Source organism: Coregonus lavaretus (assembly GCF_964263955.1).
Source record: "Coregonus lavaretus genome assembly, chromosome: 30".
Taxonomy (NCBI): Eukaryota; Metazoa; Chordata; class Actinopteri; order Salmoniformes; family Salmonidae; genus Coregonus; species Coregonus lavaretus.
In genome coordinates this window covers 1,078,201-1,221,914 of record NC_140017.1, presented here as the reverse complement: position 1 = coordinate 1,221,914, position 143,714 = coordinate 1,078,201, and the positions used below count along the sequence as shown (strand labels likewise).

Sequence of the window (143,714 nt, the reverse complement as noted above, 5' to 3'; positions counted from 1 at the left end):
TTCCTGCCTACGCAGCTGCATCCTATTCTCTCATCAACCTGCACTACTTATTCCTGGACATGGCTCTCCACCGGCGCCAGATCGTTGTTCTTACCAGAGCGTTTCGGACATACCTCCCAACCTGCCTGCCTTCCTGCCTGCCTGTCGGTCTGCCTGCCTGCCTGCCTGCCTGCCTGCCTGCCTGCCTCAGCCTCTCCTTCCTCCGGAGCCGACTAGCCCACTCTGTTCCTTTACTTCAGTTGTTTTTGGACTAAGACAATTTTTACTTTTATTAAATATTTTTGTTTCTTCCACTCCCTTTGTCGTGTTTGTTTCTCTGAGTGCTGGGTTGAACCATAGCCTAACAGAACGATCTGGCCCTGGACCCAACAGAGAAACAGCACGGGGCAAACAAAGACAGCTTCCAACAAGCTATCCAGGCTCAAGGAACGTTGCTAGGACAGCATGACCAGTTGATTCGGACTCTTGTGGAAGATAATCATCAACTGCTGAACCAGGTGACTCAGTTAACTACACACGTCTCTAAATTGTCTGTTATCAGTTCTCCATCTCTCTCTGACCCCCAGTTTGATGCACCCCAAGTTGTTTCCTCGGACACTAGGCAGGCTTCGTTCCGTCGGGAACCCCCTGTCACGTCGCCTGAACCGTTCAATGGAGAATTGGACAAGTGCCGGGGATTTTTGCTTCAGTGTGACTTGATTTTTCGGCAGAGACCACTGTCGTTTTCTACTGATTCATCTAAGGTACATTATGTTCTGGGGCTGTTAAGAGGGAAAGCTCTGGTTTGGGCTGAGGCTGTGTGCTCAGATCAAACTTTGACTGGATTGACTTTTGCTGATTTCTCTGCTAAATTGAAGACTGTTTTTGACCATCCTGACCATGTGGGTAATTCCTCCAAGATACTTTTTTATTTGAGGCAGGGTTCTAACAGTGTGGCAGAGTACTCTATTGAGTTCTGGACGTTGGCAGCGGACTCCAAGTGGAACAATGTGGCACTTCAAGGAGCATTTCTAAACGGTTTGAATGAAGCCATTAAGGATGAACTGGCTGCTCGTGATGAGCCACATGATTTACATTCTCTCGTTTCCCTGTCCATCAAGCTAGACAATCGGTTGCGGGAGAGGCGTCGGGAGAGAGGCGATCGGCCACATCTAGGAGGACGAGTTCCCCAGCCTTCAACCACTCGAGTCTCGCCTCTCCGGAGTCGGCAGCTTCTTGTTCCTGATTCCATCCCGAGCACAGAGGAGGAACCTATGCAAGTGGGTCGAGCTCGACTACCTCCAGCTGAGCGGCAACGGCGCCTCCAGGCGGGTGAGTGCCTGTACTGTGGAGACGCCACACACATTCTGGCTACATGCCCTAAGCGGCCAAAAGACAAGGCTCGCTCGTAACGGTGGGTCTACTTGCGAGCCCAGAGTTAGATCCTGAACCCATCATTCCCCGATTACAAGTACCTGTAACCTTACGTTTCCAGAGTCATTCCCTGCCACTCTCAGCTCTCATAGACTCAGGTGCAGAAGATAACTTTATTAGCCACCAGTTCGTTACACAAGCTCGTATCCCCATGGAGCCACTACCTACCCCCATTCGGGTCACAGCCCTTGATGGGCGCCTCCTCGCGGAGATAACTCATCAAACCACCCCCGTTTCCCTAGTGATTTCTGGCAATCATTGTGAAAGCATTCAGCTAAGAGTTATGTCTGGCTCAGCTACCTCCCTAATCCTTGGCTTCCCCTGGTTGGCTCTTCACAACCCACAAATTGATTGGACACGTCACACCATTCTCAGTTGGAGCACTAACTGCCATTCCGAGTGCCTGAGGTCAGCGGTTCCCCCCACTAAGTGTAACCCAACTCCTCCCTCAGCTCCTCTTGATCTGTCATCTGTCCCCAAAGAATACCATGACTTAGCGGAGGTTTTCAGTAAGGACAAGGCTCTGTCTCTACCACCACATAGGCCTTATGATTGCCCTATTGAACTGCTTCCTGGTGCTCCCTTGCCCTCTAGTCGGTTATACAATCTGTCCCGACCGGAAAGAGAGGCAATGGAGCAGTACATTGGTGATTCTCTGGTCTCGGGCATAATCCGTCCCTCGTCGTCTCCTTTGGGTGCAGGTTTCTTTTTCGTGGAAAAGAAGGACAAGTCGTTACGCCCCTGTATCGATTTCAGGGGTTTAAACAACATAACTGTTAAAAACAAGTATCCCCTTCCACTCATCAACTCAGCTTTTGAACCTCTGCATGGCGCCACAGTGTTTTCCAAGCTCGACCTCAGGAATGCTTTTCACCTTGTCCGAATCCGAAAGGGAGATGAGTGGAAAACCGCTTTCAACACTCCACTGGGACATTTTGAGTATTTGGTCATGCCCTTTGGGCTTTCAAATGCCCCTGCGGTTTTCCAAGCCATGGTGAACGATGTTCTTAGGGATTTTTTGAACCGTTTTGTCTTTGTATACCTGGATGATATTCTTGTTTTTTCCAAGTCACCCGAGGAGCATGAGTCACACGTCCGTCAAGTCCTTCAACGGCTCTTGGAGAACAAGCTGTACGTCAAAGCAGAGAAGTGTGAGTTCCACAAACAGTCTACATCGTTCCTTGGATTCATAATTGAGAGCGGGCAGGTGAAGGCGGACCCCGAGAAGATCCGGGCAGTGACGGAATGGCCCACACCCACCACCCGTAAGCAACTTCAACGATTTTTGGGCTTTGCTAACTTCTACCGTAGATTCATTAAGGGTTTTAGTAGAGTGGTGGCACCCCTTACAAGACTCACATCTCCTAAAGTCCCTTTTCGGTGGTCCCCTGAGGCGGAGCAGGCGGTAGGGGTTTTGAAGGAACTGTTTTCCACCTCCCCCGTGTTGATACACCCCAATACCTCTCTGCAGTTTGTTGTGGAGGTGGACGCGTCGGACTCAGGTGTGGGAGCAGTCCTCTCCCAGCGCTCCCCCACTGACCAAAGGCTTCACCCCTGTGCTTTTTTCTCCAAGAAATTGTCACCCACAGAACGGAATTACGACGTTGGAAACCGGGAACTGCTGGCGGTCAAGCTTGCACTGGAAGAATGGCGGCACTGGCTGGATGGAGCTGAACTGCCGTTTGTGGTCTGGACTGACCACAAAAACTTGGCTTACATCCAAGCCACTAAGAGACTCAACTCACGCCAAGCCAGATGGGCCCTGTTTTTTAGTAGGTTTAACTTTATTCTTACATACAGACCGGGGTCAAGAAATGTTAAACCAGATGCTTTGTCCCGCCAGTTTGCTGACCCTTCGGAGACCAGCGAGCCTGAGGCAGTCCTGCCTTCCTCATGCGTCGTGGCGGCTGTTCAGTGGGAGATCGAGTCTCTTGTGAAGACTGCACTTGCCACGGACCCGGGACCGGGTGATGGACCTCCCAACCTACTCTTTGTTCCCGAGACGGTCCGGTCTCAGGTGTTGCAGTGGATTCACACCTCCCGTTTTGCTGGTCACCCTGGGATGAGACGCACGTTGACGCTGCTTAGGAGACATTTTTGGTGGCCTTCAATGGAAACTGACGTTCGGGCTTTTGTGGCAGCCTGTTCAACCTGTGCTCGGGGCAAAGCCTCCCATCAGTCCCCTTCGGGGCTGCTGCTACCCCTCCCAGTTCCCAGCCGTCCCTGGTCCCACATTGCCATGGATTTTGTCACCGGCCTACCCAAGTCTGAAGGTAATGATACTATACTTACCATTGTGGACAGATTCTCTAAATCTGTCCACTATATAGCATTACCAAAATTACCGTCTGCCAGTGAGACAGCGGACCTCCTAGTCCAACATGTATTCCGTCCCCATGGAATACCTGTGGACATCGTATCTGATAGAGGCCCACAGTTTACTTCCCGTGTTTGGAAGGGTTTCTGTTCTGCTTTGGGTGCTTCCGTTAGTCTGTCCTCAGGGTTTCATCCCCAGACCAACGGTCAAACAGAAAGAGCCAATCAAAACCTCGAAGCAACCCTTCGTTGTGTGGCTGCTCAACATCCATCATCCTGGGCCAAACATCTGCCCTGGATAGAGTACGCCCACAACTCCCTCACCGCCTCTGCCACCGGTCTTTCACCCTTCGAGGTTACCATGGGTTATCAACCCCCTCTGTTTCCTGCTCAGGAGAAGGAATTGGCTGTTCCTTCGGTTCAGGAGAACCTCCGCCGCTGCCAGAGAGTGTGGAGCGACGCTCGGGAAGCATTGCTTCGGACCACCGACAGGAACAAGACAACAGCGGATAGGAGCAGGACTCCCGCACCTGTGTTTCATCCTGGTCAAGAGGTTTGGCTGTCATCTATGAACGTACCTCTTCGTACCAAATCACGCAAGCTGTCTCCTCGGTACCTGGGTCCGTTTGTGGTGGAGTCCATCATTAACCCCGCTGCGGTTCGTTTGAAGTTGCCTTCAGCCATGAAGATACACCCTACCTTCCACGTCTCCCAACTGAAACCTGTGTCCTCCAGCCTTTTGTGTCCGCCGGCTGATCCACCTCCACCTGTTCGCCTCATTGACGACCATCCGGCCTACACCGTCAGTAGGCTCCTGGACTCTCGGAGGCGGGGTAGGGGTCTCCAATACCTAGTCGATTGGGAAGGTTATGGACCAGAGGAGAGGTCTTGGGTCCCTAAGCGTTTTGTGTTGGATCCTCAGCTGATCACGGACTTCCATCACGACAACCCTGACAGGCCTGGTGGGTCGCCAGGTGGCGACCATTGAGGGGGGGGTACTGTTATGTGGGCAGCTTGTCTCTCCCTTTTCTGTTTCCCTTCCTCCTTGTTTTGTCCCCTCTTTTTCTGTTGTATCTGTATGTGTGTTTGTCCCCTTTATGTGGGTGTGTCTGGAGTGGAGCAGGGGGCGTGCTCAGGATCTGCCTCTCCTGTGCAGCTGCGGGTTGTTTCCAGTGATTCCTGCCTACGCAGCTGCATCCTATTCTCTCATCAACCTGCACTACTTATTCCTGGGCATGGCTCTCCACCGGCGCCAGATCGTTGTTCTTACCAGAGCGTTTCGGACATACCTCCCAACCTGCCTGCCTTCCTGCCTGTCGGTCTGCCTGCCTGCCTGCCTGCCTGCCTGCCTCAGCCTCTCCTTCCTCCGGAGCCGACTAGCCCACTCTGTTCCTTTACTTCAGTTGTTTTTGGACTAAGACAATTTTTACTTTTATTAAATATTTTTGTTTCTTCCACTCCCTTTGTCGTGTTTGTTTCTCTGAGTGCTGGGTTGAACCATAGCCTAACAGAGCCAGTCTCCGCGTGTATGGGGAGTGGAACAAAGGAGCTATTTGAGGCAGTTTGAGAGGGACTTGGGGCTCTACAGTGAAATTGTATAATAAGAACTAACTGGAACAGCAATAGGCAAGGCATATTGACATGGGAGAGAGGCATAAAGCAATCACAGGTGTTATTCGAGAGAGCTAAGACAACAACTGGTAATGGTGATGAAAGTTTGGGCTGAGGCTAAACAGATAAAACAGGACAGGGTACTGTGTTAAGGAACAGTCCAGCAGGCATCAGCTGTGCAGCTGAGTGATCATAAGGTCCAGTGAACAGCAATGTGAGTCCGAGAGCAGTTCGAATTGGTGCTACAGCACAGGCGATCAGGAAGCACGGCTGTTGAATTGCGTGTGCTAGCGGGCCGGGGCTAGCAGATGGATCTTCGTGGTCGTCGCAACGGGAAGCCTGTTGAAACCACAGACGATTACGTCGGCAGACCAGTCGTGATGGATCGGCGGGGCTCCTTGTCGACACTAGGAGGTCCCGTCCGGTTGACAGAGAGGTAGATAGCCGGAAGATGGGCCTGACTCGAGGCTAGCTCAAGACTGATTAGCCAACCACAACATCCATTCGGTTGCAGCTAGCTAGTTGCGATGATCTGGTGTTAAGGTCCAGTGATTCAGTTATTCCGGCAGAAAATCCTATGTTCTGGATGAAAACCGCTAACGGTGGCTAATAGTAAGTAGCTAGTTAGCCGGCTAGCTAGTTTCAACTGGAGATTCTAGATAAAAGGTAAGTAAATAATAGAATCCATTCCACATTGAATGAGGCGGGTTGCAGGAAAGTATATTCAGTAGAAGGATGAAAAGTGTAATCGGGGAAATTTATACAACAAAAGACAGGCTATTTACACGGACACACAACCGCACTGCTACACCATCTTGGAAAAGTGTTAGCCATGTAACGTTAGTTAGTTAGGTTGGTAACGCGTTAGACACCTCAGATTGATGAACACCAGTTTCAATAGTTAACGTTAGGTCTACATTGGGATTACCACTTGATGTTTATCATTAAATAAGTTAGCTAGATAGCTAGGCTAGTTCATATTTTGTTTTATTTATATTGGTTCTCATATTTGAAATGTTTAAGACAACCGGCATCAAAGAGCAGACAACAGAGCCTGGGGCTACAGGATGGTCAACATAGCAGAGAGCTACAGGACGGTCAACAAAAGAGCAGAGAGCTACAGGACGGTCAACAACAGAGCAGAGAGCTACAGGTGGGTCAACAACAGAGCGGAGAGCTACAGGTGGGTCAACAACAGAGCGGAGAGCTACAGGTGGGTCAACAACAGAGCGGAGAGCTACAGGTGGGTCAACAACAGAGGAGGGAGCTACAGAGCAAGGGTTAACACAGCAAATAGCTACAGCAATTGATAAGGGTAAGAGTGTCAATATTGTTTTAGACAGCTTTCAAACATGATCAACCATTTTTATGTATAGGTCTATAAGCAAACTGTCATACAGTGCATCATCTCAGTAAGCTGTTTGTGCCATTTTACTAGAAGTCAACAGTTTATTTTTATTTACAGCTTGTTGCTGCACAACTGAGGGTGAGGAGAATGGGCCTGCCAAGAAGAGAAAATACCCTTCACAGTAGAAAGGAGAGGTTCAGAAAAGGATGGAGGGTAAAGCCTACCTTGGCAGGAAAAGGGATGAAGGGGAGGTGATGAGAGAGCCACGCAATATGGGACCAGGATGAGTGTCAGAGGGATGCCGAAAGTCCTCCAAGCGCTTCTGTAATGCAATCAGTGATGAGGACAGAAAATATTTTCCTGTACTTCTGGCAAAGGTGTATGTTTGTGGTCTTGTTGACTGCACTGCAGTGCAGGTCTGAGAATGTGGACTCTAGAAGGACATCTATACTAGCATACCTTAAAGTTGGTTGTTAGAAGAAGAGGCTATGTACAAACATGTTCCTCTCAACTCTTGGCTTGGGTGAATGGTCAATGCAACACTGGGTGCAAGCGAAGGAGTCTGAAGTCAGACTAACAACCGTGAGACAACACCAGTGAGAGAACACCGTGAGATGATGAACAGTCCTGTGTGACTTACCGAAAGTACCATCACATTACTGTAGGCCCTTGAGCTCAAAACTACACCAGGAGCCTTTGTTCCAATCCATGGCTGACCTACACAAGGAATACTGTCGTCTCTGTGAGGAGAGCATCATTCTGCCTTTATCGAGACTGGTGTTAAACGATTAATTAAAAGAACAGAACCTGGGATTGTACCATCCGAAAAAAGACCAGTGTGACACCTGCTGTTCCTTCAAGGCAGGTAACCTCCGAATGGTAGGAACACTGCCTAAAAAATAGGAGTATATTCTGTGGAGTGATGGTTGGAATTGGCACCAGCTCCTATTTAGGAGAGAATAATCTTATTATGAAAGACAAGTACTTTGTTATTGATACATAAAATGATGATAAATGGAACAGTTTGTTTTCTATAATTGTCGTGTATTTGTTAATCTTATTTTACCTTAGTGTAATTTACTGTTGCTAAATCATATTAGTTTTGGTTCAATTGATGTAATGTTGCATCATGAATGTCCTCTGTAAAAGAACAAACATTTCCAATGTTATGAAACTGCCAGTATATTAACCTTTTTTTATATAGAGTATTTTAGATGTTCTACATAAGGAGAGGGACATATTGATTTGTTAAATAACAGAAGAAGAGAACTAGAAATTCTATAAAATAATGCAAAGTAACCATTTTAAGTCTCCGTAAAATGGTAATTAAACTGCAGTACTTTTAATGTTATTTAAAGGGTAACTCCACTCAAACTATCTTTTGGTATTTTTTTCATTAGTCCACTGTTGATACAGTGGGGAAAAAAAGTATTTAGTCAGCCACCAATTGTGCAAGTTCTCCTACTTAAAAAGATGAGAGAGGCCTGTAATTTTCATCATAGGTACACGTCAACTATGACAGACAAATTTGGATTTTTAATGAATTTATTTGCTAATTATGGTGGAAAATAAGTATTTGGTCACCTACAAACAAGCAAGATTTCTGGCTCTCACAGACCTGTAACTTCTTCTTTAAGAGGCTCCTCTGTCCTCCACTCGTTACCTGTATTAATGGCACCTGTTTGAACTTGTTATCAGTATAAAAGACACCTGTCCACAACCTCAAACAGTCACACTCCAAACTCCACTATGGCCAAGACCAAAGAGCTGTCAAAGGACACCAGAAACAACATTGTAGACCTGCACCAGGCTGGGAAGACTGAATCTGCAATAGGTAAGCAGCTTGGTTTGAAGAAATCAACTGTGGGAGCAATAATTAGGAAATGGAAGACATACAAGACCACTGATAATCTCCCTCGATCTGGGGCTCCACGCAAGATCTCACCCCGTGGGGTCAAAATGATCACAAGAACGGTGAGCAAAAATCCCAGAACCACACGGGGGGACCTAGTGAATGACCTGTAGAGAGCTGGGACCAAAGTAACAAAGCCTACAATTCAGTAACACACTACGCCGCCAGGGACTCAAATCCTGCAGTGCCAGACGTGTCCCCCTGCTTAAACCAGTACATGTCCAGGCCCGTCTGAAGTTTGCTAGAGTGCATTTGGATGATCCAGAATAGGATTGGGAGAATGTCATATGGTCAGATGAAACCAAAATAGAACTTTTTGGTAAAAACTCAACTCGTTGTGTTTGGAGGACAAAGAATGCTGAGTTGCATCCAAAGAACACCATACCTACTGTGAAGCATGGGGGTGGAAACATCATGCTTTGGGGCTGTTTTTCTGACTGATCCGTGTAAAGGAAAGAATGAATGGGGCCATGTATCGTGAGATTTTGAGTGAAAACCTCCTTCCATCAGCAAGGGCATTGAAGATGAAACGTGGCTGGGTCTTTCAGCATGACAATGATCCCAAACACACCGCCCGGGCAACGAAGGAGTGGCTTCGTAAGAAGAATTTCAAGGTCCTGGAGTGGCCTAGCCAGTCTCCAGATCTCAACCCCATAGAAAATCTTTGGAGGGAGTTGAAAGTCCGTGTTGCCCAGCGACAGCCCCAAAACATCACTGCTCTGGAGGAGATCTGCATGGAGGAATGGGCCAAAATACCAGCAACAGTGTGTGAAAACCTTGTGAAGACTTACAGAAAACGTTTGACCTGTGTCATTGCCAACAAAGGGTATATAACAAAGTATTGAGAAACTTTTGTTATTGACCAAATACTTATTTTCCACCATAATTTGCCAATAAATTCATAGAAAATCCTACAATTTGATTTTCTGGATATTTTTTTCTCATTTTGTCTGTCATAGTTGACATGTACCTATGATGATAATTACAGGCCTCTCATCTTTTTAAGTGGGAGAACTTGCACAATTGGTGGCTGACTAAATACTTTTTTCCCCCACTGTACAATCCCCAGATGTTTTTCATGTCAGCAGTCAAGTTATCAAGATATTGGACTTTCAAGAAGCAGTGTCACCGGCCACATCATTATGATGCAAAATGCATTAAATGATCCAAAACGCTTCATCATGATGTGGCCGGTGACACTTTGCTTCTTGAAAGTCCAATATCTTGACTGCTGACATGCAAAACATTTTGGGAATGTATCAACAGTGGACTAATGAACAAAATACCAAAATATAGTTTGAGTGGAGTTCCCCTTTTAATGTTTAAACATTTAGCTAAACATTTAAGTTTGATTTAAATTACTATATTTACAATGTTTTTATAATATTGGCTTGTTAATTTACATCCGAAACCCCCCTACTTTCATTGAAAATATCTGTATTTTGATAAGGCAATCTTTTATGAAATTACTGTAATAAAATAAATATACAGATTTACCCCAATGTGGCTATTTGGGGTGTATTTTTACAAAATTGTCAAGTTGATTTACAGCTTAAAACACCTACTTTAATCAGAATTTTTTTTTTATTGGGTATATCTATAGAAGTACTGTAAATGTACAGTAATTTACCCTTACAATATTTCAGTTCATTTACATCATAAGAGCTACTTCAATCAGTAATTACTGTATTTTGATTGTGTTTCCATACAATTACTGTTAAACTGTAAATATACAGTAATTTATTTTATTTACAGTGAACTTAATGTCTTGACTCATTAAAGAACATATTCATATTTAAAATTAGAATGATTTCCTTTAAAAAAAATAGAAAATCCATAATTTATTGACAAACCATTTAACAGATTTTGTACAATTTCATTACTGTAATTTTACAATATATTTTTTTTCATTCTGAAAAATAATTACTGAAGAATTTTAGTGAATTTTCTGTAAAATTACATTAATTTTTTGTGTACCCTCACGTATCTGAAATTACTTGATCATGAAAGCATGCAGTTACTTGCTGTATAACTCAGTTATAGAGCAAGCAGGGTTTACACTGCATTGGCAAGATAAAACAAGGGGTGGCGGTCTGTGTATATTTGTGCACAAAATATAATATTAAGGAAGTCTCAAGATTTTGCCCGCCTGAGGTAGAATATGATAAGCTGTAGACCACACTATTTACCTAAAGAGTCTATATTTTTCGTAGCTGTCTATTTACCACCACAAACCGATGCTGGCACTAAGACCACACTCAATGAGCTGTATAAGGCCATAAGCAAACAGGAAAAAGCTCATCCAGAGGCGACGCTCCTAGTGGCCGGGGACTTTAATGCAGGGAAACATACATCCGTTTTACCTAATTTCTACAAGCATGTTAAATGTGCAATCAGAGGAAAAAAAACGATAGACCACCTTTACTCCACACACAGAGATGCGTACAAAGCTCTCCCTCACCCTCCATGTGGCAAATCTGACCATAATTCTATCCACCTGATTCCTGCTTTACAAGCAAAAACTAATGCTGGAAGCACCAGTGACTCGGTCAATAAAGAAGTGGTCAGATTACGCAGATGCTAAGCTACAGGACTGTTTTGCTAGCACAGACTGGAATATGTTCCGGGATTTTTTATATATTTTTTTGTTTTTTTATTTCACCTTCATTTAACCAGGTAAGCCAGTTGAGAACAAGTTCTCATTTACAACTGCGACCTAGCCAAGATAAAGCATAGTAGTGTGATAAAAACAACAACACAGAGTTACATATGGGGGAAAAAACATGAAGTCAAAAAATACAACAGAAAATATATATACAGTGTGTGCAAATGTAGCAAGTTATGGAAGTAAGGCAATAAATAGGCTATAGTGCAAAATAATTACAATTAGTATTAACACTGGAATGCTAGATGTGCAAGAGATTATGTGCAAATAGAGATACTGGGGTGCTAAAGAGCAAAATAAATAACAATATAGGGATGAGGTATTTGGGTGGGCTAATTTCAGATGGGCTGTGTACAGGTGCAGTGATCGGTAAGGTGCTCTGACAACTGATGCTTAAAGTTAGTGAGGGAGATAAGAGTCTCCAGCTTCAGAGATTTGTGCAATTCGTTCCAGTCATTGGCAGCAGAGAACTGGAAGGAATGGCGGCCAAAGGAGGTGTTTGCTTTGGGAATGACCAGTGAGATATACCTGCTGGAGCGCAGACTACGGATGGGTGCTGCTATGGTGACCAATGAGCTAAGATAAGGCAGGGATTTGCCTAGCAGTGATTTATAGATGGCCTGGAGCCAGTGGGTTTGATGACGAACATGTAGTGAGGACCAGCCAACAAGAGCGTACAGGTCACAGTGGTGGGTAGTGTATGGGGCTTTGGAGACAAAACGGATGGCACTGTGATAGACTACATCCAATTTGCTGAGTAGAGTGTTGGAGGCTATTTTGTAAATCAATCAATCAATCAATCAATTTTATTTTATATAGCCCTTCGTACATCAGCTAATATCTCGAAGTGCTGTACAGAAACCCAGCCTAAAACCCCAAACAGCTAGTAATGCAGGTGTAGAAGCACGGTGGCTAGGAAAAACTCCCTAGAAAGGCCAAAACCTAGGAAGAAACCTAGAGAGGAACCAGGCTATGAGGGGTGGCCAGTCCTCTTCTGGCTGTGCCGGGTGGAGATTATAACAGAACCATGTCAAGATGTTCAAAAATGTTCATAAGTGACAAGCATGGTCAAATAATAATCAGGAATAAATCTCAGTTGGCTTTTCATAGCCGATCATTAAGAGTTGAAAACAGCAGGTCTGGGACAGGTAGGGGTTCCATAACCGCAGGCAGAACAGTTGAAACTGGAATAGCAGCAAGGCCAGGCGGACTGGGGACAGCAAGGAGTCACCACGGCCGGTAGTCCCGATGTATGGTCCTAGGGCTCAGGTCTCTCAGTTGGCTTTTCATAGCCGATCATTAAGAGTTGAAAACAGCAGGTCTGGGACAGGTAGGGGTTTCGTAACCGCAGGCAGAACAGTTGAAACTGGAATAGCAGCAAGGCCAGGCGGACTGGGGACAGCAAGGTGTCAGCATGCCCGGTAGTCCTGACGTATGGTCCTAGGGCTCAGGTTCTCAGAGAGAAAGAGAGAACGAGAGAATTAGAGAGAGCATACTTAAATTCACACAGGACACTGGATAAGACAGGAGAAGTACTCCAGGTATAACCAACTAACGCCAGCCCCCCGACACATAAACTACTGCAGCATAAATACTGGAGGCTGAGACAGGAGCGGTCCGGAGACACTGTGGCCCCATCCGAAGAAACCCCCGGACAGGGCCAAACAGGAAGGATATAACCCCACCCACTCTGCCAGAGCACAGCCCCCGCACCACTAGAGGGATATCCTCAACCACCAACTTACAATCCTGAGACAAGGCCGAGTATAGCCCACAGAGGTCTCCACCACAGCACAAACCAAGGGGGGGCGCCAACCCAGACAGGAAGATCACGTCAGTAACTCAACCCACTCAAGTGACGCACCCCTCCTAGGGACGGCATGAAAGAGCACCAGCAAGCCAGTGACTCAGCCCCTGTAACAGGGTTAGAGGCAGAGAACCCCAGTGGAGAGAGGGGAACCGGCCTGGCAGAGACAGCAAGGGCTGTTCGTTGCTCCAGAGCCTTTCCGTTCACCTTCACACTCCTGGGCCAGACTACACTCAATCATATGACCTACTGAAGAGATAAGTCTTCAGTAAAGACTTAAAGGTTGAGACCGAGTCTGCGTCTCTCACATGGGTAGGCAGACTGTTCCATAAAAATGGAGATCTATAGGAGAAAGCCCTGCCTCCCGCTGTTTGCCTAGAAATTCTAGGGACAATTAGGAGGCCTGCGTCTTGTGACCGTAGCGTACGTATTGGTATGTACGGCAGGACCAACTCGGAAAGATAGGTAGGAGCAAGCCCATGTAACGCTTTATAGGTTAACAGTAAAACCTTGAAATCAGCCCTTGCCTTAACAGGAAGCCAGTGTAGGGAAGCTAGCACTGGAGTAATATGATCAAATTTCTTGGTTCTAGTCAGGATTCTAGCAGCCGTATTTAGCACTAACTGAAGTTTATTTAGTGCTTTATCCGGGTAGCCGGAAAGTAGAGCATTGCAGTAGTCTAACCTAGAAGTAACAAATGCATGGATTAATTTTTCTGCATCATTTTTGGACAGAAAATTTCTGATTTTTGCAATGTTACGTAGATGGAAAAAAGCTGTCCTTGAAACAGTCTTGATATGTTCGTCAAAAGAGAGATCAGGGTCAAGAGTAACGCCGAGGTCCTTCACAGTTTTATTTGAGACGACTTTACAACCATCAAGATGAATTGTCAGATTTAACAGAAGATCTCTTTGTTTCTTGGGACCTAGAACAAGCATCTCTGTTTTGTCCGAGTTTAAAAGTAGAAAGTTTTCAGCCATCCACTTCCTTATGTCTGAAACACAGGCTTCTAGCGAGGGCAATTTTGGGGCTTCACCATGTTTCATTGAAATGTACAGCTGTGTGTCATCCGCATAGCAGTGAAAGTTAACATTATGTTTTCGAATAACATCCCCAAGAGGTAAAATATATAGTGAAAACAATAGTGGTCCTAAAATGGAACCTTGAGGAACACCGAAATGTACAGTTGATTTGTCGGAGGACAGACCATTCACAGAGACAAACTGATATCTTTCCGACAGGTAAGATCTAAACCAGGCCAGAACTTGTCCGTGTAGACCAATTTGGGTTTCCAGTCTCTCCAAAAGAATGTGGTGATCGATGGTGTCAAAGGCAGCACTAAGATCTAGTAGCACGAGGACAGATGCAGAGCCTCGGTCTGACGCCATTAAAAGGTCATTTACCACCTTCACAAGTGCAGTCTCAGTGCTATGATGGGGTCTAAAACCAGACTGAAGCATTTCGTATACATTGTTTGTCTTCAGAAAGGCAGTGAGTTGCTGCGCAACGGCTTTTTCTAAAATTTTTGAGAGGAATGGAAGATTCGATATAGGCCGATAGTTTTTTATATTTTCCGGGTCAAGGTTTGGCTTTTTCAAGAGAGGCTTTATCACTGCCACTTTTAGTGAGTTTGGTACACATCCGGTGGATAGAGAGCTGTTTATTATGTTCAACATAGGAGGGCCAAGCACAGGAAGCAGCTCCTTCAGCAGTTTAGTAGGAATAGGATCCAGTATGCAGCTTGAAGGTTTAGAGGCCATGATTATTTTCATCATTGTGTCAAGAGATATAGTACTAAAACACTTAAGTGTCTCTCCCGATCCCAGGCCCTCGCAGAGCTGTGCAGATCCAGGACAGCTAAGCCCTGGAGGAATACGCAGATTCAAAGAGGAGTCCGTAATTTGCTTTCTAATGGTCATGATCTTTTCCTCAAAGAAGTTCATGAATTTATTACTGCTGAAGTGAAAGCCATCCTCTCTTGGGGAATGCTGCTTTTTAGTTAGCTTTGCAACAGTATCAAAAAGAAATTTTGGATTGTTCTTATTTTCCTCGATTAAGTTGGAAAAGTAGGATGATCGAGCAGCAGTGAGGGCTCTTCGGTACTGCACGGTACTGTCTTTCCAAGCTAGTCGGAAGACTTCCAGTTTGGTGTGGCGCCATTTCCGTTCCAATTTCCTGGAAGCTTGCTTCAAAGCTCGGGTATTTTCTGTATACCAGGGAGCTAGTTTCTTATGACAAATGTTTTTCGTTTTTAGGGGTGCAACTGCATCTAGGGTATTGCGCAAGGTTAAATTGAGTTCCTCAGTTAAGTGGTTAACTGATTTTTGTCCTCTGACGTCCTTGGGTAGGCAGAAGGAGTCTGGAAGGGCATCAAGGAATTTTTGTGTTGTCTGAGAATTTATAGCACGACTTTTGATGCTCCTTGGTTGGGGTCTGAGCAGATTATTTGTTGCGATTGCAAACGTAATAAAATGGTGGTCCGATAGTCCAGGATTTTGTGGAAAAACATTAAGATCTACAACATTTATTCCATGGGACAAAACTAGGTCCAGAGTATGACTGTGGCAGTGAGTAGGTCCAGAGACATGTTGGACAAAACCCACTGAGTCGATGATGGCTCCGAAAGACTTTTGGAGTGGGTCTGTGGACTTCTCCATGTGAATATTAAAATCACCAAAAATTAGAATATGATCTGCTATGACTACAAGGTCTGATAGGAATTCAGGAAACTCAGAGAGGAACGCTGTATATGGCCCAGGAGGCCTGTAAACAGTAGCTATAAAAAGTGATTGAGTAGGCTGCATAGATTTCATGACTAGAAGCTCAAAAGACGAAAACGCCATATTTTTTTTTGTAAATTGAAATTTGCTATCGTAAATGTTAGCAACACCTCCGCCTTTGCGGGATGCACGGGGAATATGGTCACTAGTGTAACCAGGAGGTGAGGCCTCATTTAACACAGCAAATTCATCAGGCTTAAGCCATGTTTCAGTCAGGCCAATCACATCAAGATTATGATCAGTGATTAGTTCATTGACTATGACTGCCTTTGAAGTGAGGGATTTAACATTAAGTATCCCTATTTTGAGATGTGAGGTATCACGATCTCTTTCAATAATGGCAGGAATGGAGGAGGTCTTTATCCTAATAAGATTGCTAGGGCGAACACCGCCATGTTTAGTTTTGCCCAACCTAGGTCGAGGCACAGACACAGTCTCAATGGGTGTGGCTGAGCTGACTACACTGACTGTGCTATTGGCAGACTCCACTAAGCTGGCAGGTTGGCTAACAGCCTGCTGCCTGGCCTGCACCCTATTTCACTGTGGGGCTAGAGGAGTTAGAGCCCTATCTATGTTGGTAGATAAGATGAGAGCACCCCTCCAGCTAGGATGGAGTCCGTCACTCCTCAGCAGGTCAGGCTTGGTCCTGTTTGTGGGTGAGTCCCAGAAAGAGGGCCAATTATCTACAAATTCTATCTTTTGGGAGGGGCAGAAAACAGTTTTCAACCAGCGATTGAGTGCTGAGACTCTGCTGTAGAGCTCGTCACTCCCCCTAACTGGGAGGGGGCCAGAGACAATTACTCGATGCCGACACATCTTTCTAGCTGATTTACACGCTGAAGCTATGTTGCACTTGGTGACCTCTGACTGTTTCATCCTAACATCGTTGGTGCCGACGTGGATAACAATATCTCTATACTCTCTACACTCGCCAGTTTTAGCTTTAGCCAGCACCATCTTTAGATTAGCCTTAACGTCGGTAGCCCTGCCCCCTGGTAAACAGTGTATGATCGCTGGGTGATTCGTTTTAAGTCTAATACTGCGGGTAATGGAGTCGCCAATGACTAGGGTTTTCAATTTGTCAGAGCTAATGGTGGGAGCCTTCGGCGTCTCAGACCCCGTAACGGGAGGAGTAGAGACAAGAGAAGACTCAGACTCAGACTCCGACTCGCTACATAATGGGGAAAACCGGTTGAAAGTTTCTGTCGGCTGAATGAGCGACACCGGTTGAGCATTCCAACAGTATTTCCCTCCAGAAGCCATGAGAAAGTTGTCCGGCTGCGGGGACTGTGCGGGGGGATTTATACTAACGTTACTATCTGTACTTACTGGTGGCACAGACGCTGTTTCTTCCTTTCCTACACTGAAATTACCCTTGCCTAACGATTGCGTCTGAAGCTGGGCTTGTAGCACAGCTATTCTCGCCGTAAGGCGATCGTTCTCCTGTATATTATGAGTACAGCGACTGCAATTAGAAGACATCATGTTAATGTTACTACTTAGCTTCGGCTGTTGAAGATGTTGACGAACCATGTCCAGATAAAGCGTCCGGAGTGAAAAGTTGAATGAGGGAAAAAAGTTGCGATGGAAAAAAGGAAAATAAAGTAAAGTTGGCAGCAAAAACGCACAGGAAAATGACTCTTCTGTCTCGGGATAAAACGTCCGGGGTGAAAAAGTTTAACGAAAAAAGATGAGTGAGGACAAAACTAAAAAGTTGGTAAATTTGTTGAACACAGAGATTGATTAAACGTTTATTAAAAGTAAAACGTGAATAGTTTGGCAGGTAGCCAAGTAGCAACAAACAGCACAGCAGCACGGAGACAATGCGGAAGCGAGACGGAAATGACTTGTCAACAGCTGTAACAGGAACACAGTATTATGGCATCGCCGAAGTCAAGGATCGGTAGGATAGTCAGTTTTACGAGGGCATGTTTGGCAGCATGAGTGAAGGAGGCTTTGTTGCGAAATAGGAAGCCGATTCTAGATTTAACTTTGGATTGGAGATTCTTAATGTGAGTGGAAGGAGAGTTTACAGTCTAACCAGACACCTAGGTATTTGTAGTTGTCCACATACTCTAGGTCAGACACGTCGAGAGTGGTGATTCTAGTCGGGTGGGCGGGTGCCAGCAGCGTTCGATTGAAGAGCATGCATTTAGTTTTACTAGTGTTTAAGAGCAGTTGGAGGCTAGTGAAGGAGTGTTGTATGGTATTGAAGCTCGTTTGGAGGTTTGTTAACACAGTGTCCAATGAAGGGCCAGATGTATACAAAATGGTGTCGTCTGCGTAGAGGTGGATCTGAGAGTCACCAGCAGCAAGAGCGACATCATTGATATACACGGAGAAAAGAGTCGGCCCAAGAATTGAACCCTGTGGCACCCCCATAGAGACTGCCATAGGTCCAGACAACAGGCCCTCCGATTTGATTCTTCCGATCGCATTGAGGAGTACACCACATCAGTCACTGGCTTCATCAATAAGTGCATCGATAATGTCGTCCCCACAGTGACCGTACGTACATACCCCAACCAGAAGCCATGGATTACAGGCAACATCCGCACTGAGCTAAAGGGTAGAGCTGCCGCTTTCAAGAAGCGGGACTCTAACCTGGACGCTTATAAGAAATCCCGCTATGCCCTCCGACAAACCATCAAACAGGCAAAGCGTCAATACAGGACTAAGATTGAATCGTACTACCGGCAGGGCTTGCAAACTATTACAGACTACAAAGGGAAGCACAGCCGCAAGCTGCCCAGTGACACGAGCCTACCAGACGAGCTAAATTACTTCTATGCTCGCTTCGAGGCAAGCAACACTGAAGCATATGTAGTCTGGCGAAAGTATACCCAGCACAGGACACAAACTAATTTGGGGTTGTTTATTCTGTCGAAGCTTAAATTTAAAATAGGATAATGTAGAAGGCAAATCACCACAAGATGAAGTCACCATAAAGTAAAGTTCAGTCTAAATCACAATCAAGTGAAATAAATCTGTTAGTAAAGTGCATAAAAACAATCTGAGTACAATAAGTGCAAAGTGAAATGCATAACCGGTAGTGGCTCTGCTTTAAACACACTGTCCATCTGATACCCTAACCCCACATGGAACAGTAGATCCTCATCTCACCCAAACCCCAGCTTCAAATAATGTTATCACAAACTCCACAACGTGGTTCTGAGAGCACTGGTATTCAGCTAGCAAGAAGCTAACATCCTCATGTCAATCTAAAGTAACACTCTCCAGTGTAATTGCTTGCTCTAACTCTTAAACACTGTGCATGCGCAATCCCATAACCATTTGCACACCTTATTTATGAATCTCTTAAAGGGACAGTGCCATCTAGTGGATATAAATGAATATGGCGACGTGCTTTTACCACCTGGCTACACATGCATGAGAGCATCAGCTGTTCCGGACGACCGTGTGATCTTGCCCTAGTCATAGACTGTTCTCTCTGCTACCGCACGGCAAGCGGTAACGGAGTGCCAAGTCAAGGTCCAAAAGGCTTCTTAACAACTTCTACCCCCAAACCATAAGACTCCTGAACAGCTAATCAAATGGCTACCCGGACTATTTGCATTGTAAGTAAGCATTTCACTGTAAGGTCTACTACACCTGTTGTATTCGGCGCATGTGAAAAATACAATTTTATTTTATTTGATCATCAGAAATGTGTAGTTCTGACTATCCTCTTCAAGAGGTGATGATATTAAAAGCAAACAGTTATAACATTTATTTAACAATTCCTTAAATGGCACGCAATTGTCAATGGTTTTAGAGAAGCTGGGGGTCTTCTTGTCCCCCAGCAGCCAAATCGACCGCTCTGCACCGTATTGTGACATTTTATTTATAATGGCCTAAAGCAGCAAGGCCAAATTCAATGTTTTATAAAAAAAAAAAAAACATATTTGTCTGATATGGGCAGGGATCCTAAAATACAAAATCTAATAGCTAGATGGTCCATGTTGTTACTATCTTAAAACAATTCCATATGTTAGGTTAGTAGAGATGATACAAAAATACCTTGAAGCCTAGAGGGTTACAACAGAGACCAATTGGTTGTAATCTGGTTAAGTGACGTCTTCTCAACCAGAAAATGATGTCATGTGCCAAATTTCCACTGTACTGTCTACCCCTGGAACATGACAGACTCCTGTTTGTTTGTACTCCTGATATTATTATATCCAGATTTTTATCCTGATATTCTACTGATATATCCACTACATTACCAAAAGTATATGGACACCTGCTTTTCGAACATCCCATTCCAAAATCATGGGCATTAATATGGAGTTGGTCCCCCCTTTGCTGCTATAACAGCCTCCACTCTTCTGGGAAGGCTTTCCACTAGATGTTGGAACATTGCTGCGGGGATTTGCTTCCATTCAGCCACAATAGCATTAGTAAAGTCGGCGTTCCAATTCATCCCAAAGGTGTTCGATGGGGTAGAGGTCAGGGCACTGTGCAGGCCAATGAAGTTCTTCCACACCGATCTCGACAAACCATTTCTGTATGGACCTTGTTTTGTGCACGGGAACGTTGTCATGCTGAAAAAGGAAAGGGCCTTCCCCAAACTGTTGCCACAAAGTTGGAAGCACAGAATCGTCTAGAATGTCATTGTATGCTGTAGCGTTAACATTTCCCTTATCTGGAACTAAGGGGCCTAGCCCGAACCATGCAAAACAGCCCCAGACCATTATTCCTCCTCCACCAAACTTTACAGTTGGCACTATGCATTTGGGCAGGTAGCGTTCTCTTGGCATCCACTAAACCCAGATTTGTCCGTCAGACTGTCAGATGGTGAAGTGTGATTCATCACTCCAGAGAACGCGTTTCGACTGCTCCAGAGTCCAATTGCGACGAACTTTACACCACTCCAGCCGACGCTTGGCATTGCGCATGTTGATCTTAGGCTTGTGTGCGGCTGCTCAGCCTTGGAAACCCATTTCATGAAGCTCCCGACGAACAGTTATTGGACTGACGTTGCTTCCAGAGGCAGTTTGGAACTCAGTAGTGAGTGTTGCAACCGAGGACAGATAATTTTACCACGCTTCAGCACTCGGCGGTCCCATTCTGTGAGCTTATATGGCCTACCACTTCGCGGTTGTTGCTCCTAGACCTTTCCACTTAACAATAACAGCACTTACAGTTGACCAGGGCAGCTCAAGCAGGGCAGAACTTTTATGAACTGACTTGTTGGAAAGTTGGCATCCTATGACGGTTCCACGTTAAAAGTCACTGAGCTCTTCAGTAAGGCAATTCCACTGCCAGTGTTTGTCTATGGAGATTGCATGGTTTGCTCGATTTTATACACCTGTCAGCAACGGGTGTGGCTGAAAGATCCAAATCCACTCATTTGAAGGGGTGAACACATATGTTTGTATATATAGTGTATCTTCTGCATGGACACTACAGTATGTAAACCTGAACTTCCATTAAAACACAGTCTGATGTCTTGTAAACAGGCTGTCTGTTTTGTAAGGATTCTATTTGACCACGCCAGCCTACCTTGCTCTGTCTCTGAGCAAGCTGGGCATCCCAGCACTGATCTGGAGTCAACAGAGGAGAGTGTGTCAGTTTTGAGACATGCTCATGCACACATGCAGCCACGCTTGCGCATGCACACACATACACATACATACACACACTGTTTACAGCACCGGGGCTGTAACAAGGAGCCAGAGAAAAACACACATGGTTTTGCTCTCAGACCCTAAAACAACAGATTGAGAAAGACATCCCGCTCTATCTGCCGTAGAAGAGACAAAATAGCAGTCTTTCTCCAGGCTTCTCATTCTATCAGGTTTCCCCCTCTGTGTCCGCTTGCACAGCTGCGGGCCACGGCTTCCCTCTCAGTCTCAGAGGCCAACTCACACAAGGTAAACACACACCCGGACAGCCGGCAAAGCTGGATAGGAAAATGATCGTTGGACAGGGTTGATTTTGCCTGTGTTGTTTTCCTCACAATGCCTTTTGGGTTGAATCATAAATATCACTGTAGTTGAATATCTTCAACCGAATTAGGTTGTTTAACACATTGTATGTTAATATTTGAAATGGCGCTAGCTAGGCCGCGGACAGAGTCAGTTTAGAGTAAGCCATGTGTTTATATCTGCGATAGTGTGTTCAGCTGAGATACGGAGCATAACTCATCAAGCATAATATTCTGCCACCAGGAAACTAAATATAGATGGTGTTTTGATTGCGTGAAAATTTCAAAGGAGATTATGATCAGCACCACTAAAATAGCAGTGCCAAGAGCCAAGGGGCAGAGCTCTGGCCTTTCTGCCCACCTGCCTGCCTCACATGGCTCTTACAGCAGGTATTCACAATTATCCTCAGGGCCGTGTGTCACTTTTTCCAGCGCATGGATTCTATGTGTGTGTGGGATTGTGTGTGTGTTTGTCTCACTCTCTTTGGGAGTGTTGTGGGGAGTCATAGGTCAATGGTCCGGGTTGGCTCCTTCACTTGGCTTCTCAGCGCCCTGAGTCACTGAGTGGCTGTCACCCCATGAACCTGTGACCTCATCTCCTTAGCTCCCTCAGCCCTCCTTCTATACCAACCGCAGGTTTCGGTGCATGACATCATGAGCTGAGAAGGTCTTCGCTAATGATGGGGGAACGGGGGTCGGTAAAGTGGACGGGAAAGGAGAGGGGGTGAAGTGGGGTGTGATCCGGAACGCGGATAATTTTTTCCAACATTATTTGAGTATTAGCCGTGTCATTATTAACGCAGGTGTGTTTTCTCAATGACCAAATTCTTCTTCTTATTTGCTGAATAGAGCCTGTCAGAAACCAGCTGGGAGATGGGAAAGGGCATTGCCGCCGGCAACAGAAGACATCCGTGGATACACACAACCCGTCCCTGTCTGGCTGGCCACAACACCCCGTATAGCCCAAAGACTTGATCCCTATCACGCATAGCGTAGCATAGAATTCCCCCTTCATGCTTTATTTTTACACAATCCAAACGCACGCAGAGGATCAGGATATGGCCGCTTACATTATTTAATTAGCACGGGTGACGTGCTGAGAGGTCAAACTCCATTCAGAGCAGAAACTCTATCCACTCATTGATTCTATTAAAAGCTGTGGGCTATGTGTGTGTGTGTGTGTGTGTCAGAGCAGGGCTTGCCTGGTGTGGTGAAGACCCCCCCTCCTCCCACACACTCCCCACCCCTGTCCGCCCCACCAGTGGGCTCTAACACTGTCAGCTGAATACAACCCTGGGGTTCAATGGCACACTTAAAAGTAATGGAACACTGCAACAACAATACATACGTATAGGGCACAAGTGTGTACATGCAAACACATAAAAAGAGAAAAACAATTGTATTTGTCACATGCTTTGTAGACAACGGGTGCAGATTAACAGTGAAATGCTTACTTACGGGTCCATTTCCAACAATGCAAAGTTAAATATAAGATAAAAAGTTAAATTAAACATTGAAATAGTGACACAAGGAATAAATGCACAGTGAATAACGAATAAAACTATAGAGTAAAATAATCAGCAGTTTGCAAATGTGGATGATGTGTGTGTGAGGTGCAGAAGGGGAGTTACTGATGTTAGTGAGTGCGTGCGTGCTTTCCTGTGTGCATGTGTCTGACCGTGCGAGTGTGTGTGTGAGGTGAATGAAGCTATGCCTGCTGTGAAAGCCATTAGGTGCATTTGAAGTGGGAGCGATCATTGAGCGTGAGTCTGCCAGCCGCGGATGTTTGGGCTGAGCTAGGAGATGCAGTCCGGGGCTTCCGACAGCGTTCAGTCTCTAATGGACAGACCTCCACTCACCACTGGGGTCATTCTTCGTTTTCATACACGCCAAACACACACACACACACACACACACACATACACAACACACAGCCCAGGGCTTTTAATAGAGTCAATGAGTGGACAGAGTTTCTGCGCTGAATGGAGTTTCAGAGCAGCACTGGGGTCATGACTGGGATGACTGGGGTCACACATGCCACACACACAGACCTACACACACGGGCGCAAACAGACACACACAAACACACACACAGACCTACAGGGCGCGTACACACACACAAAGATTTACATGGGGGCGTGTACACCCTTACCATTTTAAATGTAAATGTTTGTCATTTAGCAGACACTCTTATCCAGAGCGACATACAGTTAGTGCATTCATCTTAAGATAGCTAGGTGGGACGACCATATATCACAGGCCTCGGGGGGGGGTGTCAAGTGCTGGTTCAGACACACACACACAGTTAGACATACACTTATGCCTGCAAACAGAAACACACACACAACCCCCCCCCCCACACACACACACACACACAAACGCACTGTATACCTCTTTGCTTGTTAAATACTACAGTGTTGTGGCTTGTAGCTATGCACACAAATCCTCTCGTCTGAACCCTCAGGACTCTGAAACGGAACACATCAGATCCCCATCTCTGTAAGCGCAGAAACAGGCTTCCTCTCAGCTTATTAACTCTTGTACTAGAAAAGGGAAAATACTAGTGAGAACACATTCCACCCCATCTGATACACTGGCTTCCCCCAGCCATCCTCTTTTGCTATTTATATAGTATACACATACAGCACCAGTCAAACGTTTGGACACACCTACTCATTCAAGGGTTTTTCTTTATTTTTACTATTTTCTACATTGTAGAATAATAGTGAAGACATCAAAACTATGAAATAACGCATGTGGAATCACGTAGTAACTAAAACAGTTTTAAACAAATCCAAATATATTTTAATGTTAGATTCTTCAAAGTAGCCTTGATGACAACTTTGCACACTCTTGGCATTTTCTCAACCAGCTTCATGAGGAGTGCTTTTCCAACAGTCTTGAAGGAGTTCTCGCATATGCTGAGTACTTGTTGGCTGCTTTTCCTTCACTCTGCGGTCCAACTCATCCCAAACCATCTCAACTGGGTTGAGGTCGGGTGATTGTGGAGGCCAGGTCATCTGATGCAGCACTCCATCACTCTCCTTCTTGGTCAAATAGCCCTTACACAGCCTGGAGGTGTGTTTTGGATCATTGTCCTGTTGAAAAACAAATGATAAACCCACTAAGCGCAAACCAGATGGGATGGAGTATCACTGCAGAATGCTGTGGTAGCCATGCTGGTTAAGTGTGCCTTGAATTCTAAATAAATCACAGACAGTGTCACCAGCAAAGCACCATCACACCTCGTCCTCCATGCTTCACGGTGGGAACCAAACATGCAGAGATCATCCGTTCAACTACTCTGCATCTCAAGAATCTCAAATTTGGACTCATCAGACCAAAGGACAGATTTCCACCAGTCTAATGTCCATTGCTCATGTTTCTTGGCCCAAGCAAATCTCTTCTTATTATTGGTGTCCTTTAGTAGTGGTTTCTTTGCAGCAATTCGACCATGAAGGCCTGATTCACGCTGTCTCCTCTGAACAGTTGATGTTGAGATGTGTCTGTTACTTGAACGCTGTGAAGCATTTATTTGGGCTGCAATTTCTGAGGCTGGTAACTCTAATGAAGTTATCCTCTGCAGCAGAGGTAACTCTGGGTCTTCCTTTCCTGTGGCGGTCCTCGTGAGAGCCAGTTTCATCATAGCGCTTGATGGTTTTTGCGACTGCACTTGAAGAAACGTTCAAAGTTCTTGAAATGTTCCATATTGACGGACTTCATGTCTTAAAGTAATGATGGACTGTCGTTTCTCTTTGCTTATTTGAGCTGTTCTTGTCATGATATGGACTTTTACCAAATAGGGCTATCTTCTGTATATCACCCCTACCTTGTCACAACACTACTGATTGGTTCAAATGCATTAAGAAGGAAATAAATTCCACAAATTAACAAGGCACACCTGTTAATTGAAATGCATTCCAGGTGACTACTTCATGAAGCTGGTTGAGAGAATACCAAGAGTGTGCAAAGCTGTCATCAAGGCAAAGGGTGGCTACTTTGAAGAATCTCACATATAAAATATATTTTGATTTGTTTAATATTTTTTGGGTTACTACATGATTCCATGTGTGTTATTTCATAGCTTTGATGTCTTCACTATTATTCTACAATGTAGAAAATAGTAAAAATAAAGAAAAACCCTGGAATGAGTAGGTGTGTCCCAACTTTTGACTGGAACTGTATATAGGAGTCTTAGTGCAGTTTTTCATTCATGTCATTTCATATTTATTTTTTGGCCACTCAGTAACAATTGCCACTGTTTTCCAGGGAGTCCTGGGTTCCATAGAATCAATAGAAACAGATAAAAAACACATCCTAATGTCACGATCGTCTGGGTAAGGAGTAGACCAATGCGCAGCGTTGCAGGCAAACATACTCATTTATTAGCGAAACGTAATCAAAACAACAAAAGACGGTAACGTGACAGTACACGGTTAAACACAACCAACACGAAACAAGAACCCACAAAACACAAAGGAAAACCGACAGTTTAAATATGGCTCCCAATCAGAGACAACCAGCAAACAGCTGACACTCGTTGCCTCTGATTGGGAGTCACTCAGGCCAACCTAGACATAGAACAACTAGACACTCAAACACAGCACATAAACACACGGAATCTACACACCCTGACTCAACATATAAAGTCCCCAGAGCCAGAGTGTGACAGTACCCCCCCCCAAAAGGCGCGGACTGCGACCGCGCCTCAACAAAACCCCAAACAGGGGAGGGCTGGGTGGGCATTCCTCCTCGGAGGCGGCTCCGGCTCCGGGCTTGACAACCACCCTTCCATAATTCCCCCGTAGCGCCCCTGGTCCGGTCTGACCCCGCTGGCTGGATCTGGACTGGACATCGACGGAGCGGATTGCTTACGCTCCGTTGTGGAGCAGCTGACCGGTACCTGATCAGGCACCAGACTGACGACGCGCACCCCTGGCTTGGCGCGTGAGGCAAGAACGGACCGGACCTGGCTGACGACGCGCCCCCCTGGCTTGGTGCGTGGAGCAGCAACGGACCGGACCGGGCTGACGATATGCACCCCTGGCTTGGTGCGTGGAGCCGGAACGGGCCTCACCGGACTGACGACTCGCACCCTTGGCTTGGTGCGTGGAGCAGCGACGGGCCTTACCAGGCTGACGACTCGCACCCCGGGCTTGGTGCGAGTAGCAGGAACGGGCTGAACCAGGCTGACGACTCGCACCCCTGGCTTGGTGCGAGTGGCAGGAACGGGCTGGACCAGGCTGACGACTCGCACCCCTGGCTTGGTGCGAGTGGCAGGAACGGGCTGGACCCGGCTGGCGACGCACACCGTAGTTTTGGTGCGAGTGGCAGGAACAGGCCGGGCCGGGCTGGCGACGCACACCGTAGGTTTGGTGCGTGGAGCAGGGACAGGCCGGACTGGGCTGGCGACTCGCACCCCTGGCTTGGTGCGAGTGGCAGGAACAGGCCGGGCCGGGCTGGCGACGCGCACCGTAGGTTTGGTGCGAGTGGCAGGAACAGGCCGAGCCGGGCTGGCGACGCACACCGTAGGTTTGGTGCGTGTGGCAGGAACAGGCCGGGCCGGGCTGGCGACGCACACCGTAGGTTTGGTGCGTGGAGCAGGGACAGGCCGGGCTGGGCTGGCGACGCACCCCGTAGGCTTGGTGCGTGGAGCAGGGACAGGCCGGGCTGGGCTGGCGACGCAAACCGTAGGCTTGGTGCGTGGGGCAGGAACGGACCGGACCTGGCTGACGATGCGCCCCCCTGGCTTGGTGCGTGGAGCAGCAACGGACCGGACCGGGCTGACGATACGCACCCCTGGCTTGGTGCGTGGAGCCGGAACGGGCCTCACCGGACTGACGACTCGCACCCTTGGCTTGGTGCGTGGAGCAGCGACGGGCCTTACCAGGCTGACGACTCGCACCCCGGGCTTGGTGCGAGTAGCAGGAACGGGCTGAACCAGGCTGACGACTCGCACCCCTGGCTTGGTGCGAGTGGCAGGAACGGGCTGGACCAGGCTGACGACTCGCACCCCTGGCTTGGTGCGAGTGGCAGGAACGGGCTGGACCCGGCTGGCGACGCACACCGTAGGTTTGGTGCGAGTGGCAGGAACAGGCCGGGCCGGGCTGGCGACGCACACCGTAGGTTTGGTGCGTGGAGCAGGGACAGGCCGGACTGGGCTGGCGACTCGCACCCCTGGCTTGGTGCGAGTGGCAGGAACAGGCCGGGCCGGGCTGGCGACGCGCACCGTAGGTTTGGTGCGAGTGGCAGGAACAGGCCGGGCCGGGCTGGCGACGCGCACCGTAGGTTTGGTGCGAGTGGCAGGAACAGGCCGAGCCGGGCTGGCGACGCACACCGTAGGTTTGGTGCGAGTGGCAGGAACAGGCCGGGCCGGGCTGGCGACGCACACCGTAGGTTTGGTGCGTGGAGCAGGGACAGGCCGGGCTGGGCTGGCGACGCACCCCGTAGGCTTGGTGCGTGGAGCAGGGACAGGCCGGGCTGGGCTGGCGACGCACACCGTAGGCTTGGTGCGTGGAGCAGGAACAGGCCGGACCGGGCTGGCGACGCGCACCGTACACTTGGTGCGAGGGGCTGGAACAGGCCGGACCGTACTGGGGACACACACCACTGGCTCTACCTCGGGATCTGGAACGGGCCGGACCGGACTGGTAACACACCCCAGTACCTCTCGCCGTGCCTCTACACCTTCCCTCCCTGCTTTGACCAGTGGCCCCCGTAACCTGGTGGCCTTCTGAATCCGCCCCTTTTCTGCCTCCGTCAGCCCCGTCGTCCATGCCATGTGCCCCCCCCTAAATTTTTTTGGGGTTGCCTCTCGACCGTCCAACGCTGACACTGCTTACGCCGTTGCTCCTCTCTTCGTCGCCTCTCAATTGTCTCACTCCATGGCCGGCGATCCATCCCGGCCAGGATCTCCTCCCAGGTCCAGGACCCCTGCCCGTCCAAAATCTGTTCCCACGTCCAGGCTGCCGATTCCTGGACACGCTGCTTGGTCCTTTTATGGTGGGTTCTTCTGTCACGATCGTCCGGGTAAGGAGTAGACCAATGCGCAGCGTTGCAGGCAAACATTCTCATTTATTAGCGAAACGTAATCAAAACAACAAAAGACGGTAACGTGACAGTACACGGTTAAACACAACCAACACGAAACAAGAACCCACAAAACACAAAGGAAAACCGACAGTTTAAATATGGCTCCCAATCAGAGACAACCAGCAAACAGCTGACACTCGTTGCCTCTGATTGGGAGTCACTCAGGCCAACCTAGACATAGAACAACTAGACACTCAAACACAGCACATAAACACACGGAATCTACACACCCTGACTCAACATATAAAGTCCCCAGAGCCAGAGTGTGACACCTAATGAGAAGCACACACATCATATGCAATAGCATATATACAAAACCACGCTCACATTACAGCAATCTAGATATGTGTAAAGCTCTTTTGAAGGTGGACATGCTAGCTAGCTGCTGTGTGCATAAGTCCAGCTTGTTCCAGAGCAATGGTCCAAAGAACTGCAGACTGTTGTTCGCTGATGGTTGTGCCAGTAGGTGCGGGTCCCATTGGTCATAGGCTTTGGCTGCTGCTCTGGTGCGCCCACGGAGGATGGACTGAGACTCCCACCTGAACAGGTCTGACATGTATTCAGGCAGTTTGTGCTGTGTCGCCTTGATCCTGTGACAGACAGTGGTTCGATTCCAGCTTTTTGCAGAATAACTTCTGTCTTTATGTGTTCCCTCTGTGAATGCCCTGTCATGAAACAAGGAGCCCTGTTGATTATACGCTGTAACTGGTTAAGACCTGTCTTATTGCACTGATGTAGGGTGCGAAGCCATACTGTGGCACAATACTCCAGGTGAGTTGTTATCATGGTGTGGTAGATTGTCAGGAGGATGTCCTTGGAGATGAAGTCCCTCGCCATTTTTAGAGCACCAAGCTCAGACAGCAGTTTCACTGTGACCAGGCTGGCATGTTCAGTCCAGTGTAGGTGTGGGTCCAACTTCATCCCCAGTTACTTTATGGCCTTTACTTGTTCATAAGTGTTTTATCTGTCTGTTATTGTGACACTTTTGCCTATGTGTCTCAGCTGTTGTGGGTTGTGCCAAACAGCATTGCCTTTTTACTACGCTTTGCTCCCTCTGAGGATCTTGATATAACTTGTTGGTAAGAAAAAGGGGGTGGTGGTCTGTTTGTATATAAATATAGTGTGTGAGAAGTCAGCTGGATTTGCTGCAGATTGCCCTCAGTCTTAGGAGATATATCCAGAGTGTGTCTCTCACTAGCTCTGTTTTATATAGTTCAAACCTGGGAAAACATTGATGCAGAGTTCAAACAGAAGGGATTTCAAAAAGGTAGAACTGATTTTGGACCAGTTTTGGTAGAACAGGTAGAACTCTTATGGACCAGTTTTGCAATGGTTGGGTTTTGGTTTGGTCAAGCCTGGATTTGAGTTGAGATCAACCGACATGAGATGTGAGTTTGAACTGAAGACAAGTTAAGTTGGAGGTCCAAGTTGGACATAAGGGGACACAGGATCCACAGGTTTAGCTCAGATAGACAGAGACAGACAGACGGACAGACTGACAGAGACCTAGATGGAGACCTAGACGGTTCATCGGGCTTGATATATGACTGCGTACAGTCAGTATATAGGTCAGGAGGATCTGACTTCAGTTTAGACAAGGAGTAGCTATCATTAGTTTATTTCGGACAAGGGAGATACGAGCCTGGGCTGCAGACTGATCCCTGTGAAGTTTATGGATCTGAGCGAGATAGAGGGAGAGAGCGATCTGATTGTCTGGAGGCAGTATGGAAAGATAAACCGTCCCTGATCTCTCTCTCTTTCCAGCAGCTACCTCCATCTCCCGCTCACCTCTGTGGCTTTGCAGACCGTCATTCCGACAGCACGCACCTCATCAGGCAACGGGACTTGACCTTTCCCTCTGATTTCTGGGACATTAACTCTGTTGCCCAGCGGAGGGAGGGGGGCGGGGGGGGGGGTCAACAGCCCTCACCTCCCCCTGGCCGCCCAGCTACTCCCCAGAGTTCCCATTACCAGGTAATAGCCCCAGCCCTGGGGTGATGAGAATGAAAATGTGAGAGGGTTTAGGACAAGGAGCAGTGGAAAACGAGGAGAAATGATGTCAGAGGAATCGCGGCCACCGATTGGAGTGGAGATTCCAGAGGAGCCTATAAAATGGGGAAAGTCAACACAAGGAACAAGTGAACGGAGAGAAAAGTTGGAACGTGAGAAATTCCAGGAACTTTTCAACATCCTCTCTCTCCTCCTGTGTGTATGTGTGTGTTCCAGACTGTCTATAACAAAAGGTGAGTACAATATAACTTACGGGGCTCTCTGTGCACAAGTGGGTGCTCAGACATGCATGGATATATGTATGCATGAATGCATGGATGTAGCGCAGGTGTGTACACTCTTAGAAAAAAAGATGCTATCTATATCCAAAAAGGGTTCTTTGGCTGTCCCTATAGGAGAACCCTTTGAAAAAAAACTTTGGGTTGCAGGTAGAACCGTTTTGGGTTCCATGTAGAACCCTTTCCACAGAGGGTCCTACGTGGAACCCAAAATAGTTCTACCTGGAACCAAAAAGGGTTCTCCTAAGGGACAGCTGCAGAATCCTTTTTTTAAGAGTGTATGTTCATCACACCTATGTGTATGTGTGCAGGTGTTCTTGAGAGATGTTAATGTGTGCAGTATAGAATACAGCAGAAGAAAGATGAGTGATGATGAGTGACAGTTTTATTGAGTGGTGGTTGTAAACCTTGCATAAGTTCACAATTAGTGAGAAAATTAGTTTGATCTGTATTTTTGTGAATGGAAGAATTTGAGTGTTTTGTGTGTGCGTAAAGAATGTTTGTGACGTATGGAGAGTGTGAGTGTGTCTTTGTGAGAATGTTGGAGTACGTACATTGGGAAGAGTGCATGTGATGGGTGGAGGTGTTTATTTTTGGGAATGGAAAATGCTAAAATTAGCTGATGTTGCTGGACAATACCCTTTGCCAGTCAAGTCTAAAACATACACTGTGAGAACACGACATGGTTTCAAACAGTACCACTTGATTTTACAGTCTGAGAAAGGTGTTCCAAAAGGTATTCTATGGACCAATAGAGAAATTCAGTTATTTTGACCAGCTTTTCGGTTGATTTACTGCTTGGTCATTTGGACCGGGATGCAAGCAGTGGTGTGAAGTACTTAAGTAAAAAATACTTTAAAGTACTACTTAAGTAGTTATTTGGGGTATCTGTACTTTACTTTACTATTTATATTTTTGAAAACTTTTACTTTTACTTCACTAGATTCCTAAAGAAAATATTGTACTTTTTACTCCAAAGATTTTCCCTGACAACCAAAAGTACTCGTTACATTTTGAATGCTTAGCAGGTAAGGGAAATGGTCAAATTCACTTATCAAGAGAACACACGGTCAACCCTACTGTCTCTGGCGGACTCACTAAACACAAATGCATATTTTGTAAATAATGTCTGAGTGTTGGAGTGTGCCCCTGGGTATCCATACATTTGAAAAACAAGAAAATGGTGTTCCTCTGTGGAGATGGGAAGAAGTTTGGAACCACCAAGACTCTAACTAGAGCTGGCCACCCGGCCAAACTGAGCAATCGGGGGAGAAGGGCCTTGATCGGGGAGGTGACCAAGAACCCAATGGTCACTCTGACAGAGCACCAGAGTTCCTCTGTGGAGATGGGAGAACCTTCCAGATGGACAACCATCTCTTTAGCAATCCACTAATTAGGCCTTTATGGTAGAGTGGCCAGACGGAAGCCACTCCTCAGTAAAAGGCACATGACAGCCCGCTTGGAGTTTGCCAAAAGGCACCTAAAGACTCTCAGACCATGAGAGCATGGTAGAGCATGGCACTTGCAACGCCAGGGTTGTGGGTTTGATTCCCATGGGGGGCCAGTATGGGAACAAAAAAATGTATGCACTCACTAACTGTAAGTCGCTCTGGATAAGAGCGTCTGCTAAATGACAAAAATGTAAAATGTAAATGATGAAACCAAGATTGAATGCCAAGCTTCATGTCTGGTGGAAACCTAGCGCCATCCCTACGGTGAAGCATGGTGGTTGCAGCTAGCTCTGTTTTATATATTGTTCAGATGGGATAAGGCTGTAGGGATGTTTTTCAGGAGCAGGGACTGGGAGACTAGTCAGGATCGAGGCAAAGATGAACGGAGCACAGAGAGATCCTTGATGAAAACCTGCTCCAGAGCACTCAGGACCACAGACTGGGGCGAAGGTTCACCTTCCAACAGGACAACGATCCTAAGCACACAGCCAAGACAACGCAGGAGTGGCTTCGGGACAAGTCTCTGAATGTCCTTGAGTGGCCCAGCCAGAGCCCGGACTTGAACCTGATCTAACATCTCTGGAGAGACCTGAAGATAACTGTGCAGCAACGCTCCCCATCTATCCTGACAGAGCTTGAGAGGATCTGCAGAGAAGAATTGGAGAAACTCCCCAAATACAGGTGTGCTAAGCTTGTAGCGTCATACCCAAGAAGACTCGATGATGTAATCGTATATTTTAAAAAATATTTAAAAACCTGTTTTGGCTTTGTCATTATGGGGTATTGTGTGTAGATTCATGAGGGGGAAAAACGATTTAATCAATGTTATAATAAGGCTGTAACGTAACAAAATTTGGAAAAAGTCAAGGGGTCTGAATACTTTCCGAAGGCAAGTACCCTCGTTACAGGTACTTTTTAGCTTAAGTTTATTTAGTAAATACTTTCTTAACTCTATTTTTCTTAAAACTGCATTGTTGGTTAAGGCTTTGCAAGTAAGCATTTCACGGTAAGGTCTGCACCTGTTTTATTCAGTGCAATACATTTTGATTTAATTTGATTAATATAAGGAATTGTGAATTATTTATACTTTTACTTTTGATACTTAAGTACATTTTAGCAATTACATTTACTTTCAAAACTTAAGTATATTTAAAATCAAATACTTTTAGACTTGAGTAACTTTCTATTAAGGTTTCTATACTTTTACTCAAGTATGACAATGGGGTACTTTTTCCACCACTGGATGCTCTAGAGGTGGACTGATAACATGATACACTAGGTATCGATAGATATAGATTAGATAAATATTATTTTATACCCAGGTATGGAACTATGTTTTGCTTTAAAAAGTACATTAAATGATGGGAGTGTATATCATCAAATCACATCAAATCAAATGTTATTGGTCACATACACACGTTTAGCAGATGTTATTGCGGGTGTAGCGAAATGCTTGTGTTTCTAGCTCCGACAGTGCAGTTATATCTAACAAGTAATATCTAACAATTTCACAACATATACCCAATACACACAAATCTAAGTAAAGCAATGGAATTAAGAATATATAAATAAATATATGGACGAGCAATGACAGAGCGGCATAGACTAAGATTTTAATTTTTATTTTATTTCACCTTTATTTAACCAGGTAAGCCAGTTGAGAACAGGTTCTCATTTACAACTGCGACCTGGCCAAGATAAAGCAAAGTAGTGCAATAAAAACAACAGAGTTACATATGGGGTAAAAAAAAAACATAAAGTCAGAAATACAACAGAAAATATATATACCGTGTGTGCAAATGTAGCAAGTTATGGAGGTAAGGCAATAAATAGGCTATAGTGCAGAATAATTACAATAGTATTAACACTGGAATGCTAGATGTGCAAGAGATTATGTGCAAATAGAGATACTGGGGTGCTAAAGAGCAAAATAAATAACAATATAGGGATGAGGTAGTTGGGTGGGCTAATTTCGGATGGGCTGTGTACAGGTGCAGTGATCGGTAAGGTGCTCTGACAACTGATGCTTAAAGTTATTGAGGGAGATAAGAGTCTCCAGCTTCAGAGATTTTTGCAATTCGTTCCAGTCATTGGCAGCAGAGAACTGGAAGGAATGGCGGCCAAAGGAGGTGTTGGCTTTGGGAATGACCAGTGAGATATACCTGCTGGAGCGCAGACTACGGGTGGGTGCTGCTATGGTGACCAATGAGCTAAGATAAGGCGGGGATTTGCCTAGCAGTGATTTATAGATGGCCTGGAGCCAGTGGGTTTGACGACGAACATGTAGTGAGGACCAGCCAACAAGAGCGTACAGGTCACAGTGGTGGGTAGTGTATGGGGCTTTGGAGACAAAACGGATGGCACTGTGATAGACTACATCCAATTTGCTGAGTAGAGAGGCTATTTTGTAAATTACATCGCCGAAGTCAAGGATCGGTAGGATAGTCAGTTTTACGAGGGCATGTTTGGCAGCATGAGTGAAGGAGGCTTTATTGCGAAATAGGAAGCCGATTCTAGATTTAACTTTGGATTGGAGATTCTTTATGTGAGTCTGGAAGTTGAGTTTACAGTCTAACCAGACACCTAGGTATTTGTAGTTGTCCACATACTCTAGGTCAGACCCGTCGAGAGTGGTGATTCTAGTCGGGTGGGCGGGTGCCAGCAGCGTTCGATTGAAAGATACAGTAGAATATTATACAATACAGTATACACATATGAGATGAGTAATGCAAGATATGTAAACATTATTGAAGTAACTAGTGTTCAATTTATTAAAGTGGCCAGCAATTTCTAATCTATGTATATAGAGAGCAGCCTCTAATGTGCTAGTGAAGGCTATTTAACAGTCTGATGTCCTTGAGATAGAAGCTGTTTTTCAGTCTCTCATCCCATTTCAGTTTGTCGGTGATGTGTATGCCGATGAACTTGAAGCTTTCCACCTTCTCCACTGTGGTCCCGTCGATGTGGATAGGGTGGTACTCCCTCTGAATGTTCCTGAAGTCCACGATCATCTCCTTTGTTTTGTTGATGTTGAGTGAGAGGTTATTTTCCTGGCACCACACTCCCACAGCCCTCACCTCCTCCCTGTAGGCTGACTCGTCATTGTTGGTAATCAAGCCTACTACTGTTATGTCGTCTGCAAACTTGATGATTGAGTTGGAGGCGTGCTTGGCCACGCAGTCATGGGTGAACAGGGAGTACAGAAGGGGGCTGAGCACACACCCTTGTGGGGCCCCAGTGTTGAGGATCAGCGAAGTGGAGGTGTTGTTTCCTACCTTCACCACCTGCGGGGGGCCCATTATGAAGTCCAGGACCCAGTTGCACAGGGCGGCGTTCAGACCCAGGGCCTCGACCTTAATGATGAGCTTGGTGTTGAATGCTGAGCTATAGTCAATGAACAGCATTCTTACATACAGTGAGGGAAAAAAGTATTTGATCCCCTGCTGATTTTGTACATTTGCCTACTGACAAAGAAATGATCAGTCTATAATTTTAATGGTAGGTTTATTTGAACAGTGAGAGACAGAACAACAACAAGTATTTGACCCCCTCTCAATCAGAAAGATTTCTGGCTCCCAGGTGTCTTTTATACAGGTAATGAGCTGAGATTAGGAGCACACTCTTAAAGGGAGTGCTCCTAATCTCAGTTTGTTACCTGTATAAAAGACACCTGTCCACAGAAGCAATCAATCAATCAGATTCCAAACTCTCCACCATGGCCAAGACCAAAGAGCTCTCCAAGAATGTCAGGGACAAGATTGTAGACCTACACAAGGCTGGAATGGTCTACAAGACCATCGCCAAGCAGTTTAGTGAGAAGGTAATGCGATTATTCGCAAATGGAAGAAACACAAAAGAACTGTCAATCTCCCTCGGCCTGGGGCTCCATACAAGATCTCACCACGTGGAGTTGCAATGATCATGAGAACGGTGAGGAATCAGCCCAGAACTACACGGGAGGATCTTGTCAATGATCTCAAGGCAGCTGGGACCATAGTCACCAAGAAAACAATTGTTAACACACTACGCCGTGAAGGACTGAAATCCTGCAGCGCCTGCAAGGTCCCCCTGCTCAAGAAAGCACATATACAGGCCCGTCTGAAGTTTGCCAATGAACATCTGAATGATTCAGAGGAGAACTGGGTGAAAGTGTTGTGGTCAGATGAGACCAAAATCGAGCTCTTGGCATCAACTCAACTGGCCGTGTTTGGAGGAGGAGAAATGCTGCCTATGACCCCAAGAACACCATCCCCACCATGTAGGTGGAAACATTTTGGGGGTTTTTCTGCTAAGGGGACAGGACAACTTCACTGCATCAAAGGGACGATGGACGGGGCCATATACCGTAAAATCTTGGGTGAGAACCTCCTTCCCTCAGCCAGGGCATTGAAAAGGGGTCGTGGATGGGTATTCCAGCATGACAATGACCCAAAACACACGGCCAAGGCAACAAAGGAGTGGCTCAAGAAGAAGCACATTAAGGTCCTGGAGTGGCCTAGCCAGTCTCCAGACCTTAATCCCATAGAAAATCTGTGGAGGGAGCTGAAGGTTCGAGTTACGAACACATTGCACTAAGTTTTATAGACTTGACACTTTGCCAAAGTTTTAAAAAATTGCATTGTTTAAAAGGAGTGCAAGGTCGAATTGAGTTTGTGCACACGCGCACATTACAGAAGAGGCGTTCCCTAACGGAAATATGCAAATACAAGGTACAACGCGCAAATACGATCTAGCTAACTCGTGCTTTGCTTTGTCCACTTCCTTGCTTGTTCTGCCCACTATGCTTCATTTGCTCCAACTGTAAATGACCCAGATATACTATCTTGGGTTAGTTATAAATATACATATCTTTGGTACCTTGTACCGAGTCAATGTGCAGGGGTACGAGGTAGTTGAGGTATTATGTGGAGTAGCAACAGCGTGTGTGGAAAGTGTGAAAGTGTGTGTGTGTGTGCGTGCGTGTGGCGTCAATTTGCATGTGTGTGTGAGCCAGTGGCGGTTGGTGCCGTTTAAGATGAGGGAGGATGGTAAAAAAATGTATGAGCATGGCCTTATTTCTCTTACAGCATATTGGATGACTGTCATTTATATTCCATTCACCCAGCTCAATGTAACATCGATAGGCTTAGGCTACTACATGATACTCAAATTTTCCCTATACCATCATGAGGTTACTACAACCTAGCCTATGAATGAAGGTTTACAACGTAGGTGCACAGGACGAGAGAAAGATTTGAGTAATTAAGGTGACAGACAGTGACACATTCAATACCGCCTTGCACACTCTTGCCTGCATCTAGCTGATCTAGGGTGTAATCATTAGTCCAACAGTTGCAAACAGTTTCTATTAGACAAATTTAGGTATGTGTATCCCTGTTTTCTTACCGTTTGCTTCCGTTTAAGAAATGCTTTTCAACAGAATCGGTGGAATGAATACACCCCTGATCACACGCAAACACTGTTCACCTTCATAGCAGCCACATACAAACAGCATGATCACTTTGCTCGTTGTATAATTCCTTCTCGCATCTACGCGCTCTCCTCCTCTCAACTTTTCCCTTCGCTTGTGGACTTCAGTGCCCAACACACCAGCTTTCTGTGACCAGGCGCAACAACGTTTCCAAGCCAAACCTTCACATCAAAACCGCTAACCTCTACAAACAGCCTACATCGTTGTCACTATATTAGCTGACGTCATAGTCAACATTAGTATAACCGCTACAATCATGCAGTACAGTGTACATTCAGCAAGCAGTTACACCGGCGGGACCCGGTGGCAATAAATTAATATAACCAATTGACTTGACTTGGACGGGTTACAGTGATGGATAGCCATAGCCAGCTAGCTAACATAGTATCCCTCTGTTTGAGCCGGGTGTTTGAGTAGGCTAAACTAAATTTAGTTAGCTGCATTCGCTAGCTAAGAAAGTGAACGTGAAAAAAAATACAAGGAAATATAGCTAGCTCTCTTGCTTTTCCTTAATTTTTTTTTATAAATTAAAACTGTTCAACTACTGTCTTTCCCTCTCTTTGAGTCAACTACTCACCACATTTTATGGACTGCAGTGCTAGCTAGCTGTAGCTTATGCGTTCAGTACTAGATTAATTCTCTGATTCTTTGATTGGGTGAACAACATGTCAGTTCATGCTGCAAGAGCTCTGATAGGTTGTAGGACATCCTCCAGAAGTTGTCATAATTACTGTAAATCTATGGAAGGGGGTGAGCCTCCTCGATTTTGTATTGAAGTCAATGTACCCAGAGGAGGACGGAAACTAGCTGTCCTCCGGCTACATCATGGCGCTAACCTACAGAGTGCTGTTGAGGCTACTGTAGACCTTCATTGCAAAACAGTGTGTTTTAATAAATGTTTTGGTGAGGGGGAGGATAACTTTCTTAATGTTTCACTATTTAAATTGTTCTGAAATTCACTGAGGAGGATGGTCCTCCCATTCCTCCTCTGAGGAGCCTCCACTGGTGTGAGCGGTGTGTGTACGTGTGTGTTGGAGTGCCAGTGTAAGTATGTGTGAATGTGTGCATAGAGTCAGTGCAAATAGTCCAGGTAGCCATTTCATTAATTGTTCAGCAGTCTTATGGCTTTGGGGGTAGAAGCTGTTCAGGAGCCTTTTGGTCCCAGAATTGGTGCTCTGGTACGTAGCAAAGTGAACAGTCTATGGCTTGAGGGGCTGATGTCTATGAAAATAATTTTCCTCTGACACGGCCTGGTATAAAGGGCCTGGATGTCAGGGAACTCGGGCCCAGTGATGTACTGGGCAGTTTGCACAATCCTCTGTAGTGCCTTGCAATCGAGGGCGGTTCAGTTGCCATACCAAGCTGTGATGCAGCCAGTCAAGATGCTCTCAATGGTGCAGCTGTAGAACTTTTTGAGGATCTGAGGGGCCATGCCAAATCTTTTCAACCTCCTGAGGGGTAAGAGGCGTTGTCATGCCTTCTTCACGAATGTGCTGGTGTGAGTGGACCATGTTAAGTCCTTAGCTCTCGACCCGCCCCACTACAGCCCTGTCGATGTGTATAGTGGTGTGCTTGCCCCTCCATTTCCTGTAGTCCTCGATCAGCTACTTGCTGACATTGAGGGAGAGGTTGTTGTCCTGGCACCACACTGTCAAGTCTCTGACCTCCTCCCTATAGACTGTCTCATTGTCGTCAGTGATCAGGCCTACCACGAGCTTGGTAAAGAGCTTAGAGGTGACTATGGTGTTGAATGCTGAGCTGTCACAGGGGATTAATGACAGAATGTTAACATTCTGTGAAATCAAAAGTTGTTTTGATTTGACTAAACCTACATACTGTGTGATAATTGTACTACATACCATTTAGAATGTACTGTTCATTAAAAATGTATATAACATACTAGGCTCATCCATAATGCAAAGGCATTATCTACTGAGCAAGTGTTGTTCCCCACCGTTCAGCCTGGTCTCAGAGCAAAACATATTATATGTAACTAAAATCCGTGCCACTCCATTTAGTATGATGCTTTACTTTAAGTTAGGTTACATTAAATTGGTGTATGTAAATCTGGGACACTGAAATTAGTATGATATGTTATATTTGGTATGACAGTAGGTTACTTAAAACCTCTAAAAGTCTAAGTCGGGGGTGGGGGGATTGTTTTAAGATGGTCATACCATGGAACATTTAGCTATTTGATTTGGAAATTTAGGACCCCTTAGGTATAGCCCGTAGGACCCCTTTAGGTATAGCTCATAGAAACACATTGGATAACACATTCATAAATGGCAAAAAAGACAGTCCAAAAATAAATCATAAAGAACAAGGCTTTGAATTGTCTGTCCTATAGATATAAGAAAGCTACCTCCATACTTCCATTCACTTGTATGTGTTACCTTCAGACGAGTCCCATTACACTTGTGGGGGTCGTAGAGCAAAACTGTCACGGTTTCGGCCGAGGCTGCTCCTCTTCCTTGTTCGGGCAGGCTTCGGCGGTCGTCGTCTCCGGAGTACTAGCTGCCACCGTTCTATGTTTCATGTTCTTTTGGTTTTGTCTGTTCATAACACCTGTCCCTTATTTGTGTCTTAATTGTTCCCTTATTTAGTTCGTGTGTTTGGGTCAGGTGTTATGCGTGATTGTTCATTGTCAGCCTGCCTCTGTGAAGTTTATATTATTCTCTCGTTGTGTTTTCCCGAGAGCTCGCACTGCGTGCGCTTTTCTTGTTTTGACGCACTGTGTGTTTTGTGCGTAATTGTGTGCGCCACCCGGTTGGGTTGGCGACTCCTTGTTCTCGTTGCTTTGGGAACATTACTAAAGAGGGTTGAAGTCATCCTGGGTCCTGCGCTTGATTCCTTCCACTCACCTACACACACCACTCTGACAGAATCACGCATCAATCATGGAATCAGCAGGAGCGACCACGCCGACAGCCGAGATGGCTGAACGTCTTCGTGGTCAGGAGGACCGCATCAATCAGGTCTGTCACGCCCTGGAGGGGGTGATGAATACTCTGCACCGATGGGAGACCAGCGGGATTCCCACACCTCCACGAACCGAACCAGCCCCATCGGTCAGCCCCCCTGTCTCATCTCCGGAACCTAGTGGGATTCGGCTCTCGCTCCCGAGGGCGTACGACGGCTCCACTGCCGGGTGTCAAGGATTCCTGCTGCAGGTGGAGCTCTACCTCGCCACCGTACACCCGGCGCCCTCGGGACACGAGAGCGTCTCAGCCCTCATCTCCTGTCTCACCGGCAAGGCGTTGGAGTGGGCCAACGCCGAGTGGAGGAGAATGGACGCCGCTACCACGAACTATGCGGAGTTCTCCCGCCGCTTCCGTGCTGTGTTCGACCATCCACCGGAAGGGAAGGCGGCGGGGGAACGTCTATTCTACCTCCGACAGGGGATGAGGAGCGCCCAGGACTTTGCCTTAGAGTTTCGGACCCTAGCGGCTGATGCAGGGTGGAATGAGCGGGCCCATATCGACCATTTCCGCTGCAGCCTCCGGGAAGACGTCCAGCGAGAGTTGGCGTGCAGGGACACGTCGTTGACGTTCGACCAGCTGGTCGACATGGCCATCCGGCTGGATACCCTGCTCGCCACCCGTGGGCGTCCCGGAAGGGGGGGTTCGCCCATTCCACTCTCCAGCACCTCCGAGCCGAGCCCTATGGAGCTCGGAGGTGCTGGCGCTAGGGAACGGAGGAGGAGGAGCCCGAGGGGACCCGGGCCTTGCACCAACTGTGGTCGTGGAGGGCACACCACGGCTAGGTGTTGGGGCGGGTCCTCCAGTGAGGGAGATGGCAGGTCACGCATTGGGGGGTCCCCCCAGGTGAGTAGGCGCCCTGCTTACCCAGAGCTTTCTGTCGTGCACCTAACCTTGCCTGTTTGTTTCCCACAGGTTGCACCTCGTTCCCAGCATAAGGCGCTGGTAGATTCAGGCGCAGCTGGGAATTTTGTAGATCGCCAGTTCTGTATAGAGTTAGGGATTCCCCTCCTTCCAGTGGATAAGCCTTTCCCCGTCCATGCCCTAGATAGCCGTCCGTTAGGGTCTGGGTTGATTAGGGAAGTCACAGCACCCATTCAGATGACGGCGCAGGAGGGTCATGAGGAGAGAATTCAGCTCTATCTGATTGACTCTCCTGCGTATCCGGTAGTGCTGGGTCTTCCCTGGTTGATGACTCATGACCCTATTATTAGGTGGCGAGAGAAAGCTCTTAAAGGGTGGTCTGCTCAATGTGAGGGGCGGTGTCTGGGTGTTTCCATAGGGGCGACCTCGGTGGAGAGTCCGAATCTAATGCCAGCACTGCAGATTCCCCCCGAGTATGAGGATTTGGCACTGGCGTTCAGTAAGACCAGGGCGGCGCAGCTGCCGCCTCATAGACGGGGGGATTGTGCGATAGATCTCCAGTCAGGAGCAGCTCTCCCGCGGAGCCATGTGTATCCCTTGTCTCAAGAGGAGAGAAAGGCTATGGAGACATACATCTCTGAGTCTCTTAGACAGGGATACATACGGGCCTCCGTTTCACCCGCTTCCTCAAGTTTCTTTTTTGTGAAGAAAAAGGATGGAGGTCTGCGCCCGTGTATTGATTACCGCGGTCTCAATCAGATCACAGTGAAGTACAGCTATCCACTTCCTCTGATTGCGACTATGACGGAGTCACTGCACGGTGCGCGGTTCTTTACAAAATTGGATCTTAGGAGCGCATATAACTTGGTACGCATTCGAGAGGGCGATGAATGGAAGACAGCGTTTAGCACGACTTCCGGACACTACGAGTATCTAGTCATGCCATATGGGTTGATGAATGCTCCCTCAGTCTTCCAATCCTTCGTCGATGAGATTTTCCGGGACATGCAGGGACAGGGAGTAGTTGTGTACATCGACGACATTCTGGTGTATAGTCCTACCCGTGCTGAGCATGTAGCCCTGGTGCGCCGAGTATTGAGGAGGCTGTTGGAGCATGACCTATATGTCAAGGCAGAGAAATGTCTGTTTTTCCAGAAGTCGGTCTCCTTTCTGGGTTACCAGTTATCTGCGTCAGGGGTGAAGATGGAGGTAGACCGGGTGTCAGCTGTGCGTAATTGGCAGATCCCAACCACTGTGAAGGAGGTGCAACGGTTCTTGGGTTTTGCGAATTATTACCGGAGGTTTATCCGGGGTTTTGGACAGGTGGCAGCTCCCATAACGTCTCTGTTAAAGGGGGGTCCGGTGCGCTTGCGGTGGTCAGCTGAGGCGGACAGGGCATTTGGGAGACTAAAGGACCTGTTTACCTCGGCGCCGGTGTTGGCGCATCCGGATCCCTCTTTACCGTTCCAAGTAGAGGTGGACGCGTCAGAAGCCGGGATAGGGGCCGTTCTTTCCCAGCGTTCTGGCACTCCACCTAAACTCCGTCCCTGTGCGTTCTACTCTAAGAAGCTCAGTCCGGCGGAGCGGAATTATGACGTAGGAGACAGGGAGCTGTTAGCCGTGGTACAGGCCCTAAAGGTGTGGAGGCATTGGCTCGAGGGGGCTCAACACCCTTTCCTCATTCTAACTGACCATCGTAACCTGGAGTACATCCGGGCAGCTAGGAGACTGAATCCTCGCCAGGCTCGCTGGACTATGTTCCTAGCCCGGTTTGTGTTTAAGATCACATACATCCCTGGGTCCCAGAACGGGAAGGCAGATGCTCTGTCTCGGCGGTATGACGCAGAGGAGAGGTCAGTTGAGTCCACGCCCATACTACCGGAGTCTTGTCTGGTTGCTCCGGTGGTGTGGGAGGTTGATGGTGAGATCGAGCGGGCGTTACGCACCGACCCGAGTCCTCCACAGTGTCCTGTGGGTCGGACGTACGTTCCGCTCGAGGTACGCGATCGCCTCATTTGTTGGGCTCATACGTCCCCCTCCTCTGGCCATCCGGGTATCGGCCGGACAGTGCACTGCCTTAGCACGAAGTACTGGTGGCCAACGTTAGCTAGGGATGTGAGGATTTATGTCTCCTCCTGTTCAGTGTGTGCCCAGTGTAAGGCACCCAGACATTTGCCCAGGGGTAAGTTACAACCCCTGCCTATTCCACAACGACCCTGGTCCCACCTCTCGGTGGATTTTGTTACCGACCTTCCCCCCTCACAGGGGAATACTACCATCCTGGTCGTTGTGGATCGGTTCTCAAAGGCCTGTCGTCTCCTTCCCATGCCGGGTCTACCCACTGCCCTACAGACCGCTGAGGCTCTGTTCACCCATGTCTTCCGGCATTACGGGGTACCCGAGGATATAGTGTCTGACCGAGGCCCCCAGTTCACCTCTAGAGTGTGGAGAGCATTTATGGAACGGTTGGGGGTTTCGGTAAGCCTTACCTCGGGGTACCACCCGGAGAGTAATGGGCAGGTTGAACGTGTCAACCAGGATGTGGGTAGGTTTCTGAGGTCATACTGTCAGGGCCGGCCGGAGGAGTGGGCAAGATATGTGCCCTGGGCCGAGATGGCACAGAACTCTCTTCGCCACTCCTCCACCCAACTAACCCCTTTTCAGTGTGTGTTAGGGTACCAGCCGGTTCTGGCACCATGGCATGAGAGCCAGATCGAGGCCCCCGCTGTGGATGAGTGGGTGCGGCGCTCGGAGGAGACGTGGGACGCTGCACACGTCCATCTGCAGCGTGCCATACGTCGACAGAAGACGAGCGCCGACCTACACCGCAGTGAGGGGCCATTGTACGCACCTGGAGATCGAGTCTGGCTCTCAACCAGAAACCTGCCCCTCCGCCTGCCCTGCCGGAAGCTGGGTCGGCGGTTTGTGGGGCCATTTAAAGTCCTGAGGAGATTGAACGAGGTGAGTTATAGGTTAGAACTACCTGTTGATTACAAAAATATTAACCCCTCGTTCCATGTGTCTCTCCTCAGGCCGGTGGTAGCTGGTCCACTCCAGGACTTTGAGATTGAGGAGACTCCTCCGCCCCCGTTGGACATCGAGGGGGCTCCGGCGTACACCGTGAGGTCCATCCTGGACTCGAGACGCCGGATGGGGAGTCTTCAATATCTCGTGGAGTGGGAGGGGTACGGCCCGGAGGAGCGGTGCTGGGTGCCAAGGAGGGACGTATTAGACCAGTCCCTACTGACCGATTTCCATCGGGGTCATCCTGCGCGCCCTGCTCCGCGTCGTCCGGGTCGTCCCCGAGCTCCGGGTCGGCGCACGGCTGGAGCCGCGCGTCAAGGGGGGGGTACTGTCACGGTTTCGGCCGAGGCTGCTCCTCTTCCTTGTTCGGGCAGGCTTCGGCGGTCGTCGTCTCCGGAGTACTAGCTGCCACCGTTCTATGTTTCATGTTCTTTTGGTTTTGTCTGTTCATAACACCTGTCCCTTATTTGTGTCTTAATTGTTCCCTTATTTAGTTCGTGTGTTTGGGTCAGGTGTTATGCGTGATTGTTCATTGTCAGCCTGCCTCTGTGAAGTTTATATTATTCTCTCGTTGTGTTTTCCCGAGAGCTCGCACTGCGTGCGCTTTTCTTGTTTTGACGCACTGTGTGTTTTGTGCGTAATTGTGTGCGCCACCCGGTTGGGTTGGCGACTCCTTGTTCTCGTTGCTTTGGGAACATTACTAAAGACGGTTGAAGTCATCCTGGGTCCTGCGCTTGATTCCTTCCACTCACCTACACACACCACTCTGACAAAAACAGAGAACACCATCATGTTCATGAGAGTCTCCCCTTTCCACAGCAGCATATTAGTTTGTAGGCCAAACTGTCAGGGTGGATAGGTAGCCATATAACGCAAACGTCTAGGTTGCGTGTTCAAATCTCATCATTAACAGTTTTAGCTAATTAGCAACTTTGCAACTTCTTACTACTTTTTAGCTACTACTTAGCATGTTAGCTAACCCTTCCCCTAACCCTAACCATTTAACCCTAACCTTAACCCTAACCTTAACCCTTAAGTTAACCCCTAACCTAATGTAGCATATCATACTAAAGCAGTCAAACGTAATATTTGTATTTGTATTTATTATGGATCCTCATTAGGGATGTCAAGGCAGCAGCTACTCTTCCTGGGGTCCAGCAAAATTAAGGCAGTTATATAAAATTTTAAAAACATTACAATACATTTCACAACACACTAAGTGTGTGCCTTCGGGCCATTACTCTACTACTACATATATACAACACGAAATCCATGTGTAATTGTGTGTATAGTGCGTATGTTATCATGTGTGTGTATTCGTGTGTCTGTGCCTGTGTGTGTATCTCTTCACAGTCCCTGCTGTTCCATAAGGTGTATTTTTTATCTGTTTTTAAATCTGATTTTACTGCTAGCATGAGTTACTTGATGTGGAATAGAGTTCCATATAGTCATGGCTCTATGTAGTATTGGAATTGGGGACTGTGAAGAGACCTCTGGTGGCATGTCTTGTGGGGTATGCATGGGTGACTGAGCTTTGTGTTAGTAGTTTAAACAGACAGCTCGGTGCATTCAACATGTCAATACTTCTCACAAACAAATAGTGATGAAGTCAATCTCTCCTCTACTTTGAGCAAGGATAGATTGATATTAATGTTAGCTCTCTGTGTACATTTAAGGGCCACCCGTGCTGCCCTGTTCTGGGCCAATTGTAATTCTCCTAAGTCCTTCTTTATGGCACCTGACCACACGATTGGACAGTAGTCCAGGTGCTACAAAACAAGGGCCTGTAGGACCTGCCTTGTTGATAGCATTGTTAAGAAGGCAGAGCATCTAATTATTACAGGTCCCCTATCTTAGCTACTGTTGCATCAATATGTTTTGATCATGAACGTTTACAATCCATGGTTACTCCAAGTAGTTTAGTCTCCTCAACATGCTCAATTTCCACATTATTCATGACAAGATTTACATAGCTGAGGTTTAGTGAATGATTTGCCCCAAATACAATGCTTTTAGTTTTTGAAATATTTAGGACTAACCTATTTCTTGCCACCCATTCTGAAACTGACTGCAGCTCTTTGTTAAGTGTTGCTGTGATTTCACTTGCTGTGGTAGCTGACATGTATAGTGTTGAGTCATCAGTGGTGTAAAGTACTTAAGTAGAAATACTTTGAAGTACTACTTAAGTAGTATTTTGGGGTATCTGTACTTTACTATTTATATTTTTGACAACTTTAGATTTTACTTCACTACATTCCTAAAGAAAGTTATATACTTTTTACTCCATACATTTTCCCTGACACCCAAAAGTACTCGTTACATTTTGAATGCTTAGCATGACAGCAATGGTCCAATTCACGCACTTATCAAGAGAACATCCTGTCACACCCTGGCTCGGGGACTCATTATGTTGAGCCAGGGTGTGTTCATTCTATGTTTTCTGTTTCTTTGGTGGGTGTTCTAGGTGGTTTATTTTCTATGTTTGCCGGTGTGACTCCCAATCAGAGGCAAACGAGTGTCAGCTGTCGGCTGTTTGTCTCTGATTGGGAGCCATATTTAATCTATCTGTTTTTCTTTCGGGTTGTGGGATTTTGTTCGTGTGTGTTCGTGTTGTACACTGGACGTCACGCTTTCGTTGTTTATTGTTTTTGTTCTTGTGAGCATTTAATAAATATAATATGTTCACTCGCAACGCTGCGCCTTGGTCTCCTGTTCTAGACGATCGTGACAGAAAATCCCACCAGTACCAGACCAAGCAGCGTGAGGAGGAGAAAGGAAGGACCTGGGATCAGGGGAGTAGGAGTTTCGGCTGGGCCACGCTAAGTGAAGAGGAGAGAGGCTGGTCTATGAAGCAATGGATCGAGAGTCTGGCGAGAGCTAGGGAGGCCTGGTCCACGGGGAGGAGAGAACCCCAGAAAATTTTTAGGGGGGGGCTCACGACGTGGACGACGGGGCAGCAGGAGGCCGCGATGGAGCGGTCCAGCGGGTGTGAAGAGGAGGCCGCCAGGTTAAGGGGGCCACTGGTCACAGAGGAGAGGGAAAGTGTGGAGGCACGCCGAGTACTGGGGTGTGTTACCAGTCCGGTCCGGCCCGTTCCTGATCCCTGCGTAGGGCCAGTGGTGTGTGTCCCCAGTACGGTCCGGCCTGTTCCTGTTCCTCGCATCGAGCCTGTGGTGCGTGTCGTCAGCCCGGCCCGGCCTGTTCCTGCTTCCCGCATCGAGTCTGTGGTGCGCGTCGCCAGCCCGGCCCGGCCTGTTCCTTCTCCCCACACCAAGTCTGTGGTGCGCGTCGCCAGCCCGGCCCGGCCTGTTCCTTCTCCCCGCACCAAGTCTGTGGTGCGCGTCGCCAGCCCGGCCCGGCCCGTTCCTTCTCCCCGCACCAAGTCTGTGGTGTGCGTCGTCAGTCCGGCACGGCCCGTGCCTGTTCCCCGCACCAGGTCAGGGGTGCGCTTCGACGGCCCGGCTCGGCCCGCTCCTGCTTCCCACACCAAGCCAGTGGTGTGCGTCGTCAGTCCGGCACGGCCCGTGCCTGTTCCCCGCACCAGGTCGGGAGTGCGCTTTGACGGCCCGGCTCGGCCCGCTCCTGCTCCCCACACCAAGCCTGTGGTGCGTTTCGTCAGCCCTGTTCGGCTCGTTCCTGCTCTCCGCACCAAGTCTGTGGTGCGTGTCGCCAGCCCATTCCGGTCCATTCCTGCTCCACGCACCAAGCCAGGGGTGTGTATCGTCAGCCCGGTCCGGTCCGTTCCTGTTCCACGCACCAAGCCAGGGGCGCGTGTCGTCAGTCCGGCTCCGGCCAGTGGGGCTAGACAGGACCAGGGGTACTTTGGGGGGTTGGAGAGGAAGTGGGGATCAAGCCCGGAGCCGGAGCCGCCGCCGAGGAGGAATGCCCACCCAGCCCTCCCCCTGTTTTTGCTCGTATTTAGGCGCGGTCGCAGTCCGCGCCTTTAGGGGGGGGTACTGTCACACCCTGGCTCGGGGACTCATTATGTTGAGCCAGGGTGTGTTCATTCTATGTTTTCTGTTTCTTTGGTGGGTGTTCTAGGTGGTTTATTTTCTATGTTTGCCGGTGTGACTCCCAATCAGAGGCAAACGAGTGTCAGCTGTCGGCTGTTTGTCTCTGATTGGGAGCCATATTTAATCTATCTGTTTTTCTTTCGGGTTGTGGGATTTTGTTCGTGTGTGTTCGTGTTGTACACTGGACGTCACGCTTTCGTTGTTTATTGTTTTTGTTCTTGTGAGCATTTAATAAATATAATATGTTCACTCGCAACGCTGCGCCTTGGTCTCCTGTTCTAGACGATCGTGACACATCCCTGGTCATCTCTACTGCCTCTGATCTGGCGAACTCACTAAACACAAATGCTTTGTTTCTAAATGATGTCTGTGTTGGAGTGTGCCCCTGGCTATCCATAAATAAATAAAAACACAAACAATTGTGCCTTCTGGTTTGCTAAATATAAGGAATTTGAAATGATTTATATTTTTTTATTTTTGAAATTATTATTTAAAACTCAAGTTGTATTTTACTGGGTGACTTTCACTTTTAATTGAGTCATTTCCTATTAAGGTATCTTTACTTTTACTCAAGTATGACAATTGGATACTTTTTCCACCACTGTGAGTCATCAGCATACATAGACACACAGGCTTTACTCAGAGCCAGTGGCCGGTCATTAATAAAGATTTAAAAAAGTAAGGGGCCTAGACAGCCGCCCTAGGGAATGCCTGACTCTACCTGGATTATGTTGGAGAGGCTTCCATTAAAGAAGACCCTCTGTGTTCTGTTAGACAGGTAACTCTTTATCCACAATACAGCAAGGAGTGTAAAGCCATAACACATACGTTTTTCCATCAGCAGACTATGATCAATAATGTCAAAAGCTGCACTGAAGTCTAACATAACAGCTCCCGCAATCTTTTTATTATCCGTTCTTATAAGCTTCCAATCATCAGTAATTTGTGTAAGTGCCGTACATGTTGAATGCCCTTCCCTATAAGCGTGCTGAAAATCTGTTAATTTGTTTACTGTGAAATAGCATTGTATCTGGTCAAACACCATTTTCCCCAAAAATGTACTAAGGGTTTGTAACATGCTATTTGAGCCACTGAAGGGGGCTTTACTATTTTTAGGTAGTGAAATGACTTTTGCTTCCCTCCAAGCATGGGGGCACACACATTCTAGTAGGCTTAAATTGAAAATATGGCAAATAGGAGTGGCAATATCGTCCGCTATTATCCTCAGTAATTTTCCATCCAAGTTGTCAGACCCCGGTGGCTTGTCATTGTTGATAGACAACAATAATTTTTTCACCTCTTCCACACACTTTACGGAATTCAAAATTACAATGCTTGTCTTTCATAATTTGGTCAGATATACTTGGATGTGTAGTGTCAGCAATTGTTGCTGGCATGTCATATCTAAGTTTGCTAATCTTGCCAATGAAAAAATCATTAAAGTAGTTGGCAATATCAGTTGGTTTTGTGATTAATGAGCCATCTGATTCAGTGAATGATGGAGCTGAATTTGCCTTTTTTCCCAAAATTTAATTTAAGGTGCTCCAAAGCTTTTTACTATAATTCTTTATGTCATTTATCTTTGTTTTATGTGACAACTATTATTGTTATTTATGATTATGTTACAACTTTATATATTTTATTTAATGTTCTGTACACTGTAAAGTGCAGATGTGTTCAGTATGTCTGATGCTGATCTGTGTGTGTGTGTGTTTCAGATGCTGGGTTGCGGTTATGTGCTTCTTTCTTGTCTCCTGACGGTGACTCAGTTCCACAGCAGCGTAGACAGTCTTCGCCTCACCCAGGAGAGCCCAGAGGTGAGATCAGGATACAGTGTGTGTGTGTGTGTGTGTGTGTGTGTGTGTGTGTGTGTGTGTGTGTGTGTGTTATATGGGTTCACCTGGTCACATATGAGTTCCATGTATCAGTAACTATAACCAGGGTCAGGAGTTTTTTCCAACCAAGTGACCTGACCAGGAACAACCCCTGACCCTGAACATAATAATATAATAGTACTATAAAACACTCCTAGCGCCTTTTTGGTCTAGTTTTGGGTTCAAATTGTTTTAAGCTGTGCTAACCTAAGTCCACTGGCATGCAAGCTTAAGCAAACACTCAAGGTATTTGAAAGACAGCAAATCCTATTGGAACCCAGGTGTGGTCTGCTCCTTGTTCCCACCCCAGGATCGTAAACTGGGTGAGGGGAGGAGCACAGAGAGGAGAGTGACTGAGTGAGTGATTGAGTGAGGTCACTCATGCACGCAGAGTGAGGGAGGTCCAGGCAGCAGAGTTGGGGAAGGTATCTGCCCGGCCACGGCCGGTGGTGGCGGTGTTTATTCTGGCTCTCCTCGGGACGGTCGGAAACATTTTGTCTCCTTGATCTGATTATGTGGAACGAAATGGCGAGATGACGGCCTGTCATCCCCTCTGTGGCGCTGCCTGGGATGAGCTATAAATACCACCCGGCACTGTTCCCAGGGGAGGCAGAAACAACAGCCACATAAAGAGACGGAAGACACAGGCACATTCTGTCTGTCTGTCTATATGTCTGTCTGCCTGCTTAGCTATCTGTCTGTCAGCATGTTTGCAGATACTATAGACTTACAGTCATTGCGCTAATGCTAGTTAGCAACTTCCTTCAAACTGCACGCAGAGACATAAAAATGGTATCCACAAGTTCATCTGACTCTGGGGAAGTAGATAAAGGGCCAAAATCCTGAAGTATCCCTTTAAGTACAAAATGTTTCTGCTACCATCTCTTATGACCGAAGATAGCTTCTGGATATCAGAACAGCGATTACTCACCTCAAACTGGACAAAGATGTTTTATTTAATGAGTCTGATGCAAAGGATATACTGTTGCTTCCGGACCAGGCCCAAATCCCTGTCATTCGCATGAAGAAAAGACGGAGATACAGGGGGCGCAGATCCGGGTGCCTTGTGAGAATTAGTCGGCGAGTGGGTAACCCGCCTCTACCATCCATTCTATTGGCCAACGTGCAATCACTGGAGAATAAACTGGATGAGCTCCGTTCGAGACTATCCTACCAACAGGACATTAAAAACTGTACACGGATAATATACAGTTGGCTGGGTCTTCCGTGCATCAGCAAGACAGCGAACACCGGTAAGAAGAGGGGTGGTGGTGTGTGTCTATTTGCCAAAAACAACTGGTGCGATGTCTAATATTAAGGAAGTCTCGAGGTATTGCTTGCCTGAAGTAGAGTACATCATGATAAGCTGTAGACCACACTACCTACCAAGAGAGTTTTGATCTATATTTTTTGTAGCTGTCTATTTACCACCACAAACCGATGCTGGCACTAAGACCACACTCAACGAGCTGTATAATGCCAGAAGCAAACAGGAAAATGCTCATCAAGAAGAGGTGCTCCTAGTGGCCGGGGACTTTAATGCAGGCAAACTTAAATCTGTTTTAACTAATTTCTACCAGCATGCCACATGTGCAACCAGAGGAAAAAAACACTAGACCACCTTTACTCCACACACAGAGACACGTACAAAGCTCTCCGCGCCCTCCATTTGACAAATCTGACCATAATTATATCCTCCTCATTCATTTTTAAAAGCAAAAACTGAAGCAGGAAGTACCAGTGACTCGCTCAATACGGAAGTGGTCAGATGACGCGGATGCTACGCTACAGGACTGTTTTGCTAGCACAGACTGGAATATGTTCCGGGATTCATCCAATGGCATTGAGGAGTATACCACCTCAGTCACCAGCTTCATCAATAAGTGCATCGACGACGTCGTGCCCACAGTGACCATACGTACATACCTCAACCAGAAGCCATAGATTACAGGCAACATCCGCACCGAGCTAAAGGCTAGAGCTTCCGCTTTCAAGGAGTGGGACACTAATCCGGAAGCTTATAAGAAATCGCACTATGCCCTCAGACGTACCATCAAACAGGCAAAGCGTCAATACAGGACCAAGATTGAATCCTACTATACCGTCTCTGACGATCGTCGGATGTGGCAGGGCTTGCAAACGATTACGGACTACAAAGGGAAACCCTGCCGTAAGCTTCCCAGTGACGCGAGCCTACCAGACGGGCTAAATGCCTTTTATGCTCGCTTCGAGGAAAGCAACACTGAGGCATGCATGAGAGCACCAGTTGTTCCGGACGACTGTGTGATCACGCTCTCCGTAGCCGATGTGAGTAAGACCTTTAAACAGGTCAACATCCACAAGGCCGCGGGGCCAAACGGATTACCAGGACGTGTACTCAGAGTATGCGCGGCCCAACTGGCAAGTGTTTTCACTGAAATGTTCAACCTCTACCATAGTCCCTGTGCGCAAGAATGCGAAGCTAACCTGCCTAAATGACTACCGCCCCGTACCACTCACGTCGGTAGCCATGAAGTGCTTTGAAAGGCTGGTCATGGCTCACATCAACACCATCACCCCGGAAACCCTAGACCCACTCCAATTCGCACACTGTCCCAACAGATCCACAGATTATGCAATCTCTATTGCACTCCACACTGCCCTTTCCCACCTGGACAAAAGGAACACCTATGTGAGAATGCTATTCATTGACTACAGCTCAGCGTTCAACACCATAGTGCCCACAATGCTCATCACTAAGCTAAGGACCCTGGGACTAAAAACCTCCCTCTTCAACTGGATCCTGGACTTCCTGACGGGCCGCCTCCAGGTGGTAAGGGTAGGCAACAACACATCTGCCACGCTGATCCTCAACACGGGGGCCCCTCAGGGGTGCGTGCTTAGTCCCCTCCAGTACTCCCTGTTCACCCATGACTGCGTGGCCAAGCACGACTCCAACACCATCATTAAGTTTGCTGACGACACAACGGTGGTAGGCCTGATCACCGACAACGATGAGACATCCTATAGGGAGGAGTTCAGAGACCTGGCAGTGTGGTGCCAGGACAACAAGACAAAGGAGCTGATCGTGGACTACAGGAAAAGGAGGGCAGAACATGCCCCCATTAACATCGACAGGGGTGTAAGTGGAGCGGGTCGAGAGCTTCAAGTTCCTTGGTGTCCACATCACCAACAAACTTCAGTCTCCTGAGGGGGAATATGTGTTGTCGTGCCCTCCTCACGACTGTCTTGGTGTGTTTGGACCATGATAAAGATCTGGCATGGGTCCCCAGATCCTCAAAATGTTCTACAGCTGCACCATCGAGATCATCCTGACCGGTTGCATCACCGCCTGGGATGGCAACTGCTCGGCATCCGACCATAAGGTGCTACCGAGGGTAGTGTGTAAGGCCCAATACATCACTGGGGCCAAGCTTCCTGCCATCCAGGACCTCTATACTAGCCGGTGTCAGAGGAAGGCCCAAAAAATTGTCAGAGACTCCAGTCACCCAAGTCATAGCCTGTTCTCTCTGCTATCGCATGGCAAGCGGTTTCCGGAGTGCCAAGTCCAGGTCCAAAAGGCTCCTTAACAGCTTCCACCCCCAAGCCATAAGACTGCTAAACAATTAATAAAATGGCCACCCGGACTATTTGCAAAGCCCCCCCCCCCCCAACCCACCCCACCCCCCCCATTGTTTTTACACTGCTGCTACTCGCTATTTATTATCAATGCATTGTCACTTTACCCTTACTTATATGTACAAATTACCTAAATTACCTCGACTAACCTGTACCCCTGCACATTTACTCGATACTGGTACCCTCTGTATATAGCCTCGTTATTGTTATTTTATTGTGTTACTTTTTTAAACTTTAGTTTATTTAGTAAATATTTTCTTAACTCTATTTTCATAAAACTGCATTGTTGGTTAAGAGCTTGTAAGCATTTAACGGTAAGGTCTACACCTGTTGTATTCGGCGCATGTGACAAATACAATATTATTTTATTTTATTTTATTTGAGTATACCACAACGCAAATGTTTTGTGTGGCAGCTAATGCTATTGAGAGCATTATCTTGGCTAACCATCCACTTTGACCTTGTGGTAGAAGTTCCTTTATACCTCACTATGTTCTCCCATAGTTTACTTCCAACCCAGTGTTAGAAGTTCCTATTGACTTTCTGTGTTTTTCCCATTGTTGTTGTTGTTGTAGTACCTGGACCGGGTGGTTCTAGAGGAGTCAGGCCTGCAGGCCAGGTCCAGTGAGCAAAAGGCAGCAGGGGATTTGACAGCCAAGTTGCTACTCCTTGACCACCTGGACCGCCGGGAGAACGACGTCATTGAGACCAAGACGAAGAGGAGCTTCCCAGGGTCCAATACTCCACTAGACCGCCTCTCCATCAGCACCATGGACCCTAAGGGCTCCAAGCAGAGGTAGGTACCAACCACATAGAGCGAGATACTTTACTTTCAATGCAACTTATAGAGACATCATCAGTAAAGCACATCCGTACTCCCCCTAACGCACACACATGTACAGACATTAACACAAATACTTATTGGGGAAGTTTCCCAGGACACAGAATATTAATGGGGCATTCACATGCTTGTGGGAAGTTGGAAACTGGGAAGATTGAAGTCATGATTGTGTTCAAAAAGTCACAGCGCGGCAACTCGGGTAACAACATTTTCTCGGAGTTTCCCACCTGTAATTATGACTTGGTGGGTCGTTCAAGTGAAACTTTACATTCAGAACTAAAAACCTCTGATAACTCTGATAGCATGTGAAAGCTTCATTAGACTAATCCTGGAAAGCATTTTCAATGGAGATTCTCCATTGAGCTTGCCTTTTAGTCAAGGGCTAGGCTTAATCTGTGTCTAGGAAACTGCCCCTTGACTGCTACAGTGCCTTGCAAAAGTATTCATCCCCCTTGGCGTTTTTCCTATTTTGTTGCATTACAACCTGTAATTTAAAATTGGTGAAGTTAAATCAAAAAAATTACTTGTTTCAAAAAAGTCTAAAAAATAAATAACAGAAAAGTGGTGCGTGCATATGTATTCACCCCCTTTGCTATGAAGCCCCTAAATAAGATCTGGTGCAACCAATGACCTCCAGAAGTCACATAATTAGTTAAATAAAGTCATATAATCTGTCACATGATCTCAGTATATACACACACCTGTTCTGATAGGCCCCAGAGTCTGCAACACCACTAAGCAAGGGGCATCACCAAGCAAGCCGCACCATGAAAACAAAGGAGCTATCCAAACAGGTCAGGGACAAAGTTGTGGAGAAGTACAGATCAGGGTTGGGTTATAAAAAAATATCCGAAACTTTGAACATCCCACGGAGCATCATTAAACCCATTATAAAAAATTGGAAATAATATGGCACCGCAACAAACCTGCCAAGAGAGGGCCGCCCACCAAAACTCACGGACCAGGCAAGGAGGGCATTAATCAGAGAGGCAACAAAGAGACCAAAGATAACCCTGAAGGAGCTGCAAAGATCCACAGCGGAGATTGGAGTATCTGTCCATAGCACCACTTTAAGCCATACACTCCACAGAGCTGGGCTTTAAGGAAGAGTGGGCAGAAAAAAAGCCATTGCTTAAAGAAAAAAATAAGCAAACACGTTTGGTGTTTGCCAAAAGGCATGTGGGAGAATCCCCAAACATATGGAAGAAGGTACTCTGGTCAGATTAGACTAAAATTGAGCTTTTTGGCCATCAAGGAAAACGCTATGTCTGGCGCAAACCCAACACCTCTCATCACCCCGAGAACACCATCCCCACAGTGAAGCATGGTGGTGGCAGCATCATGCTTTGGGGATGTTTTTCATCAGCAGGGACTGGGAAACTGGTCAGAATTGAAGGAATGATGGATGGCGCTAAATACAGGGAAATTCTTGAGGGAAACCTGTTTCAGTCTTCCAGAGATTTGAGACTGTGAGGAGGTTCACCTTCCAGCAGGACAATGACCCTAAGGATACTGCTAAAGCAACACTCGAGTGGTTTAAGGGGAAACATTGAAATGTCTTGGAATGGCCTAGTCAAAGCCCAGACCTCAATCCAATTGAGAATCTGTGGTATGACTTAAAGATTGCTGTACACCAGCGGAACCCATCCAACTTGAAGGAGCTGGAGCAGTTTTGCCTTGAAGAATGGGCAAAAATCCCAGTGGCTAGATGTGCCAAGCTTATAGAGACATACCCCAAGATACTTGCATCTGTAATTGCTGCAAAAGGTAGCTCTACAAAGTATTGTCTTTGGGGGAAGTGAATAGTTATGCACGCTCATGTTTTCTGTTTTTTTGTCTTATTTCTTGTTTGTTTCACAATAAAACATATTTTGCATCTTCGAAGTGGTAGGCATGTTGTGTAAATGAAATGATATAAACCCCCCAAAAATCCATTTTAATTCCAGGTTGTAAGGCAACAAAGTAGGAAATATGTCAAGGGGGGTGAAAACTTTCGCAAGCCACTGTATGAATGATAATGCCTTCCTATTGTGGAGTTTTTGTAAAATACTGAGTGTGCAACAGACAGGTTGACATTCATATTGTTTTTATCTATCTGAATCAACTTTAAGCGAATTACATCATCAGGTCAGCCCGTCCACAGTGGCCCAAAGTCTCTTTAGCAAGATGCAGAAATAAAACATTAAAGAACAGTTAATTGTCTTGGCTCTCTCTGCTGTATGACACAACTGTTAGAAGGCCTGTTTTTCCTAAATGAGGAAATACATACTGTATACACGTCTTCTCTCTCTTACTTATTACTTAACATTACATCTATCATATTTTATCATTCTATCGTATCCCAAACACTGGCCTTTTTGATTGGCTGAGTGTCAAAACCCTGTCCGCTTTAATTGGCTGTAGCTTACACACAGGCAGCTTTGATTGGTTGAAGATCAAAGGACATCGTGGGATAAAGTCTTTGCTGTTTCTTCTGAGCGAATGAACGGTGTGAGATATAGTGCCAAGTCACGATGAATTATCAGAGCTACACCGCGAAATCAATCATGCATTTAAAATAAGGTTTGATTTGATTTGTATGGACTTGGTGCCTTAGTCCTAGCTGTACTGATGAGAAATGTTGAGACCTGTGAAGGTTTACCTAATGGACATTTACAAATAAAACATTTGTTGAAAATGCAGATATTGTATTAGTGAGTTCCAGTTTATTTGACATTTCACTATGACATGAACATGAAGGTGTTATAAGACCTACCATCAGGTGCTCATGTCAGATAACTACCATCATAACAGAGGTAGCGGTTTGCATTATGACTGTACTGATATAACACCCCTGGGCATGGTAGACTAAATGGCATAGTGAAACAACACTGTCATATGCATTTCATAGTGACGTATTAAATTAAAATTAGAAAAATTATTCAAATTAGATTGAGGATATATTGAAATCATGTTCTAAATGGAAAATTAATATGGGAAATATCCACTAAGATTAGACTGTTACAGTTAGAGCCAGTTTCCCAGACACAGATTAAGCTTAGTCCAGGACTAAAAAGCATTCTCAATGGAGATTCTCCATTGAAAGAGCTATTTAATCCAGGACTAGGTTTAGATAATCTGTATCTGGGAAACACCAGGCCCATAGGATAAGTGAAATTTAAATGGTGACAGTTTATTTCCTCCATCAACCCCAACAGGAAAGTTGTTGAACTGCCACGGAGGCGAGTGAGTGTTCCTATCGACCGGATCGGAGTGGGCCGTCTACCTAGCAGCAGGGGGTAGACCCCCCCCACCCCCACCCACCCATCCCCCCATCCCCTTACCTGGACAGGTAAAGGACAATCCCACAAAGGTGTACAGTCGTGGTCAAATGTTTTGAGAATGACACAAGTATTGGTCTTCACAAAGTTTGCTGCTTCAGTGTTTTTAGATATTTTTGTCAGATGTTACTATGGTATACTGAAGTATAATTACAAGCATTCCATAAGTGTCAAAGGCTTTTATTGACAATTACATTAAGTTTATGCAAAGAGTCAATATTTGCAGTGTTGACCCTTCTTTTTCAAGACCTCTGCAATCCGCCCTGGCATGCTGTCAATTAACTTCTGGGCCACATCCTGACTGATGGCAGACCATTCCTGCATAATTAATGCTTGGAGTTTGTCAGAATTTGTGGGTTTTTGTTTGTCCACCCGCCATTTGAGGATTGACCACACATTCTCAATGGGATTAAGGTCTGGGGAGTTTCCTGGCCATGGACCCAAAATTTCGATGTTTTGTTCCCCGAGCCACTTAGTTATCACTTTTGCCTTATGGCAAGGGGCTCCATCATGCTGGAAAAGGCATTGTTCATCACCAAACTATTCTTGGATGGTTGGGAGAAGTTGCTCTTGGAGGTTGTGTTGGTACCATTCTTTATTCATGGCTGTGTTCTTAGGCAAAATGGTGAGTGAGGCCACTCCCTTGGCTGAGAAGCAACCCCACACATGAATGGTCTCAGGATGCTTTACTGTTGGCATGACACAGGACTGATGGTAGCGCTCACCTTTTCTTCTTCGGACAAGCTTTTTTCCGGATGCCCCAAACAATCAGAAAGGGGATTCATCAGAGAAAATGACTTTACCCCAGTCCTCAGCTGTCCAATCCCTGTACCATTTGCAGAATATCAGTCTGTCCCTGATGTTTTTCCTGGAGAGAAGTGGCTGCCTCGCTGTCCTTCTTGACACCAGGCCATCCTCCAAAAGTATTCGCCTCACTGTGCATGCAGATGCATTCACACCTGCCTGCTGCCATTCCTGAGCAAGCTCTGCACTGGTGGTGCCCCGATCCTGCAGCTGAATCAACTTTAGGAGACGGTCCTGGCGCTTGCTGGACTTTCTTGGGCGCCCTGAAGTCTTCTTCACAACAATTGAACCTCTCTCCTTGAAGTTCTTGATCCGATAAATGGTTGATTTAGGTGCAATCTTACTAGCAGCAATATCCTTGCCTGTGAAGCCCTTTTTGTACAAAGCAATGATGACGGCACGTGTTTCCTTGCAGGCAACCATGGTTAACAGAGGAAGAACAATGATTTCAAGCACCACCCTCCTTTTAAAGCTTCCAGTCTGTTATTCTATTCAATCAGCATGACAGAGTGATCTCCAGCCTTGTCCTCGTCAACACTCTCATCTGTGTTAACGAGAGAATCACAACATTATGTCAGCTGATCCTTTTGTGGCAGTGCTAAAACGCAGTGGAAATGTTTTTTTGGGGATTAAGTTCATTTTCATGGCAAAGAGGGACTTTGCAATTAATTGCAATTAATCTGATCACTCTTCATGACATTCTGGAATATATGCAAATTGCCATCATAAAAACTGATGCAGCAGACTTTGTGAAGACCAATACTTGTGTCATTCTCAAAACATTTGACCATGACAATGGGTCATGTTCATTAGGGCATGCAACACTTTTAAAACGTATTGCAACAGAAGAAAGAGGGTTTCTTAATGGACAAGTATTGGTGTCCCACCCTGTTTCAATCTGTTTCCTTCCGTTTAGTGCCTAATGAACACGACCCAGATTTACCGCACACCATTATATCCTGTACACTACAGTGTAATGTGAATAATTTATAACATGTGACCTGACCAGGAACAACTATGGGCCCTAATAATGGGCTATAAGGAGGAGCAGGTCACAAGGTCAGGAAAAACATGTTAATTCTTGTAAATAGTGTAGCTACAAATAACTCCACAGTGGATCAGACCAGAAATAACTTATTCCTACAACAATGTTTAGAAGACATGAAATTGAAGACCACTCATGGTAATCTGTGTCTATTTTCAAAATTTTCCGCAGGGGATCCCACCACAGAAGATGCATGGAAAGCACAACAACACCCCACGAACACTCCTCTTGCCCTACCAACCCCCACCTCACCCCCATCACCCTACATACATACACTATGGCACAAATCACTTCCTCATTATACTTCTGATGTGATGTAAGCTACCCCCCTTTCCTCCCCACTTCCTTTCCTCATCCTCAGTGGTGATACTGGTGGGGATACCATGTGGGAACATTCTAAAAAACACATCACTACCATAGCAACACACCTATTTACCCATAATGCCAATGGGCGCTCTTGCCTTTTTTGCTCATTTGTAGTACACGCACACATGATCAGTCTATTCACTTTGACTGAAGGCTGACTGGGTGGCAATGGCCTTGACATTAAAAACTGATAAGACAACAACTGACTCAAGTGTTTTACTCTCATGGTATAGGTCTGCATTGGTGTTGTGATTGCTAATTGCTGACAGAACAGTTTATACACATACAGTGGGGAAAAAAAGTTTTTAGTCAGCCACCAATTGTGCAAGTTCTCCCACTTAAAAAGATGAGAGGCCTGTAATTTTCATCATAGGTACAAGTCAACTATGACAGACAAAATGAAAAAAAAAAATCCAGAAAATCACATTGTAGGATTTTTAATGAATTTATTTGCAGATTATGGTGGAAAATAAGTATTTGGTCAATAACAAAAGTTTCTCAATACTTTGTTATATACCCTTTGTTGGCAATGACACAGGTCAAACGTTTTCTGTAAGTCTTCACAAGGTTTTCACACACTGTTGCTGGTATTTTGGCCCATTCCTCCATGCAGATCTCCTCTAGAGCAGTGATGTTTTGGGGCTGTCGCTGGGCAACACGGACTTTCAACTCCCTTCAAAGATTTTCTATGGGGTTGAGATCTGGAGACTGGCTAGGCCACTCCAGGACATTGAAATGCTTCTTACGAAGCCACTCCTTCGTTGCCCGGGCGGTGTGTTTGGGATCATTGTCATGCTGAAAGACCCAGCCACGTTTCATCTTCAATGCCCTTGCTGATGGAAGGAGGTTTTCACTCAAAATCTCACGATACATGGCCCCATTCATTCTTTCCTTTACACGGATCAGTCGTCCTGGTCCCTTTGCAGAAAAACACCCCCAAAGCATGATGTTTCCACCCCCATGCTTCACAGTAGGTATGGTATGGTGTTCTTTGGATGCAACTCAGCATTCTTTGTCCTCCAAACACGACGAGTTGAGTTTTTACCAAAAAGTTATATTTTGGTTTCATCTGACCATATGACATTCTCCCAATCCTCTTCTGGATCATCCAAATGCACTCTAGCAAATTTCAGATGGGCCTGGACATGTACTGGCTTAAGCAGGGGGACACATCTGCACTGCAGGATTTGAGTCCCTGGCGGCGTAGTGTGTTACTGAATTGTAGGCTTTGTTACTTTGGTCCCAGCTCTCTGCAGGTCATTCACTAGGTCCCCCCGTGTGGTTCTGGGATTTTTGCTTACCGTTCTTGTGATCATTTTGACCCCACGGAGTGAGATCTTGCGTGGAGCCCCAGATCGAGGGAGATTATCAGTGGTCTTGTATGTCTTCCATTTCCTAATAATTGCTCCCACAGTTGATTTATTCAAACCAAGCTGCTTACCTATTGCAGATTCAGTCTTCCCAGCCTGGTGCAGGTCTAACATTTTGTTTCTGGTGTCCTTTGACAGCTCTTTGGTCTTGGCCATAGTGGAGTTTGGAGTGTGACTGTTTGAGGTTGTGGACAGGTGTCTTTTATACTGATAACAAGTTCAAACAGGTGCCATTAATACAGGTAACGAGTGGAGGACAGAGGAGCCTCTTAAAGAAGAAATTACAGGTCTGTGAGAGCCAGAAATCTTGCTTGTTTGTAGGTGACCAAATACTTATTTTCCACCATAATTTGCAAATAAATTCATAAAAAATCCTACAATGTGATTTTCTGGATTTTTTTCCTCAATTTGTCTGTCATAGTTGACGTGTACCTATGATGAAAATTACCGGCCTCTCTCATCTTTTTAAGTGGGAGAACTTGCACAATTGGTGGCTGACTAAATAATTTTTTCCCCACTGTACTTACAGAAGACTAAGAGTTTAGTTGAATTGATTAGATTTTTATCCACAATTGATCAGATTTTTATTCAATGTTGAAAGCACATGGACATTGTTTAATTGTCAATTCCACTGCACAAAAATGTAAACTGACACCAATACCGGTAGCTATGGTCTGAGAGGGATCAAGAAGAATAGAAACTCAGTAACACAACAGCATTGCAATGCCTTATCCAAAAATGTGTTTATTTCATTATCAATTATATCATCCATGATAATGTCAAGGAAATGCAAAATAATACTGGCCAATGCCAAGTGCAAATTATAAAACATAATTAGATGACGTGTACAGTATGTCCCTACTCTTATACGTTAGGGGTAACTTGTCAGATATACTGTAAATGGCTACAGCATTATATGAGTTTAGGAGTGCAGTTTGTATCTGAGGGCACATTAATGATACATTGGAATTCATCATATAAGAATGCACAAGGAGTTCAAGTAGAGTTTGACATGGAAATTGCTTGTCATCGGGATGTAATTGATACGATCATATCAAATATAAGGCCTGGTGAGTGTGATAAGATGAGGTTGGAGTGCATTGTTGGAGTACGATGATACATGATCAGCTTTTCTGATGTCACGTGGGGACTGAGTTGGAGATAATCTTTCGAATTCACAATAGAAAATAAAAAATATAACGTTGGGTGGGGTCAAATAATTGAAAAGTTTTAAATAAATGGCACTTTTCAATTCTTAAATTGGAATGTCAACTCATCTCATAAATAAAGCTGCATTTAAATGGACTTGACCCCCAACCCTGGAGAGAGGAGTTATGGGGAAAGGGGACGAGGGTGCACAGGGGACTGAGGACATGAGACATGGATAGGGGACAGGTTGAACAGAGGAGACCCCCCCCCCCGCCCCCCATTCCCTCTCCCCACCACATCACCACCACGGCCCCGTCCCCAGTTGGCTCTGCAACCAATCGGCGTAGTTGGCCACCCGGGTGTAGACCCCGTAAACCCTCTGGCTCCCACACTCCTCCGGCCCCCCCCATGACACCAGGCCTTGGGCCACCCAGCGCCCGCTTCCAGGGTCCTCCATCACGAACGCCCCCCCGCTGTCCCCCAGGCACGTGTCGCGCCCGCCCTCGTAGAAGCCGGCACAGAACATGTTGTCAGTGATGTTGTAGTTGATGGAGCGTGAGGCATAGCTGGCCTTGCACTCCTCCTGCGCCACCACGGGCAGCTTGACATACTGCAGCACGTCCGACACCATGCCCAGGTCAGAGGAGAGCGCGGCGGTGTCGGTGGCCACAGAGGCGTTGGGGTTGGAGATGCCCCAGCCGGCCACCAGGCCCAGGGTGTTGAGCTGGGGGCTCTGGGGCCTGTCTTTTCCCTGGGGAGGGGGCAGGCAGACGGGCCGCACCAGCTCCCCCACGGGCACCGCCTGACTCAGCTTGACCAAGGCGATGTCGTTGTTGTAGTTGCGAGGGTCGAAGTGAGGGTGGAGGATGACTTGTTCCACCAAGCGGTTGGTGGCGTGTTGCTTGGCACGGACATCGTGCAGGCCCAGGTAGACGCGGATGTGTTCGGGCGCCACAGGCACCACGGTGTCGCCGCGGCGTTGGGAGCGCAGGACGTGAGCGGCGGTGAGGACCCAAGACTCGGAGAGCAGGGCCCCGCTCCCGAACCAGCGGTCCTCCGGGACACGAGACATGTCTTCCACGGTGAAGAGGACCTGCCAGGGGAAGAGACCTGGCACAGCGCTACGCCCCCCGACGATGCGCTTCATCAGTGCTGGGAAGGACTGGGACGGCTCCCCACATGCTGAAACACACAGACACAGCCACACAGAGTGTGAGTTGGACTCATGCTCTCATGATGAGGTAGCCCTGTCTGCAACTTAAAACCAGTGGCACCCTCGGTCCAAGAGATAATTTTTAAATAGTTAATATTGTGGTTTCCTGAACAGGAGACTGGGATTCGGATCCCTACAGATCGGATCCATACACTCTTACTGTAAAAATTCAACAGTTAGGCCTGCAGTAGTGAAGCTTACCTGGTAAACAGGTAGGAGTTTTAGTCCCACGTTCTGAGTTGGTCCACTCTCCCTTCTCCCCACAGGTGTACATAGCTGCACAGACAGTCAATAAATGACATATTTGCATATAAAATGTCAGCATGTGCTCAAATCAGCATAACAAATGAAAGAAACCAGAATGTTTCCTGACTACTTGACTTGATTGGGAAAAACTCTGGGCCCGGTTTCCCAGTAGTGATGGAATTGAGGCTTACGAGTGTTTTAATGATGAATTGTAAAAATAACAGCCATAGATGTCACACCCATTTCCCAAAACACCACGCAGTGCACGAGTTACAAAGTCAAACTTGACTCTGCCATTACAGGAGCTGTCCTGTGCTGAAAATTATTCCAGAAGTAGACTAAAGAGCTCACTGTAAATCTTAAATCCATGTTTTACACAATACACATTTTCCTTCAAGAGAATAAATGTTCTGTAGGCTATTTATTTAAGTGTTTGCATTATATGTTTGCCATGTGTTATGCATTCTAAGGGTTTTCTCATGCTTTTTGTATGCAATGTTTGATTATGTAAATTCTGCATTTCTTCAGTTTGTGTCGACTTTGAGCAAGAACGAATAAAGTCTCAGTCGCCATTAAACAAATATGATGATAATGGTTTTCGTAATTGCTCAACAAATCATTGTAGCCTAATGGCAGGCAGGAATTGAGTTTCAAGTAGGCCTACAGAAATTCTACAATTTCTTTGTATTTGTAATTATTAAGGATCCCCATTAGCTGCTACCAAGGCAGCAACTACTCTTCCTGGGGTCCAGCAACATTAAGGCAGTTATATAAAGTTACAAATATTACATGACATTACATTTCATAACACTTTACCCAATCCATTTAGTATGTTCCCTCAGGCCACTACTCCACTATCACATATCTACAATGCAACATCCATGTGTAGGTGTGTGTAGAGCGCGTGTCTTATCATGTGTATGTGAGTATGTGTGTGTCTCTTCACAGTCCCCGCTGTTCCATAAGGTGTATTTTTATCTGTTTTATGGACAAACTTCTCCCCATCTTAACTACTACTTTATCAACATGTTTTGACCATGACAGTTTACAATCCAGGGTTACTCCAAGCAGTTTAGTTACCTCAACTTGCTCAATTTCCACATTATGTACTACAAGATTTAGTTGAGGTTTATGGTTTAGTGAATGATTTGCCCCAAATACAATGCTTTTAGTTTTTGAAATATTTAGGACTAACTTATTACTTGCCACCCATTCTGAAACTAACTGCAGCTCTTTATTAAGTGTTGCAGTGATTTAACTTGCTGTAGTAGCTGACGTGTATAGTGTTGAGTCATCTGCATACATAGCCACACTGGCTTTACTCAAGCCCAGTTGCATGTCATTAGTAAAGATTGAAAAAAGTAAGGGGCCTAGACAGCTGCCCTGGGGAATTCCTGATTCTACCTGGATTATGTTAGAGAGGCTAAATAATTAAACATGTTAAGCGACGTTGCCATAGACCTAATATAGAGGGCTTACACCTAGCAACCACACCAGGCGTATTGTTGGAAGACCAGAGTCAGTTTGGTGGAAGTCCTCTGATCGTCCACATGGCTGGCTGCATTTTGCTACCACCAGAAACTTCGCGAAGATTACCCATTGTTAAATTTTTCTAAGGACCCAGAAAACAGAGGCAGTGGGAGAACCTATTCAAGTAAGTAGAATAAATGTTTTAAGGATTTTTAAAAACAATGTATTATTAGCTACAGGAACTTAATGTTCAGGCTAACTCAAATGAGCTGCTAACGTAATGTTTGCTAGCTAGCTTTGCATACTGTATAGCTAGCTAAGTTAATTAAATATCACCAGCTAGCTAACTTAATATTAGCTAGTTAGTATTTATTGTTGTAACTTGAAATTCATTTGTAGCTAGGTAGCTAGCTAACAGCCATGGAAGAGTTCCAGCTGTCACAGAATGGAGAGTAGGCTACTCTGGATAGGACAGGTACCTTTGTGGGAGGACATTATGAAAAGATTATCCAGTTCCAGTCCCTAACGAGAAAAACTGAGGACAAATAAATACAGCAACATAATATTCAGTGCTGTCTAATTTGAGTATAAAGCAGCCTGTGTCTTTGTGATGTTTTCTGTCCTCGGATACAGAGAGCTGTGAAACCCTGTCTGCGTCTGCAGATGAAGAGGTCCCAATGAATGTCCCAAGAGAATAAGGGTACATCCTTGTACACCATGAGTTATATGTGTACCTATGTTAGCATATATATATTTTAAAAAAAACAAATATACAGTTTTAAAGTCACGCACAATGTGTAAACCTATTACAACTGGAGCAGGCCAACCCTGCTGGGTGTGCGGGCTTCTGTTCCAGCCCAGCACTAACACACCAGATTCAATTTATCAAACCTAATTAGTTGATAATTAAGTGTGCTATTGCTGGGCTGGAATAGAAGTCTGCTCACCCAGCAGATCAGGGATCAGTGGAGCAATGTTGGCCACCTCTGGTATGGACTAAAATGGACTCTCCAATTAGTTGTTTTGATTGTCACTCGTTTTTTCAGGATGTCAGCCATGTGAAACCATTTTGCAGCTGATAATGGCATGCAACGCCAATGCAGCCATATGCCTACAGCACTGGTTACCAAGTCCAGTCCTTGAGTAACCCCAACAGCACACATTTTTGTTGTAGCCCCGGACAAACAGACCTGATTCAAATCATTGAGGGGCTGATGATTAGTTGACAAGATCAGGTGTGCTTGTCTGGGGCTACAATAAAAATGTGTACTGTTGGGGTTACTCATGGACTGGAGTTGGGAACCACTGACCTACAGTATGATGGCATTTGCCTTATGGCCATTTGCAATGCACCCCTTGACATTGTGCATCTGAAGCAGAGAATACCTTTACTCACACATTGTTCACAAAGTGTTGAGCTGTATGTTCTCAATTTAAAAACGATACCAGTAGACAACATATGTGAGGCTAATCATTATACTAGATTTTGAACATGCCTTGTGCTGACATCAAACCCTTGTAATCTAGGTAGTGAAATGTCTGGAAGCAGGAGATGATGGGCTCCTTAATTTAAAACATACACACAACTACTACTACCAAGTTCAATGCCAGATACCTTTCTCCCAGAAGGTCTCAGTGGCACTTGGAGGTGCCACTGTGATCATGAAGATGGTTTGTCTAAGACTAGCACAATTACATTGTCTATGTTAAATGTGTTTAAATTATAAAGAAAGAATAGTTAGGCTATAAGAAATACATTTTATTCAATGGGGAATGGCAAAGCAGAGATGACACACAAAATAATGTTAATTTCACCCATACAACAATATAGCCTATTATTGAAGTACAGTATGTTTACAATATCATAAACAATAGTCTTTTACATGTTGTTCCAAATTACATTTTATATATTCATACAGTTTAAGGGGGCACTTTTGTCATGACGACCATGTAAAGGTGCTTTGTACTCAAATGGCACAACAGAATCATTTAGATTGACCAAAGCACAGCATATTACAACCATCTTGTGTAACTGAGGGATGTCTCCTTTGATATCTTTCACAGTAGTAAACTGCTGCAGCATTGCTCATCTTCACAGTGGGAATCCAGTCGACATGGGTGTCTTGATAGAGGTCAGCTGGTGAACCTACAGTACATAAACAAATGAAAAGCACAGCTGATATTAGAATTTATTGTAACTTCATTAGGTCACCTAGACCATCAGGGCTCTTGATTGTTTGGTTGTGTTTAATTCATTCAGGTGTTTTAGTGTTATATAAATATTCAATCTATTGCTGGAACAACTAATAGTCAACACAGCAGGTGGTTCTATCCCATTGAGGCCTTTGTCCTATGCTGTAATGTCCATACATTTCCCCTCCTCTTATGAATAAAGTTCTCAACAAATGATCATTGGGTCAGTACCATTGGAGTTTTCTTAGACAATAATATCCTCCTCCAGGCTATATGGACGTCATATTGTAGAATTTGTGCCTCCTCTTTTCATGGTCATGGCTAGAAGGATCCAGCTTTTCAAATTCGACTTTTCGTAGCAGCTTACGAGAAATTACACAGCAGGTTAAGAGAATTAGGTTAAGGTTAGGAAAATGTTCAGTTAAAATGCTAAAACATGATACTTTTAACATTAATTTGACAAAAGCTGGATCCCTTCTAGCCATGACCCCTTTTCATAAGCCTAGATTGCATGGTTGCATTCAAGAAAATGTTGTTTTATTGATCTGTTGTCAGTGTCAGCAAAGTAGACCCAGGCTACCGTCATCTTATAAAATACTCTGCTAATGTCTCCAGTCATATAAAGTGTAGTAGAAGTGTATGAAATGTTTATCAAAGATAAGAAACGTCTCTGATATAGCCTATAGGCCTATGCCACTACGCACTCATTAATAGCCTAAATTATAACTATCCAATCTACTCACCACAATAGGAATAGCAGGCTTACATTAGTCTGCAAATGCCATGATAGATGCATGCAATCCTTTTTATGGTTAAAAAATTGATTACCAAAAACTTGAAACTCACGCGCCACCTATGTAAGAGACATGCAAATAGCTAGACTACAAGTTATCTAGCTAGCTAATGTTGGCTAACTTAGTCTTGTTCTTAATGCCTGTTTAGCATAACAGCTAAACTAAACCAAAAATCTAATCAGACTTACCAGTGGGTTCAGGTCTTGACGGGCACAAAGGTTTCTTTGCTTTTCTGACAGTTCTTTAGTCTTAACTCCTTGTTGTTTCATGATTGCGGGTAATCTGTAAAAAATAAAAAATAATCCCGTTGTCTTTCCTGCTTTGTTAGAGCAGCCAAATACTGCATAGAAATTGACCGTGGTGATGAATCAACTAGTTTTAGGCCTGTTATCATGCAGCATAGGGTAGCCACTCGGCTGTAGTTGTCAAAATAATTGATGGCCACCAGGAGGCGTCATAAGTCAACTGGCAACCTTCTATGTTGACCTTTAGGTTATTGGTTAGGCTACAGTGAAATGTATGAGCTTTCATTTAATAGTAGCCTACAGGCCTAATACACGAATATTGAAGCGGCTCAAGTGTAGCCTAATCCAATGGTTTAATACTAGGTAGGTCTATCGATTGCACATACATATGAAAGTAATGTCAATATGTAGCACCAATCTAGCAATCATATAATTTGGTGCATTTTACAATTTGGTGCATCTCGGTTTTCATAAAAATAAAATGGTATCCTTGCTTCCCTTGTTTATAACATTGCAAACTTTTTAGGCTATTTATATTTAACTATGAAGTCACAGAGAGACAGATAAACATATTCAATGAGATCTAACGACGCACCTAGCTGTTCTAAGAGTGGTCTGAGACAGGCGTTATATTCAGAGCGTTTTCAAGTGCAACATTAATAAAGACGATTTTCGGAAGCAGAAACCTAAAGATGCCCTTATGAAGGTTATAACGATGAAATTAGCTTTAAGATACATTTTGGAAACCGGGCCCTAGCTCTTATAGGGCCCAGAGTTTTTCCTGGTCAGGTCGCATGGTCAAGAAAACTTTGGGCCCTATGACGGGAACATACTGTTGATCTTGGGGTGAATCTGGTACATGGACTCCCTGCAGGTGTACTGGATTATAGAACCGAACAGGGTGCTGTTGCCGGGGCTCTCGAAGATGACATCACCCATGGCAACCTCCCCAGGAGTCCCACAATCCACCACTGAGAGAGGAAGGAGAGGAAAAAGAGTTAATGATATTTAATCAGGTTTGATCAGTATTAGTAAGTATGGTTTGGAGAAATGGATCTACAACTGGACACGGGTTAAAGAGCAAAGTTGGGACATGAGCGGCACACACATGAAAATCATTGGATGGGCGGATATAATTTATACTCCATGTACTTGATAATATTAATGATATTTTTATTTTATCCCTTTTTCTCCCCAATATCCAATTGGTAGTTACAGTCTTGTCCCATCGACTCCCGAGTGGCGCAGTGGTCTAAGGCACTGCATCGCAGTGCTAGCTGTGCCACTAGAGATCCTGGTTCGAATCCAGGCTCTGTCGTAGCCGGCCGCGACTGGGAGACCCATGGGGCGGCGCGCACAATTGGCCCAGCGTCGTCCAGGGTAGGGGAGGGAATGGCCGGCAGGGGATATAGCTCAGTTGATAGAGCATGGCGTTTGCAACGCCAGGGTTGTGGGTTTGATAAAATAATGTATGCACTAACTCTAAGTCGCTCTGGATAAGAGCGTCTGCTAAATGACTAAAATGTAAATGTACGGACTTGGGAGAGGCGAAGGTTGGGAGCCATGCGTCCTCCGAAACACGACCCTGCCAAGCCGCACTGCTTCTTGACACACCGCTCGCTTAACCCAGAAGCCAGCCGCACCAACGTGTCAGAGGAAACACCGTACAACTGGCCACTGTGTCAGCGTGCATGCGCCCGCCCTGCCACAGGAGTCGCTAGAGCTCGATGGGACAAGGACATCCCAGCCGGCCAAACCCTCCCCTAACCCGGACGACGCAGGGCCAATTGTGCGCCGCCTCATCGGTCTGCTGGTCGCGGCCGGCTGCGACACAACCTGGGATCGAACCCAGGTCTGTAGTGACGCCTCAAGCACTGTGATGCAGTTCCTTAGACCGCTGTGCCACTATTTTTTTTTTTAATGACTATTCAGGGTTCTCAATTATTTTTTTACCCAATCAGTCCCACCGCGACGCCGGCGCGATTTGAACTTCCAACCCTCTCTAAACATTGTGTGTTTGAGCTAAAGACTTATGGTTTATACCATTGGATTTGGATTTCTTTTGCATCCATTGGTACCAATCATTAGTCTGTGTGATTAACGGGGGCTGAGCTAGAGTGGTGTTTGTGAGACGAGGGCGGATCCCGAAGGGGCCCGGGGCTGGGTATTTTGACAAAAACGTCTGTAGAGTCCAAATGGTTTGTGCTACAAACTATTAATGAAAAGCTGAGACTCTCACGAACATGCACATGTAACATGTTTTGCTCTATGACGCTCACAAGGTACACAAGAGTCATTAGAAGGTAAGGGGTTCTTCTATATAGATCATAGGAAATCCAAGGACATAGTGTCTATAATACTGTATTAAGCTGACATTGTTGCTGTCACAAACTCCAAACTTCACACAGTTGTCACTGACTAGTTGGATATTAATTTTCCAATGAGCAAACCATTTCTGTACTTTTTATCAGGTTTTTGCTTTGACAGACAAAAAAAAAAAAAAAAAAAAAACGAATGTAACTGTTTATTTCAATTTTTTTGGTGTTCTACTTGTAGCCCTGGTTATCCTGAAAAGAAAATAGTAAAACACTTTGTGAGGCTAAATATAAGGGCTGATAAATGAAGGTCAGATAAATTAAAAGCTCAGTCATTTTCTTTTTCTATTTTCACAGCCAGTCCACAAGGTGGCGCAGTGCCTCTCTTTGGGGAGAACCCAGACTATTACAGACTACTGAAAGGATGGGAGTCTGATGATCACCAATAAAATGACTAATAGAAGAGAGATAAGCAAATGGGAAAAGGCATTGTTTGTGGCACTGTACCTCACTGTAATTCAGTCGACCATAGAGGTCGCGGATTCTCCATATGGCTTCTCTTTCTGCGCTGACATTCTATGTTCTATGTTCGAGGCTGTGGTTCTTCGATTCAATTTGTATTACAGTGAAACAAACACAAACAGAAAGATTCCAGGCAGGTACCAGAGTTTATTGCAGTTTGTGATGTCACACTCCATAGTCAACAGTACAGTGTGATGAGAGAGACAAGGGGAAAAGATTCCTTATGACTTTCTATAATTGCTCTTCTCGCCAATGCTATAACCTGGTAATCTAGAGAAGCACTGAATTTAAAGACACTGGTTGGTTGGCCATGTGATGATGTCACTGCATGGCTCTAGTCCAGTATTTGATTTCTTAGAATGCTGGGCAGAGATCGACGGCTCCTCCGAGATTCCATTTCTGGAAGGCGGTGGATGAGAGGAGTAGGGAAAGAGGGAGAGAGAGAGGAAGCAGAGAAAGAGGGAGAATATGGAGGGAGGGAAAGAGGAGACAGAGTGCTGTACAATGCAAATATATACACAGGGGCAGTATACAATGAAAGTACCTGGCAGTTCCTACGTGATATAGAGGCCTCATTAAACATTAAATTAATATTGGATTGAAATCCAATCTGTGCTGAACCAAATTCAACAACATACAACACACACAAATGCGGACAGGCAGGCAGGCAGGCACGGACACACACACACACACACACACTCATCCAAGCTTTATCACTTCTTACTTTTACAAAGTGGGACAGAGCTGTTCCATGAGCCGTCTTTCTGACACTCGATCTGAAAGTGCTCGAGTTCCTCTCCATCCTTTCAGAAAGAAAGAGAAAAGAGGGAGGAAACATTAAATTAATCAACAGACTGCAGACTTAACATATCCAGACCAATTCAATAAAGCTCTCTCTCTCCACAAATAAGTCTCCAAACAATACTTTAAATTGCCAAACGGCACCAGAACATCAAGATGAAATGTATTTTGAATTTTGTTCGAGCAATACGGTGCATTAAAACTAAAAGCAGATTTACCTAGCTCGGTGGAGACCCTAGGAACCTCAATCCTGTGAACGGGTTAGGCAACGCAGGTGTCTATACTTCAATAGCAAAGTTAGATAAGACGGAAGATTATGAAGTAGGGCCTTGTAAACAAAAAGGGAGTAATGTAGAGATCTACAGGTCTTTAGCGAAGGCCAACCAACCTTTTGATACAGGATGCAGTAATGAGTATCAAAACTGTCACCTGTATCAAAACAAAGGGCGCTATGGTAGATGGCATCCAAAGGTTTAAGAGTAGTAGCAGCTGCACTTTGATAAATAATATCACCATATTCAAGAACAGATAAAAAGGTTGACTGAATAATCTGCTTCCTACTGCTTAGAGATAGATTTTTCTACAGAAACAGATCATAGCTTCTTATCCAGCTCATCTACATGTTTTTTAAACATCAAATCCATATAAATTCAAAATGCCTAAATATCTACATGCTAGAACACGTTCGATTTGAGAACCATCTAATGAGTGAACATTCTTATGAGAGTTTAAAAACAACATGTATTTAGTTTTGCCAGTATTTAGCAAAAGTTTTAAATCAGCAAGGGATTCCTGCATAGCTTTAAAATCTGACTGTAGTTTTGACACAACCAGATCAACAGTCGGGGTAATAGCATGTATAATAGTATCATCCCCGCATATAGATTAAGTTTTTTTTAAATTACAGATTGACCAATGGCGTTTATATAAATAGTGAAGAAAACAGGTCCTAAAATCAACCCGTGGTACACCTTTATGTACATCAAGACATTCAGACCTAACCCCATCAATCACGATGGCCTGAGTTCTATCACTAAGATAATCATGAAACCATAAACAGGCGTCAGAGCTCAGGCCTATCGAGGACAACTTATTCAATAAATATAGCATGATCAACAGTATCAAAAGCTTTTGACAGGTCCACAAACAAAGCAGGACATTTCATTTTAGTGTCTGAAGCATTGACAAGATCATTAAGAGGTAAAGTGGTAGCTGTAAAAGTGCTATGCCCAGGCCTAAAACCTGATTGGTTTACATTCAAAATACATTTCTCAGATAAAAAAAGAGCAAAGTTGTACATTTACCTAAGTTTCAAGAATCTTAGCTAGACAAGGAAGCCTTGAAATGGGGTGAAAATTATTACAATCACTACTATCCCAGCCCTTATGGAGTGGCAGCACAGTGATTTCCATTATTTTAGAATACTTCCTGATAACAATGTTAAATAAATATTTTATTTTTATTGGCCAGTCTGAGATATGGCTTTTTCTTTGCAACTCTGCCTAGAAGGTCAGCATCCCGGAGTCGCCTCTTCACTGATGACGTTGAGACTGGTGTTTTGCGGGTACTATTTAATGAAGCTGCCAGTTGAGGACCTGTGAGGCATCTGTTTCTCAAACTAGACACACTATTTGTCCTCTTGCTCAGTTGTGCACCGGGGCCTCCCACTCCTCTTTCTATTCTGGTTAGAGCCAGTTTGTGCTGTTCTGTGAAGGGAGTAGTACACAGCGTTGTACGAGATCTTCAGTTTCTTGGCAATTTCTCGCATGGAATAGCCTTCATTTCTCAGAACAAGAATAGACTGACAAGTTTCAGAAGAAAGTTATTTGTTTCTGGCCATTTTGAGCCTGTAATCGAACCCACAATTGCTGATGCTCCAGATACTCAACTAGTCTCAAGAAGACCAGTTTTATTGCTTCTTTAAATCAGCACAACAGTTTTCATCTGTGCTAACAATAATTGCAAAAGGGATTTCTAATGATAAATTAGCCTTTTAAAATGATAAACTTGGATTAGCAAACACAACGTGCCATTGGAACACAGGACTGATGGTTGCTGATAATGGGCCTCTGTACGCCTATGTAGTTATTCCATAAAAAATCTGCCGTTTCCAGCTACAATAGCCATTTACAACATTAACAATGTCAACACTGTATTTCTGATCAACTTTATGTTATTTTAATGGACAAAAAAATTTCATTTCTTTCGAAAACAAGGACATTTCTAAGTGACCCCAAACGTTTGAACGGTAGTGTATATACATATACAGTGGGGGAAAAAAGTATTTAGTCAGCCACCAATTGTGCAAGTTCTCCCACTTAAAAAGATGAGAGAGGCCTGTAAATTTCATCATAGGTACACGTCAACTATGACAGACAAAATGAGAAAAAGAAATCCAGAAAATCACATTGTAGGATTTTTAATGAATTTATTTGCAAATTATGGTGGAAAATAAGTATTTGGTCAACAACAAAAGTTTCTCAATACTTTGTTATATACCCTTTGTTGGCAATGACACAGGTCAAACGTTTTCTGTAAGTCTTCACAAGGTTTTCACACACTGTTGCTGGTATTTTTGCCCATTCCTCCATGCAGATCTCCTCTAGAGCAGTGATGTTTTGGGGCTGTCGCTGGGCAACACGTACTTTCAACTCCCTCCAAATATTTTCTATGGGGTTGAGATCTGGAGACTGGCTAGGCCACTCCAGGACCTTGAAATGCTTCTTACGAAGCCACTCCTTCGTTGCCTGGGCGGTGTGTTTGGGATCATTGTCATGCTGAAAGACCCAGCCACGTTTCATCTTCCATGCCCTTGCTGATGGAAGGAGGTTTTCACTCAAAATCTCACGATACATGGCACCACTCATTCTTTCCTTTACACGGATCAGTCGTCCTGGTCCCTTTGCAGAAAAACAGCCCCAAAGCATGATGTTTCCACCCTCATGCTTCACAGTAGGTATGGTGTTCTTTGGATGTAACTCAGCATTCTTTGTCCTCCAAACACGACGAGTTGGGTTTTTACCAAAAAGTTCTATTTTGGTTTCATCTGACCATACGACATTCTCCCAATCCTCTTCTGGATCATCCAAATGCACTCTAGCAAACTTCAGACGGGCCTGGATATGTACTGGCTTAAGCAGGGGGACACGTCTGGCACTGCAGGATTTGAGTCCCTGGCGGCGTAGTGTGTTACTGATGGTAGGCTTTGTTACTTTGGTCCCAGCTCTCTGCAGCTCATTCACTAGGTCCCCCCGTGTGGTTCTGGGATTTTTGCTCACCGTTCTTGTGATCATTTTGACCCCACGGGGTGAGATCTTGCGTGGAGCCCCAGATCGAGGGAGATTATCAGTGGTCTTGTATGTCTTCCATTTCCTAATAATTGCTCCCACAGTTGATTTCTTCAAACCAAGCTGCTTACCTATTGCAGATTCAGTCTTCCCAGCCTGGTGCAGGTCTACAATTTTGTTTCTGGTGTCCTTTGACAGCTCTTTGGTCTTGGCCATAGTGGAGTTTGGAGTGTGACTGTTTGAGGTTGTGGACAGGTGTCTTTTATACTGATAACAAGTTCAAACAGGTGCCATTAATACAGGTAACGAGTGGAGGACAGAGGAGCCTCTTAAAGAAGAAGTCTTGCTTGTTTGTAGGTGACCAAATACTTATTTTCCACCATAATTTGCAAATGAATTCATAAAAAATCCTACAATGTGATTTTCTGGATATTTTTTTCTCAATTTGTCTGTCATAGTTGATGTGTACCTATTATGAAAATTACAGGCCTCTCTCATCTTTTTAAGTGGGAGAACTTGCACAATTGGTGGCTGACTAAATACTTTTTTCCCCCACTGTATACACACACACACACACACACACACACACACACACACACACACACACACACACACACACACATTTACAGTGAGGGAAAAAAGTATTTGACCCCTGCTGATTTTGTACGTTTGCCCACTGACAAAGACATGATCAGTCTATAATTTTAATTGTAGGTTTATTTGAACAGTGAGAGACAGAATAACAACAAAAAAATCCAGAAAAACACATGTCAAAAATGAGGGAAATAAGTATTTGACCCCTCTGCAAAACATTACTTAGTACTTGGTGGCAAAACCCTTGTTGGCAATCACAGAGGTCAGATGTTTCTTGCAGTTGGCCACCAGGTTTGCACACATCTCAGGAGGGATTTTGTCCCACTCCTCTTTGCAGATCTTCTCCAAGTCATTAAGGTTTCGAGGCTGACGTTTGGCAACTCGAACCTTCAGCTCCCTCCACAGATTTTCTATGGGATTAAGGTCTGGAGACTGGCTAGGCCACTCCAGGACCTTAATGTGCTTCTAATTGAGCCACTCCTTTGTTGCCTTGGCCGTGTGTTTTGGGTCATTGTCATGCTGGAATACCCATCCACGACCCATTTCCAATGCCCTGGCTGAGGGAAGGAGGTTCTCACCCAAGATTTGACGGTACATGGCCCCGTCCATCGTCCCTTTGATGCGGTGAAGTTGTCCTTCCCCTTAGCAGAAAAACACCCCCAAAGTATAATGTTTCCACCTCCATGTTTGACGGTGGGGATGGTGTTCTTGGGGTCCTCCTCCTCCAAACACGGCGAGTTGAGTTGATGCCAAAGAGCTCCATTTTGGTCTCATCTGACCACAACACTTTCACCCAGTTCTCCTCTGAATCATTCAGATGTACATTGGCAAACTTCAGACGGGCCTGTATATGTGCTTTCTTGAGCAGGGGGACCTTGCGGGCGCTGCAGGATTTCAGTCCTTCACGGCATGGTGTGTTACCAATTGTTTTCTTGGTGACTACGGTCCCAGCTGCCTTGAGATCATTGACAAGATCCTCCTGTGTAGTTCTGGGCTGATTCCTCACCGTTCTCATGATCATTGCAACTCCACGAGGTGAGATCTTGCATGGAGTCCCAGGCAGAGGGAGATTGACAGTTATTTCGTGTTTCTTCCATTTGCGAATAATCGCACCAACTATTGTCACCTTCTCACGAAGCTGCTTGGCGATGGTCTTGTAGCCCATTCCAGCCTTGTGTAGATCTACAATCTTGTCTTTGACATCCTTGGAGAGCTCTTTGGTCTTGGAATTTGGAATCGTATTGATTGATTGCTTCTGTGGACAGGTGTCTTTTATACAGGTAACAAACTGAGATTAGGAGCACTCCCTTTAAGAGTGTGCTCCTAATCTCAGCTCGTTACCTGTATAAAAGACACCTGGGAGCCAGAAATCTTTCTGATTGAGAGAGGGTCAAATACTTATTTCCCTCATTAAAATGCAAATCAATTTATAACATTTTTTACATGCATTTCTCTGGATTTTCTTGTTGTTATTCTGTCTCTCGCTGTTCAAATAAACCTACCATTAAAATTATAGAATGATCATTTCTTTGTCAGTGGGCAAACATACAAAATCAGCAGGGGATCAAATACTTTTTTCCCTCACTGTATATATATATATATATATATATATATATATATATATATATATATATATATATATATATATATATATATATATATATATATACACACACGCAGTCCATTCGGAAAGTATTTAGACCCCTTGACTTTTTCCACATTGTGTTACGTTACAGCCTTATTCAGAATTAGATTAAATAGTTTATTTTCCCTCATCAATATACACGCAATACCCTATAATGAAAAAGCAAAAACTGGTTTTTAGACGTTTTTGCAAATGTTTAAGTATTCTTGGGTATTACGCTACAAGCTTGGCCCACCTGTACTTAGGGAGTTTCTCACATTCTTCTCTGCAGATTCTCTCAAGCTCTGTTAGGTTGGATGGGGAGCGTCGCTGCACATCTATTTTCAGGTCTCTCCAGAGATCAGGTTCAAGTCTGGGCTCTGGCTGGGCCACTCAAGGACATTCAGAGACTTATCCCGAAGCCAATCCTGCATTGTCTTGGCTGTGTGCTTAGGGTCGTTGTCCTGTTGGAAAGTGAACCTTCCCCGTCTGAGGTCCTGAGCACTCTGGAGCAGGTTTTCATCAAGGATCTCTCTGTGCTTTGCTCCGTTCATCTTTCCCTCGATGCTGACTAGTCTCCCAGTCCCTGCCGCTAAAAAACATCCACACAGCATGATGCTGCCACCACCATTCTTTACCATAGGAATGGTGCCAGGTTTCCTCCAGACGTGACGTTTGGCATTCAGGCCAAAGAGTTCAATCTTGGTTTTATCAGATCAGAGAATCTTGTTTCTCATGGCCTGAGAGTCCTTTAGGTGCCTTTTGGCAAACTCCAAGCGACTGTTATGTGCCATTTACTGAAGAGTGGCATCCGTCTGGCCACGCTACCATAAAGACCTGATTGGTGGAGTGCTGCAGAGATGGTTGTCCTTGTGGAAGGTTCTCCCACCTCCACAGAGGAACTCTGGAGCTCTGTCAGAGTGACCATCGAGTTCTTGGTCACCTCCCTGACCAAGGCCCTTCTCACCCGATTGCTCAGTTTGGCCGGGCGGCCTGCTCTAGGAAGAGTCTTGGTGGTTCCAAACTTCTTCCATTTAAGTATGATGGAGGCCACTGTGTTCTTGGAGACCTTCAATGCTGCAGAAATGTGTTGGTACCCTTCCCCAGATCTGTGAACCGACACAATGCTGTCTCGGAGCTCTACGGACAATCGACCTCTTGGCTTGGTTTTTGCTCTGACATGCATGCACCTTTCCAAATCATGTCCAATCAATTGAATTTACCACAGGTGGACTCCAATCAAGTTGAAGAAACATCTCGAGGATGATCAATGGAAACAAGATACACCTGAGCTTAATTTCGAGTTTCATAGCAAAGGGTCTAAATATTTATGTAAATAAGGTATTTCATTTTTTAAATAAATTTGCAAAAACTTATAAAAACCTGTTTTTGCTTTGTCATTATGGGGTATTGTGTGTAGATTGATGAGGGTAACGTAACAAAATGTGGAAAAAGGGAAGGGGTCTGAATACTTTCCGAATGCACTGTATGTACAGTACTAGTCAAAGGTTTGGAGGTAGTCATGAGGTAGTCACCTGGAATGCATTTCAATTAACAGGTGTGCCTTCTTAACTTAATTTGTGGAATTTCTTTCCTTCTTAATGGGTTTGAGCCAATCAGTTGTGTTGTGACAAGGTAGGGGGGGGTAAACAGAAGATAGCCCTATTTGGTAAAAGACCAAGTCCATATTATGGCAAGAACAGCTCAAATAATCAAAGAGAAACAGTCCATCATTACTTTAAGACATGAATGTCAGTCAATATGGACAATTTCAAGAACTTTCTTCAAGTGCAGTCGCAAAAACCATCAAGCGCTATGGTTAAACTGGCTCTCATGAGGACCGCCACAGGAATGGAAGACCCAGAGTTACCTCTGCTGCAGAGAATAAGTTCATTAGAGTTACCAGCCTCAGAAATTGCACCCCAAATAAATGCTTCACAGAGTTCAAGTAACAGACACATCTCAACATTAACTGTTCAGAGGAGCTGGTTGAGCGAATGCCAAGAGTGTGCAAAGCTGTCATCAAGGCAAAGGGTGGCTACTTTGAAGAATCTAAAATATATTTTGATTTGTTTAACACTTTTTTGGTTACTACATGATTCCATATGTGTTATTTCATAGTTTTGATGTCTTCACTATTATTCTACAATGTAGAAGTCCCGTGTAGCTCAGTTGGTAGAGCATGGCGCTTGCAACACCAGGGTTGTGGGTTTGATTCCCACGGGGGGCCAGTATGAATTTTTTTTTAATAAAATGTATTCACTCACTAACTGTAAGTCGCTCTGGATAAGAGCGTCTGCTAAATGTAGAAAATAGTAAAAATTAAGAAAAACCCTGGAATGAGTAGATGTGTCAAAATGTTTGACTGGTACTGTATATTATATATACACGTGTATATATATATATATATATATATATATATATATATATATATATATATATATATATATATATATATATATATATATGTGATAATTAATGAAGTCAGTTGTAAGCAAAAAAATGGTTTCCTGGTCTAATCATCTAGCCTATATCCTGTTTGTTTTTCAGGAAGGAGTCAGTGTCCTGTCCCTGTGAAGCCCCTCTATGGCCAGCTGGATCCGGTCCAGATCCAGTACTCCTTCAAAGACCAGTACTCCTTCATATGTGTATTATACAGGGTGCATTGGTAAAAGAGACCTAGGCTATGTATCAATAGGTCTTCCCTTTTAAATTGAAAGGTACCGAAAAATAATTAAAATATTGCCACTGCCCGCACTATGAGCAGTCCTCCATAGGAATGAATGGAATTCTACAGTATTTCAATTAAATGTTTCAAGGACAAGATTACATATATTTATATATTTCTGTTGTTGTAATGGGGATAGTAACATTAGTAATCGCAAAAAACGTATACTTTAAGGATGCATTAAGGTGTCTGCAATACCATAAAGACCTGATTGGTGGAGTGCTGCAGAGATGGTTGTCCTTGTGGAAGGTTCTCCCACCTCCACAGAGGAACTCTGGAGCTCTGTCAGAGTGACCATCGAGTTCTTGGTCACCTCCCTGACCAAGGCCCTTCTCACCCGATTGCTCAGTTTGGCCGGGCGGCCTGCTCTAGGAAGAGTCTTGGTGGTTCCAAACTTCTTCCATTTAAGTATGATGGAGGCCACTGTGTTCTTGGAGACCTTCAATGCTGCAGAAATGTGTTGGTACCCTTCCCCAGATCTGTGAACCGACACAATGCTGTCTCGGAGCTCTACGGACAATCGACCTCTTGGCTTGGTTTTTGCTCTGACATGCATGCACCTTTCCAAATCATGTCCAATCAATTGAATTTACCACAGGTGGACTCCAATCAAGTTGAAGAAACATCTCGAGGATGATCAATGGAAACAAGATACACCTGAGCTTAATTTCGAGTTTCATAGCAAAGGGTCTAAATATTTATGTAAATAAGGTATTTCATTTTTTAAATAAATTTGCAAAAACTTATAAAAACCTGTTTTTGCTTTGTCATTATGGGGTATTGTGTGTAGATTGATGAGGGTAACGTAACAAAATGTGGAAAAAGGGAAGGGGTCTGAATACTTTCCGAATGCACTGTATGTACAGTACTAGTCAAAGGTTTGGAGGTAGTCATGAGGTAGTCACCTGGAATGCATTTCAATTAACAGGTGTGCCTTCTTAACTTAATTTGTGGAATTTCTTTCCTTCTTAATGGGTTTGAGCCAATCAGTTGTGTTGTGACAAGGTAGGGGGGGGTAAACAGAAGATAGCCCTATTTGGTAAAAGACCAAGTCCATATTATGGCAAGAACAGCTCAAATAATCAAAGAGAAACAGTCCATCATTACTTTAAGACATGAATGTCAGTCAATATGGACAATTTCAAGAACTTTCTTCAAGTGCAGTCGCAAAAACCATCAAGCGCTATGGTTAAACTGGCTCTCATGAGGACCGCCACAGGAATGGAAGACCCAGAGTTACCTCTGCTGCAGAGAATAAGTTCATTAGAGTTACCAGCCTCAGAAATTGCACCCCAAATAAATGCTTCACAGAGTTCAAGTAACAGACACATCTCAACATTAACTGTTCAGAGGAGCTGGTTGAGCGAATGCCAAGAGTGTGCAAAGCTGTCATCAAGGCAAAGGGTGGCTACTTTGAAGAATCTAAAATATATTTTGATTTGTTTAACACTTTTTTGGTTACTACATGATTCCATATGTGTTATTTCATAGTTTTGATGTCTTCACTATTATTCTACAATGTAGAAGTCCCGTGTAGCTCAGTTGGTAGAGCATGGCGCTTGCAACACCAGGGTTGTGGGTTTGATTCCCACGGGGGGCCAGTATGAATTTTTTTTTAATAAAATGTATTCACTCACTAACTGTAAGTCGCTCTGGATAAGAGCGTCTGCTAAATGTAGAAAATAGTAAAAATTAAGAAAAACCCTGGAATGAGTAGATGTGTCAAAATGTTTGACTGGTACTGTATATTATATATACACGTGTATATATATATATATATATATATATATATATATATATATATATATATATATATATATATATATATATATATATATATATATGTGATAATTAATGAAGTCAGTTGTAAGCAAAAAAATGGTTTCCTGGTCTAATCATCTAGCCTATATCCTGTTTGTTTTTCAGGAAGGAGTCAGTGTCCTGTCCCTGTGAAGCCCCTCTATGGCCAGCTGGATCCGGTCCAGATCCAGTACTCCTTCAAAGACCAGTACTCCTTCATATGTGTATTATACAGGGTGCATTGGTAAAAGAGACCTAGGCTATGTATCAATAGGTCTTCCCTTTTAAATTAAAAGGTACCGAAAAATAATTAAAATATTGCCACTGCCCGCACTATGAGCAGTCCTCCATAGGAATGAATGGAATTCTACAGTATTTCAATTAAATGTTTCAAGGACAAGATTACATATATTTATATATTTCTGTTGTTGTAATGGGGATAGTAACATTAGTAATCGCAAAAAACGTATACTTTAAGGATGCATTAAGGTGTCTGCAATAGAATAAATGTGGCAAAAACAAATGTAGACATTAATAAATGCATTTCTATACCTTCCAAAATATTTTTCACAATATTGGGGGAGTGCCAGGATGGAGGCACGGTGGCTTCAACACATCACCCCCTGGCCGTCATCTTGTGTATCTATTAATAATTGTCTCCAAACCTGTTCCTGGAGAGCTACCCTCCTGTAGGTTTTCGCTCCATCCCCAGTTGTAACTAACCTGATTCAGTTGATCAAGCAGCTAATGATTATAATCTGATATACTAGATTAGGGTTGGAGTGAAAACCTACAGGACGGTAGCACTCCAGGAACAGGGTTGGAGAGCCCTGGAATAGTGTATATTAGATAGCCACTAGGTGGCAACGGATCCCTTTCTACAGAAGACCAGAGGCAGCCGCTGGAAGATAAAATAACACCATGTCATTTTGGGCTTAAGCAGGAGGAAGTAGAAGATAGAGATGACATAGGAGGAAGTAGAAGATAGAGACTTTCTTTGAGGGAATCAGTTTGAGCAAGGCGGAAACACAGAATCGCTCATTTTGATCACATAATGAGTTTATTTTGGATGCAAAGTAAGTCATTGATCAGTGATTCTGCGTAGTCCGACTTCAATGTTTATGTCAAACATGCAGACTGACATCTTTAAGAGTATACCTTTTCTCACCATGGCGACTGGGCGGGTGCCAGATGATCATCTCTTCATATAAATAAAGAGTATTGTTACAGTGGAGAATAAGACTTTAACAAGAGTGTATGGTCCCAACCTGTCTGTCAGTCTCACCCTTATCAGTCTGTATCCTGGGTCACAGGATACCAGGACGTGGTCTTTGAAGGAGTACTGGATCTGGACCGGATCCAGCTGGCCATAGAGGGGCTTCACAGGGACAGGACACTGACTCCTTCCTGAAAAACAAACAGGATATAGGCTAGATGATTAGACCAGGAAACCATTTTTTTGCTTACAACTGACTTCATTAATTATTTGAGTTATTCCCGTTTTATCATTTCAATTGTTGTTGTATTCTACTTGTATTGTGTCTGTGTTAATTTTCACATGTTTTGTTGGGGTGGCTAGACCAATACCATCAATGAAGTGTCTGCATTAGGGTTGCAAAGGGTTCCGGTAACTAGGAGGACATTTCATAGAGGATTCTAGGTGAAACCCATTCCAGAGGGTTCTATCTAGGCTAGAACGATAAAGGGTTCCTCTATGGCAGGGCTGCCCAATTCCGGTCATGGAGAGCAGAATACCACTTCTGGTTTTTGTTTCTACCTGGTAGTTAATTGCACTCACCTGGTGTCCCAGGTCTGAATTAGTTCCTGATTAGAAGGAGAGGATTAAAACCAGAATTGGGGACAAGCCGAAAAACCCTCTATGGCTCTAGTTAGCAAAAATAATGTACCGAACACAAATTAAGACATTCAACAGAGTTGAAAAAGTTACATTTTGGGAAAAGTGTACACAATGACATATGAATATTTGGTGTGGCTAACCTGAGGAGGTGTAGGAGAGCCTCCAGCCGATGTTCTCTCCAGAGTTATCACTGTGGAAGAACACCTGGACCTTGTTGCTCTCTGTCTGGATCCTGCCTGGTGGCCGGTCACCACAGAACGGACCGTACTCCTTCTCTCCCGCCTGGATCTGCAGGTCAAACACACCACTTCTTCATCATTACATTTACATTTACATTTTAGTCATTTAGCAGACGCTCTTATCCAGAGCGACTTACAGGAGCAATTAGGGTTAAGTGCCTTGCTCAAGGGCACATTTACTTCATTTAGCAGACGCTCTTATCCAGAGCGACTTACAAATTGGTGCAATCACCCTATAGCCAGTGGGATAACCACTTTACACCACTTTTTTTTTTTTTGGGGGGGGGAGGGGTAGAAGGATTACTTTATCCTACCCCAGGTGTTCCTTAAAGAGGTGGGGTTTCAAATGTCTCCGGAAGGTGGTGAGTGACTCCGCTGTCCTGGCGTCGTGAGGGAGCTTGTTCCACCATTGGGGTGCCAGAGCAGCTAACAGTTTTGACTGGGCTGAGCGGGAACTATGCTTCCGCAGAGGAAGGGGAGCCAGCAGGCCAGAGGTGGATGAACGCAATGCCCTCGTTTGGGTGTAGGGACTGATCAGAGCCCGAAGGTACGGAGGTGCCGTTCCCCTCACTGCTCCATAGGCAAGCACCATGGTCTTGTAACGGATGCGAGCTTCAACTGGAAGCCAGTGGAGTGTGCGGAGGAGGGGGGTGACGTGAGAGAACTTGGGAAGGTTGAACACCAGACGGGTTGCGGCATTCTGGATGAGTTGTAGGGGTTTAATGGCACAGGCAGGGAGGCCAGCCAACAGCGAGTTGCAGTAATCCAGACGGGAGATGACAAGTGCCTGGATTAGGACCTGTGCCGCTTCCTGTGTAAGGCAGGGTCGTACTCTCCGAATGTTGTAGAGCATGAACCTGCAGGATCGGGTCACCGCCTTGATGTTAGCGGAGAACGACAGGGTGTTGTCCAGGGTCACGCCAAGGCTCTTCGCACTCTGGGAGGAGGACACAACGGAGTTGTCATCATCATCATAATAATTTATTTCACTTATATAGCGCTTTTAAGAACAAAAAATTACACGTAATTTAGAAAAACAACATCACAACATCATGAGATGGACAGTCATTAGAAGGTTCATGGCTTGAGTGGTCATCTGTGGTCCTCTGTAGCTCAATTGGTAGAGCATGGCGCTTGTAACGCCAAGGTAGTGGGTTCGATCCCCGGGACCACCCATACACAAAAATGTATGCACGCATGACTGTAAGTCGCTTTGGATAAAAGTGTCTGCTAAATGGCTTATTATTATTAATATTATTATAGGTGGTCAAGCGGGGAGAGAATGTCTGTAGGCAGGCAGGAAGCGCATTCTCATCAAGGTGTCTCGCTTTTATCATGACCATCATCCTCATCATAGTCATCGTCATCACCATCATCATCACTACAATCATCATCATGACTACCATCATCACAGTCATGGTCATCACCATCATCGATCCTCCTCCTCATCTCATTATCATCATTATTACACAGCCCCATGACCAAAGATCCTACACAAACCCTTCCAAAGAAACACTCATACGGTAATTCAATCAGCTTTAGCTTGCAGTCACTCCCTCCCAAAACTTCTCCAGTTTAAGTTGATTAATTGTGTGCATGATGCGAGGCGACATTGACTGGCTTAGTGGTAAGTTCCAAGCGTTCCTGATTTTCCAAAGCTGTGGCTGAGGGTGATGGTGGGAAAGCCCAATGTGACCCTGTCTGACTGGCCCTGGTCTGGCCTGGGCTAGCCTGGTCTGGTTGGTTATTCTTGGCGAATGGTATTACAGCTTTTAGGAGCAGAGGCTAAGCCAGCTGTGTGTGTGTTTGTGTGTGTGTGTGTGTGTGCATGTGCGTGTGTGTGTTTGTGTGTGTGTGTGTGTTTGTGTGCGTGTGCGTATGTGTGTGTGTGTGTGTGCGCTGCCCACTGATGCTATAACATTGGCTGGGATTTTCCCTCCTTCATTTTCTGAATGGTTAAATTGGCTCACACATACTGTATACAGATCAGTGGGTCAACAAATGTATGTTAATTGCCTTAATTAATTCAATGATAAAACAATGTGGTACTGAATGGCTGTTGTTTACAGATAAATGGTGTACCTAAACCTTAGTTTGAATGTTTGGTATCACCAGTTCAGTTTAGTTCAGTATCTTCATTGTCCCAGAAGTGCAATTTTAGTTAAATATAAAAAGCAGGTATAGAAAACACACAATATAAAACCATATAAATGCTACAACATTGGAAAAGTGCAAGTACGATAAGTGCAAAATGCAAGTAGTGCAAATGTACAAAGGCCAAAAGTCAATCAAGCAAGGTTAATCACACTTTAGCATTCACTGCAGCTATTGCCTTGGGGATCAAAGATGCCTGAGCTTTAGCAGTCTTAAGCATGGGTACTCTGTACCGGCTCCCGAAGGACGAAGCTAACAGTTCAAACTCACAGTACTGAGGGTACGATTGATAGGTCAAAAGAGAGGAAGCCTTGTGGCTGACGTGCTACTTGTATAGCTCAGTGAGGGCTAATTGTGGCAACCCTGTGATCCTGCTGCAGATTTTGACCATGGTTAATAACTTGGATTTGCATCTAAGGTTAATGTTAGAGAATCAACATATCGTGGCAAAGGGTTGGGTAGTAACGGATGACATGTAACTTGGATTACGTGATGGATTACATGTTATTTAGATTACGTAATCCAATTACACAAAATAAGTAACAGTAATTTATATTTGTATGTATTAGGGAGCCAAGGCAGCAGCTACTCTTCCTGGGGTCCAAACACATTAAGGCACTTACATCACACAAAACAAAACAGTACATCATATAACATTAATACACCACTACATATCTACAATACAAAATGTATAATACCACCATACAACAATATTACAATGTACGTGTGTGCAGTGGTGGAAAAAGTGCCCAATTGTCATACTTGAGTAAAAGTAAACATACCTTAATAGAAAATGACTCAAGTAAAAGTGAGTCACCCAGTAAAATACTAAAAGTATTTGGTTTTAAATATACTTAAGTATCAAAAGTAAATGTAATTGCTAAAATATACTTAAGTATCAAAAGTAAAAGTATAAATCATTTCAAATTCCTTACATAAAGCAAACCAGACTGCACTATTTTCTTGTTTTTTAGCCAGGGGCATACTCCAACACTCAGACATAATTGACAAACAAATCATATATGTTTAGTGAGTCTGCCAGATCAGAGGCAGTAGGGATGACCAGGGATGTGCATGAATTGAACTAATTTCCTGTCGTGCTAAGCAATCAAAATGTAACTAGTACTTTTGTGTGTCAGATCAAATGTATGGAGTAAAAAGTACATTATTTTCTTTAAGAATGTAGCGAAGTAAAAGTTGTCAAAAATATAAATAGTGAAGTACATATACCCAAAAAAACGACTTAAGTAGTACTTCAAAGTATTGTTACTGAAGTACTTTACACAACTGCGTGTGTGTAGAGTGCGTGTGCTTGCATTTGTATGCGTATGCGTGTCTCTTCACAGTACCCACTGTTCCATAAGGTGTATTTTTATCTGTTTTTTAAAATCTGATTCTACTGCTTGTGGAATAGAGTTCCATGTAGTCATGTAGTTCTGTGCGCCTCCCATAATCTGTTTTGGACTTGGGGATTGTGAAGAGACCTCTGGTGGCGTCTTGTGGGGTATGCATGGGTGTCCGAGCTGTGTGCTAGCAGTTTCAACAGACAGCTTGGTGCATTCAGCTTGTAAACACTTCTTACAAAAACAAATAGTGATGAAGTCAACCTCCCCTCCACGTTGAGCCATGAGAGGCTGACATGCATATTTCTTATGATAGCTCTCCGTGTACATTTAAAGGGCCAGCCGTGCTGCCCTGTTCTGAGCCAATTGCAATTGTGGCACCTGCAAAAAAACTAGGGCCTGTAGGACCTGCCTTGTTGGTAGTGTTGTTAAGAAGTACTCAGATCAGACTACTTAAATGTGTAATCAGAAGTTATATTGTTAAAAGATAGCTAATTACATGTTGTATTACTTCATCTAATGTCAAGATGTGGTCTGCAAGTGTTTGCCTCAAACACACTGAAATTGTTGACAGCTGTTCTGAGTCAACTTTCAGTGAGAATGGAAGCTTTTCGATTTGAAATCTCCCAAACTGAAAAATATGCTCTCCTTGGTAACTTTCCACAGAAACGTTTTAACCAAAAACAGTCAGACCCCCCACTTACTGAATCATCCCACATTTCAACTGGATTTTTTTTATTTAAAGGACATTTAACAAAATATGCTTGCTTTGAGGCAAGCAACACTGAAGCATGCATGAGAGCATCAGCTGTTCCGGATGACTATGTGATCACGCTCTCAGTAGCCGATGTGAGTAAGACTTTTTAAGCAGGTCAACATTCACAAGGCTGCAGAGCCAGACGGATTACCAGGTACTCCGAGCATGCGCTGACCAACTGGCAAGTGTCATCACTGACATTTTCAACATGTCCCTGACTGAGTCTGTAATACCAACATGTTTCAAGCAGACCACCATAGTCCCTGTGCCCAAGAACACCAAGATATCCTGCCTAAATGACTACTGACCCATAGCACTCATGTCTGTAGCCATGAAGTGCTTTGTAAGACTGGTCATGGCTCACATCAACACCATTATCCCAGAACTAGACCCACTCCAATGTTCGAAACAAATCAAAATGTACTTGTAACATGCTTCGTAAACAACAGGTATAGACTAAACAGTGAAATGCTTACTTATGAAAAGTCATTTTCCAAATATGCAGAGTTAAAGATAAAAAATATAAAATAAGAATATAACACAAGTAATAAATACACAGTGAATAACGAATAACAAATAACAAATAGCATGGCTTTATGCAAGAAATATCAGTACCGAGTCGATGTGCAGGGGTACGAGGTAATTGAGGTAGCTATGCACATATAGGTAGGGGTAAAGTGAGTAGGCAGCAGGATAGGTAACAGACTGAGCTGTAGCAGCAGTGTATGTGGTGAGCGTGAAAGTGAGTGTGTGTGTGGGGGTATGAAGTGTGTGTGTGTGTGTGTGTGTGTGTGTGTGTGTGTGTGTGTGTGTGTGTGAGAATGTGCTGGGGTGTCAGTGTGTGTGTGTATGCTGGGGTTTCAGTGTGTGTGTATGTATGTGTGTGTGTGTGTGGCGTCAGTATGCTTGTATGTTATGTGTGTGAGGGGGTATGAAGTGTGTGTGTGTGTTGGGGTGTCAGCGTAAGTATGTGGGTAGAGTCCAGTGTGTGTGCATAGAGTCAGTACAAGAGAGTATTAAAAAAAAGGGTCAATGCAGGTAGTCCTGGTGGCCATTTGATTAGCTATTTAGCAGCCTTGCAGTCTTATGGCAGTGTCTTCTTTGTTCAAGTTAGTTCAACTGACGAAGGGCAAAGCCATGTCCGTTTGTTAGATAAACCCACGAGCTCATGATTCAATAAATACTTGGTATGAAATCTCCACAGAATGTCTAAGTATATCCTTGCATCCTTGATTCTTTGATACCTGAGAAACTCATCATAACTGATTGGCGTCTAGACGAACAGGATGCAGTTCACAGCTCAACTAACAGGTAAGCAGACTTTCATTTTTTGAATTATGTCAAAATCTGCTTATCTGTGGTAAAGCTGAACTGTAACGAACGTTTAAAATTCAATATTTTTAAAGGGGGACGATGAGTTGTATTGAGTTATGTAATGAGATGTAAGGAGTTAATTCAATTTGACTATAATAGGGTGCTATTATTCTAAACAGGGTTTGGTCTGAGTAAAGGACCAAACATAAAATAGAAGTAGTAGAATGGGTTTTGACAACATTGGGTGTAGGCTCTTATTTTATGATAAGTTAGATTAGTGTCCCAAAGTAAGGTAGATGGGTTATGTCAGTCCCGTGACGACAGGATAGACATTTTTAAGATGCGAGGTTCGAGTCCTCAGCGATAAACGTCTTTGGTAGACGAACGTAGAAAGATGCGAGGTTCGAGGCCTCAGAGATAAACGTCTTTGGTAACATATTGAAAACTAGCACCAAAATGGCAGAAATAAGCAAACGACATTTTAATACAGATGGGGATTTTATGTAAAGTATTTAATTACTAATATTGCATGCAAGGAGTGGTATGGAGATTGACGTTATTTTAGAGAGCAATTTAGGCTATATTTTCTGGACAGGCAGAGCAGTGTCTGGGAAATTAGTCTATTTATTTGTATTTTTTTTGTTCCTTTGGGAAAATGTTTGTAGAGATTTGTGTCGATTAAGAATGGTTAAAAACACTACGAAGGGAGTATTTGATGTGAGTATATAGAACTTTCTAACGTTCTATAAGGAGTTGTGACGATTTGGAAATGGTAATGACAAAATCATTATTAGTGCCATGTCTGTATTAAACTTGCTCACCCAAACGTAGACGTACGTAGTGGGTGGGAAAGTAATTAATATGGGTTTTCTAAGTTTGTACCGTAGTTGGATAATGTGATTAAGATAGGATTTAAGGAATAAACTCACCGTGAGTAATGTTGTTTTAGACGTAATGTATAATATAGTACAAAGCCAATATAGGGTTCAAGTGAACTAATTATCATGGTAGAGCTAACGTAGTAAAGTGATGGAACTTCATTTTGTATCAGGGGGTAAGATGAGAAATCATTGTAATGGCGCTATTTGTGGAATTTATTTATCATTTCAAGGCATGGAGTAACAATCTGCATTTATGAGTGTAAATTCCACTGCTGATGTGTTGATTGAATGGGTACGACGGAGTATTTGGTTTGGTGATGTTGAATGTATGATTTGAAGCGTGTGTGGTTTAAATAGCAGGACTCTTGTAGCTCGTTTGGTGGAGAATGGTGCTTGCAACGCCAGGGTTGTGTGTTCGATTCCCAAGGGGGGCTAGTATAAAAAATGTAGGAGCTCACTAATTGTGGGTCGCTAGGGATAGGAGCGTCTGCTAAATGACTAAAATGTACAAATGTTAATGGGTATGGAGAGAAGAGTGCGTGGTAGTAATTTTAGTTTTTAATTTTTAAGGTTTTATTAGATTAAACGAGTGAGAATGGTGGAATATGTCTATAAATAAATTAAGGAACATGGATGGCAAGCATTCTAGGTCCTATAGTGGCCATAGTAATTATTGTAGCAATAGTTATGGAGTGTTGTTTTCAAATTTTTCGGGGATTGATTTTAAGATCTGTACAAACGATTATTAACATGCCTGTGATTACAGTTAGAGATGTGTCAGTTAATGTTAATGCAAGGACGGAAAGGAATAATAATGATTCTTTGTCATCTTGTTCCAGTTCAGATTCCATTGATAATTTTGATTGAGGACGAGGAATGTTAAGTTGGAATTGTATAACATGGAATTTAAGGCTGTTTAAGATGTGGACAGATGAATATCTCAGTGGATCAGATAGAGCCCCTTGTGACCAGGAAAAACGTTCCTCTGACAGCGCATGGATGATGAAGATGGACGTTATTTTTATATTCATGTGTTCAGATTGTAGTATCCATGTACTTTACAAAGTGTCATGGATTGTATTTGTGGGGATGATGTCATGATGGTCACAATTTATTTATATGTATGTTTTTATTCATTTTTAATTTTTTATTGCGTGTATCAGAAAAAGGGGTCATTTTAAAAGAGGGGATGATGTCTATGTGGGATTTTTCCTTTTATATAAAAATAAGGTTTTGACTACATAGATTATGAGCATGAATATATAGTAGTTAATTATGTGTTTATCTTTTACTCAGACTGAGTTATAGAGGTTTGAGAGGTTTGATATCACATAAGATAGATGACTGAGAATGTATACCTTTGTTGATTAAATAAATGGAGAATCGAGTTGGATTCAGGTATGAAAGGTGGAAGGAATCAATTCTCAATTATCAAGCATAGTTTAGGATCTAGTCAGAGATGTATGTGCTACTGATGGGAGAATATTGTATTTTATATAAAGTTATATGTGAATTGTTGGGGTTAAGTCATGTCACTTACCACAAAAGAAAAAAAAAAAGGAGTGGATTGATATGATGTTTTTATGGTGTAATGATGTCATGTCATAGTAGTGTGAGGACAGAGGAAGAGTTAAGAGATGAGTGGTTTGGGGCCATGAAGTCTACATTCCTTTATGTCAAAGGAGATTAGTGATGTTTAGGATAGCATGAGTGATGTTTAGGATAGTGACTTGGGGTAAAGAGTGATGAACATCAAAGACAGGGAGTGCCCATGGAGACTTGCCAGATGTATGCCAGGAAGATGGTAATAAAGGCTATATAAGATAGAGTGTCTTCTTTGTTCAAGTTAGTTCAACTGACGAAGGGCAAAGCCATGTCCGTTTGTTAGATGAACCCACGAGCTCGTGATTCAATAAATACTTGGTATGAAATCTCCACAGAATGTCTAAGTATATCCTTGCATCCTTGATTCTTTGATACCTGAGAAACTCATCATAACAACAAATCAAAATATATTTTTGATTTTAGATTCTTCAAAGTAGCCACTATCGTATATGAAGATTATGTCTTTGTTAAATGTTTTTCATGAAGAAATGGAATGTTGTTTATGTTAGTATCAAGAGGGAATGTTTTAGTGTAACGCCACATACAACAGACAGGAAGTGTGTTGTGGACAGGAGAGACTGGTGATTGGCCAGAAGAGGGAGCCCATCTTTTTGCATTGTTTATAAATAGGGGTTAAACGATGAAAGGGCAGAGCAGTCATTAGAATTGGAGGGCACTGCTCTCCAGACCTCGCGAGTCTGTAAACTTATGCTGTAAGCTTGTGATAATGAATAAAGACTTCTAATCAAGGTACAGCTTAAGTGGACTCCTTTGTTCATCAGCAATAATTGCCACCATTCATCCGATACGACACCACCCTTTGCCTTGATGACAGCTTTGCACACTCTAACAGTTGTGCCTTCTTAAAAGTTAATTTGTGGAATTTATTTCCTTCTTAATGTATTTGAGCCAATCAGTTGTGTTGTGACAAGGTAGGGGGATATACAGTAGATAGCCCTATTTGGTAAAAGACCAAGTCCATATTATGGCAATAACAGCTCAAATAAGCAAATAGAAACGACAGTCCATCATTACTTTAAGACATGAATGTCAGTCAATACGGAACATTTCAAGAACTTTGAAAGTTTCTTTAAGCGCAGTCGCAAAAACCATCAAGCGCTATGATGAAACTGGCTCTCATGAGGACCACCACAGGAATGGAAGACCCATCGTTACCTCTGCTGCAGAGTTACCAGCCTCAGAAATTGCAACCCAAATAAATGCTTCACAGAGTTCAAGTAACAGACACATTTTAACATCAACTGTTCAGAGGAGACTGTGTGAATCAGGCCTTCATGGTCAAATTACTGCAAATAAACCACTACTAAAGGACACCAATAATAAGAAGAGACTTGCTTGGGCCAAGAAACATGAGCAATGGACATTATACAGGTGGAAATGTGTACTTTGGTCTGATGAGTCCAAATTGGAGATTTTTGGTTCCAACTGCCTTGTCTTTGTGAGACGTGGTGTGGGTGAACGGATTATCTCTGCATGTGTATTTCCCGCCGTAAAGCATGGAGGAGGAGGTGTTATGGTGTGGGGGTGCTTTGCTGGTGACACTGTCTGTGATTTATTTATTATACGCCATCCCATCTGGTTTGGGCTTAGTGGGACTATAATTTGTTTTTCAACAGGACAATGACCCAACACACCTCCAGGCTGTGTAAGGGCTATGATGGAGCGCTACATCAGATGACCTGGCCTCCAAAATCCCCAACCTCAACCAAATTGAGTGGTTTGGGATGAAGAAAGTGAAGAAAAAGCAGCCAACAAGTGCTCAGCATATGTGTGAACTTCAAGACTGTTGGAAAAGCATTCCAGGTGAAGCTGGTTGAGAGAATGCCAAGAGTGTGTGGTATTAAAACATATTATTGTAATGTCTCCAGTCATGTAAAATGACATAGAATTGCAGGAAATTATTTTAGAAAAGGCTTTTCTCTGACCCGCAAATATGATGATTTGCCGGTCCCAGTCAGCCCTTGGTCTTCAGGGCTGATCCCCTGGTTATGAAACTCTGGTGATGTCCCTGTTGCTTGTTTTGACCTCCTCTAAGAATAATGAATGCTGAGGGTAGCAGTGCAAGATCTTTTTAAACAGAATATTTGGATTATTAGCATATGAATAGCAATTCGATCCCATTTATTAAGATGTGGCATTTCTAATTTCTATAGTCATGTGACCGAGTCTTTGTAAATTGAAACTTCCAAATGTCTGCCTTTTACCAGATACATTTTTCCGCATGGAATGTTCTATTTTCATAACTGGTCAAAATGCAGTATGCTATAGCTTATAGATAATATTCTGCCCATATGAACACATTTATTTTAGGCCATATAAAGAACAGCCAGATTGAATGAAAAGCAGCAAACAGACTGTTTCTTTAATAAAACACTCATAAACAGAAACAGGCAATACAGCTGGCTTCACAGTTTCCCAGCCAAATAGGCCTACAAGGAAACTCGACATATCTCGATGACATTGAGTGCGCGAGGGGGTCTTTGCACTGTGTAGTATCTTCAACAAAAAGTTTTGCTCTACGAAAAGACACGTACGCATCCCAGGGCTATTCGAGGTTGGTCCTGGAACACTTCTCGTTTTCATCCTTTCTAATTTATGGGTTGCAAGTTTTGTCACAATATTATTTTGAATGTTCGTTCTGGACTGATGCCCAACTGAGCATTCTACTCAATGCATCGTCAATGAGCACTGATGAAGATTTCAACCAAAGTGCATTACAGTGGCTTGGAAATACAATGCCATTCAAAATGCCATTCATTTTGTCATCATTTTGATGTCGCCAGATTGACTTTAGATGAAGTATAACCTTAGCTATTTAGCTAAGCTTGAGGAGAGGACCCTGGATTTTAGCCAGTTAAAGTTAGCATTGCTAGCTATATTTGACGAACTTTGCTAGCTAATGACAACATTGCCATCTGTCTAAAGTACATTTGATGACATGATAATGCTGGCTAACTTGTTTCCTACTAAATATGTGACTACTTTAGCAATGTCATGGTATTTCCAGGCACTATAGTGTAATTTAGACTAAACAGTCGTTAAACTCTATAATTCTGGACGAGGCTATCACGACTTTAGAGCAACACTAATTGAGTGGCGGGTAGAGGGCGGCTTGAGAGCGTTCATAACAATGGCATGACGAGACAGAGTTTAAGAGGTGCAATCTATGAATAAGACAATAATTCAGACCAGGGACAGGTGAGTGCAATGAACTACTAGGTAGAAACAAAACCCAGAAGTGTTTCAGTTCTCCAGAACCGGAATTGAACAGCCCTGCTCTATCCCAATACCTAATTGGCCCCTAAGCCGTACCAGGGGTATTTCAATCTTACCCTACAAGGTCCGGAGCCTGCGGGTTTTCTGTTCTACCTGTTAAGTAATTGCACCGACCTGGTGTCACAGGTCTAAATCAGTCCCTTATTAGAGGGGAAGAATGAAAAAATGCAGTGAAAATGTCTTCGAGGTCCAGATTAGAATTTGAGGGCCCTATACCCATTTGGAGATATGAGACGACTTTACCTGTAATATGGACTTTACAAGTAATATGCTAAAGGACTTATTCGATTTACCCAAAAAAAAAAAATGAAGGTGGGATGAAATTCCAACAGTTTTACAAAAGAAAATACAACAGGAGTTCTATGAGATCATAGACGATCCATTATACAGAGTACCCTAAAAACAAAATATAAACCCTGGGATTTGGGTGAACAGTCAACAATTGACCTGACAAACCAAAACTAAGTGAAGCAATTAACTCCTGACCAACTATGAACAATGATACGTCTGCCTTACATTTTCTAATAATAAAACAAAAATCCACCAAACTAAACAAAATAAATAAAACATCTGTAGCAAGGCATCATTCTTTACTCAGTATAAACAGCCTGAAATAGTTTGATACATCTAGATTCTTGAGGAAGAAAAGAGGAGACATCAATAACAAAGTTGTTTATTTCTCTCTTTATACAGAACACATCAGTGGAGGCTGGTGGGAGGAGCTATAGGAGTGACGGGCTCATTGTAAGGGCTGGAATGGAATTAATGGAACGGAGTCAAACATGTGGTTTCCATATGTGAACGACCGCCCCGATTCGGTCTTAAGTAGCAAAATTTGAAATTGTGTTTTTTATATTGGATAAAAGTAGAGACTCAGAGCTAGAAAAGAAAAATGGTATATCATACACTGCAGTTGAGGGACAATGGGAATGTAATTCTGCTTTGAAAGTTGATAAACTTGTAACCCCACTTTTGAGAAAATGCCCCTTGAATGTTTTGGTACACCTACTGGAGAGCTCTTCTTTGTCTACACCCATTCAGCATCGTTCACGCCTTCTTAAGCCTGAGCCCCACCATCTCTTTAAGGATTCACATGTGAGGCCATGTGGTAAACACGCTAAATAAAATAAAATCTAAATGTATTTGTCACATGCACAGGTTACAAAAGGTGTAAACGGTACAGTGAAGTGGTTACTTGAATAGTAGCAATATCAAAAACAAAGTGTCCAGTTAAAAATATTGTATAAATATTTTATCATTATTAGATGACGCTTAACCGACACACTTGTCTAAATTGATGGGTCATGTGAAGGAAATGGTATAACCACCCCCCAGCCACATCTAGCTAAGTGGATGGGTCACTATTGTCTATACATGTATACATGTTCATGAAATACAATAGGATGGCCGTAATCAACCCCAGATATACCTGGCTAATTTGATGGGTCATGTAATAATCCGGCCGAAGTGGAGTCTTTTTTTTAGACATGTAACTAGCTAGGTAGCTAGCTAGCTAAACAATGAACCGGCATAATCCCAACTCATACTACTACCAATACAATCATGGTCATAGCTGCAGTATGAATCTGCAGGTAGCTAAAGCTAACAAACTAGGTTCAATGTTAGCTAGCTAACATTAGGCTATAACTAGCAATGCAAATAGATTCCTGACTAGAATAATATTACTACACAGATCATACACGTAACGTTAGCTTTCTGCTCAACAAGATCTTAACTAGCTGAATCAGATATGCTAAATTAGGGTTGGACTGAAAACCTACAGGACAGTAGATCTCCAGGAAGAGGGTTGGGCAGCCCTGTTATAGACAGAAGCATGCTACATGGCAGACCAATCCAAACTCATCTCCCGGCATGTCCAGCCCATCCATTATCTCAGCCAATCATGGCTAGTGGGAAGGTTCCTGTCTTTTTCCGTGGCTAAACCAACTAGCCTCGTAATTTAACAATTGTATTCGTATTTATGGGGGAATACAAGTTTGTTATTAAGGCACATGAAAGTTCACATGTTCCAGAAGGCATTTCTGCAAAAAAACGCATTTTGATAAAAAATAAATGTTTACGTTCAAATGCCGCTCCTGTGAAGTAGTGACGTGCGACATACACCTAGTTTCCAGAAACGAGTCACATATGTTTGATGTGTTTGACACCGTTCCATTCATTTCATTCCAGCCATTACAATGAGCCCATCCTCCTATAGCTCCTTCCACCATCCTCTACTGGTACACAGTCTTTAGCTGTGTGCAAATAACCATACTAACATACTACATACTATCAGTTAGCATAACAAATTACTAGCTAGACATCTTATGACTTCAGGTGTGTTCGTGAATTCAATCTGGAGTGCGTTCAGTGCACTCTGGGCGTTCGTAAATTCAGAGCGTTGTCAGATTGTTTATTTGTAAATTCAGAGCGTTTCGCTCTCGGAGCATTCAGAGCGCACACTGGACGCTCTGGCCGAGGAATAGGGTTGATCCGAGCATTCTGACCTCACAACGGAACCCAAGCTAACTGGCTAACGTTGGCTAACTTGCTAGCTACTTCCAGGCACAAATGAGAGAACACCTCACTCTGACCATTTTACTCGCCCTAGCAGAGCTCGTTAGGCTGTTTCATGTTATCCAGAGCGTTGGTGATTAACTGTGCTGCTGGCAACAATTTAATTATGCTTTTTTGCCAACGTTTACTGACACCGGCCATATTCAATGGGTGTTGAGCGTTCATAAATTCATCAGTTATTCTGCACTCTGGCACACAGACGAGAGTGCTCTGAAATCGGAGTAGATAGCCAGAGTGAATTTACGAACGGATCCGAATTAACAATGTCCATTGAGAACGCACAACGACTATACCACTTAGCTAAGCTAAGAATGAAGTAAATAATCAACTCAATAAACGTTGGGTAGTTAGTTAGATAGCATATAGTTAATATACTGGCAAGTTCGTTGTATTAGTAGCCAACTAATGTTAGGTAGCTAGCTAGCATACCAGTACATACTGCTGTAATGATATGCAATGCAATTCGTAAGGATAGCGTAGCTAACAAATTGTCAGCCAACATAAAGTGTAACGTAACTTATTTGAAAAGTAATTACTTAATTACATTGGTCAACATTTTCTTAACATTTGTTATAATTAGTTAAAGCTATTAATTTGTATCCGCTCTCGTCGGACTTCGGCTGCATATTTTCTGCCATTTTATTCAAATCTGAAAATTGTGAAGCCACACCCATTTTCTGAAGAATTGAATTATGGGCCTTAAAAAAACGGAAATAGTGTCCACTGCTTGTGTACTTCGTATTTTGGCGAATGTAGTACGACATCTGGGAATTTTTGGCATACTAACTATATCCATACTAAGACCAATAAGCATACTACATACACACAAATAGTACGGTTAGTATGAGTATTCAAACACAGTTTTTGTGATTAGAGTGAAGCTGACTGGGTTGGGTAAGGTAATGCAGGGAGAAATACACAGCAGGCAGAAGCAATCCCACACAGAGCTTTAGAACAAGCCTTAAATAATCTGCCCCCATGATTGTTGAAGGCTTGCACTAAAGCTCTGTGTGGGCTTTCTTCTGCCTATTCAATAGTGGGAATGTAGTTAGAAATTCAACGATCAGAACAGCCATATAATCCGAACACACACAGAATGTTGCATCCCAGTGAATATTCCAAAGTTATTCCCAAATATGCTTACAAAGTTTAGCAGATAGGGAGGTGTAGAAGTAGATGCCAGATATAACGAGTAAAACAAAATACATAAATACAGGGTTCTCCCAAAAGAATGCACTGCGCCACCTTGTAGACGGGCTGCTCCTCTATGTGTTCTTTTTAGCTTTATTTGTTATCATACGCCTGGCTCTAAATTGCAGGAAATGGCAGTTACAGGTGTTAAAAAAACACAAACAATCTCAGAGTCCAATGGGTTGTAAAATGTCATGGTCAAAACATGTTGATGCAACAGTAGCTAAGATGGGGAGAAGTCTGTCCATAATAAAGTGTTGCTCTGCCTTCTTAACAACACGGCAGGTCCTACAGGCCCTAGTTTTGTCGCACCTGGACTACTGTCCAGTCGTGTGGTCAGGTGCCACAAAGAGGGACCTAGGAAAATTTTATTTGGCTCAAAACAGGGCAGCACAGCCGGCCCTTAAATGTACAATGAGAGCTAACATTAATGTCAATCTCTCATGGCTCAAAGTAGAGGAGAGATTGAATTCATCACTACTTGTTTTTGTAAGAAGTATCGACATGCTGAATGCACTGTGCTGTCTGTTTAAACTACTAGCACACAGCTCAGACACCCATACATACCCCACAAGACATGCCACCAGAGGTCTCTTCACAATCCCAAAGTCCAGAGCAGACTATGGGAAGCGGACAGTACTACATAGTGCCATGGCTACATGGAACTCTATTCCACATCAGGTAACTGATGCAAGCAGTAGAATCAGATTTTTAAAAACAGTTAGAAATACACCTTATTGAACTGCGGTGACTGTGAAGAGACACACATACACCGACACGCATACACATGATAACACACGCACTCTACACACACGTACACATGGATGTTGTATTGTAGATACAGTATTTGGTAGTAGAGTAGTGGCCTGAGGGCACACAATGTGCTGTGAAAAGTGTTATGAAATGTACTGTTATGTAAAATGTGTTATTGTATATAACTGCCTTAATGTTGCTGGACCCCAGGAAAAGCAGCTAATGGGGATCCTTAATAAATACAAATGGCAGAAGGACTGATACTGTTGGCTTTGCTGCTTCAGAGGGGCTAAGGTTGAGGTGAGTAAGCAATGTTCTTGCTACCCCGAGGGCAGATGTGCAGAGAAGGTATGATTAGGACTGTGCTGCCTCCAGGGAAGATACTATGACAGAAAGACATCTTGGGCTTTTTATTTTTCTGCCTCCAGGGAGGATAATAAGATTGAAGTAATCTAGTGCAGTTATTGCTGCCTCCGCGGAGGTTACTAGGGTAGAATAGCTACGTTGAAAACACGGCTGCCTCTGAGGAAGGCTATGTTATAGAATAGACAATACTTTTTTGTTTTTGTTGCCTCAGAGGAAGATTAATTTGGAGAGGAGTAATATGATTGTTTTTCTGCATTGGAGAAAGTTATGGCAGAACGAGTGATACAGAGGGGGTAAGGTTGAGGTGAGTATTACACCGGTACCCCCCTGTATATAGCCTCCCTACTGTTACTTTATTTTACTTCTGCTCTTTTTTGTTGTTGTTTTATTTTACTTTTTTATTAAGAAATAAATGCATTGTTGGTTAAGGGCTGTAAGTAAGCATTTCACGGTAATGTCTACACCTGTTGTATTCGGCGCATGTGGCAAATAAAATTTTATTTTATTTGAGTAAGCAATGTTTTTGCTACTACGGGGGCAGATGTGCAGAGAATGTATGAACTGTGCTGCATCCAGGGAAGATACTATGACAGAAAAGCATCTATCTATTCAATGCTCATGCTATCTATTCAATGCAATTAATAGTCTGATTTAATTTACAATTTACAGATTTAAAAAAACATAGTTACCCTTTTCTTGCAAAACAGAACTTTGTTAAATGTGGCTTCCCAATTAGCAAGCTAGCTAATGATGTGGCTATGTTAGCAAAACAGTTGCTAAATAAAATGGCTAAAAAGTTTAGCTATTGCTTACAAGGAGAGCTTATAGATTGATTAATCAGAATACAGCAACAATAATTTTGCTGATAGCACCCAGCTAGTTTGCTAGCTAATACATCTTACCACCACCAGCTAGGCAAGTTATTTAGTGAACAAGATATAAAAAACAAACATGTTCACTTTTTTGTGAGATTAGCATAGAAACAACTTTCAAAAACATAATCATGCATTAAATCACTTAAAAATGCTCACTCACCGTAATAGCAGACTGGTAAAATGTCCTCTGAACATGCAGCCTGTTTGAATAGTAAGCTCCGCCCTCACCACTGAGTCAACCAATCACATAATTTCTACCTTTGGGGCAGAGCTGCCTCCAGAACAAGATTTATGACGAAAAACGCTAACTTGTGAGGGGCAGGCTGTAAATTAAGAGCAGTCGATGTGTTCTGAAAGATGAGACATCAGGGATTATAATAAATACAGCTTTGAGTCCAAATGTGTTTTTTACATTTCCATATAACAAAACGCATGTAATTTACAGTAGGCCTATCGACATTCATGATCGCTATTTCACAGTTACAGGGATGACATGGCATCATACCCCGGGTTGTTCTGAACAGAATGTTCACCGCATTGTGAAGAAAATTTACCAGGGAAGACTCCAGTCTTCACACACCAAAAGTACTACCAAAAGTGTATTTCTCTGAAGTGCCTTGGGAAAGTAAGATCTTATTTTATAATTAGCTCAGTAATGGGCAACTCTGATGGGGGTGGGGGCCACAAAAAAATAATGAGGGGCCGCAGTGGCTCACTGGTCTGTGTACCCACATCCATACCCAGTCAGAGCCGGCACTAGCCTTTTGGGGGCCCTTTGCAACATTATATTTTTTTTTTATTATGTTTTAGAGTTAAATTTCCAGCAGTTCTACACATTTTGCCATGGGGTGGAGAGAAAATTTACAAGGCTCCTAACGTACCTAACTCGCTCCCAGGAATGGCTAATTATTGAAATTCCTTTTGTTGCTACTGATCTAGGTAAAATGCCCTCTATTTTTTACGCGCCACATACATGGAACAAATTTCAGGACACTGAGATTAGATTCACTAGTGCCTTCCGGTCAGTTAAGGGCATTGGTAAGTGACCTGTTCACAGAGGAGTGTTTGTTGTCTTGTTGGGGTGGGAAATTGTATGGGAAATTGGGAAACTGTCTGATTGATTGGATTGTTATTATTATTATGTTCATTCTTGTATTACAGGGCTCATTTGGAAAAAAGATATGGGTCTCAATATGACTCCCTTTAAATAAAGGTTAAATACAAAACAAAATAAATAAAAAACCTTGACATAGTCGTAGGGACAGGTGACGTCAGGGTGGTCCTCGATGTCGAAGGTGTCATCGAACTCCAGGCTGAGCAGGAAACCATCTTCCAGCTCGATGTGATACAGGCAGTCGGAGCTTTTGGGGTAGGGGTTGGGGAAGTCGGAACTGGAGAGCACCCCCGACAGCTCGGTAAACACATTATCACTGCACTCCACTGGAACACACACACACACACACTTAATCAATACATTCCAAGCACACACTAATAACATAGGATTTATGATCATGTGTGATAAACACTTTTATGAACATCCACCATGCACACACAACATACTGTAATAACCCATTTATAGACCGTGCATAGTACACACATTTTATTTCCAGTGAGAGGTGTGAATGTGTACAGTAAGAGAAGATTTTAGCATCTGCAACACATACTGTAACTCTCTGAACTAAACAGACATTTTTCACATATCTTCAGCTGCTTGAATGTAAATATTTGTCATCAATCAGTGACGGCTATCAGTGAGATAGATAGAGGGAGTGAACGGATACAAAACAGACCTTTCTAACTATAACACACACACTCACGTATTCATGCACAAATGCATGTGCGCGGGCGCTCACACACACACACACACACACACAGACACACACACACACACAAACACGCGCACACAGGATTTGGGTGCGTCGAAGGTTGCTTAATGTCCCAGAGGTGCCATAGAAGGGTGATGACATGTGGTCAGTGTTGGTCCACAATATAACCCATTCACTTGGTCCTGTGGCACAGAACAAGGAATCTAGTACTAATAGTGTAGAAAAGGCTCTCATTTTTCTCACACTTTTTTGTTAACTGTCCCTTTAATTGCAGGTGCCTCTGAGCCATGGAGATGTGTAGAAATCAGTCCTCAAAAGGGGCTTCCCATGTTATACAGGCTTTTGGGCAGCTCTGGGCACACCTGCAACCAATTTCTCTTGTTAAATACCTGAGTTCCTTTGTCTTTTAGTTCAGTGACAAACAATCCAGGCAGTTGTAAAGAACCTCTCCAGCATTATCCATTTTATTTCTGTTATCTGTGTGTCCAATACCCTGTGGATGATTTAAAGGGATAAAAAAAATTGGAGCTCAAACACTCTCTAAAACGCAAACTAATGTCTCTCTCCTTGTCCTCGAACCGGGACACCTGCACCTGTATCAGCTCCTACATCACCCAGTGCATTCAAAATAGGCAACCTGCCATAACAAATAGCCTAGTGGAAGTAGCCAATGTCCAAGCCAAAACAGACCATAGGGCAGGAGCAAATCTCCAGTTTCTGTAGTGCGAGGCAGCTTGATGTACAAGTACACACCCGGCATGGACAAAATGCTAGTTTATCACAGGGCCTTACCCCCAATCCATCTCCTTAATGCTGAGTGCCAAGCATAGAGGCCTTAGTGTAGTGGCCTATTATGCCAGAATTAGGCCCAATCAAGTGTGTGGCAGTTGCCTACTTTGCATAACAATTCTGAATCCATTAAATCTAAAAGGGAATGCGACCTTAACTGACTAAGTAGGAATTCCAGTTCCTAATCCTAATACATTTTAGTCATTTAGCCGATTCTCTTATCCAGAGCGACTTACAATTAGTGAGTGCATACATTTTTCATACTGGCCCCCCGTGGGAATCGAACCCACAACAATTGCGTTGCAAGCGCCATGCTCTACCAACTGAGCTACAGGAGGGCCAATACAAGTCATTGAGGAGTTTACCACATCAGTCACGGGTTTAATTAATAAGTGCATCGACAACATCGTCCCCACAGTGACCGTTCGTACATATCCCAACCAGAAGTTATGGATTACAGGCAACATCCGCACTGAGCTAAAGGCTAGAGCTACCGCTTTCAAGGAAATCCGGACGTTTATAAGAAATCCTACTACGCCCTATGACGAACCATCAAACAGGCACTCGTCGGTTGTGGCAGGGCTTGCAAACTATCACGGATTACAAAGGGATACCCAGCCGCGAGCTGTCCAGTGACGCAAACCTACCAGACGAACAAAATACCTTGTATGCTTGCATTGAGGCTAGCAACACTGAACCATGCATTAGAGCACCAGCTGTTCCGGACGACTGTGTGCTCACTCTCCGTAGCCGATGTAAGACCATTAAACAGGTTAACATTCACAAGGCCGCAGAGCCAGATGGCTTACCAGGACGTGTACTCAGAGCATGCGCTGGGCAGCTGGCAAGTGTCTTCACTGACATTTTCAACCTCTCCCTGACCCAGTCTGTAATACCTAAATGTTTCAAGCAGACCACCAGAGTCCCTGTGCCCAAGAATGCCAAGGTAATCTGTCTAAATGACTATCGCCCCGCTGCACTCACATCTAATGCTTTGAAAGGTTGGTCATGACTCACATCAACACGTCAGCAAGACAAAGGAGCTGACTACAGGAAACGGAGGGCCGAGCACGCCCCCATCCATATCAACGGGGCTGTAGTGGAGCAGCTCGAGAGCTTCAAGTTCCTCTTTGTCCACATCACTAAGGAATTATCATGGTCCACACACCAACACAGTCGTGAAGAGGGCACGACAATGCCTCATCTCCCTCAGGAGGCTGAAAAAGGCCCTCAGATCTTCAAAAAGTTCTACAGCTGCACCATTGAGAGCATGTTGACTGGCTGCATCACCGCTTATTATGGCAACTGCTTGGCATCCGACCGCAAGGCACTACAGAGGGTAGTGCGTACGGTCCAGTACATCACTGGGGCCGAGCTCCCAGCCATCCAGGACCTCTATACCGGGCGGTGTCAGAGGAAGGCTTATTTGTTGAGGCCCTAAAAATTGTCAAAGACTCCAGCCACCCAAGTCATACTGTTCTCTCTGCTACCGCACGTCAAGCAGCACCGATGCATCAAGTCTGGAATCAACTAATTGTGTATTTATTCCTTGTGCTATTATTTTTATATTATTTATAATGTTTTTTTTTTCTCTGCATTGTTGGGAAGGGCCCGTAAGTAAGCATTTCACTGTTAGTCTACACCTGTTGTTTACGAAGCATGTGGCAAATAACATTTTATATGATTTTAAGTCTCCTGTTTCTGCCAAAAAGTCATGTTTTTTCAGGGCAGACCTTGTTATTGTTATTCTCTAGGTTTTTACCCACTTACATGTTGATGACATCCTGAAAAATTAGTTACAGTATATGCGTGTTCCCTTCATTTAAATACTTTGGCATTTGGATTGATATGGATTTGACGTTTAAAAAACTTAGATGACCTGGTTAAGAAGCTAAGATTAAATGTTGTCTTTTTCTACAGAAACAGATCATGCCTTTCTCTAAGCAGTAGGACGCATATTATTCAGTCAACCTTTATCTGTTCTTGATTATGGTGATATTATTTATCAAAGTGCAGCTGTTACTACTCTTAAACCTTTGGATGCCATCTACTATAGCACCCTTAGTTTTGTTACAGATTACAGTTTTGATACTCGTCACTGCATCCTGTATCAAAAGGTTGGCTGGACTTCTTCATTGCGCCCTTTTTGTTTACAAGGCCCTACTTCATAAACTTCAGTCTTATCTAACTTTACTGTTGAAGTATAGACACCTGAGTTGCCTAACCCTTTCACAGGATTGGTTAACTCTTGAGGTTCCTAGGGTCTCCATCAAGCTAGATAAATCTTAATGCTCTGGTTCCGTTCGGGCAATTTAAGGTATTGATTGAGGAATGTAGCTGTTTTTCTGGGTGATTTGTGGTGTTCTATTTGTGCTTCCCATGACTGTTCTTAATAATATAACAAATGAAACATCAGAATTGTTTCGGGATTTAGAACCACATATGAAATTGCAATAAATTTGAACTCAAAGATTAGATTCCACATGGTTTTTGCTGTTAACACATTGGGGAAAAGATCTGATTGGAATCGTACTGCCTTCGTAAACAAATTCATATTTCCCAGAGCATTAGCTGCTAAACACTTTACGTTTCCCCCTCCCCAAATGTATTATCGATACACAATACACATTTTAACATCAAAATTGGTTGGCATGTAGGGAAGGGGGTTGGAATGGGGAATCCTAAATATATAATGCATAATAATTGGTAGTTATTCACAAATACAGTTAGGTAGAACAATTGCCACAATGTGTGTGTAACACGGCGTGAGAGCGTGTCATAAAAAAGGAACTCTTTAGTATCCCCAAGTGTACTTTACAAAGATGAAAAGCCTAGAACCTGTGGGGACAAGGTAAACAATACCTCGACAAGTCCTGTTGTCAGAGTGCAGCAGGTAGCCATAGCGACAGGAGCAGTAGTAGCCACCGATGTAGTTGTGGCAGAAATGGTCACAGGCCAGATCCTCATCGTTCCTGTCCCTGCACTCATCCACATCTAGAGAGAGAGAGAGCGAGAGAGAGAAAGACTTTCTGTTCAAGCCCTGCACTAACACACCTGAGTCAACTAATCACCTAACCCTTGATTAGCTGAATAGCTGTGTTAAAATAGAATACAAATTAACTTTATTATATCCTATTGGTGCTGGGCTGCAACAAAAGCCTGAACAACCTATGGGTCTAGCCTGGACCAGTATTGAAGAACACAGATTTTTATGTTTTAATGTTCCTCACACAAAGTAGTCTATGGGCCAGGAGAAACTGTCATCCATGGTCCGGTTTCCTTTAAACAGCCACTACAAACTTCAACAAACTTTAGTGACCACTAGCTAACAATGAATGGAAGTGATAGTAAAGGCCGCTCACCGATAGCGCTGTAGTGGGACTCAAAGCCCAAGAAGCGTTCCTCATTGGAGAAGTCGGACCGGAAGGAGACACTGAGGGAGTTCCTAGGGGAGCTTATGACCTGTTCTCCTGGGACCTGCTCTGTGTCGCTGTCCTCGCGCCCACAGAACGCTGCCAGCTCCTCTCCATTAGCCTCCACCTGCAGAGAAAGAGTAGAATGGACTTGTGAGCACAAAGTCACATACACATACAGCTGCACATATGCAGACACACACACAATAATATGTAGGCCTACAGTACATGACATTGACATTAATTGCCCCCTATATCAGCTATTGACTTGATTTTCTCATGTAAAGCTTTTCATAAATCGCATTTCAGATTAATATTGGAATGTTTTAGTGGAATGTCTTTGTTGACCTTTTCTAATGATTTCCTCTAAATGGCCTTTTTGTCCACTAATTAATCCATTCCAAATACATCCCCCCTGTGTTTCACCATCTGTGTGTGGTCACACGGATGTACGCACACACACGCACACACTTTTTAGAACACCAGTCTTATCTGGCTCTCTGATAGCATGTTTACACTGAGTGTGTCAGTGAACGGTCGGTTAACCCCAGCTACAACAGAGCAGCATGTGGGAGTTAGAGGCACACTCTGACCACAGCCCCAATACCACAGAACAACACTAGAGAATTTCTACGACTACAAGCAAAGCAACAATCACAGTTATACCACAGATATTACAAAACACTTCCATTGTGTGCTTATTCACTCTGATGTAAATGTGCAAGCATACATGCACAAACACACAGGCACACACACTCACAGATCAGCGTCAGACATATACAGTACATCTTCATTCAAGAAGAGGACAACACAATGTTATCTGTGTCTGTCGCAGTTCGCAGGACTGAGAACTGTGGGTAGATGAGTAGTGTTATGTGTCTGTGTGTGTGTGCGAGCATCTGTGCGTGTGTGTGCATGCACAAGGATCGCTATGCATTCTGCACCCCAGGAGGTGGGGGTCTGGCGAAGGTGGTGGAATTCAAGCAGACATCTCACGAAGGAACTTCACCAAAAGAGCCTCATTGATGAGCTGTGAATTTGGCAGTGGGAATTGGGAGGCTACTTATGCTGCGGTAAAGTTTCCCCTAGATACAGATCCAATCCTAACCTTAGCCATTAGTGGGGAAAATGTCAAACTGACCCAAGATCAAAAACACACACACAAAACCACCCCCTTTCCCCCTTATAAAACACAGACAAGAATGCATTGCTTTGTGAGAAAGCAGTCATCTGGTCCCTCTGTTGTCCTTTTGTATCTGGCAGCTGGTGTGCCGCTGGGAGTGTTGCAGTGGTGCCCTGTAGCGTTATTTGAATATGAATATGAGCTTGGTGGGAAGTGAATGCTTCAGAGTCGCAGTGGAATGCATGCTATTAACGCCGTCGGTAGGACACCAACACGCTGACCTGCCTGTCTGTCTGTCTGTCACACACACACCCTCTCGCTCTGTCTTTCTCGCTTACACACACACACACACAGCACAAACGCATACAGGCCTACACACACACACAGCCCCTCAACATTAGTGTAACTTGATTACCCCCAGCAGGAGATTTGTTTAGCAGAAGAATCATCCATACAATTGTATACAATTTGGCACTCTCTCTCAGCTATTTTCTGGTTCTCATAGGGGATGTAATGATACTCTGGTTGCATTCCGATTCTCTACCGTTCACTTCCTCATGCATTGAAAAGCATTTGATTGGTGCTTCTGGGGCCTCATTTATAAACCGTGCATACTGTACATACAAAATATACCCCAAAATGTGCGTGCCCCAATTTTCCCGCAAAAGTCGGCAATTATGAAAACTTAACTTGACGTGAGAATGTCCTTTCCTCCAAGCAAACTTTAGACCATTGGTGCCCAGGACATCGATCGCGGTCAACTGGTTGATCGCCAAATTCTTTCTAGTAGACCGCATAAAAGTATATTATTTTGGCAATTCACAGCGTTACCATCGAGCGTGTTTAAAAATAATGAGGTCCACAGCTCTGAAGCACCGTATGCTTTGCTTACAGGTTAGCTTCTTTCTCGAATATTACCGCACAGCAAAATATTTTTAAAAACTGCTTGACTGACATAAAATTGGACCAACCTGCGGCACTAGATGCTACATTTGTTTTCCAAACTGTCGCTACCATAGCAACCGTCTGCAGTTAGTATGTTTACATTTCCAAGCTTGCAAGACCTGTAACAGACCTGTAACAGAATATTCTTTGTTGTTCCAGTGGTAGTTGTTTTTACTACTTTTTTTCTATGAAGTTGCGGTTACGTTTTTAATATGAGTGCTGGACCAATCAGCAAGAAACCGAAAACCTACCACTTTCACAGTGAGTGGGAGGAAGATTATTTTTTCACCACAACAAATTCAAAATGTGTGTGTCTGACCTGCCATTCAAACGTAGCTCTTGCTAAGAAGGGAAATGTCGAGAGGCATTTCAAAACTGTTCACAAGAAATATGAAAGTGACTTTCCAGCTAAAAGTGAACTACGTAAGAGAAAAGTAAGAGTTGAAGTCTGAAAGTACAGGCACAGGCTACAGTGCCTTGCAAACGTATTCATCCCCCTTGGTGTTTTTCCTATTTTTTTGCATTACAACCTGTGATTTAAATTGATTTTTATTTGGATTTCATGTAATGGACATACACAAAATAGTCCAAATTGGTGAAGTGGAATGAAAAAAATTACTTGTTTCAAAAAATTCTAAAACATAAATAACGGAAAAGTGGTGCGTGCATATGTATTCACCCCCTTTGCTATGAAGCCCCTAAACAAGATCTGGTGCAACCAATAACCTTCAGAAGTCACATAATTAGTTAAATGAAGTTCACCTGTGTGCAATCTAAGTGTCACATGATCTGTCACATTATCTCAGTATATATACATCTGTTCTGAAAGGCCCCAGAGTCTGCCACACCACTAAGCAAGGTGCACCACCAAGCAAGCGGCACCATGAAGACCAAAGATCTCTCCAAACAGGTCAGGGACAAAGTTGTGGAGAAGTACAGATCAGGGTTGGGTTATAAAAAAAATCAGAAACTTTGAACATCCCACGGAGCACCATTAAATCCATTATTAACAAATGGAAATAATATGGCACCGCAACAAACCTGCCAAGAGAGGGCCGCCCACCAAAACTCACAGACCAGGCAAGGAGGGCATTAATCAGAGAGGCACAAAGAGACCAAAGATAACCCTGAAGCAGCTGCAAAGCTCCACAGCGGAGATTGGAGTATCTGTTCATAGGACCACTTTAAGCTGTACACTCCACAGAGCTGGGCTTTACGGAAGAGTGGCAAGAAAAAGCCATTCCTTAAAGAAAAAAATAAGCAAACAAAAGGTTCGCCAAAAGTCATGTGGGAGACTCCCCAAACATATGGAAGAAGGTACTCTGGTCAGATGAGACTAAAATTGAGCTTTTTTGCCATCAAGGAAAACGCTATGTCTGGCGCAAACCCAACACCTCTCATCACCCCGAGAACACCATCCCCACAGTGAAGCATGGTGGTGGCAGCATCATGCTGTGGGGATGTTTTTCATCAGCAGGGACTGGGAAACTGGTCAGAATTGAAGGAATGATGGATGGCGCTAAATACAGGGAAATACTTGAGGGAAATTCCAGAGATTTGAGACTGGGACGGAGGTTCACCTTCCAGCAGGACAATGACCCTAAGCATACTGCTAATGCAACACTTGAGTGGTTTAAGGTGAAACATTTAAATGTATTGGAATGGCCTAGTCAAAGCCCAGACCTCAATCCAATTGAGAATCTGTGGTATGACTTAAAGATTGCTGTACACCAGTGGAACCCATCCAACTTGAAGGAGCTGGAGCAGTTTTGCCTTGAAGAATGGACAAAAATCCCAGTGGCTAGATGTGCCAAGCTTATAGAGACATACCCCAAGAGACTTGCAGCTGTAACTGCTGCAAAAGTTGGCGCTACAAAGTATTGACTTTGGGGGGGTGAATAGTTATGCACGCTCAAGTTTTTCTTCTTTTTTTTTTTTCTTATTTCTTGTTTGTTTCCGAAGAAAAAACATTTGCATCTTCAAAGTGGTAGGCATGTTGTGTAAATCATATGATACACCCCCACCCAAAATCAATTTTAATTCCAGGTTGTAAGGCAACAAAATAGGAAAAATGCCAAGGGGGGGGGGGGGGGGGGGTGAATACTTTCGCAAGCCACTGTATATGGTTTTCATAACCATTGCAAAATGTACAATATTTGGCCATTATTATTTACATAATTAATTGTTGATTGATTGTTGATCATTGCTAGACAACCATTTAAGTCTTGCTACAAATTTTCAAGCAGATTTAAGTCAAAACTGTAACTTGGCCACTCGGGAACATTCTTCTTGGTAAGCAACTCCAGTGTAGATTTGGCCTTGTGTTTTAGGTTATTGTCCTGCTGAAAGGTGAATTAATCTCCTAGTGTCTGGTGGAAAGCAGACTGAACTAGGTTTTCCTCTAGGATTTTGCCTGTGCTTAGCTCCATTCCGTTTATCTTTTATACTGAAAAACTCCACAGTCCTTAACGATTGCAAGCATACCCATAACATGATTCAGCCACCACTATGCTTGAAAATATGGAGAGTGGTATTCAGTAATGTGTTGTGTTGGATTTGCACCAAACACTTTCAATTTCAGGACAAAACGTTAATTGCTTTGCCAAATTTTTTGCAGTTTTCTTTAGTGCCTTGTTGCAAACAGGATGCATGTTTTGGAATATTTTTGTTCTGTACTGTCAATTAGGTTAGTATTGTGGTGTAATAACACTGAACAAAAATATAAACGCAACATGTAACTTGTTGGTCCCATGTTTCATGAGCTGAAATAAAAGACCCCAGAAATGTTCTAAAAAGCTTATTTCTTTAAATTTGTTTACATCCCTGTTAATGAGCATTTCTCCTTTTCCAAGATAATCCATCCACCTGGCAGGTGTTGCATATCAAGAAGCTGATTTAAAAGCATGATCATTACACAGGTGCACCTTTTACTGGGAACAATAATAGGCCACTCTAAAATGTGCAGTTTTGTCACACAACACAATGCCACAGATCTTCCCAGTTTTGAGGAAGAGTGCAATTGGCATGCTGACTGCACAAATGTCCAAATGTCCACCAGAGCTGTTGCCAGAGAATTAAATGTTCATTTCTCTACCATAAGCCGCATCCAACGTCGTTTTAGAGAATTTGACAGTTTCTCCAACCAACCTCACAACCGCAGGCCAGGTGTAACCACACCTTCACATTCGGCTTCTTGAAATTGATGAAATTGTGGGTTTGCACAACCGAAGAATTTATGCACAAACTGTCAGAAACCGTCTCAGGGAAGCTCATCTGCGTGCTCGTAGTCCTCACCAGGGTCTTGACCTGACTGCAGTTTGGCAACCGACTTCAGTGGGAAAATGCTCATCTTCGATGGCCACTGGCATGCTGGAGAAGTGTGCTCTTCACGGATGAATCCTGGGTTTCAACTGTACCCGGCAGATGGCAAACAGTATGTATGGCATTGTATCGACGAGCGGTTTGCTGATGTCAACGTTGTGAACAGAGTGCCCCATGGTGCCGGTGTGGTTATGGTATGGGCAGGCATAAGCTACGGACAATGAACACAATTGATCTATGGCAATTTGAATGCATAGAGATACCATGACGAGATCCTGAGGCCCACTGTTGTGCCATTCATCCGCCGCCCTCACCTCATGTTTCACCATGATAGTGCACAGCCCCGTGTCGCAAGGATCTGTACACAATTCCTGGAAGCTGAATATGTCCCAGTTCTTCCATGGCCTGCATACTCACCAGACATGTCACTCAATGAGCATGTTTGGGATGCTCTGGATCGACGTGTACGACAGCGTGTTCCAGTTCCCGCCAATATCCAGCAACTTCACACAGCCATTGAAGAGTGGGACAACATTCCACAGGCCACAATCAACAGCCTGATCAACTCTATGCGAAGGAGATGTGTCGCGCTGCATGAGGTAAATGGTGGTCACACCAGATACTGACTGGTTTTCTGATCCACGCCCTACCTTTTTTTAAAGGTATCTGTAACCAACAGATGCATATCTGTATGTCATGTTAAATTCATAGATTAGGGCCTAATGAATTTATTTCAATTGACTGATTTCCTTATATGAACTGTAACTTAGTAAAATCTTAGAAATTGTTGCATTTTGCATTTATATTTTTGTTCAGTGTACAATGTTGTTGATTCATCCTCAGTTTTCTCCTATCACAAACTGTTTTAAAGTCACTATTGGCCTCATGGTGAAATCCCTGAGCAGCTTCCTTCCTCTCCGGCAACGGAGTTAGAAAGGACACCTGTAGATTTGTAGTGACTTGGTGTATTGATTCACCAATCCGAAGTGTAATTAATATCTTCACCATGCTCAAAGGGATATTCAATGTCTGCTTTTTGTATTTTTACTAATAGGTGCCCTTCTTTGCGAGGCACTGGAAAAACTCCCTGGTCTTTGTGGTTGAATCTGTGTTTGAAATTCACTGCTTGACTGAGGGACCTTACAGATAATTGTATGTGTAGGGTACAGAGATGAAGTAGTCATTCAAAAATCATGTTAAACACTATTATTGCACATAGAGTGAGTCTATGCAACTTATTATGTGACTTGTTAAGCATATTTTTACTCCTGAACCTATTTAGGATTACCATAACAAAGAGGTCGAATACTTATTGACTCAAGACATTAAAGCTTTTAATTTTTAATTTAATTTATTTTTAAACTTAATTCCACTATGACATTATGGGGTATTGTCTGTAGGCCAGTGACCAAATAAATCTCAATTTAATCAATTTTATATTCAGGCTGTAACACAACACAATGTGGAAAAAGTACATGGGTGTGAATACTTTCTGAAGGCTATGTATTTCAAGTTTTGCTGTATGTGATCCCATAGGCAGCTCAGTTTATAGCCTATTGACAATTTTAACAGGGGAACATCAAGAAAGTAGATATTTTACTTTGAAGTATGTATGCTACTACTCTAGCTCATTGTAATTTCAATTTGTTTTGAGTAGCCTAGACAATGTTTCAGAACTCGTGAGCAGTCCAGCATATTTAGGTTGGGGGAAAAGTCAATGTAAAACATGGTTTCAGTCAAACATTCTGCTGACAGGTCCACAAAAATGTGCCATTGGTTTCTCTTTCAGAAACTGAAACAGCCCATAAATAATTGATTTTTTTTGTTAACATTCTGCCAACACAGTAGATAGACTGGTAGCATACAGTATGTAACATATTTGACAGTATGGGTAGGCTACAGTATTGCTGTGCAATAGGAGCGCAACATCATAAGCCGATTTAATCTCAGAGCCTATACCAAGGCAGGACATAGAAACACAATAATCTATAGATAAACAAAATATTAAAACAACAATTCATCGTTTGCATAGAAATGTGGGCTGTAGCCTACTTGAAATTGTTTCCAATATACAATCAATCTTGCAGAATGTGTGGACAGGCACTTGCTATAAGCAGCATGCATGTTTAGTTTGAAAAAGTCACTGCAAAACATCAAAACATTCTGTCCACACCTCTACAGAAATGTGATCAAATATGCCATTGCTCTTTCTTTTACAAACTGCCGTGGCCTAATTCCAATATTGCCAAATTACACAGGAAATAAAGGGCGCTATAGTGTCTAGAAAAGGCGAATGGAGTGCGTTTTCCGGGTGGAGTTTTAATGTGCACAGTTTTACAACAGGTCATAAAGTGTACAAGAGCACACTTCGGGAAAAGGGTAGAATCAGACCATGGCCGAAGATACTGTGTCAGACATAGCAGAGACACAAAAGGGAAAGGAGCATTTATCCCGAATGCTTTGCTGCAGTAAGAGCACTCCACACCACAGTTCCTTATGTTGTTGCCATGGTAAACCCTGTTCAGAAGTTGCAACCATTCTGGCAGAATTCTGGTTCTTAGAAATCAAGAGATGGGCCGGGCATCAAAGCCTGGCAAACCAACCCGAACTGGCACCTGCTGCGACCCGGCTCCTGTGCCAATGCAGCCTGGCACATCATCCATCTCTTCACCGGCATAGCCTATTACATTGGCCCATGCTGAAACACTGACATCCTTGGCTGGCTAAACCTGTGCACCTTCTCAGGGACAAACAAATGCCAAATAGTTTAGCAATATGCCAGGGTTTATTGTGCCAGGCAGGCTAATCTATTTAAAAAAATAAAAATCTTCCAAGGATACAAATGTTTATGTCAGGGGAGTTGCATATTAATTGAAATTCATCATTAACTGAACTAAATCCATGTGGGACATTGTCTGTCCCTTTTCGAGGCATTCACTCTGTGTGGATGGCTGATGGCTGGCCACACACACACACAGGTGCACGCACGGATTCACGCACGCACACACAGAGTCACCATTCACTTACCTTGACGTAGTCGTACTCACAGAGGTAGGAGGGTTCTAGGTCGAAGTGCAGGAAGTAAAGTCTGATTTGGAACCCGTCGGGAACGCTGATGTTCCAGCGGACCTCGGCCTCTTTAGGGTAGGGTTCTGGAAAGTTCGGAGAGTTGATGGTGCCATACATGTCACTCAGAGAAAACACCTGAGCTCCAGCGGGGACCATGGACAGTATGTCTAACAGGAACGGTAGAACTCTGGAGAGAGAGGTATTATGATAACTCTCTTTATCTACATTTTATAATAAAAACAAATTGTCACAAAGGAAAGGAAATCTCAACTGAAATGACTATGCTATAGATGGAAATATATTCGTTTTGGGGTATCTTTTTCTTAAGGTTATTTCTGAGCGTTCCCCGCAACAAAATTGTTATCTTGTAGTTTATTTTTTAAAGATTCAAGTAGGCTTAAAGTCATAAAGCTCGTTCGAGACAGCAATTTTCAATTCATAAACCCCTCATGCAGCGACAGAATAAACAGTCATTCATTTAAAACAAACCACATAAAAAAAAACATTTAGGTTATTGCTACTGTGAGTTACTTTAGAGGCCAATTTGAAAAGTATAAACTACCCTACACCTACCCCATCATTGCCGAAGTTGCAGCCATGTCCCGCTTACTGTGCGAAACAGCTGAGCTTCTTTGAACACGACTTTCCCAACAAGTGTTCACGTCACTTCTACCAACCGCATGCGCAAAGTTCGGAATGGAAACAGCTGGAGATGGGTACAACATAGCAGTGGAGGTGAAAACCAATATTCCACTTCTAGCAGAGGCAGTAGTCTATTGCTTTAGATAAGCCTATAAATCTTGCTTCAAATATGATTGCATTTAGTGAACTTCTCAGGGAACCAATTTTGAGCCATACAAGATAGCAGGGAGGATCCAGGGAGGAAGGAGCTAAATTGTTTTTGTTCTGCTTTATCTTCGAATTCTAGTATTTGCACTGGTTTTGTTTGAATAGTATGTATTTGTCCGTTTAACACAGTATTTGTAAGACATTGTAAGTGTGATCGACTGGATTAATCTAGGGTTTTAGGCGCCATTGTTTTAGCCCACTGACCTAAAGTCTTGACACCTTGGGGAGCTAACACAAATCTTCTGGTCTCAGGCTCAACTGTAGATGACTGAACCATCCATTGCAAAAGTTGTCAAAGACTCACAGTCGACTAGGCATTATATCCCATTGGGTGCTTTTGATGACACCTCCCTCCACCGTTACCCTTTCACTCTACCCCTCTTTTTCTCTCTCAAACAAATTTCCTTGTGAGGAAAACAGACTGAAATAGGGAGGGACTTCCTGAACTGGAGATTTTTAAAATAAATTCCGCTACCGGTTACATCTGTCTGCTAATACATGACTAGTAAAGGCCCAGTGCACTACTTTTGAGAGAAAAAACAACAACATTATATATATATATATATATATTTACCTTGTTACTTATTCATATTTTAGGGGGTGCTGCAGCACCCTCAGCACCCCTATTTCCCACGGCTATGCAGGCCACATCCCAATTATCTCTCCTTCTTCCTGAAGTGTGCACTCGTTTACTAGTACTAGGGGAGAGCCGGGACGAAACTAACACAGGGCGAAAGTAACACACCCATTTTCTCACATAACACAGAAGCTAAGAATGACGTAGTGAAGTCAGCACGTTCTAACTGCAGAGGCCGAGCACCCTGCAAAAAAAAACAGTCCAGTCCAACCATGTTTCACCAAGTTATCAACAAAAAGTGATTTTGAGCAATGTAAGTTCAGAAAAACGGACCCTGAAGAGTTTTTCGGTTGTAGAGTTGTGTTTAGTTGTTTAATGTTCAAAAAATACACTACCAGTCAAAAGTTTGGTCAAGGGTTTTTCTTTATTTTTACATTGTAGAATAAAAGTGAAGACATCAAAACTATGAAATAACACATATGGAATCATGTAGTCTCCAAAAAAGTGTTAAACAAATCAAAATATATTTTATCTTTGAGATTCTTCAAATAGCCACCCTTTGCCTTGATGACAGCTTTGCACACTCTTGGCATTCTCACAACCAGCTTCATGAGGTAGTCACCTGGAATGCATTTCAATTAACAGGTGTGCCTTCTTAAAAGTTAATGTGGAATTTATTTCCTTCTTAATGCGTTTGATAGCCTTATTTGGTAAAAGACCAAGTCCATATTATGGCAAGAACAGCTCAAATAAGCAAAGAGAAACATTTTTACATTTACATTTTAGTCATTTAGCAGACGCTCTTATCCAGAGCGACTTACAGTTAGTGAATACATATTTTTTTATACTGGCCCCCCGTGGGAATCGAACCCACAACCCTGGCGTTGCAAACGCCATGCTCTATCAACTGAGCTACATCCCGGCCGGCCATTCCCTCCCCTACCCTGGACGACGCTGGGCCAATTGTGCGCCGCCCATGAGTCTCCCGGTCGCGGCCGGCTGCGACAGAGCCTGGATTCGAACCAGGATCTCTAGTGACACAGTTAGCACTGCGATGCAGTGCCTTAGACCACTGCGCCACTCAGGAGTCCATCATTACTTTAACGACAGTCCATCATTACTTTAACAGGAAGGTCAGTCAATATGGAACATTTCAAGAACTTTGAAAGTGTCTTCAAGTGCAGTCGTAAAAACCATCAAGCACTATGATGAAACTGGCTCTCATGAGGACCGCCACAGGAATGGAAGACCCAGAGTTACCTCTGCTGCAGAGGATAAGTTCATTAGAGTTACCAGCCTCAGAAATTGCAGCCCAAATAAATGCTTCACAGAGTTCAAGTAACAGGCACATCTCAATGTCAACTGTTCAGAGGAGACTGTGTGAATCAGGCCTTCATGGTCGAATTGCTGCAAAGAAACCACTACTAAAGGACACCAAAATAAGAAGAGACTTGCATGGGCCAAGAAACACGAACAATGGACATTAGACCAGTGGGAATCTGTCCTTTGGTCTGATGAGTCCAAATTTGAGATTTTTGGTTCCAACCGCCTTGTCTTTGTGAGACGTGGTGTGGGTGAATGGATGATCTCTGCATGTGTATTTCCCACCGTAAAGCATGGAGGAGGAGGTGTTACGGTGTTGGGGTGCTTTGCTGGTGACACTGTCTGTGATTTATTTAGAATTCAAGGCATACTTAAACAGCATGGCTACCACAGCATTCTGCAGTGATACGCCATCCAATCTGGTTTGGGCTTAGTGGGACTATCATTTGTTTTTCAACAGGACAATGACCCAACACACCTCCAGGCTGTGTAAAGGCTATTTTACGAAGAAGCAGAGTGATGTGGAGTGCTGCATCAGATGACCTGGCCTCCACAATCCCCCGACCTCAAACAAATTGAGATGGTTTGGGATGAGTTGGACTGCAGAGTGAAGGAAAAGCAGCCAACAAGTGCTCAGCATATGTGGGAACACCTTCAAGACTGTTGGAAAAGCATTCCAGGTGAAGCTGGTAATGCCAAGAGTGTGCAAAGCTGTCATCTATGCAAAGGGTGGCTATTTGAAGAATCTCAAATTTAAAATATATTTTGATTTGTTTAACACTTTTTTGGTTACTACATGATTCCATATGTGTTATTTCATAGTTTTGATGTCTTCATTATTATTCTACAATGTAGGAAATAGTACAAAATAAAGAAAAACACTGGAATGAGTAGGTGTCAAACTTTTGACTGGTACTGTATGTCATTTTCTTAACCCATCTACTGACTAAATGACAGCATAGGTCTCAAGTATTATGCTAGCTAGTCTTGGGTGTTAGCCTGGGAGAAGTTACAGGAGATACGGGTGGTACGAAAGTAACAATGTTAACTGATGACCTGGAATAAAAAATAAATACATGTTTAAGCACAGGCCATTGTCTCCTCTAGTTCATATTGCTTTTATAATGTTAGCAAAATATCAACAAGTGACTGATGTTTGAAAATTATGACATCATTGGAATCATGTCTTAATCAGTTGACTTGATGGATCAGTTTCTATATGCATCTATGATTCTGGGGATCAATTACGTTGTGTCATGCTATGGAAGTGTGATAAGCGTGATGAGTTTGCCATTTGTGAAGAGAATAAAACTGTTTAATCTATCAAGACACGAGGAGTGTGCTTGACAAGGACAGCTAGAGGGCACCTGATTGGTAATGCTAAACATGAATAGTCATTGAAAATGTCACATCTACTCCCACTCCTCCCCTCCGGCGTTCAACGTCGCAGGTCCTGGAATTCATCATTACGCGCCTGCACGTCATCAGGCACACATGGACTCCATTACCTCACTTATTACCTCCCCAATATCTGGCACTCCCTTAGGTTCTTTCCCCAGTCAGTGTTGTTCCTGTGTTTATGCGTAGCCGCTACTGCTATGTTGTCCCGCTCCATGTTTGTTGCTTTATTAAACGTTTCACCTGCACCTACTTCTCGACTCAGTCTTCGTTACTGAAAAACATATCCTACTACATTCCCATTAAAGTAAGATGAGAAAATGGTTAAAATACACTGCTCAAAAAAATAAAGGGAACACTTAAACAACACAATGTAACTCCAAGTCAATCACACTTCTGTGAAATCAAACTGTCCACTTAGGAAGCAACACTGATTGACAATACATTTCACATGCTGTTGTGCAAATGGAATAGACAACAGGTGGAAATGATAGGCAATTAGCAAGACATCCCCAATAAAGGACTGGTTTTGCAGGTGGTGACCACAGACCACTTCTCTATTCCTATGCTTCCTGGCTGATGTTTTGGTCACTTTTGAATGCTGGCGGTGCTTTCACTCTAGTGGTAGCATGAGACGGAGTCTACAACCCACACAAGTGGCTCAGGTAGTGCAGCTCATCCAGGATGGCACATCAATGCGAGCTGTGGCAAGAAGGTTTGCTGTGTCTGTCAGCGTAGTGTCCAGAGCATGGAGGCGCTACCAGGAGACAGGCCAGTACATCAGGAGACGTGGAGGAGTCCGTAGGAGGGCAACAACCCAGCAGCAGGACTGCTACCTCCGCCTTTGTGCAAGGAGGAGCAGGAGGAGCACTACCAGAGCCCTGCAAAATGACCTCCAGCAGGCCACAAATGTGCATGTGTCTGCTCAAACGGTCAGAAACAGACTCCATGAGGGTGGTATGAGGGCCCGACGTCCACAGGTGGGGGTTGTGCTTACAGCCCAACACCGTGCAGGATGTTTGGCATTTGCCAGAGAACACCAAGATTGGCAAATTCGCCACTGGCGCCCTGTGCTCTTCACAGATGAAAGCAGGTTCACACTGAGCACATGTGACAGACATGACAGAGTCTGGAGACGCTGTGGAGAACGTTCTGCTGCCTGCAACATCCTCCAGCATGACCGGTTTGGCGGTGGGTCAGTCATGGTGTGGGGTGGCATTTCTTTGGGGGGCCGCACAGCCCTCCATGTGCTCGCCAGAGGAAGCCTGACTGCCATTAGGTACCGAGATGAGATCCTCAGGCCCCTTGTGAGACCATATGCTGGTGCGGTTTGCCCTGGGTTCCTCCTAATGCAAGACAATGCTAGACCTCATGTGGCTGGAGTGTGTCAGCAGTTCCTGCAAGAGGAAGGCATTGATGCTATGGACCGCCTGTTCCCCAGACCTGAATCCAATTGAGCACATCTGGGACATCATGTCTCGCTCCATCCACCAACGCCACGTTGCACCACAGACTGTCCAGGAGTTGGTGGATGCTTTAGGTCTGGGAGGAGATCCCTCAGGAGACCATCCGCCACCTCATCAGGAGCATGCCCAAGCATTGTAGGGAGGTCTTACAGGCACGTGGAGGCCACACACACTACTGAGCCTCATTTTGACTTGTTTTAAGGACATTACATCAAAGTTGGATCAGCCTGTAGTGTGGTTTTCCACTTTAATTTTGAGGGTGACTCCAAATCCAGACCTCCATGGGTTAATAAATTTGATTTCCATTGATCATTTTTGTGTGATTTTGTTGTCAGCACATTCAGATCTAGTGTTCCCTTTATTTTTTTTGAGCTGTGTAGTTACTTTGTGATGCATTTTAGTTCAATTAATATTGTAAGGCAAAATATTGGGGTTGTGCAACATTGCGATGTTGACGCATGGTTCATTTTCATACATTTCGACCCTATAGCATTAATTACTCAAATCAACACAAAGATGAAATTATGGCTGATAGTACATTTGTTGAATATAACAAGCATTAAAACCAGAAATATGGAGATAAGACAGATATTGTGCACATCTCGCCAGCTGTTACTTCCGTCCCAAGGCTGTGTGTCCATCTGTGCTACCGGCAGGTACAAAAGTAACATTGCAGGAGTTCTGTTCTCGTCTATTTGATTTAAACTCATTTATCCTAGAAATTAAATTACAGTTGCTAATGGTGGAAGACATACGTTTGTCATAAAATATGTCTCTAGCTCTATCGATCTCTGAGTAATTAGGAAAAAAACGAAAAGTGTTACTTCTGTCCCGGTTCTCCCCTAATTCCCAAAAATCTAAAAGCTGATTGGATTGGTGGAGGCATGGGCTAGAGAGTGGGCTTATACTGTACCAGTAATTTCCTTTGAAATCAGTGAATGGAAGTGAACAAGTGATTCCGTCGTTGCCATGGCGCCGTGAGGTCACCTAGGCAGCGAGCTCCTGTACATTTTGTAAATATTTGTCATAATTAATTGTTATAGCATTTTTCCCTACAAACGTTGTTTTATGAATGAACTATTCGCTTTTAATTATAGCCTGAATAGTTTCTAATCCAGTACGTTTAAGACTGAAGTTGGCGGTTGGTTTTTTGCTATCTAGCTAGCTAATGTTAGCTGGCAAGCATGCAATGTTTTAATGTAATTATGCCTACTGTCCGGAGGTTGAAGATTGAGAGAAGCCCGAATACAGAGGTGTACAGAGATGAAAGATGACCATGACTGTATGGAGGACTACGTAATAAGGCTACTCCTGAATTACTATAGAAGTGTGGTGTGCTTTCTGGCGGGCGCCTCGTGACTGCCGTAGCATCACCCAAGTGGGTGCTGCATTTTGGTAGTAGTGAAGAGTAGCTAGCTAGCTAGCTAGTCTAGTGGCTAGTACGGAACAAACTTCATCTGACTGAGTCCTACTGCGAAGCCACAGACTGCGTGATGACAATGTGCTGCCTGCCTGCTCCCTTTGACCATCTCCTCCCTCCGCTGACCTCAATCAAGCCATGAACTGTCTCTTGACCGTAGAGCTACTCATGACGATTAACAAAGTTTTTAAATTACTTGTTTTTTGTTGTTGCTTTACAGTGCTTTGAGATGTCTTTATGTAATGGATAGCGCTATAAAAGTTGAGTTTGGGAGGAAGGAGAGATAATTGGGACATAGCACCAGCCTCTTAGTTTAGTCTCAGCATGACAGAGTAAATGTGTTAGCCGATTAGCACTCCTGCTTTGTAGTCCTGAGTCCTATGTTTTTAGAGAGGTAGTCACATTAAACAGATTTTTTTATTTAACCTTTATTTCAGAAGGGAGTCCCATTGAGACTGAGGCATCTTTTACAAGGGAGCCCTGCATGCACACAATTTATCAAATGTAGAACATAGCATACAAAACTATAATCAATTTCAGAAGCAAGCATGGTCCTCCATTAACAACTTGAACTGCCCTAGAGGCACCAGAACATCAAGGTGCAGAGAGCTCTGCAACTAATTCCCTATATGGGTAGCAAAAAAACAATGCAGATTTAACTAATTCCATAGAGATCAACGGGACCTCTAGAGTTAGCCATCCCTGTGATCGGTCTGTTGACTCATGTGTCTGTAATTTAACAACAAAGTAAGGTATGGCGGAAGTTTGCACAAGAGGGCTTTATAAACAAAAAATGAGAGCAGTGCATTGATCTACCAGACTTAAAAGGGGGCCAGCCTACTTTCTGATACAGAATGCAGTGATGTGTACTGAACCTGTCTCCCATAATAAAGTGCATGCACTATGATAAACTGAGTCCAATGGTTTCAATACAGCGGCAGCCACATTCATATAGAAGATATCACCATAATGTATAACCAATATGAATGTCGACTGAATTATTTTCTGCTATTTAATGAAAGGCTTGCCCTATTCCTATAAAGGAAGCCCATTTTAATGCTTAACTTCTTAACGAGACTTTTTAGTGTCCTAAGTTTTCATAACTGTGACCTTAATTGCCTACTGTCTGTAAACTGTTAGTGTCATAACAATCGTTCCACAGGTACGTGTTCATTAATTGTTTATGGTTCATTGAACAAGCATGGGAAACAGTGTTTAAACCCTTTACAATGAAGATCTGTGAAGTTATTTGGATTTTTACTAATTATCTTTGAAAGACAGGGTCCAGAAAAAGGGACGTTTCTATTTTTGCTGAGTGTATATATATATATATATATATATATATATATATATATATATATACATACACATATACACACATAGATATACATACATACAGTGGGGGAAAAAAGTATTTAGTCAGCCACCAAATGTGCATATTCTCCCACTTAGAAAGATGAGAGAGGCCTGTAATTTTCATCATAGGTACACGTCAACTATGACAGACAAATTGAGATTTTTTTTTCTAGAAAATCACATTGTAGGATTTTTAATGAATTTATTTGCAAATTATGGTGGAAAATAAGTATTTGGTCATCTTCAAAAGTGTCTCAATACTTTGTTATATACCCTTTGTTGGCAATGACACAGGTCAAACGTTTTCTGTAAGACTTCACAAGGTTTTCATACACTGTTGCTGGTATTTTGGCCCATTCCTCCATGCAGATCTCCTCTAGAGCAGTGATGTTTTGGGGCTGTCGCTGGGCAACACGGACTTTCAACTCCCTCCAAAGATTTTCTATGGGGTTGAGATCTGGAGACTGGCTAGGCCACTCCAGGACCTTGAAATGCTTCTTACGAAGCCACTCCTTCGTTGCCCGGGCGGTGTGTTTGGGATCATTGTCATGCTGAAAGACCCAGCCACGTTTCATCTTCAATGCCCTTGCTGATGAAAGGAGGTTTTCACTCAAAATCTCACGATACATGGCCCCATTCATTCTTTCCTTTACACGGATCAGTCATCCTGGTCCCTTTGCAGAAACACAGCCCCAAAACATGATGTTTCCACCCCCATGCTTCACAGTAGGTATGGTGTTCTTTGGATGCAACTCAGCATTCTTTGTCCTCCAACCTCCTCTGACCATATGACATTCTCCCAATCCTCTTCTGGATCATCCAAATGCACTCTAGCAAACTTCAGATGGGCCTGGACATGGACTGGCTTAAGCAGGGGGACACGTCTGGTGGAGTAGTGTGTTACTGATGGTAGGCTTTGTTACTTTGGTCCCAGCTCTCTGCAGGTCATTCACTAGGTCCCCCCGTGTGGTTCTGGGATTTTTGCTCACCGTTCTTGTGATCATTTTGACCCCACGGGGTGAGACCTTGCGTGGAGCCCCAGATCGAGGGAGATTATCAGTGGTCTTGTATGTCTTCCATTTCCTAATAATTGCTCCCACAGTTGATTTCTTCAAACCAAGCTGCTTACCTATTGCAGATTCAGTCTTCCCAGCCTGGTGCAGGTCTACAATTTTGTTTCTGGTGTCCTTTGACAGCTCTTTGGTCTTGGCCATAGTGGAGTTTGGAGTGTGACTGTTTGAGATTGTGGACAGGTGTCTTTTATACTGATAACAAGTTCAAACAGGTGCCATTAATACAGGTAACGAGTGGAGGACAGAGGAGCCTCTTAAAGAAGAAGTTACAGGTCTGTGAGAGCCAGAAATCTTGCTTGTTTGTAGGTGACCAAATACTTATTTTCCACCATAATTTGCAAATAAATTCATTAAAAATCCTACAATGTGATTTTCTGGATTTATTTTTCTCAATTTGTCTGTCATAGTTGACGCGTACCTATGATGAAAATTACAGGCCTCTCTCTTCTTTTTAAGTGGGAGAACTTGCACAATTGGTGGCTGACTAAATACTAATACACACACTGATATATACACAAACACACATATATATACACACACACATATATACACACACACATATATATACACACACATAGATACACAAACACATATATATGTATACACACATATATACACACATATAAATATATACACACACATAGATACACAAACACACATATATATATATATATATATATATATATATATATATATATACACACATATATATACACACACACACATATATACACAAACAGTTAGTGACTTACAGTTAGTGAGTGCATACATTATTTTATTATTATATACTGGCCCCCTATGGGAATCGAACCCACAAATATACATACACACATATGTATATGTATATATATATATATGTATATATATATATATATATATATATATATATATATACACAAATATATATATATATACACACAAACATATATATATATATACACACAAATATATATATATATACACACAAACATATATGCACACACACATTGATACAAACACATATAGATATACACAAACATATATATACACATACAAATATTTACAAACATTTTTATATAAACACATATTTACACACACAGACATATATATATATATATATATATATATATATATATATATATATATATATATATATATATATTTACACACACACATATAGATATATATATATATACACAAATATACATACATACACACATACATCCATATATATACACACACATATATTTACACTCACACATATATATTTACAGTGGGGAGAACAAGTATTTGATACACTGCCGATTTTGCAGGTTTTCCTACTTACAAAGCATGTAGAGGTCTTTAATTTTTATCATAGGTACACTTCAACTGTGAGAGACGGAATCTAAAACAAAAATCCAGAAAATCACATTGTATGATTTTTAAGTAATTCATTTGCATTTTATTGTATGACATAAGTATTTGATCACCTACCAACCAGTAAGAATTCCTGCTCTCACAGACCTGTTATTTTTTCTTTAAGAAGCCTTCCTGTTCTCCACTCATTACCTGTATTAACTGCACCTGTTTGAACTCGTTACCTGTATAAAAGACACCTGTCCACACACTCAATCAAACAGACTCCAACCTTTTCACAATGGCCAAGAACAGAGAGCTGTGTAAGGACATCAGGGATAAAATTGTAGACCTGCACAAGGCTGGGATGGGCTACAGGACAAATGGCAAGCAGCTTGGTGAGAAGGCAACAACTGTTGCCGCAATTATTAGAAAATGGAAGAAGTTCAAGATGACGGTCAATCACCCATGGTCTGGGGCTCCATGCAAGATCTCACCTCGTGGGGCATCAATGATCATGAGGAAGGTGAGGGATCAGCCCAGAACTACACGGCAGGACCTGGTCAATGACCTTAAGAGAACTGGGACCACAGTCTCAAAGAAAACCATTAGTAACACACTACGCCGTCATGGATTAAAATCCTGCAGCGCACGCAAGGTCCCCCTGCTCAACCCAGCGCATGTCCAGGCCTGTCTGAAGTTTGCCAATGACCATCTGGATGATCCAGAGGAGGAATGGGAGAAGGTCATGTGGTCTGATGAGACAAAAATAGAGCTTTTTGGTCTAAACTCCACTCGCCGTGTTTGGAGGAAGAAGAAGGATGAGTACAACCCCAAGAACACCATCCTAACCGTGAAGCATGGAGGTGGAAACATCATTCTTTGGGGATGCTTTTCTGCAAAGGGGACAGGACGACTGCACCGTATTGAGGGGAGGCCATGTATCGCGAGATCTTGGCCAACAACCTCCTTCCCTCAGTAAGAGCATTGAAGATGGGTCGTGGCTGGGTCTTCCAGCATGACAACGACCCGAAACATACAGCCAGGGCAACTAAGGAGTGGCTCCGTAAGAAGCATCTTAAGGTTCTGGAGTGGCCTAGCCAGTCTCCAGACCTGAACCCAATAGAAAATCTTTGGAGGGAGCTGAAAGTCCGTATTGCCCAGCGACAGCCCCGAAACCTGAAGAATCTGGAGAAGGTCTGTATGGAGGAGTGGGCCAAAATCCCTGCTGCAGTGTGTGCAAACCTGGTCAAGACCTACAGGAAACGTATGATCTCTGTAATTGCAAACAAAGGTTTCTGTACCAAATATTAAGTTCTGCTTTTCTGATGTATCAAATAATTATGTCATGCAATAAAATGCAAATTAATTACTTTAAAATCATACAATGTGATTTTCTGGATTTTTGTTTTAGATTCCGTCTCTCACAGTTGAAGTGTACCTATGATAAAAATGACAGACGTCTACATGCTTTGTAAGTAGGAAAACCTGCAAAATCGGCAGTGTATCAAATACTTGTTCTCCCCACTGTATATATACACACACACATTTATGTAAACACACACATATATACACACACATATATACACACAGACATGCATACACACACACATATATATATATATATACAAACACATATATATATACACACACTTTGAAATATATACACACACATATATATATATATATATATATATATATATATATATATATATATATATATATATACAGTGGGGAGAACAGGTATTTGATACACTGCCGATTTTGCAGGTTTTCCTACTTACAAAGCATGTAGAGGTCTGTAATTTTTATCATAGGTACACTTCAACTGTGAGAGACGGAATCTAAAACAAAAATCCAGAAAATCACATTGCATGATTTTTAAGTAATTAATTTGCTTTTTATTGCATGACATAGGTATTTGATACATCAGAAAAGCAGATATTAATATTTGGTACAGAAACCTTTGTTTGCAATTACAGAGATCATACGTTTCCTGTAGGTCTTGACCAGGTTTGCACACACTGCAGCAGGGATTTTGGCCCACTTCTCCATACAGACCTTCTCCAGATCCTTCAGGTTTCCGGGCTGTCGCTGGGCAATAAGGACTTTCAGCTCCCTCCAAAGATTTTCTATTGGGTTCAGGTCTGGAGACTGTCTAGGCCACTCCAGGACCTTGAGATGCTTCTTACGGAGCCACTACTTAGTTGCCCTGGCTGTGTGTTTCGGGTCGTTGTCATGCTGGAAGACCCAGCCACGACCCATCTTCAATGCTCTTACTGAGGGAAGGAGGTTGTTGGCCAAGATCTCGCGATATATGGCCCCTTCCATCCTCCCCTCAATACGGTGCAGTCGTCCTGTCCCCTTTGCAGAAAAGCATCCCCAAAGAATGATTTTTCCACCTCCATGCTTCACGGTTGGGATGGTGTTCTTGGGGTTGTACTCATCCTTCTTCTTCCACCAAACACGGCGAGTGGAGTTTAGACCAAAAAGCTCTATTTTTGTCTCATCAGACCACATGACCTTCTCCCATTCCTCCTCTGGATCCAGATGGTCATTGGCAAACTTCAGACGGGCCTGGACATGCGCTGGCTTGAGCAGGGGGACCTTGCGTGCGATGCATGATTTAAATCCATGACGGCGTAGTATGTTACTAATGGTTTTCTTTGAGACTGTGGTCCCAGCTCTCTTCAGGTCATTGACCAGGTCCTGCCGTGTAGTATAGGACTGATCCCTCACCTTCCTCATGATCATTGATGCCCCACGAGGTGAGATCTTGCACGGAGCCCCAGACCGAGGGTGATTGACCGTCATCTTGAACTTCTTCGATTTTCTAATAATTGCGCCAACAGTTGTTGCCTTCTCACCAAGCTGCTTGCCTATTGTCCTGTAGCCCATCCCAGCCTTGTGCAGGTCTACAATTTTAACCCTGATGTCCTTACACAGCTCTCTGGTCTTGGCCATTGTGGAGAGGTTGGAGTCTGTTTGATTGAGTGTGTGGACAGGTGTCTTTTATACAGGTAACGAGTTCAAACAGGAGCAGTTAATACAGGTAATGAGTGGAGAACAGGAGGGCTTCTTAAAGAAAAACTAACAGGTCTGTGAGAGCCGGAATTCTTACCGGTTGGTAGGTGATCAAATACTTATTTCATTCAATAAAATGCAAATTAATTACTTAAAAATCATACAATGTGATTTTCTGGATTTTTGTTTTAGATTCCGTCTCTCACAGTTGAAGTGTACCTATGATAAAAATGACAGACCTCTACATGCTTTGTAAGTAGGAAAACCTGCAAAATCGGCAGTGTATCAAATACTTGTCCTCCCCACTGTATATACACACACCTATACACACACACACACACACACACATATATAGATATACACACATACATATATATACACACACACACATATATATACAGTGAGGGAAAAAAGTATTTGATCCCCTGCTGATTTTGTACGTTTGCCCACTAACAAAGACATGATCAGTCTATAATTTTAATGGTAGGTATATTTGAACAGTGAGAGACAGAATAACAACAAAAAAATCCAGAAAAACGCATGTCAAAAATGTTATGCATTGATTTGCATTTTAATGAGGAAAATACGTATTTGACCCCTCTGAAAAACATGACTTAGTACTTGGTGGCAAAACCCTTGTTGGCAATCACAGAGGTCAGACGTTTCTTGTAGTTGGCCACCAGGTTTGCACACATCTCAGGAGGGAATTTGTTCCACTCCGCTTTGCAGATCTTCTCCAAGTCATTAAGGTTTCGAGGCTGATGTTTGGCAACTCTAAAAATGCAGCTCCCTCCACAGATTTTCTATGGGATTAAGGTCTGGAGACTGGCTAGGCCACTACAGGACCTTAATGTGCTTCTTCTTGAGCCACTCCATTGTGGCCTTGGCCGTGTGTTTTGGGTCATTGTCATGCTGGAATACCCATCCACGACCCATTTTCAATGCCCTGGCTGAGGGAAGGAGGTTCTCACCCAAGATTTGACAGTACATGGCCCCGTCCATCGTCCCTTTGATGCGGTGACCACAACACTTTCACCCAGTTCTCCTCTGAATCATTCAAACTTCAGACGGGCCTGTATATGTGCTTTCTTGAGCAGGGGGACCTTGCGGGCGCTGCAGGATTTCAGTCCTTCACGGCGTAGTGTGTTACCAATAGTTTTCTTGGTGACTATGGTCCCAGCTGCCTTGAGATCATTGACAAGATCCTCCCGTATAGTTCTGGGCTGATTCCTCACCATTCTCATGATCATTGCAACTCCACGAGGTGAGATCTTGCATGGAGCCCTAGGCCGAAGGAGATTGACAGTTCTTTTGTATTTCTTCCATTTGCGAATAATCGCACCAACTGTTGTCACCTTCTCACCAAGCTGCTTGGCGATGGTCTTGTAGCCCATTCCAGTCCTGTGTAGGTCTACAATATTGTCCCTGACATCCTTGGAGAGCTCTTCGGTCTTGGCCATGGTGGAGAGTTTGGAATCTGATTGATTGACTGCTTCTGTGGACAGGTGTCTTTTATACAGGTAAAGAACTGAGATTAGGAGCACTCCCTTTAAGAGTGTGCTCCTAATCTCAGCTCGTTACCTGTATAAAAGACACCTGGGAGCCAGACATTTTTCTGATTGAGAGGGGGTCAAATACTTATTTCCCTCATTAAAATGTAAATAAATGTATAACATTTTTGACATGCGTTTTTTTCTGGATTTTGTTGTTGTTATTCTGTCTCTCTCACTGTTCAAATAAACCTACCATTAAAATTATAGACTGATAATTTCTTTGTCAGTGGGCAAACGTACAAAATCAGCAGGGGATCAAGTACTTTTTTCCCTCACTGTATGTACCAAAAAAAGACACATTTCCAGGGCGTGTACTTACTTTTTCACATGACTGTATGCATTAAATGTACATATGGAATACACAGCCAGGTCACCCATGATATAAGTCAGTATTCAACGTCCATCCATGTCTGAGGACGTTGGGAGATGATGTGGAACCGGTCACTAGGGCCAACAGTGAGCACTGTTATCTTCAAGCATCTGTCTCTGATTCCAAAGGTTGCAAGGTCGAATCCAGCGATAGAAAGTTGTTTTTAATTTTTTATTTGAAGCCTATCTGTGATGGGTGATTTGAAGGGGTCAGGCGCAGGAGGGTAAATCACAGAATACAGTTTATTCCGGAATACAGAGAGGATATCCCTCACCGGGACCCAGCACCGTTCCTCCGGACTGTACCCCTCCCACCCCTCCCAGGTACTGAAGGCCCCCCACCCGACACTAGGATGGAACGGACGGAGTACGCCAGGGCCCCCTCGATGTCCAGAGGAGGCGGAGGGACCTCCACACCTCAGACTCCTAGAGCGGACCAGCCACCACCGGCCTGAGGAGAGACACATGGAACGAGGGGTTAACATGATAATCAGGTGGGAGTAATAACCTATAGGTAACCTCATTTATCCTTATCAGGACTTTGAATGGCCCCAGAAACCGCGGGCTCAGCTTCCGGCAGGGCAGGCGGAGGGGTAGATTCCGGGTCAAGAGCCAGACCCGATCACCCGGTACGAAGACCGGGGCCTCACTGCGGTGGCGGTAGAGCTGGCCTTCTGATGACGCACTGTGCATTGGAGGTGGACGTGAGCAGCGTTCCACGTCTTCTCCGCATGCCGAAACCAGTCATCCACCGCAGGAGCCTCTGTCTGGCTCTGGTGCCACAGTGCCAGAACCGGTTGGTAACCTAAAACACATTGGAATGGCATTAGGTTAGTGGAGGAGTGATGGAGAGAGTTCTGGGCATATTCGGCCCATGGCAAGAACACCGACCACTCCCCCGGCTGGTCCTGGCAGTAGGACCGCAGGAACCTACCCACATCCTGATTTACCCGTTCCACCTGCCCATTAGACTCGGGGTGGAAACCAGTGGTCAGGCTGACCGAGACCCCCAGATGTTCCATGAACGCCTTCCAGACCTTGGATGTGAACTGGGGACCCCGGTCAGACACTATGTCCTCTGGTACCCTGTAGTGCCGGAAGACATGTGTAAACAGGGCCTCCGCAGTCTGCAGGGCCGTGGGGAGACCGGGCAGATGAAGGAGGCGGCAGGCCTTGGAAAAGCGGTCCACAACAACCAGGATGGTGGTGTTACCTTGAGAGAGGGGAAGATCAGTAAGGAAATCAATACTTAAGTGAGACCATGGCCGTTGTGGAACAGCCTGTAACTTACCCGCTGGGAGGTGCCTAGGTGCCTTACTCTGGGAGCACACCGAGCAGGAGGAGACATACACCATCACATCCTTAGCCAAGGTAGGCCACCAGTACTTTCCGGTCAGGTAGTGCACTGTAAGACCGATACCTGGGTGACCAGAGGAGGGGGATGTGTGTGCCCAGTAGATCAGATGGTCACGGACAAGAGCAGGCATGTAGCTGGACACTGAGGTGGCTCTGTGCATAATGCCTGCTCTATATCCGAGTCCATTGCCCATACTGCCGGCGCCACAATGCAGGAGAACGGGAGTATGGGGGTGTTGTCTCTGGGTCTCTCCTCTGTGTCATACGGCCGTGACAGTGCATCTGCCTTCAAGTTCTTCGTACCCGGGATGTATGATAGAGTGAAATCAAACCGGATGAAGAATAGGGCCCACCTGGCCTGGCGAGGGTTCAGCTTCCTCGCTGCCCGGATGTACTCCAGGTTATGGTGGTCCATCCAGACGAGGAAAGGGTGTTTCGCCCCTTCGAGCCAGTGCCTCCACACGGTCAGGGCTCGGACAACAGCCAACAGCTCCCGATCACCAACGTCGTAGTTCTGCTCCGCCGGGCTGAGCTTCTTGGAGAAGAAGGCACAGGGGCGGAGCTTGGGTGGCATGCCCAAGCGTTGAGATAGGACAGCGCCTATCCCTACCTCGGACGCATCCACCTCCACTACGAACGGTAGTGATGGATCGGGGTGGGCCAGTACCGGGGCTGAGGTGAAGAGATCCCTCAGGTTACTGAAGGCCCTGTCAGCCTCAGCAGACCAGCGGAGCTGGGACGGCCCACCCTTCAACAGAGATGTGATGGGAGCTGCGACCTTGCTAAAGCCCCGGATAAACCTCCGACAGTAGTTGACAAAGCCAATAAAGCGCTGCACCTCCTTTACCGTGGTTGGAGTCGGCCAATTACGCACAGCTGAAATGTGATCTCCCTCCATCTCCACACCTGAGGTGGTAATAGGGTATCCGAGGAAGGAGACGAACTGTTGGAAAAACAGACACTTTTCTGCCTTGGCATAAAGGTCATTTTCCAACAGTCGGGCCAGCACTTTGTGAACCAGGGACACGTGCTTGGCGAGCGTAGCGGAATACACCAGAATGTCATTGATTGTAGACCACTACACCGCGACCAAGCATGTCCCGGAACACCTCGTTCACAAAGGACTGGAAGACGGATGGAGCATTCATTAAACCGTAAGACATCACCAGGTATTCATAATGCCCCGTGGTTGTGCTGAATGCTGTCTTCCACTTGTCCCCCTCTCAGACACACACCAGGTTGTACACACTCTGGAGATCTAATTTGGTGAAGAAGCGCCACCCATGCATTGACTCGATCACCGAAGGAATGAGGGGGAGAGGATAACTAAATCATATCGTCTCCTTGTTCAGTGATCGATAATCAATGCAAGGGCACAGACCGCCGTCTTTCTTCTTCACAAAAAATAAACTTGAGGAGGCGGTGAGGTGGAGGGACGTATAATCCCCTGGCGTAGGGACTCGGGACGTATGTCTCCATAGCCTCAGTTTCAGCCTGTGACAGGGGATACACATGACTCCTGGGAGGCACAGCGTCTACCCGGAGGTTTATCGAGCAATCCCCCGCCCGATGAGGTGGTAACTTGGTCGCCTGCGTTTTGTATAACACATGCGCCAAATCGAGGTATTCAGGGGGAACGCGCACGGTGGAGGTACTGTCTGGACTTTCCACCGTGGTTGCACCAACGGAAACACAGAGACACCTACCCCTGACACTCTCACGTGAGAACCCTCTGCGACCATGAAAAGGTGGGGTTGTGGAGTGCTAACCAAGGAATACCTAATACAACAGGGAAAGCAGGAGACTCAATAATAAAAAAAGTGACTTGCTCGCAATGAGTTTCGTAGGTAACCATAGTGACTGGTGCTGAAACTTCCTTAACAAATGGTCGACTGTCAAGTGCTCTGATGGGGAGTGGAATGGATAGGGAACCAATGAAATGCCTAGACTGTGTGAAAATGACCTGTCCATAAAGTTCCCAGCTGCACATGAATCGACTAGCACCTTACACTGGGGAACTACAATGTAATCAGGAAAGTGGATGGGTAAGGTAGAGTGCGCAGCAGAGGGCTCTGAATGAGTGTGGGTGTTCGATATCTGGGGTGACGCGAGAGTGCCCTGCCTGCCGTCGCCTCCAGACCCAAAAGAACGCTGATGACATCGTGCTGTGAAATGTCCTCTCGTGCCACCAGAGTGACACTGGCGCTGTCGTCCTCTGCTCTCTCAGAACGCCGCTCCACCCATCTACATGAGCTCGTGATCCGAGTCGGGCGGGTTTGGAACGGGCAGACCCCCTCCAGGACGTCCTCTGGCTGCCAGCAGGTTGTCGAAGCGGATGGCCATGTCCACCAGTTGAGTGAAGGACAACATGGTGTCCTGGCAGGCTAACTCCCTTCGGACATCCTCCCGCAGATGGCATCGGAAGTGGTCGATGAGGGCCCGCTCATTCCACCCAGACCCAGCTGCTAGAGGTCCTTATCCCCTGCCTCAGGTGGACCAGCCGCTCACCCGCCTCTCGACCCTCGGGCAGCTGATCGAAGACGGCGAGCGAATTACCCGTAGTTGTCCAACGTGGCTGCTCCTTCATTCCAGACCGCGTTGAACCACTCCAGGGCTTTCCCCGAGAGGCAGGAGACAAGGGCGGACACCTTCTCCCGCTCCGATGGGGCCGGGCTGATGCTGAAATAGTAGAGCTCCAGTTGGAGGAGAAATCCCTGGCAGAGAGCAACTGTCCCGTAGAAATCCCATGGTAGGGATATATGGATCCCTCTGGGTGCTGGGGTGTGGGTGGCTGGATCCGGTCGCCCAGCTGGTCTCGACAGATCGGGTCCATTCCTCTCCAGGCGTTGGATGACCTGGAGAACCCGATCCATCGCTTCATTCAAGCTGGCTAGCATTGTCGAATGCTCCTGGACCCGTGCCACAACTACAGGCATGGGCTCCTCTCCCGCTGACTCCATAGCGGGTGGGTGATTCTGTGATGGGTGATTTGAAGGAGTCAGGCGCAGGAGGGTAAATCACAGAATACAGAGTTTATTCCGGAATACAGAGTTACGCAGAACAGCGTCAAACAGTCCAATGGAACAAAACAGGCACACAGGGAAAATATACCCCGGCAATACAAAATACACAGAGCTCAACCGAGCTACACTCTCCTCACATTAAACAATCACCCACAAGGACAAGGGGGCAGAGGGAACACTTATACACATACTAATGTGGGGATATGAACCAGGTATGTGTAATAGACAAGACAAAACAAATGGAATGATCAGATGTGATGCAGCAGTGGCTAGAAGGCCGGTGACGACGAACGCCGAAGCCTGCCCGAACAAGGAGAGGAGGCAGCTTCGGAGGAAGTCGTGACACTATCTCAAACCTTAACCCTTACCTTAACTATTTGGAGATAATGCCTAACCTTAAGAATTTGGTGTTAATGCCTGAACTTAACCTTAAACACTTGTGACTTTTGAGAAACATGGAAGAACTTCAAATTCTGACTTGAGACTGTGATAACTGGTACGGAAAACATGTCTCACACTCAGTCATAGTTAGCAGAATAATAAATGGATTGGCACCATCAACTTTTGGAAGGTATAATTTAAACCACCTAAATATACTCACATTCACTGAACATTTAGTATTTGAAACTCAGACATTAATTTCCCAATGAATGTTTTTATACTCATAGAATATACAGTGGGGAGAAAAAGTATTTAGTTCTTGCATGGAGCCCCAGATCGAGGGAGATTATCAGTGGGCTTGTATGTCTTCCATTTCCTAATAATTGCTCCCACAGTTGATTTCTTCAAACCAAGCTGCTTACCTATTGCAGATTCAGTCTTCCCAGCCTGGTGCAGGTCTACAATTTTGTTTCTGGTGTCCTTTGACAGCTCTTTGGTCTTGGCCATAGTGGAGTTTGGAGTGTGACTGTTTGAGGTTGTGGACAGGTGTCTTTTATACTGATAACAAGTTCAAACAGGTGCCATTAATACAGGTAACGAGTGGAGGACAGAGGAGCCTCTTAAAGAAGAATTTACAGGTCTGTGAGAGCCAGAAATTTTGCTTGTTTGTAGGTGACCAAATACTTATTTTCCACCATAATTTGCAAATACATTCATTAAAAATCCTACGATGTGATTTTCTGGGAAAAGAAATCTCAATTTGTCTGTCATAGTTGACGTGTACCTATGACGAAAATTACAGGCCTCTCTCATCTTTTTAAGTGGGAGAACTTGCACAATTGGTGGCTGACTAAATACTTTTTTCCCCCACTGTATAAATACAATCATTCTCCATACATTATATTCCAATGCATCCAACATTATGCATGCCCACCATGGTATTGGGCAGCTGCTATTTGAGTAGTCATCTGGTTTAGGAATCAAATTCTGGTTATCTTATTGCAGACAGGGACGGCTTGTTCAATAGGGCGATATGGGCGACGCACTGCCAAACAGGAAAAGGAAGGGATTTTTTTTCTAATCAATTATATCACGGCAACAGCAGTTATCAGTGTTCACGTCTGATCTGCCAGCCACTAAATGTCAAATCAGGCTAAAGTCGTGCTTCAAATGGCCCCGCCCGTTTTTTGGGCGATTTCAGTCAGGTTGAAAATCGCCCAGAAGTCTCTCATAGCCTGTCATGTAAAATCTATTTTTTTCCAATTTCAAAGCTTTCAATACATTCTCTATGGGTGTCTGTGGGCATGCACTTACGCGCTTTCGTCATACGTGACGTAACGTTGAACGTAACTAAGACAATGGCGGCTAGCAGCGTCTATGTTGCGACCTGCAGTGTGGCGTTATTTTATGTTTTTAATTTGTAGACTTAGTTTACAAACATTCTGCAAACATTCTGCTTTGGACTGATCTTCGGTTTTGGACTGATCTTGTTGATCGTGTACATACCCGCTACGAACGGACTAAATAATGAAAACGCTGCTGGCAGCGGAATCCCAATACAGCTGGGAGACTTGGCTGGATGACAGAGTCCCGGACAGAGAGGTGGAGCCGGCCGGCTTCACCCTGGTCAGAGCGGACCGCGATCCTGGTAAGAGAGCGACTCTGTACCCCGACATTGAACTGCTTTCTGTGTCATTGAACCTTACTATTGTTGATAAAACAAGTTTACTGGAGAACGGAGACCAAGTAGAGACTTTTGGACAAGGTGGATAATTGTATAATATAAGGCAGTTTATTCAGAGGTAAAGATATCTGGAATCGCGTGCACGGACCCGTTCGTCAAACTCGTAGGGAGTTTATCAGAAGAGCCCCTAAACATTGTGTGCTGACATTTTATACAATAAAATGAAGTAGGTTGAATCTAGTAGTTCTGATCTTCTGATTGGTCCTGATGAGTTGGGCGAGGTCACCTCCAGGCTAGTGTCACTGTTGCATTGGCTCTGAGTCGGGTTCTCTGTCTTCAGATGTTCAGCCTAAGAGAAGAGGATTTGTGTGTGTGTGTGTTTGTTATCAGTGTGTGTGTGTGTGTGTGTGTGTGTGTGTGTGTGTTTGTTATCAGTGATGATGTGTGTGTGTGTGTGTGTGTGTGTGTGTGTTTATCAGTGATGATGTGTGTGTGTGTGTGTGTGTGTGTGTGTGTGGGTGTGTGTGTGTGTGTCCTCAGGGCAAGAACTCGTGAGTTGGAAGAACTGAGAGACCTATGGCGTGGGTGTTATCCTTAGCCACCTGCTGACAAGGCTGACAAGATAGGACTCTTGTTCATTGTATTGAATACAAAGGCCCAACACAAAATGGGTCATGCACAAGATTTTAGTCAGACCAAGCTATAACATTATATATTTACTACGACAGTACATTCAACCAAAAGCTAATATAACAAAGGCATCAGAGATTATTTATAATCTGTCACAGAAACTGGAATCCATCTCCCCAGATCAGTCAATAAATGCTTCTGGTATTGACTTATATGCTGCCCCTGTCTTCATATGTTGTTGCTGGACATATCTTTTTTTAAATGTGTGTAGGTCACCTAAATCATCAGAAAAATTGCCCCTCCTGAGAATTTTTTCAGGAGCCGCCACTGATTGCAGAGCACATTGTACAACTGTTTTTAGAGTTCGTATTGCAAGGTTTATTGTACAGTATGTGTAGGCTATGCCATATGTACTGGCTAATATGCATATGCAGCTGTCATTTTAAAACCTCCATTGTAGCATACATGACACACACGCACATCTTTCTATCTACATGCTTTCTATGCTAATTAAATGATTGAATGTTTCTCTAAGCCTGCAGCGTATTCATGCCAAAACATGATTCAAAATTGAATTCACTGACGGAGAGATAGCTAATGAAACACTAGCTTCCTGAGCAGGCACATTGACGTTTACAGTATTAGCTGGCTATGCTAGTCAACTGTAACATTGGCTAGCTTTCAATAAATTGGCTAAATAGTAATCAGAGTTACCTCTTCATATGAACAAGACCATTCGTGTTGCATGCTGCATATTTCAAGTGCACTCGAAAACAGATATTTATCTTATTTCAGTCTTTGGGAGCTAACGTTAGTTCCTCTTAACACACTGACAGCAGATCATGATTTCATATGAGGATGTATTTACAGCGTCGATAGAAGCAGGCCTTTGGCTGCCTTCATCACGAGGGGTATGTACTGGAGTTATGATTGGTTCCAGGTTTAGCAGTTTGCAAATTTGCCTATGGCCAGTGACGTGAACGGAAAAAAGCGGCGAGGGATGAGCGGCCTTTTCAAATCGAGCTGTAATCTGCGCCGCTCAATCATGTTGTCAACAAGGCAGCATGGTGCATCATCCAGCATCTCTTTTCCATAAAATATTTGTTTACATTTTCAAACTAGTTTTATTGAGAAGGCAGATAAAGAGTTTTTATCAAAAGCAATCACTTTTTTCTATTTGGCGCAAAATTGAAAAAGAATGTAACTGGGAATCAAAATGGCTTGCCCATACTCCAATACTTCACAGCAATGCCTTGCGATCTGGAGGGTGGCCTTTTGCATCCCCCCAATGGTCCAAATGTGGAATCCGTACCCTTACCGATAACATGGACAGTAATGGTTTGAGAACATTCCAAGATTTGAAAGGTGTATATATTACCAGGCAACTCCTTTTTTCTATATTTACGACTTAGGTCAGCTATGCTGGCCTATGGAGTCCCTTGGGAAACCCAACTACCAAACCATCCAATGATGGGATTTATAACTAACTTATCTGTGCTCCCAAAAGGACTGATCTCTATAATATCTAAACAACTTTTGGAAAGCTCATATTCTGAGCTATCCATTAAAAAAGAGATCTAATTGAATCTGAACAACCCTTTAACTGGAACAGAATATGGAAAAATATGCCTTTGGCATCCCATAATCCGAACCATCAATTGATACATTTTAAGTTTGTTCACAGACTGTATTTAACAGCAAGGACATTTTTTACAATGACATATGCCCCAACTCTGTTCACTGTGTCCCCTAAATCAGGTAGGCACATTCGTTCATATGATGTGGGAGTGAACAGCAGTGAACTAACTGTAAGTCGCTCTGGATAAGAGCGTATGCTAAATTACTAAAATGTAAATGTAAAATGCTTCTAGGGCAAAGTTTTTTTTGTTTTGAAAAGTTGGCCAAAAAAAGCAATTAATTTTGCATGTGAAAACATATATTTAATTCTTAAAACAGAGAATTCTTAACACCATCGTGTTTGGGAGAATCTTTCCTTTCCACAGTGGGGTCACATTAGTTTGTAGCCCAAAGAGTTCGGATGCTACAAACAGAAGTTCGCACATCGATGGTACCGACTTCAGACGGAGACAAAACCATCATGTTCGTGAGTGTCTCCCCTTTCCATAGCGTGGTCATAATAGTTTTGTATGTACAACCGTTTGGACGCTACAGACGTTTTCTTGAGAAGGCCGATTTTCTTGATGTCTCATGGTCTGACAAACACCGCTCTAGCTCTGCCACCTTTCACAGCAGATGCGGAAGTGCGACATAGGCGGATGTGGTGGATTGAAATACATCCAATGCAAAACAGATATCTCTAGTTAAAAGTGACAGATTTTTAATCTGGATTTTTTAATTATGTTACTTAGATTGACGAACCGGTGCGTCAGTCGACTCTAGGGGTTTAATAATGTCACTTTTGTCAGCTTTCACCGGTGCAAAATACGCCTACCTGGGTGCCAGGGCCAGATTAATCGAGTCCCTTCATTGAGTGAGATAGCTACGTGCATAAAAATTTTTTTCTTCTGGAGAAGGTATAATCATGTGATCAGTTCCAATGAAGTTGCACAGTGAAAGAAGAAGGCTGGTGCAGGCCTGCCCAGTATTTTCCAATGAGGTTGCAGGGTGGGCCCAATGGCTCAGTGGAAACTCCATGCACATACACACACAGCAGAGAGAGAGAGCAATGACATGGTGCACATACAGTATCTGCACATATGTGACTTAGTACTACATTTTCAGGGACCGCTTTTGGCTCGTGAGCTCAACTTTTAGAATTACGGGCTAAAAGGTATACAAAAGTTCCAGATCATCTCTTTATCTAACTCATCACTATGCTTTTTGAAAGATAGCTTTTCATCAATCCAGATACCCAGGTATTCATAAGCCGGGACACAATCAATGTGGGCACCATCCAAATACATATGCATAAATAATCAGATACATTTTTAAGCTTTTTGGAAATTAACATGTACTTAGTTTTACCTGTATTAAGAACCAATTTTAGTTCAACAAAAGCTTTCTGCAAAGCAAAAAAGGAAGATTGTAGATCTGAAAGAGCCTAATCAGTGCTCTGCATTATTGTGTGTGTGTGTGTGTGTGTGTGTATGTGAGTGTGTGTGTGTGTGTGTGTGTGCGTGTGTGTGCGTATATACAGCACTTTATCCAAAGAGCATTTCTTGAATTTTCTGGGAATTTCTGGGAATAGGACTAAATAGGACTGTCTGGCGATACAGCTTCCTGTTAGGTGTGAGCTCAGTGTGTGTGTGTGTGTGTGTGCATGTGTGTGTGTATGTCAACAGCATAGACCTCTTGGGAGAGGCCAGCGATTAATAAGTGAATCCTATCAATGAAATATTACCCTGTGAATGAATGATTGTATACATTCCAATTGGAAAAGATCCATGATTGTTCTAGAAAAAGAGAGGACAGACACGGATCATCTGTGTTTGAATCACTAGGGGTGCTGTTCGTCCACTGTGCAGCTGTCTGTGCCTTGAGGTTCGTATTGTCACTGCTAGGCTACACAACCTAATTCCATTCACCTCGAATTGTAGCCCTAGAAGGGTACGGGAGCATGTCCCCCCAGGGAGATTTTTTATGTTAAAGCAGCTGTTAAGTGGTCAATTCTGAGAAATCCTGGGAGGCTTTGACCTATGACCAGGGTGGAATTAAAATGCTTTGACTGAAGTACTAAAAGGACAAAACAAGATACTCTCTCTCTCTCTTGGCTCACCCTTGTCTACCAGTGTGCTTCAGCTGACCATTAACGACCGAACCAGGTCTCCCAATCCATCACTTGTCAACGCCATTGCAGCCAAGATGATCGGATTACGCTAATTAGATCAAACACTGAAGTAAATGAGTAAGAACTGTGTCCCATCTTGCATGACTTTGTTAAAAAACAACGGGAGAGCTATTGCTCTTTCACATCAAGAGTAGGCTCATTCTCATTAGCTTACCCCACTAATCAATACATGCTTAATTTGAAACACTGCCGGCCCTCGCAACGCAAACGGACCATTTACTTTGGTCG

General features: G+C 44.1%; 2 protein-coding genes across 2 annotated transcripts; one reads left to right on the top strand and one right to left on the bottom strand.

Moving 5' to 3' along the window:
- Positions 1–50,682: 50,682 nt before the first annotated feature.
- LOC311105707 (osteocrin-like) lies at positions 50,683–58,579 on the top strand (the record flags this gene model as incomplete). Its single annotated transcript, XM_084147924.1, has 3 exons — positions 50,683–50,781; positions 55,032–55,252; positions 58,495–58,579. 3 exons carry the CDS (start codon positions 50,683–50,685, stop codon positions 58,577–58,579), a joined length of 405 nt encoding a protein of 134 aa, XP_084004050.1.
- Positions 58,580–63,649: 5,070 nt separating this feature from the next.
- masp1 (MBL associated serine protease 1) lies at positions 63,650–117,561 on the bottom strand (the record flags this gene model as incomplete). Its single annotated transcript, XM_084148337.1, has 11 exons — positions 117,453–117,561; positions 116,838–117,066; positions 108,371–108,548; positions 107,871–108,002; positions 103,637–103,833; positions 85,182–85,329; positions 84,469–84,590; positions 73,074–73,152; positions 70,346–70,483; positions 64,766–64,840; positions 63,650–64,533 (listed from the first exon to the last, which is right to left on the bottom strand). The coding sequence occupies exons 1-11, from the start codon at positions 117,476–117,478 to the stop codon at positions 63,650–63,652; spliced, it is 2,208 nt and encodes a 735-aa protein (XP_084004463.1). The 5' UTR covers positions 117,479–117,561.
- Positions 117,562–143,714: the final 26,153 nt, after the last annotated feature.